General features: G+C 39.2%; 3 protein-coding genes across 10 annotated transcripts; 1 reads left to right on the forward strand and 2 right to left on the reverse strand.

Moving 5' to 3' along the window:
• The first annotated feature begins 1,392 nt into the window (after positions 1-1,392).
• On the forward strand, positions 1,393-44,782 carry hspa12a (heat shock protein 12A). Of its 7 annotated transcripts, none has more exons than XM_065959474.1 (13): positions 1,393-1,816; positions 17,804-17,880; positions 19,728-19,855; positions 24,211-24,397; positions 25,094-25,198; positions 25,545-25,661; positions 28,299-28,470; positions 28,649-28,663; positions 33,502-33,588; positions 35,375-35,479; positions 35,582-35,840; positions 37,223-37,326; positions 39,398-44,782. In XM_065959474.1, exons 1-13 carry the CDS (start codon positions 1,774-1,776, stop codon positions 40,027-40,029), a joined length of 2,031 nt encoding a protein of 676 aa, XP_065815546.1. In that variant the 5' UTR covers positions 1,393-1,773; the 3' UTR covers positions 40,030-44,782. The 7 variants fall into 7 exon arrangements, with proteins under 7 accessions (XP_065815546.1, XP_065815547.1, XP_020482246.1 ...); XM_065959475.1 differs by having other exon boundaries at positions 19,731-19,855; XM_065959476.1 differs by lacking the exon at positions 1,393-1,816 and adding an exon at positions 2,369-2,549.
• Positions 44,783-52,848: 8,066 nt separating this feature from the next.
• LOC109976819 (inactive pancreatic lipase-related protein 1) lies at positions 52,849-65,680 on the reverse strand. The gene is made up of 13 exons (XM_029275536.2): positions 65,659-65,680; positions 65,523-65,577; positions 63,911-64,062; positions 62,527-62,646; positions 61,867-62,001; positions 60,557-60,665; positions 59,799-59,918; positions 59,416-59,532; positions 57,199-57,317; positions 55,571-55,697; positions 54,834-54,948; positions 54,114-54,281; positions 52,849-52,979 (listed from the first exon to the last, which is right to left on the reverse strand). Exons 2-13 carry the CDS (start codon positions 65,575-65,577, stop codon positions 52,910-52,912), a joined length of 1,407 nt encoding a protein of 468 aa, XP_029131369.2. The 5' UTR covers positions 65,659-65,680; the 3' UTR covers positions 52,849-52,909.
• A 12,435-nt stretch (positions 65,681-78,115) lies between these two features.
• Positions 78,116-97,240, reverse strand: pitx3 (paired-like homeodomain 3). 2 transcript variants are annotated; one of them, XM_020626741.3, is made up of 4 exons: positions 97,012-97,240; positions 88,431-88,548; positions 83,109-83,314; positions 78,116-79,622 (listed from the first exon to the last, which is right to left on the reverse strand). In XM_020626741.3, exons 2-4 carry the CDS (start codon positions 88,537-88,539, stop codon positions 79,053-79,055), a joined length of 885 nt encoding a protein of 294 aa, XP_020482397.1. In that variant the 5' UTR covers positions 88,540-88,548; positions 97,012-97,240; the 3' UTR covers positions 78,116-79,052. The 2 variants fall into 2 exon arrangements, with proteins under 2 accessions (XP_020482397.1, XP_065815826.1); XM_065959754.1 differs by lacking the exon at positions 97,012-97,240 and adding an exon at positions 93,339-93,496.
• Positions 97,241-102,083: the final 4,843 nt, after the last annotated feature.

A 102,083-nucleotide genomic window follows, 5' to 3' on the forward strand; every position in this document is an offset into this window, starting at 1 on the left:
AAGTTGATGAGCCACTGAGTGCATCAGAGATATAACAAAGTGGTTACAGAGGCAAAAGCAAAATGTCCAAATGTTAAAGTGAAGCTGGAAGACAGGATAGCACTGTCTATGTGATGTTCCTGCTCACGCCTCTTTCATACAAAACTCTGTGACACTGTGTTGTTTAATCACACACTGTGTCACCAGAACAACAGAACTGTTCGGTTTAAATAGAAGTTGGTGTTATGGTGGCTTTTGCGATAGTGCTGTTGCAGAATCTCTGGAAGGGCTTTCAAAATCACACTACAACCAAACTCAGGGTGAGCTGCATGTGTGAATGCAAACAGTTGAATTTCTCACTCAGACTTTACACAATTTATTTCCTGTCAGCCCCCAATTTCCCATGTGAAGTTGGGGTGAGCTGTTGTCAGCATGCAGCAGGAAAATATACTGCGATCAAGCATGGCTGGTGACGTTTATGTGACAAGAGCACGACAAAAGACTGTATGGCACTCTCCCATGCATGTGATGACACTGCTTCTTTATGGATTCTGTCCACCAGTCTGTTCTTCTCCACTCATTAGTTGATATTGTGAACTTGTTGAACTACACTACATTGATATAAAGGCAAAAATTCTGATTATAGGGGCTCCAGATAGTCTAGCGGTTATGTTGAGCGCCCCATGTACAGAGGCTATTAGATCTCGTCACAGTGGTCGTGGGTTTGAATCAGACCTCTGCCCTTTGCTGCCCTTCGCTCTTCAGCTGTCCTATCCAATAAAATGCCCAAAAATATAACAATTTAAAAAAAAAAAAAAGTCAGTATAAATAAGTTTGTATAGAGACACTGTTGCATTATAAGCTACTTCCATGGCTCTCTTTTTACGTCATGTCCTGCTTCCTGAGACCATCCCCGCCTCTTCGTCCAACAGGGATATGTGCGAAAAACCAACTCGAGGTTTATAAGGGTCCTCCAGAAAGTGTGAAAACAGCTCAAGAAAAAAATGCTATTAGTTTGCCATGAATCCAAGGAGGGGTCCACATGAGGATGTCCATGTACAGAGGTCTAAATTGTATGTTACGCCACACTGGAGCAATGCTTGGCCCAGTAGCCTATATCCCCATTTTCCCTTCACAAAATATGTGATATAATTCTCAGTGAGAATGTTTGGGCATCCTCATCAAGTATTTGTTTTTTTTTTCTCTTGTACTTCAATTTCGTTACTGCCGCAGAGTTGTGGCTCTAAAAGTGATCCCCTGGTCAAACTTTAAATCTATTTTCCATCAATTTTCAAATAGCCTGCTCGGTAAATGTATTCATGAAGTTTGTCCAATAGATATGGGCATTTGGAAATCTGGACACCCTTCATGTCTCGCTGATAGGGGTAATGCTACAGGATCCCTCCCGACTGTCCTGAGCAGTTCTGAAGCAGACTGGGCTGCAGCAGCATTCCTGGCCAGGACAGCCGTGAATGTGATTGGGAGGGGCGGACTGAGAAGCAGCAGCAGTCTGGGGTCCAACATCCTCTCTGCTGAGGCTCGTGTCCCCCCATTTGCCTTCTTCAAAACCCACCGGACCCCATATCTTTTTCATGTGCTTATTTAACGGCTTTCTCATTCAGCAGGAAGCGGTGAGACGAAGTAAAAGTTGAAAGAGACACCGAAAAAAGCAGCGTGGATGCTGTTTTGTTGATGTTTTCTTCTCCTTTGGCCCGGTAACCTCAGTAATCCAGGAAAATTGCTTGGTGCAGCTGTATCGGAGAGAAGGCAAGGGAAGAGGTGAAACTGCGGGAAATGATGACTGAGAAAGAAACGGCGACAGAGAAGATAATATCAGGTAAACACGCTTGTATGTTTCACAGTTTTCTGTAGTTTTTAGCGCTGGTAATTTCAGACATCAATTAATGCACGCAGCCCGTTTCAGTGTGCTCGTTTTAGGACGTGCACTGTGGTAGGATTTCAGAGAGTTGCGGCAAAGGGAAATGCGGTTCAATCGAAAATGTTCTGTGTTTAAACCCTATGTGAAGTGTGTCTGCCACCTCGTATGCAGCTGAAGGAGGCTGCATGGGCTCTGAAGCAGTGCCGTGGCTTTTCCAAGGGCAACCGCAGTGTCTACAGGACCTCGCCTACCGCCCTGCACAGAGCAGCACTCTGCAGACGAACATGGCGATTCGTGCAAAGTTTATCACACTGGTGTTTATTTCAGACTGCGAGGCTGGTGTCGATGTGTCAGGTTGTTTTTTTTTTTCTTTCCGGTTTTGCTGGGAGAACATGTAGTGCCCAGTTAGGGTCCTCCATAACGGTGCAGAGTTTGGTCACGTGGTCCCGTCCCACCGGAGTTGTGACTCAATGCAGCAAAAAAAAAAAAAAAAAAAAGTCTGCCGCACCATGGCCTCAGGTAACGCAGTGTTCACCATCACCCGCCCAAACTGTGATGCTGGTGTGAGGCTGGGGGGGATACTCTTAAGGTGTGTTTCACATCAGTGTCACACATGTCCTTTAGACAGCTACGTTCATTTCTGCAGGAGGGATAAGAGAAGTTTACCCTGAAAACCGCCTTCTTCTCGCAGGTATGACGTACGCCTACCAATTGGCCTATCTTTATCAGACGAACTCCATTGGCATTTTCTCTATTTTATTGTTGCTCGCTTTTCCAAAGGCCCAGACATGAATTAATTCCTTATCACTTTTTATCACAATATACATCTAGTCATACTTTATAATTCTGTGTGCTCGTTACACTCAAAGTTCATGTTATTTTGACAGGTTTTAGGTGATAGAGTTGTCATCATTATTTCCTAAGTTACACTATAGAGGGCGATAGTGAGCGCTGTGCACCTTTCTTTTACACAATGAAATGTAGGCCTAATGCTGCCAGGTTATTCATTCACATAGGCCAACAATGTCAGGAGCTTATTACTAAGTCTTTCTATTATTACAAGCTTGTAGACAGGTTCATTTGAAGCTTTGTCGTTGTTGAAAGTTTTTCCCTCTGAAGAGATTCTTCCTGGAGTGTTATGTAATGCATCTGAAAGAGTGCTCTACAGACTACACCCTGATGATGTCCCACAGGGATGAGGGCTAAATACCAGACTTTGTGTGACTTGAACTCCTAAAGATAAAATGGTTTCTTGTGCTGTTGTGCTATTTCAAGGTATGCTTCTTACTCATGGATCAATAAAGTCTTACTGGAATGATCTGTGAACCAGCTCAGCAGGCTATACTGTTACCTGGATGAAATTAGCAGATGTGAAGGCAGACCTTTATGATGTAAATGAAGAGATTATCACACTGCACTGGTGTCATCTGCAGAAGTTGCTTGTTTTAACACCCTCTGTTGTCTTCAGATACTTCCCTTTTGTGATTTAAAAAAAAACTATCAAAATTAAAGTCTCAAATGTGGAAAAAGCATACCAACAATTTTTGTGGTTCAGTCTGACCTCTGTGGTGTCTGCACTTCAACACCCTAACATCTTATAATCCAAATATGCCTCTGTAGCAGAAAGGAAAGCAAATGTTCAGAATAAACAAAGTGATGAGAGAGATTAAAACGCTTAATGCAGTCTGAGTGATTGCGATTATTCCCATGCAACATGAATGCAGCATACTCATGATAAATGACACCCAGATGTCAAATGTGATCATGTATGACAATGAGCTTGACAAATGCCATTTGTCGGTCAAGTCTGAGGATTTTATAGAACTTTTTCTCACATTAGGCTTAACATCTATAAATCCATTATGGCAGAGTCTCCATGTCTAATATCAATTACTTGGGCAATCAGACCATTAATTATTGTTTTAATTCTATTTTCACAGCAGCATTGGTGGATAAAGAGGCCATTTGTTTATGAATTGTACATATTGACCAGTTGCTGGCTGAACCCTCTGACCCCAAACATGCAGAGGGCCAAATAAATGTGTTCTTTTCTTATCTCACTCAGTACATTTACATGCTGGAATTGCGACGTTATCTGCCTTCAGATATCACCCTAAGCTAAAGCAGTTGCTCTCAACTGGTGTAGAGTTAAGACCACCGCCACCTCTTAAATGAGAAACTGAATCAAAACCACCTAATTTTTTATTAAAAATAGTTCAGTGTGGACCTCAGATGTTACAAAATGTGATAGAACAAAACAAATGTGTTTTTCAAGCGATTCATAGACTTTTTTGCAAAAAAAACCATTATTTTCCAGACACACATTCACAACCCACTGAAAACAGATCTGCTACCCACTTTTGGGTCCCCGTCCCACCAGTTGAGAACCACTGAGCTAGAGGGATAGCGTGCACCAAAAGTAAAGTGTAGTACGAAATGTACAGAGCTGAGAAGTTGTCCATGTTTTCACCAGTTGACATACAACCAGTTTGCCACATTCAGGATTATGGGTTATGAGTTACACAAGAATAAAGATCAGGTTTACAGCATGCATTGTTCTTTTACTTTGGACTGTGAACACTGGTGTTAACCATACTCTGATACATTAGATCATTCTGTCAAGTTCAATCTGTTGGTGATGATTGGAGGTCACTATAGTGTACTGTGTATGAGCTGATATGACAGATGTCAAAAGTATAATTGGAGAGTGATGATGAAGATGTCAATCAAGACCAGTTTGTGGCTTCATGGCAGCTGAGAAGACTCACATCTCTTAAGTCTTACTATTTTATTTATCGTCTTTAAATTTTCAATTGACATATTACTGCAGAGCATCCTTTTAAATGTCACGTGTAATCTAATTGTGTGAATAGTGCCAAGGTTGGTTGTTCAGTGCTTGTTGTCATGGAACTACAATTTCCACACCTTCCTGTTTTGTTCTTAAAACAGACTTATATAAATGTCAGAAGAAGAATCACTTATATATGATGCATGCAAAATCACAACATTATACATGTTTATTTCATGAGTGTGGCGTCAAAACGAGATGTCATTCTGCTGAATCATGTCTTTGTCCTTTCGCTAAGTGCAAGAAAAGCAGAGCCAAACTGCAGCATCTTCTTTTTAAACAATTAGCCAGAATTCCCTATGACTAAGCATTCCCTTTACATATCAGGGATAGTGTCTTATGTTATCAGTTTCCAAGGCGTTCTCACATCAGCACTGGTCTCAGTGTAAGGTGGGGCTCTTTGCTGAGAAAGCTTTTTCTCTTTATTGACCGTTCATGTCTGATCCCTCGTGGCCTAGACACTGCAGTGTAATGCAGTGCAGTGAGTTAACACTGCAAATTGACATCAGTGGTAACACCACTCAGCTGATTACCTTACAATAAAAAGCATTTCTCAACATGAGCAGTAATTATTGGATAATCTAGTGTTTTATCGAGTGTACAGGCTGATGTGTCAGTCATGTCTCTCATTTATCATTCATACATATATGTTGCACATGAAGGCACGTTGGTAGAGTCTGGCTGTGTCCGCATACTTTCATACTAAAGTAGTGTGATTCAAAATCATAGTATGCTATCATGTGTATGGGGGAAATACCCGGATGTACACTAGATCAGACAGAATTTTAAAGTATGAAACGGGATCATGGTGGTAATACTAAGACCGCCCCACAATGCACTGCAGCTCTCAGACTGTCCAATCGCAGAGCTCAGCAGCCAGCCAACAAGCAGGACCATACCATAGGGCTTGACAAGGCAACTTTTCTCAGCTCAGGCCTCAATGCTGAAATGCCAAGCCTAGGTCTTCTTGACTGTGGATTCAAATTGTAGTCCTATCTTACTTGGACATACTTTACCAGCCACTTGTAGTCAAAGTCTGTGACTCTGGGTGTCATGGCAACCAGTTAGAGTGATGCACTGATACTTTATTCCCACAAAAATAATTTGTAAAAATTCAAATTCAGAGCCGACTTGTGACATAAATATTCAGATCACCCTCTGCTGTTGTGCGGCGTCTAAATCAGCTAAAGCTTCCCGCCTGAGTGTGAAAAGCCAAAGGTACTTCATTTACCTCAGGTTGGTAAATGAAGAGTTCTTTGCCTGCTGTTGACGTCTGTCTGTGAATCGTCTGAGTTAGGGGGAGGGTGTCAGACTGGGTGTTGAGGGGGTTGGGTGATTTAACACCCGGGCCCATTAACTTCTCTAAGATGTCACTTTTCATTCACAAAACCTGTGCAAGAGACAGTGAGCTGAACAGTTGTGTTTCATTGAATGGAATGTGATAAACTTCTGGATAATGTGTAGATGCGGTGCACGCGTGAATGCAATGCAATATAGGCTGCTCACCTCATTTAGTTTTTAACTATTGTGTTAGGATTGGGAAAATGTCTTCATGTTGTAGTATTATGTAACAAGAAACAGACACACACACCCATTTCCCCCTCAAAGTCTCACAGTCTGAGGGGGACTGACAGTCTCCAGCTGTGAGGTACATTGTATGTGTGAAAGGCCATTCCACAAAATCTGGGGACTGAGATGTTCTGGAAAAGTCTAGAAAACGTAAACGGCAGGGAGTTCAAAGTAGACCAATCTCAGGCCTGGATTCTGTTGTTCTGTGCTATTGTATTGATTTCTTCAGGATGTTTTAACTAACTTCTTAGGAAGAAAAACATTTGATTTATTAAGCACTTTCATTTCATTTTCAAACCTATTCAAATGATATTTATTGTTTGAAATGAGCTTAGCTAAATGAAATAGCTCTTAGAATTGAGAAAGAAGCATTCAAGGAACTTTAGCAGTAATAGATCTGGGATGCATACAAAAGAGCAAAAGTAAAAGTTGATCTTGCCAATTGACCTCCCCTCTGAATTACTGGCATGTCATTGCCGACCAAAGCACACCTCAAAACGATGAAGTAATTGTCCAACTCCCAAAATGATATGTTATGACTCAGACCACTCTGTGCCAAATGTGAGGCCCCTTTCAGCATTGTGTCATGTTGCAGACATGAGCCATGTGGAGTAGGAGGTGGTGATCTGTGGAGTAGAGGGAGTTACAGGATGGGGGAGGTGCTACACACAGGCCATCAGATAGGAGCTATAAAGAGAGAGAGAGAGAGAGAGAGAGAGCGGAAACTGTGCTCATTTGGAAATGAAAACACTGTAAGGAAGTCTGTATTTTGACACATTGCTCTATACACCATCTGCAGATATTTTGGTGAAGGTTTTGCTTTTGAACACATTCTTGCTGGAAAACACATTTGATCTTGAATACACACAGAATGTTGTTTTAAACTCTTGGTGTGTGATGAGTCTTCAGCCAGATGGTAATTGTTTTCATATGTGGCTGTGGCATGTCAAGTATGTAAATCATGGCAGTGTTTATATTTCAGTGAAAGTGCTGCATGCTCCTCATCGTGGTGAAGCTTATTCGCATATCACAGATACAAAATCTTAAACTTTGAATCCACATGTCTCTACACAGGACGGTGTTCTGGTGTAGTGCCAGATATGTTTTTGTCCCCCTCCAACACTGGTAACTAGAGGTGTGACGATACACTCAGGCCACAAGACAGGACGATATTTTAACACGATTTTTCAACAAACTTTGATGACAAAATATGACTGGATAAATGGTCTTTTATTTGATTGAAAGTGAAAAAAAGCAAATCAATGCAGATATCTTAACTAGTAATCATCTTGTAATGAATGTCACTGCTTACATATTAAATAATAATAATAATACATTTTATTTAAGGGCGCCTTTTAAAGCATTCCAGTACTGTTGGGAGTGGGTGGGCTGAGGCGATTAATGTTAATATTGTCCGTGTCTTGTCTGTCACTCTGTCACAGCTTATAGTTTCCACTGGGTACCCCCTAAAGCCGCCACTAGTGGTACAACGGAACCAGAAATCTCAAGGTTCGGATCAGATCACAGATTGGACCGTTTTTCGGCATAATGTATCTCTTCTACTCCTCAGCTAGCCGTGACACAAACTGTACATTTTAACAGCGCTTCAAACCAAAATGCATCTCCATGCAGTTTAATCACATGTATCACGTGTATCACATCCTCAATTTCTTCACTATATACTCATGGCTACAATAACTATAATGCATCCATTAGATAAAACTGAACTCTCTTGTTAGTGATTTTAAAAAACCTGATGACAACAGGCTGCAATATAAAAAGCTGCTTTATTTCAGGAACAGTTTGTTTATTGACAATCAGGGACATCAAACACTAACAGAAATCAACAAGTCTGCCGTGATCGACAGAAATGTTGATCGTAATCATTTTGTGATCCTTTTCCTCATATTAGCTTTTACAGTTTTGAACACATAACACACACAGTGTTTATTCAGTGGATGTGTGTGTGTCTGCACTGGCTGCACATCAGCGTGCGAGTCAGACAAAACAAATAGGGAGTGTTTTAAAGCAAACCACACTATTTTGTTTTGCCAAGTTTTTTGCTAAACTCTTTTTTTGACCCCATTGGGTTCGTTTCTGAGCACGGCGGAGCACATGCTATCATGTGATTATAGCAAATATATTCACCTATGGCACTGTGATCAGAGAGGGATGACATGAGTTTGAGTGATGACATAACAAGCAACACAGCAAGTCATAGATTCTGCATTAGAAGCATCTGTTTGTAGAGATTATTTTGACACTGTGAAATGTTAAACTTGCATTTTTGTTCTTAACTTTAAAAAAATCCTAAATATCAATGTTGTTATCGCTGAATAAATCAATACTAACAGGCGATTTAGAATATCCTGCCCCTCTTTCCTCCAAGGCGTTTTATCTTAAACAGAAGCATCCAGAAATCATTCGCAGAGAGAACATACAAACTGCATGAGCAAGACACATGCATTCTGAAGCTTGATGTTAAATAACAAAACAGGTCTCTAACTATCCTGATATACTTAGACATTTGAAACAAACAGGAATTCAGGACCTGTGGTAGTCTAACACACAGGCTCTTCAGTACAAAACCACCAGGTCTTCAATGTTGAATTATTCACACGCTTATTAAATTTGCACACACCCCACAAAAAGCAAGGCTGAAGAATCAGATCTGAAACGTGAAAATAATTTGATATAATGGTAGAGCTAGAAAACTGGTCACATTAAACACAACAATCTGTTGTTAATCCAGATGTGTGTAGTTGTCAATTATTACTACGAATTATGATGTGTTGACATAGATGTCAACACACTACATATCTATTTTTGACTTTTCAGGGTTAGGAGAAGTGCCTTCAGTTATCAGGGACTGTTTGAGACGATCTTTGGCTATTATCAGTATTTCCATTACAGACAGGCAGGAAGGAAAGCCATTGTTCAGCCCAGAGTTTGAAAGCATTTCCCCAGTATGACCAAAAGGCTCTGCCCTCTGCAGGAACCCGCTCTTTCTGTCAGACAGCTCTGTTCATTGTTTTTTAAAGTCTTTGTTTCTTTGTTGTAAAGAACAATGAAACGCTTCTAAACATCTGTTTCAGTAAAAGTCCTGCTTAGTCTGACTATGTTGATGCATACATATATAGGCAAATGTGGAGATAGTTAATAAGGAGATGAAACATGACCAATCACAATATAAACATATTTAGAGGATAATCAGAGGAAAGGAAATAGTATTCCCTTCATGTTGTAGAATTCATAATATTGCCTAGCTTGATGGTTTGGGTAGTTTGGCTTCTTTGAACTCGCCACATTAAAAAGCAGTGTGCACAGTTATATAACCAGCTCCAGGCTTGTTACTGACCCTCTGCTATTGATTCCACTGGTGGCGTCTTCTCTGGAAAATGCCTGGAAAAGAATTCAAGCACTGCTCTGGAGGTAATAATACACATTTTTTTAAACCTACCAAAAGTAATAATATTATTAGACCATGCGACTGTGTGCACATTTGGAGGTCACAGAAGAAAAAAAAGAAAAACCACCTTTGCCCTGGCTTCAGCAACAAAGTGGTACACACATTGTTATAAGCTACAATAGTTCAACTCAGTTAGCGTCACATGCAACATGTCAGACTTGACCAGGAAAAGTGACGTCTGGAGTGCAGTGCAAGATATCTGGAGTTAAACTTGCATATCAGAACTACTAGTGATTTGCTTTACCACCTGCGCTTAAAGAACAAGGACAAACATCTGAGACAGACCTGTCGTTGTGATGATTCCAAAACAACAGATTAGCCTGTGTTATTACATTGGTGACTAGTTTTGTTATGGTAAGATGCTCCCATGAGGTTTTGTGGAAGTGGAAGTTTTGGTCTGATGGTGTTAGTCAAGCTGGAGTACAAGTCACCATCAAGGCCAACAACAAATACAAAGTGGATCAGATGTATGAGGAACGCACAGCAGGATTGATGGCAGATTTGCAATGTGTCGACAAGGTGGCTGTCACTACCGACTCGAGGGCATCTCTCACCACAGACTAAGTTGGTAGAGTCGGTCGTCTCTCAACCGATAGGTCAGGAGCAGTGGCGATTCTGGAGTCTGTTGGGGCCCGAGGCAAAATACAGGGGGCCCCTCCAAATAAATAATCAGATTTTTTTAGTGGAAGTTAAGCTATAAAAGTGTCTCTCCCCATGTTCATTCAGTCATTTAGTATTATAGGAGGCATTATATGAGTGAGTGCTGTCAGATGGGGTCACTTAGGGGGGTTTCCTACTGTCATTGCAAACTTTGCACCTTTTGAGACACTGATTTGGTTTAAAGTTTGTCAGCCCTCGGGGCCCCATACTGACCTGGGGCCCCAAGCAGTTGCCTGCCTTGCCTGTTGACGAGCAGCGCCTCTGCTCAGGGGTTAAACCCCTAGCTCCATGCTTTGTTTAATGGCGAGAAGGGGGGGGGGGGGGGGGTCTTAGTGCATGAAATATGACTTCAAATGTGCAACCTCAATAATTTTGTAATACTGTAATATAATACCGCTATCACAAAAAGCAAATCAAGAAATATTGGGGAAAGTGTGAGGCAAGGTCCAGGAGGTTCATGTCTAAATAATTGTTTTTTTTTCAAGATCCACCCAGTCTTCTTTGGTAGTGTTTAGACAAAAACAAAGGACCCATCAAAATAAAATTGGGATAATATTGTGTATCGCCACTCTCTCTTAAAGCATTACATACAGCTTTGCCTGTCAGCAAATTACTTTATGTAGAACTGAGCTTTGCATCACAGAGCATTGTGTGCAAAAACATAGCATCTCAAACGTCTTCCTAAATAAATATAGATTCAATACGTATCCTTGGTTTTGAAAATCTCTTTCAAATCTTGCAGTGTGACATTGCAGGTGTCTGGGAGAAAAGAAATTCCAGCTTAGTCATTCCAAAAGCTGCCAGCCCTGAGAGGCTGATATTCTACCTGAAACACTTTTATTTGTATAGCGTAGAGGCTTAATCCACCATGACAACAGTAAAGAAGTTTGGTGTTGAAATGATATGATCTAAAGGTATTAACTGGTGGTGAAACAATATCATTTATAATTATCGTGTGCTGTGAGAGTGTGTGGTTTTGCTTGTGTGTGTAGTGGTTGCAGCTGTTGTCAGGCTGTTTCTCTGCACTGTGTGTCTGGGCTGATGGCCAAGTGGATGCAGTGAGCCGGGCAGAGAGGAGTGTGGGGGGGTGGGTTGGGTTGGGGGGGTTAGTCTCTCTCTCTCTGCGTGGCATGAATGAATGGGACCTCAGATTGGAAGAAGAAAAAGAACATTCTCTACCCAAACTCATTTTGCCGTCGGCCTGATGAATGTGGTTCTTTGATAGTCTATTTTTTTGTGTTTGTGCCTCTCAGTTTGCTGCAGTGAATTTAATGAGGCTCCTCTTCTGCCATTGTAGGTAACAGTTGGTGCCTTTGCTTTGAATCTGTCTCCCTGCTTCATCCCAGTCTGTCAGTCAACACCACTGTCTGCTCAAACAGGCTGCTGTTGTCTATAAAAACCTCCCAAGTTTCACTGTGGGCCTTACTAACAAGTTCATTAGCATGTTACATTTAATTATTTAAAGTAGATACAGTTTGTAGTCTGAGATAAAGCAGAAGTGGACTTTCTAGAAGAAGGGAAGAAAGAGGCCAGCCTATCAAACGTCCTTTTGTATGGTTTGTATGATGAACAGGCATGATGTAAAAGGTTGCTGAATGTCGTCAGCATCATCTACAAAGTTCAGTGACGGTTTAAGTTTAGCAGCTTTTTAAGCTGGAAGCCATGCTTGCTAACAGAGTTTATTCAGTCAAGGAATAAAAGACCACTGTCAGATCTGATGAACAAGCAAGGATGAACATGGTAAAGAAAAGTGCAGTTGTGTCGTGAGCTCCTGTATTGAATTTAGTAAACATAGACACTCCAATATCACAATTAAAACACAAAGGGCCTGATTCACTAAGAATGTATTCATGCAGTTTGCTCTTTTTGCGTCTGAATATGGAGGAAAGCGCCTTAACTCTGTGCGGAGCTGTGCTCTCATGATAAGGATGAGGAGGTACAAGTGGAGGGGAACCTTTGAAGATTTATTTCTGGGCTTTTTTTTTGCCTTTAATGTAGAGACAGGACAGTGGAGAGAGTCGAAAATCAGGGAGAAAGAGGGCGGGAATGGAGCCACAGGTGGGATTTGAACCCGGGTCGCCCACGGTCTCCATACATGGGGCGTGCGCGCTAACGTGGCGCAGTGGTTAGTGTGCATGGTTTTTTGGGAGGGGGGACCTTTTTGAACTTTATTGTGATGGGGATATTTATAAAACTTAAAATACAGATATGTGATTTTGAAGTCATAAAGAGGATGAATGGTTTTTCTGATAACTGGAAAATTTGCGCGTTGCATCTCCTCAAAATACTGCAGCGCAGTCCTGGTCTCAACTGATGATTTTGCTTCATGTGCATGTCTTTTAGTGCCTGAGAATAAGACCACTTTTTGCAGTGAGGCTTATTTGCATAGAAGAGAGTATTTTTTTACACAATGATTTCAAAATGGCTCATTTAAATGTGTTCAACCAGCACCTGCAACACAGAGATGCAGCGCAGTTATAGGTGAATTGAACCCCCTGCATGGGTTTAATGAATTAGGAGGTGTCTTTTTGATTCATTTGCAGTATATGTTTATGAAACAAGCTCCTCTACATCAGTCAAGTGTGACCATTCTGACACTGATGTCAGAGGTCTGTCAGGAGAGGCGCTCTGCAGTGCACAGCTGTTAACTCAACCATGAGCAGGATGCTAGGTTTGCTTGGGAACGATATCAATCAGAGTCATAATTATTTTAGAAAATATTGATATCTCTGTTATTGAACTTAATTACTTAAGTAATAAAGATTTTTTGGCTTGAACTGAATAAAAACATGCAGAAGTCTCATGGACAGTGATGCTGCATTCACTTGAATCGCCAAGAGAAGACAGCAAAACCATGTTTTCATATTAGACCAGGAAAAAATACCGGTAATGGTGAGCTCATTCAAAATCCCCGTCTGAAGTTGAAACATTTGTACTTTTTACATTCTTCCAGGGCTAAAAAAACAAAAAGAATGACAAAGAGAAAACAGGGGGGAACTCTCCAGCAAGTGCTGGGGATTTTTCAACGAGGTCATTACCCAAAAAGGTCATTATCTGGCACAGCATGGAGAACAAGCATCATTCTATCTCCATTATCCTTTTTTATCTTATTTTGGTGAGAGTTGGAAGCCAGAATGTGAGTGAAATAACGTTTGATTAAACGCAGAGCTCTACAGGATGTCCTCCTTTATCTCATCTGGCTGATTAAAAAAATACTATCATCACAATCCACATGATTCATTATTCTCTCTATCCGTTGCAGTTTAAACAATCTTTAGAGAATTTACTGATCTTAGACTTTGGTTAAACTTGTAATTGAGTTTAAGGTTACAGCAGAAGTACCTGACTATTATACTGTCTCACACTCGTCTTTAAGGCCTCAGAGTTTCTGTCCTCGGGGGAATAGAAGGAATGTGAGGCAACAGGAAGTCAATGCTCATACTGAGAGAAGAGAAAATAAGAATCCTCACATCCTTTTTGGTCTGTCAGTGCTGCAATGTCAACATGAGTGCAACAGGCTTTTCAAAGGAATATAGAATTACCTGTTTAATATTGTTGTTCTGCAGCCCATCAGGAAAATGGATTACTAATCTATGCAGGTTAAAGTTATGTTGACAAAGTACAATATGTAGGAATTTGGTTTTGTGCGCATTGGCCCACAGAGGGTCTCTACAACTGTAGTATATGCACGCCATATATTTCTATATTTCCCACTACTATATTGTGTTTTAGGAACGATTGTAAGGACCAGATTTCCCTCTTAATTAATCTAGTATTTCTGATTCTGATTCTACGCACACAATGCTGGTTCACCTTCCCCTCTTAGACGACATGCATCTGTTGACAAAAGTCCACAAAGATGTTATGAGAAGCTAAAGAACCATGTCAACTGACACTTACTGTAATATTACTACACTTATATATACCAGATATGACTCAGCTAGCTTCCCATTGTTTGCAGACTATTGCACATGCAATAGAAAAAGAATAGAAGAAATAGTTTTTAACTAGTCTACACTGAAAGATAGAGTCAGCAGCATTTTGCTGAAAAAGTTGTGCCCTCCCAGCTTAGTGGATTGTTTGAAAGTATTTTTCAAATTAAAATATTAATCACATATTTCTTGTGTCCAAGGAAACTTTTATTTTTGGTGCTAGAAATTGAAAGCTTAAGCATTTAATTTGTACAGTTGGATTTAAACATTGGTTGTGTTGCTTAATGCTAACATCTCATAGAATAACTTTGTATTGATTTGATGATTGAGAGAAGGCCATTTGATGACCAGATGTACCATTACATTTAAACACACCTGCTGTCTGATACTTCAGAGATAAATTCATAGGCATTAAATATATATTTTGAGTGGAGGTGTATAAAAAATGTTCCTGATAAAAATCTTGATATATTGAATTGTAAAACCTGTCTCCTGATATGTATTGAACCCCCCTGGTCCAGTTCCAATCGTGTTTCTTTTAGTGTTGAATTGAAGGTTGGACTGAAAGGATCAAAGTGTTGTTAAACAGTCGCATTCACAGAAATCAAATGTTCTGATGCAAAAACTGGAAAGAAATGTATTTCACATTGAGGTAAACAGATGGAGATAGCACAACAACAACAAAGCATGGCTGTGCCAAACCACAGCAGTATAGCACTTGTTAACTACAAAAGCAATCGCTTTATTTCTCTACTCGCGATTAGATTTTTCTGGTCATTGTCAGGAATAAAAAGTCCAGGTTGTAAAGGTGATTTTGGGAGTGGGCTGCTGGGTTGCAGAGAGACAGTTGGGATGGTGGCTAGATGGAGTGTAGCCACAGGTGGTCTGTAATTCTGCACTGTAATTGCCTGGCAAAGTGTATTATGGGTCTTCAGACCACTCATCCACTCTGTAGGGGTGGACCAGAGAAAAGGGTGAGCGAGGCAGAAAAATAGGATGGATAACATGATGTCCCGTCGTGAGATGATTCTGCCAGACACTTAAAAGGTGTTACGGGAGTATTATTATTGTGTGCGTTCAAAGAACACTTTCTGTGAAGGCTATTAAGTCAGACTAATGAAAATGATGGTGGCAAATGGGAAGACAATCTTCAATACAATGAAATGTCATTGTGTTTTAAAGACAGGTGCTACACACATTTTCTTCTGTTTGAATGGAGGAGATGTTGTCAGTCGTCTACATGAGAGGAGCCATCTTTTCTCTCTGCGCTGTTTCATGCATTTCTAATGATGGTGCTGTGAAACACTCTGCTCAAAGGCATCTCCAGAAACTGGAAAACAATACCACCTGAAGAAGAGTACCGCTGTGCAGCTCTACAATTTGAGATCCTCTGTTCTCTTGGATGAAGGTGACCCCAGATCACAGGGCTCAGGGGTATTTAATCTAAGTGCTTGAAAATGTATCAAGAACTTTTTTTCATAATTGAAACATATTTCATACACAACTCATAACTATTAACTGCATACATAGGAAACTTATTAGTTGGGGGTTTTGATTGATAATAGTGATGATGCCCTTTGGGCTGATGAGAATATAGCACGATTAAAAGGATACTTGACCCATTTGCATTAAGCTTTGTATCATTAGAAACTTGGGAGTATTTTTGAATGGTCATGCATCCCGCCCTCATTTTCCCCTGAGATGGGAAATCTTTGTATTTCTAAGTCAGAAAAGGAGCTTCCAGTGACGCAAAAATCGTCATTTTGCATCACTGGAAGCTGTTGTTGTTAACGGGGTGAAACTACAACGCTAGTTCCTCATATTTTCAACCACTGAAGCTACAGACCAATCACAGATCAGTGGGTTGGAACTCACTCCCAGAATCGTCCGCCATATTGCTTGGAAGCTATGCTAACAGGTTCTATGGACCCAGCAGTTAGATACTTACAAAGTTACGTTTCATGGGGACTTTAAAAGCTGTTGTTTTTAAACCGCATAATAAAAACTTTTCCTATCAGTTATTACTTCGTGAGCTATTTTTGACACCAACAACAGAAATTTTAAAAATCAGAAACATTTAAGTGTCTCATCCATATTTCATTTCCTCCCCTGATCGTGCAGGAAATCTATTGACAAAACGATTACCTCAAGTAATCAAGATACCATCAGTAAATAACTAAATAAGGTTACATATTATTCTCCTTTTCAACCAGTTTAAATAAGATTCTGAGGTCTCCAAAAGATGTCTGTCAAGTTTCTTGCCAAAAATCCACTCTGATCCTGTATTTGATCATGCCTATAAACCCCTCTATTTCTGCTCTACTCACTGTTTCTGTGTCTGCAGCTTTAAATGTAAATAAGCTGTTTCTAACCCTGCCCTTCTCTGGAAGGGCTTGGGAGGCTCGGGCTTTCTCGCTCCATGCCATATTGTTTACGGTGAGAAGGCAGAACAAACACCGAGCTGTGGGAGTGTCGACCACCTGGGGGAGGGATTACTGCCCTTTGTGATGTCACAAAAGGAAATCTACAAATGGCCTGTTTGAGCACACATTTTCCGAAAAGTGGAGCAGGCAAAAGACAGAGAGGATGGACTTTTCTGATAATTGTAGAGGGGGTTGTAGACAAACTAGGGACACATATTAGTGTTGGAAAAACATGGTGAAGTCTATTTTGCATAACACCTTATGTGTTATGCAAAAATGTTTTCTCACCTTGGTTCGTTAATAAAAGGTTGGTGTGACAAGGAACCAGACCAGAGTGAAAATGCAACATTATCTTTTTATTTGACTTGATCAACCAAAGACCTGACCTTCAGATAAACTTTAGCTTTCGTCATGTTAACATGTAGTAGTACATGTCATACATTTACAGCTCATTTTCATCAGAAAGGTGATGCTGCGTCACCGGCAAAGTGGTGGATAGGTTTTCAGGCCCCATGTAGCCTATAGTCCTCCAACCTGTGGCTCATTTCCCGCATGTCATTCCTCCACTCCCTCTTTCTCTCTCCCAGATTTCTGACTCCACCCACTGTCCTACCTCTAAATGAAGGCATAAAAAGCCCAAAGTTAAACCTTTAAAAAAATAAAGGCGATGTCAAGCTGCTTATTGTCTTACTCATTACTCAAAGTGTCAGTTAAATTTCTAACCTTCTGCTTCCAAGTGGCAGATCTGGATGCCAACCTGGCAGCCACTTAAATCTGAACCCTGCAGTAAAGTCATCTCCCCTGACTGTCAGCAGTTTGCAACTCTCTTGAGCTTCTCATCAGGGCATTGTGTTACTTTATCTTTTCACTCCTTGACGGATGATTAAGGCTTCATATCTTTTCTCTTGTCTTTTATCTGGGCCTTTACAGTTGTATGTAGCAAAGTTTAAGTAAGCATGTTTATGAAGAAGTGATGAAGTAATAATAAAATATAAGCACCATGTCAGATTTGTCATCAGTATCGTTCTCTGTCTTCCTCCACAGATGCGATGGCCAATCCTTCTCCAGCAAAGAGTATGGGTGACCCTGGAATCACCCCTCTGTCTCCCTCACACATTCAGGTGACTCACTTCTCTCATCTCTATTCCATATTTCTTCACATGTCTTTAGAAAGTACTTCACATGTATAATCTGCTGCCACCTTTTACTAATCTGCCATGCTGTTGTTAATCATTAGAAAACATTTACTGTCTTTTTAAAATCCCATTACATTGAAGCCACACAGCAGAAACTAATTCTGCCATTTCATACCGGTGTAAACAGAGTGTGTTTGGTCTTTTTGCTCATTGTATCCTCTGCTTCAATCATTTATTATATAACTATGTCAGAGGACCACAATGGGACGACGACGGATAGGGTCAAAATAGCAACAAACACTGAGATATGCTCTCCGCAAAATACAAGAGGTATCCACTGTGCAGCTCCATGTGAAACAAAACCAACAAAAACAAGATGATGTGATTACATTTTAATAACCGTACACTGTTAAATGAAACAGCTCAACTTAGGAGAGCAGTTGAAAGCTAGCTGTTACTTTAAACTTAATTGCTCTGTATTCGAGGCTGTATGAGGAAGATCTGTGATTTGCAACACAAAGATTCAAATACGATGCTTTCATGTCTTTGATGTTTATCTTTGTGTTTACACATCACTTGTGTTTCACTACTCCTAAATTCAAAGTAATTCCAAACAGCAGAAGTGCAGCTCTTAAACAAAAAAAAAAAATAGGGATACAGTGTCCCGATAAACTAAACGATCAACGGTGCAGCAGGAGGAAAGGATGAGAATGTTTTTGTCATTGCTGGTTATTTCTTCCAGTCACATGCAAAAGGCTCAACATTTGCATAAAGAAAACGAAAGTGATTTTCTTGTCAAATACAAAACATCTGAAAACGATCTGTTTGCTTATTCAAATTGCCTCCAGTTAGGAATCTGTAGCCATCACGCAACCATCAAATTGATCTGAAATGAATGTGAGGATAGGCCATATCTAGCCGGGGCTTCATCTGATTGTAATGTTGGTCGTTCTGAGTGCCAAAGCAGGGAACAAGACGACCTGTTTGTCATTCATTGCTTTTGGTGAAATCGTTTTGCACCAAACACAACGAGTAAGAAATCTCAAATGTACGAGGGCAATTAAGTCACTTATAGGTTGGTAGTAGTGTTATAGTCCAAAGACAAACCTGAGACCGGAGTGCTCACAGACCGAGTCAAGACCAAAACCAAGGCAGGACGAGACAAAAACAAGACCATAAGCATCACTGAAAATCATCTTATGTGCAGGGGGCGTGTCCCTCACCTAGACCGTAACACCGGGAAGGTTGCAGACAAAAAAATCAAAATATCAATGAGTTGGAAGTTATTTGTTCTGAATCATCAGTGGTGGTCTTGACCGGTCTTGATTTAAAATCTGGATTCCTCCGAGTTCGAGACAAGACAGCGTAATAATGGTTTCGATTCCGAGATGAGACAGAGACCTTCATAAAGTGGTCTTTAGACCGGCCTTGATTTCTTGAGTACTACAACACTAGTTGGTACTAATTTTAATGTTCATAAATTAAATTATATGAAATAGAGTTTTATTTAATGCAAGATTAAGTACATAAGGACAGACAATGACGTGTCTTTTCAGGTATCAAACATGAGGAATATGTTGCAGACTTTATTTAATTCACTGCTGCTGCGTGTGTTGAAGTCTGTGTCTTATTTACTGTTCACTTTTTATTGATTTCAATCATCTGGACTCAGGGTTTTTCCTCTTGTGAAGAATTTTGAACCGTTGCTGTGAAAAGAGAGTGAATTGCTTTGTGTGTGAGGCGAGCTACTTCTGTTAAATTCAATCAGCTAACATCATCCCACAGTCAATCATCAAACGTCCTGACCCTGTCAAACTGTCCTCTCTGTCCAGCAGAATGACACAGACCAGGTCCCGTCAGGGCCGTCCTTCGTGGTGGTGGTTGCCATCGACTTTGGCACCACGTCAAGCGGTTATGCTTACGCCTTCACTAAGGAGCCGGAGTGCATTCACACAATGAGGTACGGCAAGCACTGCAATGCAGACACACACTGGGGACAAGGAGAGGGTGGGGGGGACCTTAAAAAATACATTAATGCATCTGAAGTGATATTTTAATAACCGTATATTTTAAATGTTATAAGTAATACAGTCAATAAATATCATAATGAAATTCTTGAGACCTGATGTTCTGAGTGGCAACTTCAAGTGACCGGGGAAAATGTGACAATAAGTGGAGGCCAATGAATTCTGTCCACTCTACGCCCGTCTGTAAGTCAGGCTCGTATGTGCATACGTGTGGGACTTTTATGAAATAATCAGACGTGCATATGTACGTCCAGCATGCATGTGCTGACACAAACGACCCCCAACGAGTTGACTCTTTAAAAATATGGGATTGAGTGAAAAGATGTTTTTTTTTTTTTTTTTTTTGGGCTTTTTGTGCCTTTAATGGAGAGATAGGACTGTGGATGGAGTCAGAAATCAAGGAGAGAAAGTGGGGAATGACATGTGGGAAAGGAGCCACAGGTGGGATTTGAACCTGGGCCTCCCGCTTGGATGAGCAAAGCCTCCATACATGGGGCGCCACTCTAACCACTGCGTCTCTGTGTGTATATTTTAGCCTATGTGTGTGTAGCATGTCTTCATGACAGAGTGTAAAAGTCATTTCCCCTTGTGGGATTAATCAATGATACCGTCTTCCTATTCTTAAATGAATAATCTATGCATTCATTATTAATCTCCCTTTAATTGAATTGTCCTATCTTTGCCTGTTTGGTGTATTGTATGTTTTTATTTAGAACAGGTTTATAAAGTGTGATTACTGTTATGACGCTGTATAAATTAGGTTTAGTTTTACTCACAGACCTTTGAATACCATCTTCTATGTTAAATTGTAAAGAAGCTAAAGTAAGAAGTTGATCCCTCTGTGTAGAGAGTTCGCTGTAAGCAGTGAACAGAGCTTAACTCTCTGAGACTCTCATGACCCTGTAGGTCCGCTCTGCTGCCCTCTGTGCCTGGCACCACAGGGGTTAACAGCTTCCATCTCAACACGGGCTGACAGGTGTTTAGTTGACCGGTTCATGTGTGATTCTTCACATTCTGTGCATTGCTCTCTTCGGCTGATGATAGTATAGTGTTTAAACATATATGTATCTTTAAATAGTGCCACTCTGTCTGCACTGTAAACTGTCCCAACTCATACTGAAGATGTGAAGAGAATCCAGATGAATCTCTATAAACCTAAAGTAATCTGTCCAGTGTCTTCACTTACTATAACCTCATATACTGTGAATGCTTTAGCTCACACAGTACAAGATGGAAGACAGTTTGTTGTGTTTGCAGTGAAGTTTGTGCTGAGTAAACCGTGCCAAGAAAAATCTGTGCAGTCATGCACACTCATTGATCGGTGTTGTGACATCCTTACGTAAACATTTTGTGTGCTTTTCTGCCTACTCAAAGGCTGGACAGTAGAGTTTTTAGCTTTACAGAGTGCAAACCATTGGTAGATATACAGCACTGTGGATGAGATAATCATTAGATATACAGCACTGTGGATGAGAGATTCAGGAGATGAAACTGATAAAGGATTCACCAGCAGTTCATTGAAACTCTCCGCTCATCTCTGAATCCTCTCTTTATGCAAAAAGGTAGAGGTTACCACAGAAACAGGAAAGTTTCTTTCCAGTCAGTGTGTTGTAAAATATGTGTATGCTCTGTTTTAACTTGAACACTCCATCTTTAGTGTAATAATAGATTCAAATCAGAAGTGCAACCCCCTAAATGGACACTACAACCCCCTTTGAAACTGTTACAAATCAGTGTTCCATGTTCCTCTGTACCTCATGTACACACTTGAAAAATATCAGACAAATACATCAGGACATTGCCTTAGAATTGCTCCCCTGACACGGCTCATTAGCTCTTACCGTGACATAAAACTGAATCATATATTTTCCCCATTACTGCAGGATTTGCAGTATAAACAGCTCCAGATCCCCCTGATTATTTAGTTTGTGTGAGAACATCCTCTGCTGAAATCCTTATCCAAACAAAGGCTGGACTCAGGCTGCCTGTGTTGTTTCAATGAGAAGGTTTTTAGTTTCTATAAAGGAATTGAGAGGGGAGTGTCTGCTGCGCTGCTACGAGACATTCCTCGCCCTATAGACCCAACATTAGCATTCATCAGCTGTCCTCACTTGTTGTGAGGGAATCAATTGCAGAAGTAGCAGTAGAAGCTAGCTGTCCACAATTATGGACAAATAGACTGAGGTGGTGAAAGATTGAAGATGAAGTGTCTTTCCTCTCCTTTTAGGAGATGCAGCTTCCAGACAGTGTTATTAATGTTTTCCACCTCAGTTGACCTTCTTCCAGTAAAATTCATTCATTATTAAACATCCAGCATGACTCAGTGATCACATCAGTGACATGGTGCAGACTGTTCAATGTGATGTGAGGGCTGCTTCTATTGATGGGCACTGTCAGCTAGCCTGGCTCGTTGTTGGTGTTTGGACCTGAAGTAGAAACCTGCATTCAGTTTATAGGTTTCTTGTAAAAATAAAATCCAACAAAGAGACCAAAGCAAACAAAGACATCTCCTAGCACATCTTACCTTCCAGCACTGTGTGTGGTTCACTTTAAAATCTTTGCAAAGGTCAGGAGAGGAAAAAAAGTGAACTTTTCTGGCACTATTTTAGCATCATTTACACTATTTGTGCAGTGTAGGTTTGTAAGCAAACTTTAGCTGAACATTTCTGTGCAACTGACTTTACCAGTCATATCACCATCTTAATGACTTTTTGCACAGAAGATGAGATAATAACATTTAAGTGTTGCTGCCACTTTTGGTCAAAGTGACTTAACTCAAACCAAAGTAAGATAATTGTGTGTGTAATGGGCATTATGAAAGAATGTTTTTAAAGCCACATTGCAAGAAAATTACAGTAATTACTTGAACATCTTTTCTTGGTATATGTTGTTTGCTCCTGAACAACAGGATCATTAAAATGAACACACTGATAAATAAAGAATAGTACAAAAATAAATGTCAGAGATCTCACCAACTCCTCATATCTCACACGCCTAAGTTGTTCCATCCAGTTTTTCCCAGAGATCCAGAATTAGTTCTTCACCTCAGGTGCTCTTTGTGAGATGACCTCCATAATCCCATCATGCACTTCTCCCAAGGAACAGAGAGAATGATAATAATAGCTGACCTTCATTTAAACAGTAACATGTGGAGGTAGCCTCAATTAGCTGGAAAGATGAATTCATTAAGCGGTTCTGAAGTCATTAAATGACTGATTTGATGATACAGAGAGGCATGAAGAGAAACGTGCTGACTGTGAACAGAGCATGGAGCTTTTAATACATACATCACTGCTTTTTGAAAATGATGTCAGTCCCAAAAGAGTGATGGCTTAATGGAGGATTCCCCTCAGAACACTATTCAGCTCCCAATTTCAACCTGCTCAGGGATCCAAAAGTCTACATTTGATTAACCCTTAGGTCGATGCTGAGGTGGTCTGTCAGCGTCCTCCTATACATTTTTGATGATTGTGATGTGATTTCTTGGAGTAGTTTATAGAAATTATTTATATCCTTGAAATCCATACAAACGAAGATTGGTTGTGTGAGTAAAAAAAAACATTAGATATAATCAAATTATTCTTGTTTTTTCAAAAATACAAATTAAAAAAAAATTATATTGTTTTTCCATCAAATTTCCAATGATGAGCACAGAAAACAAATTGATCTAAAACAATCCTGAATTAAGAAACACTAAAAAAATCATACTTATTACTTATGAGTTTAAGTTTTTGAGATATTATCACATTTTTACTAAGTGAAAAGATGGATTGTTGGTATGTTGCTGATTATTAGATGATTAGAGTGCCTGAGGCTGAGTCTCAGTTGGTTCTTGGTCGTCTCTCAAGCAGAAGGTTGCTCCTGAAGCCACATGTATGATGTGATTAGGGAAGACACTTAACCCCAAGTTACTCCCGCTGCTTCATCAGCGTTGTATGAGTGTGTATGAATGGGATTATTTCATTCTGATGGACACTTTACATAGCAACCATCAGTGTGTGAATGGGTTGGTGTGACTATGGTGTAAAAGCGCTTTGAGTTGTCGTACGACTAGATAAGCGCTATACAAGCTCAAGTCCATTTACCAATTACATTTGTAGTTTTGCTTGTGGCGAGGGTATGAGAGTTGTATTTAAGTTCTCATTGTTTTTATTTCAGATCAGTTTAAACTGAATCATACAAACAATGATTTTGCACAGGAGACCTCTTTATATAAATACATTTAATACAGAAATAGTAACATAGATTCATCAGCACACGTTTTAATAGCTCACTTGTCTCTTCCTAGGCGTTGGGAAGGCGGAGACCCTGGTGTGTCAAACCAGAAGACTCCGACCACAATCCTGCTGACTCCAGACAGGAAGTTCCACAGCTTTGGCTACGCTGCTCGTGACTTCTACCACGACCTAGACCCCAGCGACTCTAAACACTGGCTGTACCTGGAAAAATTCAAAATGAAGCTCCACACCACTGCAGTAAGGATGCAAATAAACCGCACAGACAGACAATACATGACAAGCAGATCTGTAAATTACTTCTTTGTTTTTAGCATACTGAGTGTCTCACCTTGGCTGAAACTGCAGCACACTGCTCTTTCTATTTATTTTCATGTGGTAGGCATTTTAGCCACTGACTGTAGGCTCAGTGCTCCTTTAGTGCCAGTAAATCTCTGCAGGACTCAGTCTGGATGATGCTGTTCCATCAGCAGTGTGCCTCTGTGTCTGCTGTGCTGTTTTAATCAGACATGTTTCCAGAATAGAAAACTATCGAAGCCTGTTTATAATTGACTTCTAATACATCTTTCTTCATGTGGACATTTTATTTAGAATAACATTAGACATATCCTTTAGCTGGACGATTGAGCTGGAGGAAAGGTCACTGGCTTACAGAAGCCATTAGGAATCATCCTCTGGTCACCATGAATATTTTATAGCAGTCTGGCTGTAGGCTGTTGAGAATCCCTGGTAAGACTCAAATGACAGAAATCAACATCTTACAGGTTTCAGTTAGTGTCAGCTATGTGTCAAACCCACTCAGGAGAACACTGATCATGTGATATCATCCCTCACCTTATATCTCATCTCAACATGATGATGTTTTTTCTGTTACATTGTTTAAGATTGAAGTCCTCTGTAAAACTCTTAACTTTACCACCTTCTCCTTGCAAACAGAATCTGTCCATCGACACAGATCTCCATGCAGCCAATGGGAAGCGAGTGAAAGCGCTGGATATCTTTGCATATGCGTTGGCCTTCTTTAAGGAGCAAGCACTGAAGGTGAAATACCTCCATCATCACGCATGTATTTACTGTTGTTTTACAAAAACCATGCATTTTTCCTCATGACACATTTATAGCTACACTGTAAAAAATACGAGTTGAATCATGAAGAAAATGTCAGTTTGTTTAAATTATTTAAATTAAATAAAAGTTTAAAACCTTATCTGACCAGGGCATGTTGTAAGTTGTTACATTATAAATGGAAGATTTATTAACAAGAAAGGGTTGAGTAGTGAAGGAAAATTAAATTCCATTAACCTGACCTCTTATACATTTATATGAGATTTGAGAAATCTACCCCACATGTTCCTAACCTGTAGCTGTTGTTTGACTTGTCCTACAGGAGCTGAGTGATCAGACAGGGGGAGACTTCGACAACAACGATGTGAGATGGGTGATCACTGTTCCTGCCATCTGGAAGATGCCTGCAAAGCAGTTTATGAGGGAAGCTGCCTATAAGGTAGGCTGAGAAGGTTCTTTCAGTGTTTGTGCTCTGACTTTTGTTGTAAGACTCGTGCCAAAACTAAAAGTAGCAGCAACTTGTACCAAAGTAAGGAACAGGCAGCAGATTGCCGGTTAGTGTAAGAGGTATAAGAAACTGGTGCTTTCTGTTTGGTTCTGTATGTTCTCCAAGACAATGGCAGCCTGAAACGACAAACATTAGCACAAAAACACATACACATTAGCGTCCTTAGAGAAGAAGAGTCTCAAGAGGATCACCGATGCTGCACTGTTTCACATCAGCGAAGATATGGTGCTCGTAGTGAGCGTCTCTGGCAGATCATAGTAGTATGTATGTCTAGGTTTCACTATGCACACATACATACATGTATGTACACAGAAAGATTGTGCTAGCTTGAAATAGAGCATGCATATTCATGTTGCGCTCATGTTACTTGTCATGTCAATGTTACATCACCATGAGCTGCATGCGTTTCACTGACCAGAAACCCTGCCTATTGTTTTCAGGGAAAACTAAAAATCACAGATATGATGGGATGGGATTTAAAAAAAAAGGTATTTCTGCAGAGTGACACATTACTGAAATCACTGAAACGTGCCTACTGTGTGTGCATGCACACACACACACACACACACACACACACAGTGACCTCCAGACCGTGGTAGAGGACACTGAGAGGGAGTCAGAGTCATCGATGTAGAGACACACGAAGACAGAGGAAAAAATAGAATGAGGGAAAGACTAACCTCACAAGTAGACATCTTATTAGTGTGTGTGTGTGTGTGTGTGTGTTTGTGTGTGTGTCCAGCCACCCCAGAGTGGTCACCTGGGTGTGGCTGTCTGCAGTAATAAAAGAGGCTAAAGGAGGATGAGAGGAAGAGACAGGAAAGCCGTGATTGGATGGGGGAAAGGGGTCTGCTCATGTGTGTCTACACGTGTGTGTGTGTGTGTGTGTGTGTGTGTGTGTGTGTGTGTGTGTATGTGTATGTGTGTGTGTGTATGTGTGTGTGTGTGTGTGTGTGTGTGTGTGTGTGTACATTTGGTTAAGAGAATTTGGTTAAATCTAAGCTGTTGTCTGTGTTGATCCTATTTCCATTTCCAGTCACGATGATAGCCAACCAATGACGAGTACAAGTTAAAAAGCTGTGCACCGTCACTGCACTTTCATGTTCACTAAGTCTCTACACCTAAAACCACACATTGTGCTTCAGAGATTTTGGTTATACTCCAGAATAGTTTGTGCTGATAAGAGGCATCAGCTTGATATCAATGATCTTAAATTACTCTTGGAAAGAAAGAAAATCTGCATATTTCCCAAAAATCTTAATTTCTTTGTTTGAGTAACCAAAACAATACATTCAAATTTGTTGGTCTGGACTCTTCTGGCTTCATGTTTCCCAGCTTTCTACTCCATGATATCATCCTTTTCTCCTGATCACACCCCTGTGTGTGTGTGGGTGTGTGGATGTGTGTGTGTGTGTATGTGTGCTAAAAGAGGAGCAGGATGAGAGGAGGAGGGATGTAGATGAGGACAGAAACAGAACTGTTATCTGCAGTAGGGCTGGGTGGGCGGGGATGCAGGGGTGAGTGGATGGAGAGTAGAGAGAAAGTGCGCGAAGGGAGCGCTGAGCATCTGCAGTGACTCAGCATCAGGCAGCATGGATCATTTCATTGGCTGTTCATGGAGGACTGAGGGACAGCAGCTCACTGCTCACTCCTCCTCCTCGTCCTCCTCCTCCTCATCCTTCTCTGATTTCATCATCTGTTAGCTTGTCTCAGCACATTACACCACCCATAACACTTTCTCTTGCCCTTTTGGCTTCACCCCTTCTCTCCTATGATCCATCCCTCGGGTCTTATCTCTTTTTTTGTGTGAAACTACTCGTTTCTGTTTTACTGTCTGATTGTGAAATAAGCCTCATTGTTCCTCGCCAGCAGCTTTTAATTAGAACATTGCTTTTGTGTCATTGCTCACGTTTTGTAATGGTATGTTAACTTGGACACATTTTTGTCTATTAATTTAAACTGTGAAAATATACTCACAGCCATCAGTCATTCTGCTCTATAAAACCTGACTCAGTTCTAACTAGCACGCTGCACACTCACATTTAATGTGGCATTTCAGTAGTATGTGTTATACCACAACCTGAACAACCTGAGGAGTATTTTTATGCCTCGAGTATTGAAGTATGTGTGTGGGTTCTGAGCACTGCCAAAATGTGGGTGACCTACAGTCAGAACTGTGCCCGGAAGCATCCTGTGAAGACGGAGGCAGAGGCTGCTGCTTCTGCTGCTGCTGCTCCTCAGCGTGCATGTACTGACATTGTGTCAAACTTCAAATAGCCCCACAAACACTCATTATTCGTCAGAGTGCTGGTCGGAGAGCATCTCAATGACCAGGCCCCGGCAGGATGAGCTGTTTCATGTTACTGCTTACCTGTGGCTTTTAACTATCTGAAGAGCTGTACTTGCGTCATTGATGAGTCTCTGTATTGCTTCATCTCCCATCTCTGCCACAGACCTCTTCTCTTTGTTGCACTTTTATGAGATTCATCCGCCTCCTTGTGCTTTCGTGGGGAACCTTGGGGTGTTTAATGCTTATTATTTCCATGTCTTTATTCTGCCCCTGTGTAGTCTGGTCTGGTGCCCCGTGAAAACCCAGAGCAGCTGATCATCGCCTTAGAACCTGAGGCAGCATCGATCTATTGCCGCAAACTCCGCCTCCACCAGATGGTGGACCTGGATTCCAAAACCACCCAGAACGGCATTAGCCCCACTGACAACGTGGGCAGCGGTATGACCCAAGGTATGTCACGTCATCCCCGACATCACGTGACGCTGTTTGCATTGATATGACGATGATGCTCATTGAACAGTCATTATCACTGACTCCATGCTTCCTTGATCATCTATTATACTCGTCCCTTTGGGTTGAATGCATTCTTAACTTTGTAACATACTGTGTTTCCTTCCTTCCTCCATAGTTTCTCCAGGTAATGGTAAACATGCTTTCTTTTTTACAATTCAGACAGGGAATGCATGGGCCTTAACAGACACAATCACTTTTGATTTCCCTCCAAACACCATGTTTCAACTTTACTTTTTCTCCTGTGAGACTCTATCCCTTTAAAAAAGTACACATTATTTATAATGGGAAGTTCAGTGATAGATTATTCATATCTCTGGTTTTATTACAGCGCACTAATATCCTCCCAGAACACAAAACGTTGAGATCGTAGAAGTACACATTTATAAGTAGAATAAACTGTACTTAAAGGAGCAGTATGTAACTCTATCATGCATCCTTAAGAAATTGTACACAGTCTAAATTCAAAACATTAGAGAGAGCTGTCTCCCCCCTGCCCCCTTCCTCCATAAAGCCCATGTGCACGCAGGTTGCCATGTCATGGACATGAAAGCTTCAGTGTTTAGCCAGCTCCTCATCGGTCTTTAACCTTTCTGCAGTGCGTTCTTACCTCTCTTCATTTTTCAAAAGCATCTCCAATATTTATCCTAGTTTTACTACCTTTCTGTTCATGGAGCTTATTGGAGAAATGCCGAGGCTTTTAGGTCAGATGGAATCAGTTATATATGAACCAGTCCATTTGCCCGCTTTCATCACTGTAACACCTGTTGGTTTCCATGACCAACCGAGGGGCGTCCACAGTGGCTGTGTTTGGGGAGTCTTAAACCGCCTCCCTTCTCTGGTTAGAACAAAAACAAACCCCTCAGGACCAGAATCTAAAGTTAGAAGGAGGACATACTGGCTGCTGCATTGTTGTCAGAGAAGCCAGCACTTCACATAGCATGTTTCCTTAATGTCTGGTGGTTGAATTCAGTAAATATCTTACATACTGCTCCTTTAAAGTCATACAACGTGCTGGAGAAAAGATTTGAACTTCGTTTTAGACAAAATAACTTGACTTGTTTAAGTTTTTTCATTAAATTAGTTGTTTTGCAGTAAATTAGCAAATGTATAACTGTTCCATATAGATATCTAATATATACAAATCATGCAAACAGTGAAGAGTTTGTTCAGTAATCAATGTTAAGTCACAGGTTGTCTCTGGTCACTATTCTCTCACTGTCAATAAGAAATCCAATTATTTAAGCAATGGAAAAAGAGAAGTTAAATATTCTAAACACAGCTTTAAACACACGGGTCACACTTTAACTTGACCATCTTTTTTTTCATCAACCCCACCATACCACATCACAACTGTTGTGTCACCTTGGACTACTCAACCCTTTCTAGGGATGTCAATGCAGATGTCAATATAGGGAAATATTTCAAATGGCTTTCAGACATGACTCAAGTCATTTTTTGAATGTACTTTACAGTTAGAAATGAATGATTTTGGAAACAGCAAATATTCCATTAATCTGCACTGATCATGAAACATTTTTCTTACTTCAAATCCATCCACTGTCACCAAAGGTGTCCTGTAATAAAGATGTTTCTTTAAAAGGTCCTTTATGTGACAGGCTGGTTTAACCTCCATCTTCCTTCCCCCTCACATCATATTATTGTCTCTTATGTCACCAGACCAAATGCTCCGGCTCAGGAAAAAATAATCTGAAGTCGACGTTCTTTGATCTCTTTAGTCGTATCAGTTTGATTTATGTGGTTTGTTGATTTCTTTATTGTGTTGGTCAGAGTGTGTAGCTGTTGTTGTGTTTGCATGTCATATTGTGGACCATAGTGCCTCACTCAGCAACTTCACTGAACTTTATTATTCAAGTTTTTACTATTTATAAAGCATAGTTACAGTAAACAGTGTCTCTTAAGGCCAATCACTCTAGACAAAGTTGTGCCGAAGCACACTTATTTCAAGCGTGCTTGGACAAAGGAAGTGTACCGGGCTTGAGCACGGATCGGAGCACTCACACTAGTCATAGGAACTGGACTTTAGGCAGAAAAAAAAACCCGTATGGAGAGCAAAATAGGACGATTTTACTTTGATTTAGAGCTGTATTTATATCTGCATGCAGCGATCCACTCTTTCGCCTCTTCAGTCCGACGCCTTTCTTGTCTCAGAATTTGCAGGTCTGACTGTAAACAAAAGCAACAAATGGAAAAGGGAGTATGTATTACTAACTGGCTACACTGGAAACTCTAAAAAGTGTGCCGTCACTCCCTGAGGCTGTGTCGTTAATGAACAATATTCAATGGGCCCAAGCAGTAAAACCTACACAATAGTTAGTTCAAATAATTAATAAGAAAGTGGTACACAAAATCAAAAGGAACCATATCACGAAGATGAATATAATAATATTATAATAATATATTGTTCTGTACTATTAGCATTATAGTATACATTATGTAGTGTCATTAGCCTGGCTATAAATCCTAGCCTCTCTTGGGTCGAGACAAAAACTTAACTTCAGAGACAGTCCAGGTTGACATATATTTACATAAACTAATTTACCGACCTCTGACACGCTCCTAACATCGCCAGAGGGCCAACATGACAAAAGAACATCAGTTAGCAGTTTGACTAGTTTATCTCCAGGACAAACATTTTGTATTTTCCTTTTTACAGCTTCAGTCCAAAGACTGTTTACACACTCTCCAGGCTGCTTCAGCCACAGGCCAGGGCTTTTATTTGAAGACACGTTCCATATAATGAGTTAAGCTCACAGACTGTGTAATGAGCTGTTTTAGCTAACTACTGATAAAGATAATGATGTTCAACACAGCATGAGAGAAGCCTGCACAACAGATTATTGAATCGTTGTTGTCAAAAATAGATTCATTATTATTATTATTTTTAATCACAAATAAATGGTGTTAAGACATATTTTCTGTCTTACTTCAGGAATTCAAAAATCAAAAGAGTGAATTTGGTAGTAAAGAACATTCTTGTTCTCTGCATGTAAGATACTTAAATGTTGCTACAATCCTACATGAAGATGTTCCTGACTCCGTTCGGCTCTAATTGGCACGACTGTTTAGCCTTCGCCTTGGGGTGGGGAAGAGAGAAAGGGGGGGGGGGGGGGGGATTTGCACCAAATGGTCGCAGGCCTGGAGTTGAACCTGTCACTATCTGCTGAGCTAAACCACCTAAACTCCCTAAATCACGATTTTATGTCTGACTACTTCTGTTCAACTCCAGCTGTCCAAAAAAAAAGATCTTGATATTCCTATGGCAGACAATGAATTGAGTAATCCCCTTTGAGCTGTTGTCAAGATAAACAATATAACCACTGCCTCTGTTTCCTGTTGACATAACAAGCATTCACACTGAAGCAACCTCTAGCTAATATTATCATAAAAAATGAAACTTTATGAAATATACGTTCACTCTGAAGTAATTTATCTGCTGTGACAAACCCGTACTAACATTGACATGGTTTCTATAGTGAGGCTGAAATACTGCTAACTGGAGACCTCTCTCATGCCCTCTGTGAGGCTAATGAGAGCAGAAGAGTTGTTCTTTCCTTCTCTCTATTGTTTCCTTCATGTGAGAGGAAATGTCCTGCTGACATTCTCTTCTGCCAGGTCTTCCTGCTATCAGCCAGTCAACAGCAGGTCACAGCGCTGCACTGTGCTGCAGCTTACGTAGCCTTTAGACAGTCATCGTTAAGAAGTCAGGTTTTTTAAAGTGTTTTTAGAAGATGAGCTTATGTTTGCTTTTTTAAACGTTAATATCAGAACTGATGTAACAACATGTATTCATTGACCTTCCCATTAATGGAGCATGATTGATCGATGTTCTTGTCATGCTGCCCTCTTCGCATGGTTTTCTTTAGAAATTCAAATGTTTTATATAAAACCAACTGAGAAGGTCAAATTAAGGTTTGATCACATAATACAAGATTCATTATTAATTTTGCCTTAATATTCTGTTTCACATTCAAACCTGTCCCTTTTACTGCATGTTCTCACTTTGAGCAACTAGATCAGTCAGCAGGTTGGGACGAGGGGTGCCACAAATTCACGAGGCGAGCAAAACAAGAAGAAAGTCCTCGTAATAGATTTAATGTAACATTCTCATAAGTTTGTTTACAAGTTTGTAGCAGTCTTTGACATAACATCCGGTGTTTCTACGGCAACGATAAACATTCTGTCTGTCATGGCTCTGTTTTCTCTGGCTTTAATGACTGTTGGAAATATTAGAGGTCATGGAAGTACTCAACAAAAAATATATATTACATAGGATTAGTCTATTTTAAATTAATGTAGATATTTTAATGTAAACATTGTCATAGAATTTTACATATTGTACGTTTAATAGACGATAGAATCGTTATAAATCATAAATCTGCCCCTGTGGGGAAACTCAGATGTTTCAGCAGTGAAAAGAAAAGAAGAAAAGCATGCATATGAATGCAAATAAAATCAGAATAGATAGGAATACAATGAAAATAAAAATACAAAGTATAAAGTAAACTGCAGACCCATTAACTGCCAACCATTAAAACTATACAGGACATTCAGACATGTTGTGCAGAATGTCCTGTAAACTCTCCTGGTTGGTTCTCCTGGTCCTCTGACCTCAAAATCACATGTGGGATCAACTTGTGGATGTGGAGAATTATGACATCCCTAGTTGTGACAGATAGTCCTTTATACTTGTATGTACTTTACATGAATATGTGTCGAACAGGAAAATGATGTGTTTATTACTGGAGTAAACTCAGTTGTGGAGAATATAAGTGACACATGGGAGAACCTCGATCAGAGTCAGACTTGCTCACAGTGTGGACACGTGTGCACCTCAGCTTGCAGCTTGCCTTTACACACCCCTGTATATATGAGCTCCACGGCTTCACACAGCAGAGCTTCACGCCTTCATCACACTCACCAGAACATTCTCTTTCTGTTAACAACCAGCTAAGGAGCATGTACGGCGCAACCGGCAGAGCCGCACATTTTTGGTGGAAAATGTCATAGGGGAGCTTTGGTCGGAGCTGGAAGAAGGTAGAGTCTTTCTCTTCTCTTACTCATCTGTTTACTATTTCCTTTTCCTTTACCTGTAGGGTAAATGCTCTCTCTGTTTTCCTTGCTGCTTATCTGATATGTTAGGAACTAGATTTAGATGTTAGGTAGTGGTAGACCCAGCATGCTCAGGGAACAATCTAGAATCAGTAAGAGAAACATTTGCAGAAAGGCATCAAAGGTAAAATATGAAATAATGTGGTTTTTGTTACATTTTTACGTGTTTTCCATTGTGTTTTGTTGTGTTTTATTTGATTGCATGTTTGTACCCGAAATGAGTTCCTTTTTTGACTAACATTTAATTTACAGAGACCACGCACATTGGGCAGTTATATTTTGTTGCTAAGAATCTGGAAGAACTGCAGAGTCATCCGTTTATAAGCATCAAGAGAAACACACGGTTGAACTGAGCTTCAATAACCATTTAAAGATTTACTTCACATAAGACAGTCTGTCGCTAAGAGCAAGGTTTCAATGAGGGACTATCAGCAACATTTCAGGTGTCCATACTTTCATTTTAACCTTCAAGTAGACGTTCAAATGATCTGGATGTAACTCGGTTTATTGTCACATCTAAGATATGGACATGGTGAGAAGCTTTTATCATAAACAAATAGATATTATGATGAGACTTAAGTTGCAATAAATCTAAATTCTTAAAGTGCTGATGTTCCTTAACATCTTGAAGTACCTAGTGTATGAGTCGATGCTCTGGTTGATTCCGTTAAGTTGTCCCAATTTAGAGGACGCACTCAAAGTAATGCTGTCACATCAGCTCCTGTGGTCTCTTGAATTCTGCACTCATGTAAACATGCAGGTATAAACATTGATTTTACTCTCAACATCAGTGCAAACAAACCAATGAGAACGTATCAGACAGATGATTTTAATGTATTTTATTTTTAAAGGGACCATGTGCAATATTAAACATCAATGTTGCCATTTAATGCATTGCAGAGTTAGCTTAGAGCTAGTATCATCTGCAGTCCTTCTGCAGGTCACAATAAAAACATAACTAAAAATAAACTATAACAAACATAGCACAGAATCCCAGAGGAGTACGTAACAGACACAATATATATACACACACGCGCATCCTGAATATTTGATTCAAGTAAGCTGTAAGCTGTTACTAGCTCAACTTTGTTTACTTTCCGTGTCTGTGCCACAGACTGCTGGATTTCTAATCACTCAAACACAACCAATGACTCTGCTAAAACATAAGCTGCCAGAAAATAGTTGTTTCTTCATAGGGCTTGTTTCCCACACATCTATTCTCTAATTTTTCAAAATAAAATCATGAACCGAAATAAAAAGATTATGTGAGCTTAAAAATGTGGATGACTAACTGTCATTCTATTATTTGAAGAGCTTTTATAGTGAAATACTTGTGAATCTGGCTTTTGAATGTAATAAGAAGATCTGCACATCCAGACTTAAAACAGTGATGGAGAGATTTAGGAGAAAATAACTGACTTTGAATGTGTGTCACTGTGTAAATCCTTTGTTTCTAAAGCGGCTGGCTTTTGTCCACAATCATGTCTTTACCAAAGCCAAAGCCCCGCTCCCTAACTCATCCAATTTCTCTTCTTTCACCTCCTCACCTTTGTGCTGCAGAACTGTAGGTCAGCTGTTCTCTCCGTGCTCTGGTTCAAGAAGCTAAAGCGTCACAGAGAGGCACATCTCGCCTCCTTTAGAGATGTTTCTTTAAAAAAAGAGCAGCGCTGCAGCTTCGTGTCTGATACATTTTTGATGATTGTGTGTGTAGGTGACCGTTATGTGGTGGTGGATTGTGGCGGGGGGACTGTCGACCTGACAGTCCATCAGATCCGTCTTCCAGAGGGACACCTAAAGGAGCTCTATAAGGCCTCAGGTAAGAAGACATATCACTTCTTCTTCCCTGTTAAGATGCTCAGGTTGCATCTTATTTTTATTTTTTTTATCCTTTCACGAACACACTCCCTTCTTTCCCCAGGTGGTCCCTACGGCTCTATTGGGATTGACTATGAGTTTGAGAAGCTCCTGTGTAAGATCTTTGGCCAGGATTTCATTGACCAATTTAAGATTAAGAGGCCGGCCGCCTGGGTGGACCTGATGATCGCGTTTGAGTCTCGAAAGAGGGCAGCCGCCCCGGACAGAACCAACCCACTCAATATTAACCTGCCCTTTTCCTTCATCGACTACTACAAGAAGTTCAGGGGGCACAGTGTGGAGCACGCCCTGCGCAAAAGCAAGTGAGTACATGCAGACCAAATACAGCAGCTGAATACTGAGTTGAGCTTATGAGCTTTGGTGCTATCAAATATCTTTACTGGTGACTGAGGTTGTGTCTAAACCAAGTTAAACAGAGGAGTGGTGACAAAATGTTTGATTTTTTTCTGACCTTTTTACCTTTATTGTACCTTATCTGGCTGTAGATGTTCTTCCTGATGTATTTGTGGATGATTTTTGACAAACATTTGCTGTTAGGATTTTTTATTTTTGTCTATTAATGTCTAATGTATTTTGTATTTGAATGCTTGGCTGCTCGTTGTCCGTGTGAAACTCTGTTAATGTTTTGCTGCCTGTCTTGGCCAGGAGACTCTTGAAAAAGAGATTTTTAATCTCAATGAGTTTCTTTCCTGGTTAAATAAAAAAAAATAATAATAATCATTGAATCAACTGAAGAGAGACAGGACATGGCAGGAGAGAGTTGGGGATGGTGTGCAGCAAAGGGCCAGGGTCGGATTAGAACCCACGGCCTCTGTGATGAGGACTATAGCGTCCGTATATGTGGATGTGACATAATCGCTAGGCTATCGGCGCCCCGGTGACAACATGTTTTATGGATAATTGTAGAAACATAAGCTGACCGGTTGTTTGAAAATGTAATGTTCTCATCCTGACTTCATTAACGAACACAGCATAGACAGAGAAGATAACGGAGATATGATTTTCACTTCCGGCCAATAAGCACTCATAACGATTGACTTTCTGACCGTCATGGAGTCTAGATCTTAATGGCCCTGTCTCATGTCTGTGTGGATTTTTCATTACCCCACAGTGAGGGACATTAAAGATGTTTATACGGCTGAAACTGAAGCCCTCAAGTGCCCCCCAGACACTCCTCTGACGCCTAACTGGAAGCACTCAGTCTGTCTCGTGTCACAGGAAAGACTTGTAACGGGGCGGACGTCAGCACTCGCTTATGGGCGACTTACACACTCGCATTTGCACACACTGTTCATGAATTAGACACATGGGATCAGAGCAGATGGATACTATGGATTCTTTTAGGATTGATCATTTGACAGACAGACTCCATCAGACACAGGGTGATGTTGTCATAGCTCACAAAGAATAAATCCATGTCAGTGTGCATATGAAGCCCGGGCTCCAGATCTGAAAACAACACTGACTAATGGGCTGGTTGCTGGAGGAGAAGGGGCGAGGTTCATCAACTCCTTGAAATAAAAGTTAAACCGTAGTTAAAACTTCTCTTATTAATATCTTTATAATAACAGAATATTCTACACAGTCAGATTTCATGGTTGCTGGTTTGTTGATGTTGGAAAGGTCAAGTTTTCTAGAATTAATTCCTGAGCATGTGTCTGATTTTCTCTCCTCTCCCCTCCAGTGTGGATTTTGTGAAATGGTCGTCTCAGGGGATGCTGAGGATGAATCCAGATGCCATGAATTCCCTCTTCAAGCCAACCATAGACCACATCATCCAACATCTCAGTAAGCTATAAAGACAACTACTTCACCTCACAGACTCACCTCTCGACCCTTTGTGGTTAAACAGACATCCTAAGGACAACAAACATGTTTTCATTCAGCTGGCTTTAATCCAAATGATCATTATTGGCTCGTTTTGAAACAACAGAAAACGTTTTAAAAGGAGGTTTTCGCACATCCAACTATCTCGTGAAGTAGGTGTGTGCCTATCTCTTATATGTTTTGACTCTTCTCTATTGCCGGTCAAATTTGTATTTTGATTTGTGTTTTTGCCTTCATATATGTGAATATTGGGGTGAGTGACTGTGCACGTTACTGCTGGTGATTGAGAGTCACTTCTAATTAGACTAAATGTCTCACACCTGAGCACACACAGGAGGCAGAGCTTTTTTTTCTTTTCAAAACTACAGAAAACATGCAGCTTTTAAGATGAAGCTTGTAGTCACTGTTTCATGAATGTAGCTTCAGTAAACTACTGCATAAAACCATACACTTCATACCATTTCATGTTTCAGCTGCTAAACTTGATTAAGTCTTTGAAAATGTCACGGCATTCTGAGGAATGTGGTTTTGTTGTTTTTAAATGAGAGGGCCAGTCTCGCCCTTAAACCAGCCAACCTACATAATTCATAACTTCCTTAACCAGAGGAAAGTAGGTCACATTACTTTAGCACGGATCGCCCTGTTTGGCTTTCCTTTATGAGCGCTGTGACTGAAAAACTCATGAAATGTGTATGAAATGTTCCTACAAAAGAAACTGTGACCGAGGTTCTGACTGAACTGAGAACATAAAAGATAAAAATCTTCCTACAGTCAGCGACTTCATCATAAGTGTGTTCATTCTACTAACTTTTATGAAGAGGTTTTTTTTTTGTTCTTTTGAACACTTCAACACTTTACAATCACATGTGTGCAGTCATTTACAGCCTTATAGCTAAGATAGAGTCCCAACACCATAATGATGATGTTCATCCAAGTCACACTGCAGGAAGTGTTGATGAGCAGCACACCTCTGCTTCATGTACACAAGGATATCACTATCAATAAATCAACAGCACTTTCATTCGGACACCAATGAGGACTGAAAGCCCTCTCCCACTGCTTTTTAAAAAATATATATATTTAACCAGGAGAGAAACTCATTGAGGTTAAAAATCTGCTTACATGTCAGAGTTATATGTTTATTTTTACTGAATCTGAATTCTGATTAATTCTATAAAAGTTGTTTCTCAGAGGGAGAAGTTGACGCAGTCATCTCTCAAATACTTGGACACAAACTCAGGTTAAATACAGGAATTATTCATGCAACATGCACAGGTTGCTCGCTTTCTAGGATTGGCAGCAAAGATTAGTGAAAAGAAAAAAACCTTTCAAGCTTTCAATTTTATATAAAAAACGGTATAAAGGCACCATATCCGCCTGCATCTTTCCATAATGTCAGCCTGTAATGATATTAAAATAAAAGAAACTACACCTGTTTTGACCACTCAAATATTTTTAGAGTCTTTGGCTGATTTTAGGTAAAACGTCAAGATTAGAACTACTGAGTTCTTTTTCTATCGTTTCCTGGTGGTCTATTGGAGCTGATACTGGTTCTGCTAGTGTATAAGATTGTACTGGATTAGTTACAAACATCAAATGTTAATCTACAGGGCTGTACCTGATATAGATATCAGTGCACAAATGTTGGTGCAGTAATGAGAGATCAAAAGTGTGAAGTTCACAAATACGACATTTAACCGTATCCCGCTTAGGTTTTGACTTTAATCACAGGTTTAATGGACTTAAGCCTTTCTGCCTAAAAGAGAGAAGTGCAGCTATGATTTGACTTCCTGGTGCGGGTTTGCTTTCAATTTGAGAAGCATTCAAAAGAGTATGCAAACCTTGTGGTGCTTCTAAGAACAAAAACAAGAACTGAAATGCGTCTCCAATACTGTCGATATTTTATGTCAGCCTCAAGTGAAATGTTAAAATTATCATAAAAGCATGAAACGATGTAAAGTGTATAATTCAGTTATAAGTCAAGCAACCTGTCTTAAGTTTACTTTAATAAGATTTTGTTTTTCTCCTCCAGCTGATCTGTTTGATAAGCCCGAGGTGAGCGACATCAAGTTCCTGTTCTTAGTGGGAGGATTTGCCGAGTCTCCCCTGCTTCAACAAGCCGTCCAGAACATGTTGCAGGGTCGCAGCCGCATCATCATCCCTCACGATGTCGGCCTCACTATTCTGAAAGGCGCCGTGCTGTTTGGCCTCGACCCCAGCATCATCAAAGTGCGCCGTTCCCCCCTCACGTACGGGGTGGGCGTCCTCAATCGCTTCGTGGAGGGCAAGCACCCACCAGATAAGCTGCTGGTGAAGGACGGCACACGCTGGTGCACTGACGTCTTTGACACATTCATCGCCGCCGATCAGTCCGTGGCTCTGGGTGAGAGTGTAAAGCGGAGCTACACGCCGGCCAAGCCTTCTCAGCAGGTTATCGTCATCCATGTTTACTGCTCTGAGAGAGAGAAAGTGGGCTTCATCAGCGAGAGCAGCGTCAAGAAGTGTGGGACACTGCGCTTGGATGTGAGCGGAACGGAAAGCACGGCGCCTCGCCGCGAGATCCAGACGCTCATGCAGTTTGGCGATACAGAGATTCGAGCCATGGCGGTCGACGTGTCCACTGGACGCACGGTCAAAGCTAGCATTGACTTCCTGAGCCATTAAAAAGGGAACATTAGAGTTGTTGAAAAAGAATCGGAAAGGGAAAATTTACTCCACACACACACACACACACACACACACACATACACACACACACACACACACACACACATATGTCTGGGATAGACAGAGTGGTTAAAATAAAAGAATCTCAAGGCGCAGTCCCTCTCAGTTTGAGCGCTGATGTTAAACCGTGTGAAATGTCATCATTAACCCAGAATGACTTAAAGTGGAAGTAACCTCACTTTACTCTTGACCCTGCAGTCCATTTGCTGAGGAGCTCCACTGTGTTCACACACTCGTAATAACCCAACACATACCACCATGCTGATGTTACAGCTTTGCTGAGTCAGGTTTAAGATAAAAGGTTATTCCACTGTTAATGCTTGATCCTGCAGTTCATCCATAACGTGCTCAGCAGAAACCATTCCTTTGTGACAAAGCTATCAGAAGGTCATAATGTCATGTCATTGAGCTGCGACTGAAGTTTCTCAAAACTGTTCGTCAAACTTAAATCACTGTTTTCTCACTACAGTTCTGAAGGTCTTACCCATGGTTTTGCATGATTGAGCTCTTTTAAAAAATAGAGTAAACTTTTACAACTTCATGCAGCTGCCGGACTTTTTCCAAAGCATACCATCAATTTTCAGGTTTCATGTCAAAGATCATCATAGAACGATATGGTCTGTTCATGGAGTAACTTCCAGGTGAACTAGCTGTGTCTGTCTGTGTGAAGTGTATCCACCGTGGACAGATACAGGAGCCAGAGGTTACTGTGGGACATTTTGGTAACTTGCGCTGTAGTCTCTAATTGTGTTTGCCTGCTCTCTGATACAGGTCAGGAAGTGCATAGTTGCTTTATCAGATCGTTGTTTCCACTTAAGACAGCTGCTGCTTCTGCTTGTAGACAGAATGACTGGAGCTGTGACTCTGAACCAAAGAAACAACGCTGAAATCCACTATAGAGCTGAAGAAATCTGTGTGCGAGTTCTCTTACATGTAACATATGATATCACACATTTTACACATCATTAACACAAAAAATATGTATCAGAAGGATTGTTAGCAACACAGCCTGTTCAGCTTTACAGTTATGCAGAGATAACTTTGATCTGTAGGCCATTTCAAACACCTTGTGCTGTTTTTGAGGGAAACAAGCTTTGCAACTCGAAAGCAAACTTCATCATATTTTACTAGAGTCTCCTTTCAAAACTAGTTCTTTATGACACCCTTACTTGACATTGATAAAATGACCTACTTCAATATCACCACATCCTATTAATTGTCATACTTTTTTAGTGCTTAAATACTAAATCCTATCATTTGCTACGACCCGGGTGCAGATATGCAACGCTACCTTGAAGACAGGAAATCAATCTGAAAACTGATGGCATGCTCTGGAGAATCATCAGCAATTATGTGAAACATTGTATCTCCAATCAAAGGCCACATCAGGCCAAACCACCGGTTGGCTCCTTAGAGGTTGCCCATAATTAAAACTGAATGTGAAGCGCGCTGCAGGCTCAGTCTTCTAACAAGTACGGCTATCATCAATTGCGCTTTACAGTTGCCTTTGTTTTGTTCCTGCTTCAGCTTCTTAACATGCTGTGGACAGAAGGTCAGTCGCCCACTTGAATATTTTGAAGCCAAGTGTGACAGACGATGACGTGTGTTTATTTCTGTAAATACAGTATTTAAATATTGTACAGATTTTTTAGCTTTGTTTCAGCAGCGTTCGAGCCAAGAGTGTGTGCTTATGCGTGCGTGTGCGTGGGTGTGTATGTGTGCTTCCACATGGACCATCTCTCAACATTTTTTCTCTCACCAGCCATTGCACGAGAGGCACGTTTGATTGCTGTGTTCGTTGAGAGAGTGAGAGATTGGATGTGTTTGCCTGTTGCTCTTTTTTGCAATCACAAAAGAAACTTGAATACCTCCGTCCTTAAAAAAAGCATTTCAGTCTATATTAACAGTTGTTATCAGTCATCTGTGAAACTGTAGCATTATCTGAATGTGTCCAATCCCCTTTTTCATCCCACCTGCAGAGCAACTTCTGTGGACTTTTCATTGACATTCATTACTTTGTTACCATGGAGACATTTAGACAGTTATGTTCAACATACAACAGAAGAACTTGAGCCATTCAATTTAGCAGAAGCTATTATTCCTGCACTAAAGAACGAGGACGCTTTAGCAATAATCAAGAGAAAAAGCCACTAGATGATAATGAAGGTCTTAATTAAAGAGTGCCTAGTATGATTTTTAAAAGTGATGTCAAGACTCACTCACACCATCAGATCAGAGCGCACAGTTCATCCATTGTCCCTCTTCAAATAGCTTTAGATGAAAGTGTGAGTTCAGACGTAATCACTGAGCGTCACACTTATTGTGAATTCATCAAAGGCAGCGCGTCATCGACATAGTCAATAAGACCTTCACAGACCGATTTATAGGGGCATTATTGTGATGTGTTTTCTTAACCTTTGCTGCCACTATAGAGAAACTGCAACTACATTTGAAGATGGAATCTCTTAATCCTTTCTCCCTGCCTGTTGATGTAAAGACCACATCATATGAATCGCTCGCTTTGGTTGTTGCTAGTTTCATTCATTGGTATTTGACAGCCAGCTTGTATCAAACAGGAATGTATGAACATGTATATGATATCTTCCTTCATTCTGAGGTTCTGCTGTGTTTTGTTCATCCAGATGTTAACGCTGTCAAACACTTTGCTCATGTTAACGGTGCAGATTTATGTGTGAAGATGAGAGTGTGCTTCACAATAACTGGAGTAAGCTGCTGCCTCCTCAAACTCTGCAGAGAATCAGAGCTCTGTCCTTTGTTGGTCTTTGTTGGTCTTAAACCAGGAAACTAATTTATTCTATAGAGGTGGAAGGCATTAAATGCATCCTGGAACCGGTTGGCTTTCATAGAACAACAATACAGCTTTTAAGTAATATCTCGAAATGTCTGTCTGGACGAGTACGCATAGCAACATAGCAACTCTCTACTCCAACCACATTTCTAGTTGTTGGACTATTTACGTGAACACTTCTATACCCTACAATCACATCTCATGTATCAGGATAGAGGATTGCCTTTTTTTTTTTTTCACTGGAACCTCCCACATATTAGCAATTTGCTGATTCATGGTCAGACGGCGGCTTCATAGAGTTCATGGAGTGACCAAAGTAGATGCAATGCATTTTTAGTTTTGGCATACTGAGGCCATGAAGGATACAACCAAAATACAACCTGATTAGTTTCAGATTTTTAATTCCATTTTGACCGGATTCCATTGGAAACGATATGATTTTGTTCCAAAACGTCCTCGTCATGAACGCTGGTATAACGGGGCCCCTTCATCTGCTTCAGCTCCTTAAGCTTGCAAAGTGTGTCCAGCATCTCATCGACGATATATATATGGCAGTTATATATTGGGGTTCTTTCAGTTCACTGCATACACCAGTCCAGAAGAATAGCCACATCCTAACTTAAATTGAGGAGGCAGACGTTGTTTACAAGACTTTTCCACAAGTTCCAACACTAGCTGCATGGAGCTATAGCCTCAAGATGACATGTATGAAGGAAAAAATATCATGACACATATTTAATAAGCCTACCACCTGTAGGTTTCTCAGTTGCTTGGCTCGAGAGAGGGGAATCTTCAAATCCTAATAAAACAATTTTATTATATAGCCTCTTTTAAAGCCATTTTCTTTGATTGTTTTTTTTTTTTAAACTGTGAATTACAGCTCGGGCTTTTCAGTGTCAGTGTACAGAGTTGCACAAGTTGCTGTCTTCGGCACTGTCTCTGCAATGCATGTTTCGCATGTGTCACATAGGAATGACTTAACAACAGACAACGAGCAACAGGTCAATCGCTATTACTCATACACGAAACCAAGGTTTACCACTGATGATGATGATGGTGGTGGTGGTGTTTTGAGTTTTCTGGAATAAACTGTGTTCTCCTCAGCCTTGTCACAGAGTCGGAGACGGGCTGGGCTTTGTGTTACATTCGCTGCTTCCTGAGCTGATGGACTTGATGCTAATAACAGCTCATAACTACCACAGCAGGGCAGCACTCCACCTACTTAACTGTTAACTAACCTAGTAACCTTTCACTACTTCTTCACATCTCTTTACTCACAAAATATCAAGTGGAAGGATTGAATCTAACACCACATTGTTTCCTTGGTTAAATGATTACCATGTATTTTGTGCTACCTTGACTAATATGTGATGCACAGGATACCATTATGTAGCAGCTTTCATCAAAGCTATATGGTCAAATTATATGAAGACGTGTTTAGCTCAAATGGAACTTTGATCCTTGGTGCTGGATTCACACCCTTTGACATTGGGGGAAAGATGTCACATTTCTGACATTTGAGTCTCAAGTCGAGTGCTTTGGGTGGGTTCGTTTTGAGGTAGCAGTCTAGCCAGCTTGCATCTTGTTAAAGTATCTGCGCAACAATATATAAACTCTACAATCATTCAGAAGATTTTAAAGCTAAAAAATGATTGAGCTTGTAGTTAGGACAACCTCTGCCTCTCTGAAACGCAACACAATGTACACTTTGTTCTTTTAGTTCTTTATCGACGACGCAAAGTAGTTTTGTTTCTATTTTTTATGATCTACTATAATGTCTTGTTCTCTTGCAGTTTCCACACAATAATGGGTGTATTTTGATCAATGCCAGGTATTCACTGTCAGATTGTCACCAATAAAATGTACGTGTATTTCAAAGAATAGGATTTGTGTCGTCTTCTTTTCTTAGTCAACAGTGAAGATGTTTTACTTTGACTTTCATTTCAGAGCAGGCTCTAAGCATTTTCTCAGAAACACTTTGATAGCTACATGCTGCAGGGGTTTAATAATTAATGTGGTCATGAGTACAAAACATCTGATATATATCTTCAAGACTTTTATTAGCAGAGAAACTGTAGGTTATTCTTTTCTATTCTAACACAATGACATTTGTATTACAGTATTTTCTTGTTTTTGGAAATTGAACATTCAATTTGTAATGGCTTCCATTGAACATAAAGATCAAATGAGTAAAAAATGAGAGCCACCAAATATTGAATGTAAACAGCAGGTGCTTAAAACCTGGTTGGTTTATATAAATGTAAATCCATCATCATGTGTTTGCCAAATAAATGTATCAATTTATATAGTATTCAATCTGGATCCTCAAAACTGGACCACACATTTAATTTCTGGTTTACCTGAAGAAAGAGAACTGGGTCACTGACTGAAGTCCCAAAAGGTGAAGGATTTTTTGTGAGGCAACACTGCCACCAAGTGGATTCAATTAAAGTTTTTTTTTTTTTAAATAATAAATGGTAAAATAAAAAAGAGGTATTAAATAGAAATTAGAATTCAGATATACTCATGAAAACATTACAATAGATAAATAAAATAAGCAAAATAAGTATATCTTTATTGGATTAATTCAAAACAATACTAAAATAATTGCGTTTGAAATGAAAAGCTATGGTAAGGAAGTGTCCAAAAACATTTGCATACAATTACCTACTTAAATATTTTCACAACACATGTTTGTTACTATATTACTGTCAAATATGAAATGATCCATTCAGTTAAAGTAATGTGCATGTTAACGTAATGTCATGGAATGTATCTTTCTCTCATTAGTGTCGTTTTAATGCAATTAATGAAGAGATTTCCTTCAGTTTCGTAGCTACATGCTCCTTCCATTAAATCTCAGGAGAAGCTTGATGTAGCCGCCTTACTGCAAATTCAGTTCCTTTTAACACAACTGCTTATTACATCTCAACAATAGTAAAACCAAAAATGATGAATTGAATTGCCTCTTTGTTGTAAAAACAACCTCTGCAGGCTGCTGTATCTCCGTTGGTGGAATCTGACATCTCTCAACCAGAAGGATTGCTCTGGAAGGTTTGATCCCCAGCTTCTGCAGCAAGATGTCTGATGCTTAGTAGGGCAAGACATTTATGGTGGTGATGGTCACTTTACTCAGCAGCCTCTGCCATCAGGGTGTGAATGGGTAAGTGTGACCTGGGGTGTTAAAGCACTTTGACTAGTCAGAAGACTAGAAAAGCGCTATACACGCTGAAGTCCATTTATCATTCACCAAAAGAATACAGCCTATTCACAAGTATCAGCATCACAGAACTGAAGTAACATTACAACCCCAATGTTACTAACCCACCACCAGAGGAATTTAACCTCAGGAAATACATAATATTAACACCTTGATCATACACAGGCAAAGGCAAGGTTTCCAAAAGAACATGTTCATTAATTGATGTTTCATTATGTGGAATGGAAACATCTTTAGAGAGAGTTGTATTAGTTATATAGCTGCAATTAAGTCAATCAAAAATCATTCATTTTATTACAATTTACTTTCACGGCTGTGTTCTGGGAGTGAAACTTACGCAGCACGCCTGAACGCAGCAAACAGGTGTACAAGGAACGTTGCAGGGAACCACCAAGAGTGTCTATAGCCTTCACCACAAACCAGCAACCAACTTCACCACGGGGAGATAAAAGTTTTAGGAAAACAACAGCTACAAACACCAAAAAGGTGAAACCAAGGCACGCTTCTGAAAAAGTTAAAAGCCTTTTTTCAATTGGATATTTCATCATAAAAGCCTTTAACAACTTGGCTATTTCATCATAGAAGTGTTAAAAACATAGGCAGGTCGTTAAAAAGCTGGGTGACCTCCCACGCGATGCTGCACAAACAGTCTTCTTCAGGGTGTCCGGACTCTCGGTTTTTTCTCGTTACAAAAACCAGTTGGTTCAAGTTTGTCCAGTTGGGGAAATACAACCTACAGTTGCTACACCAAAAACAGGAACTAGTTGCTTCTTAGCATGCTAATTAGTAGCATACTGGTCGCTTATTAGTAACTTATTCAATGCTCTATTAATTATTACTTATTGATAGTGAGTAAGGCAGTTGTTGTACATTAAATATGACCTTGATATACTTTTGCTAAGGAAGTAATCAAGTATTTTTGTGTTTGCCTAATTTACTCTTCAGAGGATTTTTTTTTTCACTGAAGTGGTAAACGCATCTTTTTTTCTCAATAACTCATGTTTGGAATGATTGTGAAACTAGATCTAGTATTTTTGATTTCAAGGCAGTCCACTCTGTGTAGGATTACATGTTACCTTTTTTTTCATCTGTGTTGAATCAGACATTATAGGCAAAAAAATCCCACCGTAGAACAATTTTCCATTAAAGTTTTTTTTTTCTTTTAGTTCCCCTCAAACACCCCCACCAGTGAATCACCCGGTGGAATATGAAACTAAACACAGGCACTTATTGAGTAACCAGAATACATTTACGCAGTGAGTGTATTATTCTTACAGAAGTGGTGGTAGAGAGCCACTCAACCCTTTACAGGGTAAGGTTGTTTTTAGCTTGGATGTGCTGTGTGTGTGTGTGTTAGGGTCAGGGGAAGGGGACTGTGGAGACATGTTGAGAGGGTTGGATAGGTGTGGCTGGTTTCCCTCAAATAGCTATGAAGTAGAATAGTTGCTACGGCAATCTGGAGGGACCCAAACTCTCCAAGTGGCTCTTTACTTGTCGGCTCGGCTGCCCTCCCACATACTCGCTCTCTTCCAGTTAATAGCAGAGTTCAGAGCTCCACCACTAACCAATGAAATCATGGGACCATAACAGGGGGCTTGACACACTTTGTGCTTGTTAAAGCTTCACTTGGATGAAAACAGACATAATGTAAGTTCATTAAAATTTGTTTGTTTGAATTGAATATTTGTGTAACCTTCTTAAGTGTTCAGGTGTAAAGGTACGCCTGAACACTTAACATGCACACACACTCACACCCTTGCCCACCCACACACACACACACACACACACACACACACACACACACACACACACACACACAAACGAACGAACACACAGTCTCATTTTGGTGTTGAGTAAATGAGCAGACTGAGGGCAGCCGCAAACTCCAACCGGAATTTTGTGTTTTTCAGACTGTTAAAAATATTGTATGCTTTCTGCAACTCCTGTGTTTCAGAGATCCTGGTGATTCACTGGAGAAACAGACGTGGCATACAAAACTACACTATACCAAATGTTGTTCTCCCACCAAAAGTACGCAGAACTTTTAGTCCCTCAAATTTCTTTTCCAGGAACTTAAAAGTTCAGCAAATAATTTGGATAACATTTTTAAAAATGAAAATGATGATGCCAAAGAAAGTGAAGGACTAACCTCAATGTTGTTGTTTCTCGAAGGCTGCTATATTCAGTGCCTCTTGCATGTTGACCGTGTTGGCTTTTTGGATGTACTTTTGTCTTTTGTCTTGAGTTGAGTTGAGTTGAGTTGAGTTGAGTTGAGTTGAGTTGAGTTGAGTTGAGTTGAGTTGAGTTGAGTTGAGTTGAGATGAGTTTGTGCTTGACTGAAACATCACGTCCATATGTGGTATGGTTTTTCAGCAACTCTGAAAATGTGTTGATGCACAATTCACAAAAACCACGTATTAGCTTAGGCTGCGAATTAAAAAACAAACAAAAAAAAAGTTGAATGAAAAGCTGTTAATACTCAACTAATAAGAGAATTTTCAGTCCTGAAGGCCCCATCCCAAAGGTCCAGAACATTTTGAAAGTACCTACCCCAGAGCCTTTTTGCAGCATGCCAAAAACATAAACCAAGAGCCCTGTCTGTGTGAGGGCAGAGCACTGAATTGCTTAAACAGTCCCTAAACCTTGTTTATAGACAAAGATCAAGTTAACATCTCTTTAAAAAAATCAACATGCACAGAAAGTTCTATAAGCAAACACTGAAATGAGGAAAACAACCTTTAGCCTTTGTGCAGCACACCTGGGAGAATAAAACACTCATTAAAACTCTATTCAATTGTTACCATACTATGGCTCAATTTACAAACATGATTAAATATAATTCTGTTCTTATGTTATTTGTTGATTATAGCCTACTCTCGACATCATTGTAAATCATTGATCTCTCGAGGTTAAAATAAATGTTGAATGAATGAATGAATGAATTTGGTCTCAATGTTGGTTAGAAATTAAATCTCATAAGAATGATCTTAATTGTATCATTAAAGGTGCACTATGGAGTTTTGGTGGTGAAATTTGATAGTTGGAGTGAATCAATTCTCTGCTATATTTTCTATACTGAATACATAAACTTTACTCAAAGAAAAAAAAGGTTCCCTGAACACTGTTCAGAGCTAAAAAGCTACCAGAAAAAAAAGTATTATAATGCAATAAAGTATATCTAACCAAACACAACAAAATCTTCCTCCCCTTTCCAAATCATTAACAAAAAATGATAAATTAGCCTACATGCTACAGTGTTTACAAGAGAAACACTGTAAAAAAGACTTACAGTACATTTAAAAAAAACATATTATTTAATTATAGAAATATATAAAGAGGTGTGTTTCCTGTATTTTTGAAGAAACAGGACATTACTTGAATTTAGAATTGGTTCATACACCTTGGGGAGGTAGCATGATTAGCACACAGTGAAAAGGGCAGCAATCAAATCCAATCTAAGAATACTCAAAGAATGTTTTAAATATCAAACTGAGCTTCATCTGTGATTGCAGTGGAAACCTAGAACTGTTGTTAAGCCAACAAAAAAGTTGGCTTGTGCTTTAATAAGACTTCAGCGACCGTGTGACCCAGCTGCCTCTATTCAACCTCCCTCCTGCTCACTAGAATAGATTCCTTTGTGTGCTCTCATATTACTGCTGAATCCATTATGATGAAGGTCAAACGAATACTGTAGAATTCAACTCATCATTTTCTGAAGGTCAGTCAGAATAAACCCTCTCTATGTGACAGATTCAGACAGACGCTGGACAAAAGAAATCCTTAAAACCATTTACAACCAATACTTCGCCTCTGTCCTGCTCCTTTCACTGTTGTGTCTTTAGTTTTAAACACAATTTGACATTTTGTGTTTCATCCTTGTTGTTGGACATTCAATTCTTGCTTTCGCTCTTGTCTTTGCAACAACATCACATGTCTCCGTTCTTGCTGAATTGTTCTTGAGAACAATACAACATAGCAAGCTAACGGCTAGGGGTTAAGTTTGTTGTGCAAGCACTCCCCAGTGGAGCTGTTTCTCTCTTGCCACCTACATCTCCATACCTCGCTAATTTATGACCTGTTTATCAAGGCTTTGTTTGGAACAATGGCACCCCCAAAGCTACTGGCTTAAAGATCAGAAAAAGAAGCGCTGTCACTTGAAAATTTCTTCTGACAAACACACATAATTACAGGAATTAGTCCCTATTTTGTCATTAGCCTTCACTTTCAATGAGCCAATAATGAAAAGAGAAACAAGAGTCAGAGACAAAGACGGGTGTCTTTAGAGGATTTCAAGACACTTTCCCCCCCACCTTGTAGCCCACACATTCAATTTGCTGTTTTATTAATATTATTAATGTAGTCAAGCTTGAAGCTTTGATGCTGGGAGGTTTTTTTTTCTTCTGATTTGTATTGTGTGAGCGCTGATGGCTCAGCTTAGAGGAAGTCAGAGTGATTTCAAATGCATTTTGTTAGTGGCATGATGAAAATGGCAGCTCGCCTTTTTAAAGCTGTGTATTTGCAAGCGTGATTACGGGGTGTGTGTTCAAATAAATGAAGCCAAAACAATGACACACAATCAGGACTTCATAAGCCAGCAAAAGGCCAAAGACAGATTAATAAGTGCTTTGCAGACACACACACACACACACACACACACACACACACACAGACACATTTTCACACACACGTACACATATGCAAAGACCTTTTTTAAATTACAGATATATGTGATGCATTAGACATGATTTTGTGCGGGTACACTCTGTATCCAAATGAGTAGGAGAAAGCTGTGATCTCACCATGTAATTTACTGTTGATTTGTGTTTGCGCAAATGGAGCCTGATGTCTTTCAACATTAATAAGGGTAATATTTACCCTCTTCTTGTCCTGACAGGCATTGGCAGTGAGGATAAGCTTTGTGATGAGAAAGACAAGGCACGCTAATAGCCGGACATGTGAAGTATCCCTCATAGTACTGCTGCTGCTGTTGAGCCTGTTAAAGTGACAGTAATAACACTGCTGTAATGAGGTGCTATAAAAAGTGATGAAGTTGTCAGGGATGGTTTGAAGTGAATTTATGTGAATGCTCATTTTACTACGTAGATTTTTCTTTTGAAATTGAAAGCCTGCAGTTAAAGATGTGTTCCAGAATTTAGACTCAAAAGTCTAAAACCATCAACAAATTATCAAACTGACTTTAATAAAAATAAATGTTTAGTTACCCTTAACATAACCAATCTGTTGGTGTCTAATTATTTGTTTTTCATTAAAAAGCTTCCAGGACTCACTATGAACACATGCATGCTTATACTTTTGTTTATAATTTCTTAATCATTTCTCTCCAGTAATCATGTCTTAAATCCACATCAATCTGGCTCCAGAGCTAACCACAGTATCACTGCTATTACATCTGTTACAAATAATATAATTTCTTCTGTTGACAAAGGGAATCATTGTGCTGCTCTCTTTGTAGATTTAACAAAAGCTATTCATATTGTTGACCATGGTTTGCTTCTTTTGACGCTAAGTGTGCTCTGTTTTGAGTCTGTATTCTGTAAATGTTTCCAGGACTTCCTGCCACAGAGTCAGCGGTGTGTGATGTTGGGTAAAAATCGTTTAATTTGCCAAAGGGCAATACTGGGTCCTGTTTCATTTACAAATACCAACAATGTTACATCTGCCGATTGTAACACCCATCCTAATTCCGATTATATAGTTCTGTCCTGCTTTGCTTACACTGCCCAATCAGCCATTCAAACCCTCCACTGTTCAAATGTTCACATCTACGGGAGTCACCTAACCTAAACCTAACGAGCATGCCGCTGGACTGTGGGAGGAAGCCGGAGAGAACCCACGCATGCAGCATGGGGAGAACATGCAGATTCTACACAGAAAGGCTACTGTCTGATGAAGATTTGAACCAAGAACCTTCTCGCTGTGAGGAAACAGTGCTAACCACTGCACCACCGTGCAGCCCCATATTATGTCATAATGTAGATCATGTATTTTGTTCTCTTAGTCTCATATTTCTACATTTTAATGTAAATGTTTATTATACTCTTGAGAGGTTTTTCCTGTATTTCAAACTTATTTCATATATAGCGTTTATATCTCTTGACTGAACAGGTACCAAAAAACATTTCACAACACATTGCATGATGTATTGTGTATATGATCAATAAATGTGAATTGAATTGTTTTTTTTTTTTTATATCCTTTATTAATCCCTGAGGAAAATTCGGGTTATTTATAGGGACATGCTTCTCACACACATAGGCCTGAATCACAAGCATGCACAAACAGGACCTGTGGACATGCATTGGTGGAGAGATGTCAGAGTGGGGCTGCTACAAGCTGTCCAGAGAGCGCACCAGAGCAGTTGGGGGTTCGGTGCCTTGCTCAAGGGCACCTCGACAGTGTTCGGGAAGTGCCCTGGCACCTCTCCAGCTACCAGATTTAGTCTGAGTCTTTAGTCGGACTGAGCTACTGCCGCCCCGAGTTACCTCTTTCTCTTTGTAATAATTTTGCATCTCTTTGTCATTTCATAATTCCTCATCCCTTAGATGAGTACACACATGGAAGCCACTTTAATTCGGCTCCGTCACTGAAACAACACATTTTCTTCTGTACTGTCTAGTTTCTTAAAGAAATACAATTTCTCAATTTGTCTAATTTTTTATGACATTGCTACATCCTGCACAGCAACAGAGGATCACAGACAGAGCTGTAGAGGTTTGAATGCAAAACTTTTATTTAAAGATCCTGAGTTACAAGGTGATTGTAGCAGATTAAGCTTGGCATGGAAGCACAGACTGGATCGTGTTCTCTGCTACATTCTTTGTTCCACAGAAGAAGGAGCTTTGAGAGGAGAAAAAGAGAGAACATGAATGGTACATTTTATTTACAGTATTGATTGAACACAAGCTAACCTCCTGGCCCCATCACTTTAATTCTATTCATTTTTGATAGACTACATTATAAAGACCATGCATCAGGGACTAAATTTCACCACAATGCTGCCCTAACCGCTAGAGGGCACCAGGTGTAGTCCCATGCTGCCCTCTAGTGGCAAAGTCAGGGAGCTATGGCAGTGCTTGAACAGAAATCTGCTGCAGTTTGACTACAGGACACAGCTTTTCATCAGTTTTAAGGAATTTACCATAAAACTAAACGTCTGTTTCTTTGTTGGTGATTTGCTCTTTTTAAGTAAACCTGAAAAAACTAATGCAGAGTAACACAACAGACCTGACATGACATTTGTTTTGCTTTTACTTCTCAGTGAAATTAACGTTTTATGGATGAACTCACCTGTTCAGAGACAAAATTAAGCTCTGCTTTAGACTGTTAATCACATTGAATTAAAAGACACTAAAGATAAACTTCACTTTCTAATTATTAAATTCAAAAGTATGTACATTTTCATATTTGTATATATTCTATTATTTCTGTTATTATTTCTATTTTTAAAATCTTAAGCATGAAGATATTTCAGTACAATGAACATGCATGAAACTCGATGCTTGCTCTTACATACGTACTTCTTATTCATACTTTTTATAACTTCGTCATGCTAATATTTGTTTCTCTGAATCAGAATGAATTCAGAAATGTGTAAAAGCTTTAGCACAGATTTCACCAACAACTTTCACATTAAATATTTCAAAAAATTGACACATCAAATAAAAGATACCTATTTGTTGTAAAAGGTTATATTAAGGAGAAATCCTTTCTGCATCCCATTTTTATTTTGGAACAAAGCAATGAGTAAGGTCTTCTACCTGCTTTTTTGTATTATTAAATAACAAAAGGAAAGGTCTCTTTACAGAAATAATAGTTAAATTTATTTATTTATTTATAAAGTGGATCAAAAGTGTAGTACCACTGATTTAGGTCTCCTCACGTTAAATAACATTGATTACACGATTTAAAAGCTATTAATCTTACAATAAGGAAAATGGAGTATTGACATGTTTACAGATGTGAAAAACTTACATCTTGTTGTCTTTTCCCCTCTGCAGCTCCACCTTGGATGCACCATACTTTGGATTCAGCATGTTAGGGATATGGTTGTTCCAACGGAACTTCACTTCTGTCACGTCACCCACATCCACCTCAGCGTCTATCATCAGCTCGTAGGTCCGTCCTGGCCTCATGGTACCCCTGGAGGGATGTAACAATTGAACACACTTTCAGTTCAGTTCATACCTTTGTTGTACCTGGAAGGGAAATTTGATTTACAGCAGTGGACTGTCTTAAGGGACTGTTGTATTTCTCTTTGAAAAATATGTCTCGCCTCGACAGTATAATCTGAGCACCAGTATTACATCAGAGTCTGGTAGTTAAATGATGCTCACTTATCACATGTGTGGTCAAATTCTGTGACTGATTATGTGTATGATGAATATATTAGTATGTGTGAATTTGAAATGGAAGGATTATTTCTCAATATGTATTAGTTACTGCAACAACTAAATGGAGAAGAATATGGCCTGGACTTCCTACTTGGTCCATAAGTTGAAAAGCTCATTGAACAGACCAAAGAAGATCATTTTTCATTAGGAAGGCTTATATAAATGCTTTTAGTAGTCAGTCTATATATTCTGGATTTTGTAAAATATTTAACACCCTTTTCAGCATCTTTACCCCTCCACTGAAGGCATATTGGTTAAAACCCTCCATATTTTGAAAATAACAAAGTCGTAATGTTCTTACACGTGAAGCTGGTACTCCTGGGTGCTGTCCTCCATTCCGGCAAGCGCCACAAACATAAAGGCTTGTTGAGGCCAGCTGGGACCATCAAGGGTTACCAATATTTTGTAGCTATAAGCTAGACAGAGGTAAACATAGTAGGTAGTCACATTATTTCACCAGATGATAATAACACTATTTTACATGAATAGAAATTATGAGATTGAATTATAAGTGACTTTATTCACTGGCTATACACAGTCGAGGTCGAGGTTGAGGTCGAGGTCGAGGTCGAGGTCTACTTTATTTAAATGTCACTTTAAAAACAAACAGGGTTTATACCTTCAGGTATTTTTTTAAGTAGTCCAGAGAGTTGTAACCTACAGTTAATTATAACAGAAGAATAGTGGAGCATGATTCACATGCACATCGTCAGTGAGCCCTGCTTATTTCTGGAGCTAAAAGTACAATGCCAAAAATGTGAAACCCAGATATACTAGAGTTTGATTGACCTAGAGGTCCAGACAAAGTTAACAGCACTGAATGTTCTCTGCACTACTCTGACACGTTCACTAGTCAGGATTACATTTTTTTGGTGAATGACAATCCTTTTTGACTTTGCTCAAATTGTATAGGGTTAAATAAGCCCATTAAAACGAAGTTTCAGTGGTTTTTCACAGTCAAATCTAAAAGGTGAGATCGTTTAAAATGTGTAAGTCACACTTCTATTTTGGCCCACTCAAGAAGGACAGGGTACTTACTGCCAAAGGGATTTCTTTTCCCAGTGTTGAGGAAGTACTTTGTCTTGGAAAAGCCATCAGTCAAAGTGAACTTGTCAGCAGAGTGGCCCATCATCGGACACTTGTCTGTGCACGGGAAACACTTTCCCTGTGAAGACAAGGACATAGTGAGGTGTAAAGAAAGGCCTCCTGTATGATGGAGTGTAAGAGTCTTCTCCTGTCAATGAATAGGCTGTGAAAAGTGTCAACCATAGAACACTTTCCTTCATATACTCCTTGAAAATGTTGCAGATTGCCACCTTACAAATATGAAGGTGGAGAATCACAATAACTTAGTGTGTGGGAACAGGCTGACTTTGCGGCTGTCAGCTATTGCTGCAGGAATAACACCAGGGAGCGTTTATGAGGTGAACGACAAGGAGGTGCTGTCATCTCTCAACAGGGACATAGTCATATGAGGTCATGCTCAGCACTCCACGGGCCTCCTTTGATCGGGGACATGTGTCCAAAGCAGGGATAAACTGTCATTAACACCGACAGCTGCAGATACAAGCCCTCCCCGAGGAAGACATGAGGGAAGCCCATTTACATCACCCTCCTCCACCGCGACAAAAATCCAATCTTGCCGAATCAACTTCTAAAACCAAGGAAAAGTTTCACAGACATATCAGTGTCATACAGCAACAGGTGGCAGTTCCAAACACATGCTGGGATGGTGAAGATATGAGCCTCCTCTCCTTCTCCAGCCCCCTTTCTTGTCTGAGCCCATCTGACAGGACTGAGTCACTTTTTTAATTGAGGACATAAGATTCCATCCAGACCCCCCCCCCCCCCCAACCCCCCCACAACAGTCTACAACCAGACTCACAGCAGGGATCCTAAAAAGCTGCTCTAGACATGAAGCATATCAGCATAGATCTTCACGCCAGCTTTGGTAAACTTTGACATGCTTTTGGCAAGCTGCTAATCGTTTTGAAACTACTGACCTAAGGTCTGGCTAAGTCCAGTTGTTTATTACCAGAGCATATTGAAGCCCCCCCGGACAAGAAAGAATGGACTAGTATTATGTTCAATCCTGAGATTTTACTTAACATAGACAGTTTATCTTATCACACTACTGTACCCTAACCCTAACCCTAATGTGAAACATATTTCAAAATGGGATAACTTTTAAAGTTCTATTCATTTTACTAATGTTGTGGTGTTAAAGGTATGTCTATCCCAGGGAACACTGAAACACTGAAACACTGCCTCATTTTCAAGGTTTGATCAAAATCAACAATACATTGATTCAAAGTTTCTTTTTCTCAGTACGACTACGCGACAGTCCAGAGGGAAATATTGCACCTTAACTCCATTACAATAATCAGACTGATGGAATTACTTCACAGGTTAACATCTGCACATACAGTTCTTTCGCTCCCACAGGCCTAGAGTAAAATGATGTTGATAAAATGATCAAATGTATGATGAGGGTTATTATGATTTTACAATGTATTAAGTAGCTCAGGAAGGATGCAATAAATCAATACAAGCTGATCCGACCATTGCTTTAAAAAACACACATTTTGACCACCTTGTTCACTTTTTGAAAAAGACTTGAACAGGCCACAGCAACAATGTCAAAGTTACAGGCTAAAGAGTCTTACTTTAGCAAAACTGTCCTTGTCAGAGCAGGGGAATCCTACAAAGCCCCGGGGTTTAACAATACTCTCGCTGTAGTACTGGTAGGCTCGGACATGGTTGCAGGGATCGAACGTCTTGGTACCTGACAAAAGACAGAAACAAGGGAGGACAGGGAAGAGGAAACAAATTCAGATGGAGGCACTGTTAAAAGATGGTTATGATGGAGGAATAAGTGATGAAATAGTGAACCAAATGTGAGTCCTGAATTTAAGAAATAATGACCTTCTGACCAGGGCTGTTATTTCATGTGTCAAGTGTTAGGTTAAGAAAGATGTTTTGATTGTCAACCCCAGCATAGGACAATCTTGGAGTCAGAGTATAAGAATGTGAGACAGAGAGACAGTTTCACACAGACATAGAAATATGTCCTGGCTCCTCTTGTTTTCTCTTCCAGTCCAGGGCAAACCCAGACACTCCAAGATCTCCAGCTATGCGGCCCAGGCTCCCACTCTCCCTCTCTTATCTATAGGATCAAACGTGGCAGATTCAGCTGTGCTAGCCCCCCAACACCCTACCCCCTCAGTACCTCGGCACCAATGCTTCTGAAAGAGCCTCACTACTCAGCAGTCCATTTCAAAAGAAGGCCGCCGTCATCCATATTAGAAAATATTTGCTCAGATTGGTCCAGGCGGAATAACTCTGCAGAGGGTTTCTTAACAATTCTTTCCATTGGGGCGACTCCAATAATCCACTGGGGTTCCACATTGTAAGTTGGATGTTGGAGAAAATAGGACGTATACGTCATTGAGTTATATATACTGTAGGATGCATGCCTGTGAGCCTATAGATCTGAAACACTGGGCAAGTGTTGATTATATCAAAGCTGTATACCAAAGTCACATCATGCCCCAGTGAGTTTACAGATACAGTTTACTCAAAAGAGAAATCAGCACAGCCTGAAAAACTATGGTCTTAATACACTTGGATTTGGTGAATTTAGATAAATCAGAAAACAAATAAAATGTGATTTTTTTGTAAGTATTAACATAGTTCCTAATATTTGTTTTGGTTTTTAATCATTATGATTTGTTACCACATGCCAAATACACATTTCTGGTATTATCATGACTGAATCCACTGACAAGTCAGTCCTTTTAATGATTTGTAAAATATTTACTGACACCCTAATGGAGCTGGTTTGAGAAATGTATGCAGTTCTCATCATGGCCACAATAGGGCACTGACCCACTTTGAGTGCACAAGAACTGAGAGCATAGAGCAAGAAATAAAAAGCCATTACATAAGCACTGACACATTTCATATTTCTGAGAATCACTGGTTTTCTACGGTCTCCCTGAAGTCCCAAAATAAAAAAATAAAAAAATAATAATAATAATAATATTGTCCAAAAACATTATAAAACAAAGGATATTATGTGTGTGCACAAGTTCATAACTTTTGAATTAACTTGTGTGTACAAGATTTTTTCGGGGGGGGGGGGTCTTCAGAAGCTCCATAGTTTTCTGAAGATAATTGTAATATTCAGCTATAAACAATAAAACAATATCTTTTGTAATGTATCTTGACATCTTTTCAGTGTACTGGAAATTAAAATGTACATAAGGGAACTTTGACAATGAGGTTTCATGGTTATTTTTCGTTTTGTGATATTTGGTGTTAGATATCATGGACTATCTTTTGCCATTGCAAAAACAGTTGTTGAACTTAAAATCATGCATAAAGTGATTTGTGCGATATCTATCAGACACAGGACGTCTAGAACGGGATTGGTCTGGCTTTTTTGTTTTATATTTTTTTTTGCCGTTTGGTGCCTTTATTGTAGAGACAGGAGAGTGGATAGAGTCAGAAACCAGGGAGAAAGAGAGAGGGGAATGACATGCGGGAAAGGAGCCACAGATCGGATTTGAACCTGGGCCGCCCGCTTGGAGGACTACAGCCTCCATACATAGGGCGCGCGCACTAAATGCACCACCAGTGCCCCGATTTGGGCTTTTCTGTTTCCAATTTCAGAACGCGACTACATGAACATGATCAACCATCAAATAATTGCCAGATTTCTAGAGGATGTCCCTTTGACTCTTCTAAAACCAGCGTTAGCAATTACTGTTATCTAAAAATGATCAAAAGTGGCTGAATTACTTAACGGAACTGAATTCTTCATATGACAAACTTTTCACTTTACTTATAGAAATTTGTTTGTGTGTCTCAGTTGATCTCACCCTGCCAGAAGGCGTCCAGGTCAGTGTGTTTGCCGCTGTTGGCGGAGCAGCCTGGCATCAGCTCTCCTCCATTTGGGTAGAAATCGATGTGGCCCACAGGCTGTGTCATCCCCAGACCTTAGAGGAGGGAGACAGAAATTGCTTTCACTGGTATAATGGTCTTTCAAATTTGACCAAATAGAATATTTCAGCCAAAGCTCCCTTATTTCCATTAGCTGAAGCCAAGTTAGCCATCTGTTTTTCTATTTTTACATTGTCACATTCTAAAAGGAGGACTACTTCCAGGTCGCTGATTAGGATAAGAGTTTTAGGAAGTACAGCGAAGACATTGAGATGGTATCATCCACTTAGATTCACTTATTGTCATCAACTGGGATATGTACCAAGTTTTGAGTCAAAAGGAAGTCCATCAGTGTGAATGACATCCACAAAGAGGGCGTCGCTGGTGTCCAGACGCACAGCGGCATCAGTGTCCTGGAAGTAAGGTTCAATCGGGTCGAGTCCTGAGAAGAGAAAAAAAAGAATGAGTGATCAATGAACAGCTCTGTATTCTATCTGATCCCTCATTGAAGCTTAGCACCAAAATATTGTCCCTATTACATATTCATCGAACTTTGATGCCTTTTTGGCCTCTGAGGAAGAAATTCCTTTAATTTAACAAATCAAGCTGCGTTCAGTCTTCTCATCCTGTGTCTCTGTTTTATATTTTTAAAAGTATTTGTTGGCAATGTAGATGTAAGTTAATCACATTTTTTTCTTCCTTATCTAAGTAGCTTTTTTGGGGGATTTTGCTATAAAAAAAATGATGCTCCTCAGAGTGTCAGCAGTTAATGCAAGGTTAATACATGTGATATTTAAACATAAAACAGTTGATTAAATAGGTGAACAACTACCTGTTTTTTAATTGTAAATTGATGCTATGCTGATACTTATACTAATACTTTGTCAGGGTCAATAATAGTCCAGATGGCAATCTATTTCAAAATATAAATTAGCAATGAAGTTAAAAACAAAATATTTTTTGAAGTGAAATGTGAAAAAAAAAGAAATTCTTAAACGGTAAAAAAGTATTTCTTCATGTTACATAGTGAGTTGTTTTACAGTTACACATCAATGACCATTAAATATTGTAAGGGTTCACCTGTGATGCGTGCGAGGCCAGGGATCCTGCTGCCAACGTCTCCTGCTGCGTGAGCCCCGATGCCGTGTCCGATAATGTGGAACTTATCAGCTTTCTGATTGTAGTTGCCCTGGGAGATGAAAAATGTAAAATGCAACGATAGGGTATCATCTACACAATCATTCAAACAACATACAGTGTCATTCATGTCAGGACATTCATTGCATATGGTTGTGCACTTTAGTCTTTGCCTGTTGTGTAATTTTGTGTTCATTTTTGGCCTCTGTGATTACTCAGCTGTGCAGAAGCAATTACTATGTAACAGATATACACATGTGAAAAACACCCTCTACTCCATTTTATTTTTATTTTGGTTAAATCTCTTTCCTTAAACGCACAGTATGTAAATTCTGCCATTCCGGCTCTCAATCAAATCAATAGCAAAAGATCACATCATGGCTGTTTGGGAATCATGGGAGTAATTATCTCTGCTACTCCACCCCCACCCCCGATGAAAATTAACTCAGTCCATTCGGACCTGAGGAAGAGATTGTGTTTGTCAATGTGTTAATCTGTCAAATGTCATTGACTTTACGTTTTTATCTCAGCAACACAAACAGCAACAGTATACGGCAGGTTTTAGTAGCACAGTTCCCTTTTCTCTCACATATGTACAGTAGCAACGATAAAAAAATGTCTAAAATATATAACACAGGTTAGTTGATTGTTAATTGATTTAGATATTCTAGTGTATAAATTTGACATATTGCATCTTTAAGATTAACCAGTTTTATGGAAGAACTAATATATTGTCGATTTTATCTTTTAAATGCAACCGAGCAACTATTGAAAAAATATATTTGTATGTGTAGGATTTATAATTTTTTTCTCAGCAAAGTCCCGCCTAAGCCCTCCTCCTTTGCAGTGATTTGCAAGTACCTGTGTTGTGATGTGATGGTCTTGTACTATTCTCCTGAACAGTTTGTCATCAGGGTTTTTTTGGTAAGAAAGCTCAGGAGTACAGGAAGACTGCTGCTTCCATGTTTAAGTTTGTGATGATTTATTGTTTAAGCTACTTTGTCACACCTAACAAAGAAGTGTTGTTGGCTAATTACTGACAAACCACAACTTTTCACATAGTTTCAGCTTTGGTACTGTAACGACTTGATGTTAAAGAATATTAAGTCAAAGTTATAATTTAGTTAATCACAGTGGCTAAGGGCATGACAGCGGGAAAATATATTGTGGAAGAGAATCATGCATATAGGTCTACAATGTTTTTAGCCTAGCATAGCACAAAGACTGTAAGCATATGCTAGCTCAACTCTTACCATGAGGAATTTCATCATGTTTGCCACCTGAGCAGCCACCACCCTGCTGTTACTAGCAGCCCGGGCGTACTGAGTCCTCACACCTTTCTTCCACTCCACAACGATACAGTTCACATTCCCCCACGACACCATGACCTGAGAACCACAACAAGGTTTAAGGGTTAGTCTGAGTTGTACAAAGATGTATTTAACCTAACTGGTCCCAGAGCTTTATTGTAAAAGAACTTAAAAACATGAACAAGAGGCATCAGAATAACAAACAATATGACATGAAATATGAGTTCACTTACATACCAAAAGGACAAATACAAATAAACAAGAATCAACAAAGTATGAGAGCAAAAATACTGGGTTATTAAGTAAATGGCATATAGGTGAGTAATTACATCAGGTGATCTATGGACGAGTAAATGTTTAAATTGAGAGAAGGAAAACTTGGTCTCCCATCAGCATACTGCATAGAAAACCTGTTGCTACTGTACTATACGATGAAGCTGTGTGGACAATCAGCAAAGACTCATTTCTTGACCCAAACATCAAATCTTAGGAAACGAACAGTTCTGAAGTGGAAGTCCAGGACAGCATGGAATATAACACTTAACTCTTGTTATTCACTTGAAGTATTTTTTTAAGGGACTTTTTCATTCTGTGTTTTCTTACCTTACACGTCTCCTGTGGCCAGTCCTCATCTCCTTTTTCCAAATAACCGGGTATGATGAAACGAGTCTTTCTCAGCCCGCTGTAGTTTGTTGCCTCAATGGTTTTGTCAGCTTTGAGCTCCTGATGGTTTCAATATCAAAGACATTAAAAGCATAAGCCGTTTATTCACGTTTTCTTTTTCTTTTGAATTTCTCATGATACAATATTCATATACCAATTATTCTGATGGTGTTCCTTCTGTTGGTAAAACCCTTAAAGAAACGTATTCTTGTGTAGATTTGAATGTTAGTGCTTGTTTCTTGCAAAAAATGTATAAAGTGGTTATCTTTAAAAGTTGGGATTTTTAGAGCCAAATGTGCTCTTTTTCTGTGCTGCGATTTTTTGATCCAGCAGATGTCGCCCTTGAGCACTAGCATGAAATCAAAACAACTTGCGCTGCATCGTTGTGTTAATAAAGCGATATTTATTATGCTCATATCTTCACACTGCATGTAAATTTACCCAAAATGACCGTGATCTAGAAACGCAGTTAAGTAGTGAGAACAATATGTTATTCTTCTTTTCTCTAGTCCCTCAATTAAACAACTTTTATACGCGAGGGGAGGAGTCAGCCGGCCGTCATGGCGATGTAAACAAAGTGAAGCTACGGCTCAGAAAGCTCTGAAAGCATCACAGACAGTGGGACTCGAGTGTTACACCCATTGTAGACAGTCATGACTCACAGAGTTATTTTTAGAGGATATACTTGATTTCTATTACATTTCAGAGGGAAAAGTCACATATTCAGCCTTTAAAAGAATTATAGACAGGCATTGAATCCTTGCAGAGGCTGAGCAAGTTGCCTACGCTGATGTGAGCTTTAATACTCTTGCACTGTTTTCTTCTGCGTTGTTTTGCATCACACCACTAAAAAAACAAGTTGGTGGTTAAGGTTCAATGCCAAAGTGCTTAGCTTGTTTAAAATTCGACACATAATTCAAGAATCTGTTGCTTTTCATGAGGTCAAACTTCGATTGAATAAATGTTGAACACATGTTTTTTTTTCCTCTGATCTTTCCTTGAGGCTCAAATATAGCTGTTGACATTGAGACTCACAATCGCAGTTTGCAGTGCAGTCAGATCCTACCGAACAAACCAATCACGGCTTTTCTGAGTACAATGCAGTGAGCAGTGGCAAAGTTTTCCACAAGTAAGTGAAAGATAAATCAGGATTGAGAGTGCGACTGTGTATAAAACACATTTATTGACTTCACCTCAATATAAGAAACGTTTACGTATGTACCAAGATGGTTACATAGAATTTTCACATGATCACATCAGTGGTTTATACAATAACGGCTAAGGTAGCCTTTACCAGTCAAAAATAAATGAACCCATCTCTTGCCTGGTAGTAGCGGTTCCTCTGGGTGTAGAGGAGGAAGCGGGTGCCTATCTCCTGAGGGTCCCATGGCAAGATGGAGGCTGGTCTCTGAGTGGTGCCCCCCCAGGGAGGAAGGTCACTGAAGCAGCCCTCCTCATCAAAACAGACCTCAGCCGCTGTGGACATAGAAACAAACCACTAGGTTCAAACCCTAATACTCCCACATAGAGAACAACTCACAATGATACTGGAGCACTGTTGGTATGATTAACTAGCAAATCTGATCGAATAAGGTATCCTTTCAATACATGTCTGAACATGCTGCACAAGCACATCTTGGATATATATCTTGGCAATAGGATGTCCAAAAGAAGTCAAAGGTCACATTGTGTTTGCTCCAAGTTTACTAACTTAAACCAACAGCAAACCATGTCATCAATTTACATTCTCCAGATTTCTTTTTACAGTATAATATTATGGACAGGCAAAAGAAAATACAAATATTTAGTGCAGAATAAAGTCAAAATGTTGAACATTAAGTCAAACTTTGAGTATAAGTGCAAATAAATCAATGGAGAAAGTTATTTTTGCAAATGAAACATTTAAAAATAGAAATTATTTTTACCATCTCAAAATACATAAATACACAAGAAAATGAGCTCCTCTGATATATATTTTTAGTATATCTGGTACTCAAGCCTGACTTTATCAACATTGTGACTGTTTTTCACCAAATCCAAAGAGAAAATGTCCATCCATTCAGATTCCAACTTGTTTTCAACTTGAGTCTCAATATGGTTTCTGTACTCAGGGTATTCTATTAACATAGAACATGTTAAAACTTGTTATTTAAAATCAGTTCAAATGTCTCTAATAAGGGAGCGGGATAGCCAAGCAGCTATGTCGAGTGCAGAGGCTGTAGTCCTCGTCGCAATGGCCCTGGGTTTGAATTCAACCTTGACCCTTTGTTCAATGTCGTCCTCAACTCTCTCCTTCCAACAATTCCTATCTCTCTTCAGCGCAAGTGTATCCAAACCAAGTGGTCAGTGAGCATAAGGTTGTCGCTGCTTGGACTCTTCATATTTCCACTGTCAGACTTTCTCTTTTATAAACGCACACAGACAGGCTTCTGTTCACTCTGTTTTATTTATTTTGTAGCTAAGCACACGTATACTCCTGTCAAGCAGAATACGAGATAAACGTTATTGGGACAAGCAAGAACTTAATCATAAACTTATGACCTACATTAAAACCAAGCTACATTGAAAATTGAATCTAGGACAATATTTGAATCAGTTCCTTAACACATCATTCAATGGAGAGAGGTTGTAACCAGCAAGAATCAAAGCAAACTCTTTGTTTGGGGGGGAAATGTTTTTAAAAAAGTAAAATATTTGCATCTAATAAATTGTGCAGCTATTCATAGCATGAATTCTTGGGCCTGACTATTCCAGCCAAGCTGAAACAGTCAGCTACATGCTACAGTCAAAACAGGGTGGAATAAGATGATTTCACCAGAGCTAAAGCTGCAATCATTCATTATAAGACTAGAACGTGTCATTTTAAGAAATCACTTACAGCTTTAATTAAAGGTGAAAAATATACCCCTTTATCTTGAGTAAAAAAAAAACCTCACCATATGATGCCCCCACGAGGAAGCAGAGCAGACCAAAACTCCACGTCTGTGCCATCTGTTGGAAATAAAGCCTCATTAGAAACTATGCATGTAAAGAATAAAAACGAATAGATAGAAGGAATCATGCTGCACTCACCTTGACGCAAGACAAGACCACAGTCAACTACCCGTGCACTTCTTTAAATACTGCAGCCAGATGTGTTGTTGCACACGCTCGGCTGGGAAACACACAGGTGACAAAGTGACATGTAAGACACCTATGTAAGGTCACCTGCTGGTCACTGGGCAGTTCTATTCATACTTACCTTATTCCATCACCTGCAGACATACAATTCAACAACTCTTGATCAGCTGAAATAAAAACCCTCATCCACACTTGGAAGGGTCACCTGTCTTATCTCAGGATTAGCTCTAAAAACAAGTAAAAAAGGTCAATTCACAAGTCAAAGTTTGATATTTTCAAATAGTGTTTTGTTTCGTGGTGAACTTAAAAGGTTGATGAAGGGAGTATGTTCTATAAAAAGAGTGGGCATAATAAGCCAGAGCTTCGCCCCCCACCTTTTAGGTCAGTCCTATACCTAAATGTATTTATTTGTGCATTTCATATTTACTGAAATGATAATATAATAATGTGTTTGTTTGTTTTCTCTTTTTTTTTTTTTTTTTTTTAATTCTGAATGAATTGAACGTAATAATCATCATAAAAGCAGCAAGCAGGGACCATCCCCCTATGTCTATAGACCGAGGCTGTTAGAGGGAGCATGGCAGCTGTGGGGCATTTTCTGTTTGTTGTTAGCAGGTTTGTGAAGAAGACCATCTATGAGTCTTATTATTATGGGCAATGGCCACAAACTATTCATTAAACAGCAGGGTGTCACAGCCTGAACAATGCTCAGGCCGTTATGCGTTGGTGTGCTTTCAATTTTCTACCACTGTGAATGAAATGCCTTCTATACCATCCTGAGTCCCTGGACCTGGATCATTTAAACCAATGCTTTTTGGTCTTAAGCTCCCATGAGCACTTGTGGTTTGAGGGGTACCAGAAATGCTCCTGTTGTCTCTCTTTATCACAAATGACAAGTTTGTCTCAGAGGGGTTTTCATACTAACAACCTACAGCCTCTCTTCTTCCATAGGACCGCATAAAGAAGTATGTATGGATCTGTGAGGACGTTGAGTAATTTCATAAGTCCCCAACACACCTGCGCCACACGACCTTGTGTCCACTATGGAGACCCTGAAAGGGACAAGAGTACACACACACAAGAGACAAGAGAGGACAGAGTTCACACGCATGTGAGATGTTATGCAATGGTCACCGAGGGCGACACAGAACGACAAGATGAGTCAAGGATGGACAGGAGAGAAGGGTCCCAGAGAAGCTGGGGGTAGGTCATTAATGACTCGTGCTTTAAGAGAGTTATAAAGCTTGATAAATGTTACTCATTGTCATTGAGATTGCTTCTAGCTAATAAATATGATGATTTAGTTTCAGAAGATTTTTTATGTTTAAGTGTCACAAAAGAATTCAAGTTTAGCATTCATGTAAAAAAAAAAAGTCTGTTTCATATCACGCTAAAATTTCATTTTTTTTGCTGATTTCAATGCATCACATTAAAAAAAAAGTTTTTTTATAACAACTTATGTTTATTGTCAATTATTTTGAATTTCACATCAATGTGGGCAGGACAGATAGCTGTAACAAGTATATAAACACAGCATTTTTTTCTTGTTACAGTGTTAAAGTTTCTTATAAAAGACTAATTCAGGTCATTTATAGATGGTTTAAACAAGAAGTGTTGCCTTGTGTTAGACACAAGAATCATGTTTTTCTTCACTGCAGTGTCCACTAGATGGCAGTAGAGAGCAGGTAAATTAACAAGTGTTTCCCTTTTATCACAGCTCCATACTCTGTCAGACCTGAGAGTTTAATCCCTGCTAGTCTTGATATATCTTTATTGACTGTGACCTGCTCTGTCAGTATGCATTATTATAATTTGCTTTCAAAACTGATACATCATATATTATATTCATCTCACACCCTTCACTCTAAAGAAGTGTATACCTTTAGGATTTTTAAAAGTGGTATTTTTTTAAGCCAAGTATCAATCCAAGAAAAACACTAAGTGTTGTTGTGTTTTGTTTTCATAACTGTCGCCTTGCCTTGGGAATTGCTTTTACATAAAATGAATACTGAAAAGTAAATATGTTCAGCAACAAATGAAAAAGAACATTTCTGTTAATGAGCAAATGTGTTTAAAACACATACTTGAAATGTTGCAAAAAATGTGATACTGACTCTATCCGTAAAATGTTCAAAAATAACATGTTTATTTCATTTAAATCTCATGTTTAAATCTTTCATAAGATTTTTTGTTATCATTTAACCAGAATAACAATCATAACCATATCAAGGAACTTAATATTTGGTTTTAATACAGCAATTGAAATTGTTTTAATAAACATTGATTTGGGTAATTGTGTAACTCTACATAGCTCAAATACAATACAAAATGTCAAAGAAATGGAAGTTCCAAATTATATATTTTTTTGTTAATCAGGCATTTAATTGCAATTTGTTCATTCCTCCTTCCATCACCTCTTTATAGAAACTCCTAAAGCACACACACTCTGAAATTTAAAAATATCTAAAAGTAAACAATAAAAAAAGCGCTTACAATTAAAATTGCTCTCAGATTTCTCTGGAACATTCTGGCATTAAAAAAAAAAACAACAACAACAGATCCAGTAAGTATTGAATCTCCCATGTTAAGATATGCATGTTTAAATTCAAAGAGTCTCCTGCAGGACAAAGAGCAATAATGTTGGTTAGCAAATCTTTTTTTTTTTAATTAATTGTTGGTTCAGACCTGGAACACATGGGATTTTTTGTCAACAATAAATATAGACCATTGTGAGCGACGTAAAATGCATGTAATAAAGCTAAAGTGCCATCAGGTCAGATAGTCTCAAATATTGGCTGTATCACCTTTAAACCCCTGGCCTGCCAGAGGACCAGCAGCTCAGAAACACTGAGCTAAATCAGAGCCGTCAGATAGAGTAAACAGGGCCGACAGGGGCCAATCTGTGCCAGATGATGCTGTGAGAGTGTTGGGCTTTTCTCTGTGAAGTGTGTTGGGATTTGGACCTGGGTTAATCCCATGTGAAAACAGCCCAGGGTGCACTCTGCTCTCCTGGGCTCCTGGATAAATAGTGGCCAATTAGAGGTGTCTGGGAGAGGTTTTAGACAGGAGCGGAGCTACAGCAACTTGGAGCCTGAGAGTGCGGTCACGTTTGTGAAAAGTTTCTGTTCTCTTTGGTAAATACTGTTTTTCATACATTTCATTCAACAACAACCTACCTTGATGACTGCAAACACATTTTCATTTCTAGAATACAAAGAAGTAAAGATGTCATAAAGTCAAAAATTCAGTTTGCATTTGTGTCTCTTTTAGCTATCAATGTCAAAATGTTTCCATTCTGTATAAACTAACCTCATGCTTCACCTTTGTTCAGGTGTTACTACTGACTGAGGTTGGTGGGACACATCCAACCAGAGGCATGCAACAAGGTTACTGTGACAATGAGTCTACTGAAGATCACCCTCACGCCAATTTGTAATACAATCTGTCCATACACCCGTTGACAAATAAAGATGCACCTCTTGGCGCATAAGTAACCCCTGGATAGGAGGAGCTATATCTGTTTTAAATCTGCTTCTGAATATAGATCCAAACAGATGCATTTTTTCCCATCAGTTTGACATACAGTATATGTTTGCTAAGATTACAGTGGTAAGCTTTAGCTGAGCTTTTTTTAAACACTCAGACCATATCATTTTGGGGTGTCTTTAAAATGAACATGTTCAGTGAGAGCATACAGGCTTAGAGCTTTCACCGACAAGGATGAGAGAAACTATGAAGAGACATTTGCCCCATTTTATGACACTTTTAAGACAAATAAAGTACTGTAACGCCAACACTCTAATTAATATTTAAATAATAAATAAAGATGTTTCAATGAGCCTTAAAGTTAGGCATTATTTATCCTATCAATCCATCAAATGGATTTTGGGGGGTTAATATTAGCACATTGTGGTCTTCTGAACTGTGAGATAATAATATTGAAAAATAACATTTTCTCTGTGATTTAAAGGATTGGGTTTCCCAGATGTGAAAAAAGAATCCATGCAGTCAGCACTGTGTGCGTCTGCCTGTGTACCTGCAGTATAACCCTGACTCACAGATAGAACTTCAATCCGTGTACGTGGCGTGCATGTTGGAGGACATTATTAGGATGGTGGGGGAGTTCTAAGGCAAACGGGAAATTACATGCAAGACAGCACAAGCTGGAGGGGCTGAGCAAGAGGACAGAAAAGCTCGAGAGGTTGGGTCTGCAGCTTACTGTAGGAATGTTAATCCTCCTAATGTATTACAGTTGGAGGAAGAGCAGGACCACAGGCTGAACTGGGCCTTCAGGGCACGAGCAGGGGGAGGGGGGGAAAGATGAGAAGGTGAGAGGAGAGAAGAAAGATGAAGGAAAGAAAAAGACGGACACAATAGGAAGTGTGGTTAGTGATTGTAAGTGTTTGTGTGTTTGTTGCTGAAAGCAGAAAGGAAAAAAGTTTTTCTAATTCACATTTTATCTAGCTAATTAAAATTGGAACAGCCAGCCTGTCCACAGTTAGCTAATGGCCTTCCTGACTCCGCCTACAGTCTGCCAAGTCAGGAAGCCAAACAAACCAAACACACAGAGGGCAGGACGTCATAAATTCAACTGAGATAGTTTGAGAAAACTGTTCATGTTCATGCAATGCATCACAATCAGACTTTCGGAAGTTCGGAATTCATGTAAAAAAATATTTTATTAAATTTTGTCAAAATTTAAAATCCAATCAACACCTCAAAACTACATCAATCACTAATCACCTCGGATATTTATCACAGGAGCTCCGATGAATGTTTCTGCAAGTCAAATGTTAATTTCAGTCGATTTTTGAAAAGCAAAATTAAGAAAATAAAACTGGGGAAAAAAAAAACCTTTGCAATTTCTTATTCAAAATTGGAATAAAGATAAAGGTATTCATAAAATATGAGCCATTATTTTTTTTAAAAGAAGAAAAGAAAATGTAAAAGTGACTATCAGAAAGAAACTTTCATCTTCCTCTCAGCCGTAATATTTACAGTCCATGCTCTCAGCACATAACCAAATAGTATGTTCAGCTCAAATGAACCTTGAAGTAAGACTTCAGGTTATCAATGTGCCAGAAAAGGTTAAGTAAGTTTAACTATATCTTTTTAACTGTTTGTTTGAAATGGACATGAAGCAGGTAACACATGTCGTCGTGGAAAAAGACACAAGACTTGTGCTTAACAACAGAGAAAACTGAAAAAATAAAAGTTCTCTTCCACCAGAGATCACGTAAATAAATAGATATTTGAATCACTATTCATGTAGTCAATACTTCACAGTTGTGACTTCAAGAGAGGTGGTCGTAGAAGGATCAGTAGCAATCGTTGATGTTGGTTTAGTCGTGGTAGCAGCACTAATTTCTTTCACTTCTTAAGAAAATGAAATTAGACTAATTTTATGAAGTCAGGAATAAAACATTTACAAAACTGAGCTCAATAATATTTTAGAGGCTCTGCCCCCAAAAAATTCAGACAAATTCAGTTTACCGCGTCATTTCTGTTATGTTCCTGATAAGAAAGCAGCTTTGTTCCTCTTCTGAAACCCCAAACAAGGTGTGTTCCTTACATCCCAACAGGTGCTGCTCTACCTGTCAGCTGCAGAGAGAGGCCATTGTGTGCTGTTCACACCTGCTGAGAGGTGAAGAGGGTTATGGGTAGAAAAGTCAGACTGGTCTCTTTGTTGATTTGTTGGGCCAATAAAGAGAAGCTTGTTGAATTGTACTCTGTGATTCTTTATACTTGTAAAACATCATTCTAATGGGGGAAATACAGCACTGTGTTCTCTGACAGCTATAGTTAGCCTACTGCTTCAGTTGAAGATTTGTCCAATAAAAAAGATACACAATGCATTGTTACTAACTTAACAAGAGTTTCCAATCCTTTTGGCATTGTCAAGTTTAAAACCAAGAAGAGTCTAATTAAATATGCCTGCCAAAAACAAAACATTGATCATCTCACAGCCTTTGGACAGACCTAGTATGGGAACCCTTGGACTAAAGACCCTATTTGTTTGCTGTTTTTGAATTAACTAAACTAATAGGCCTACATATTTTAGTATTGTCAAATAAATGTGAATGACAAATCACTCACAGCGGCCATCGTCTGAAGGTTCAGTGCTTTTACTCTTCATACTTTAAACCTATAATGAGAGTTTTAACTGGATCTGCATCTACATGACAAATAGAAACCAGACCGTTAGCATGAGTAGAGTGTTAGCTAGTTAAAGAAAGCAAGAGGACATTTTTTCTTTGGAGAATAATTCACATGGACAGTACAAGGATCAGTAATGAGACAAAGATCCTAGACTTGCAAACAAACAGTTAAATCAAACAGTTAGCACAGGCAAAGACTGAGTCCATGTTGGTTGGTCAAATGGAGATTTTGAAGAACCAATAATCAACTCTGAAATCGTCCTATTCCTCCCTGATGGCCATACAATAAGTTAACACAGCAATGGAAGTTAAACATCCATCCCAGTTGTCTATTTGTAACTCTGTTAGCACTAGCTTCCACTAAAAAGCCGTTATTAAGCCTCACATACATACTTGTGATATCTTGGGGCATCTTGGCTTATGTTGCATGTGTAAGCTAACCACTTACTATGCTATCTGTAGCAAAGCACTTTGTTACTCATCATTCAGTCATCAGTTAGAATGAATGCTTACAGATGTTAGGGTTGACTCTTCTCATCCAGAGTCTCACTCAGATGACTCAAACATGACTTTAGGAGCTGCACAGCACGGACATAGTTTTGTGTACGGAGCTTGGAGAGATGTCAAATTAAAAATCTTCCATACCCATATTCTTGAGAGCTACATTTGTCTAAAAAGGAAAAATGACTTTTATTTGAACTATGTTTAATAATTATGAATTTATTTTTGTTTAATTTGACTCTCAGTATTGATGTCACATCACAAATTTCAAAGGGTCTTTAAATACATAGCGCTGATAAGATGTATGTATTAAATGATTATTAGTGCACGACTCTGACTTGAAATTGAGTATTTCTACAAAATGTATTTTACTTCAGTAAAATAAATACATATTTCTTCCACAGCTGAGGTTGAAGCTAAATAGTGAACTTGTCCCTTTGGCTAAATTGTGTTGAGTTCTGCAGGCTTCAGCCACACGGTAGAGAATGCAAATCTTTGCATAGAATTAGTCCCTCTGCTGTCCCACCAGTCTTTCATGTGCCCTGCTACTTACTGTACACCATCTCATTTAACATGAGGGGGGTTTTGACCAAAGCTGCATTAAAACACCTGCAATAGACATCATGTGGCAAAAGATGAATTTGTTCATTTTCTTTTCACATCTTTGAAACTTTTCTCCTAAATCACTGCCTCAATTAACGCCTGAGATTTGATCCCCCTTTAAATAGATTGAGCAAACAGCTCATAAAAAGTATCACCAAAAGTAATTTTGTTTCGTTAATAACTTTGAGAAGCTTGTATCAGCCAATTCTAATTTTTTTCTAATCCTCTACCAAGAACAAACAGTTAAGAGTCTGCAGAACGACTCTGTCTCTCTCTGTTTCCTGCACCACAAATTACCATGAAGGTGTTTTGTGCTTCACTGTTAATTATAGATATATGTATATATATCACAATGCAATTACACTGTACTTCCTCAGATTAGAATGAGACACTCTTTTCATAAAGCAGATTTAAGATCAGCTAAAATCCAGTGACCCTAACAACTACTTTTAAAATACACACATCAACAGCATTTCTAAACCACATTTAATAAAGAACAATCCTGCATGATCACTTTTTGACATTAATCACTCTGACATCCATGTGAATATTTGACCTGTGTTTCAAACTGTGTGTTAATGAAGCTGCTTTGTCACTGTATAATGTTTTTTTTATGAAGCTTTATTTCAGTAGAAGAAGGGTCATCCTGCATGCATTTAAAAAAAATTGAAGGCATCGTAAGTCTTGAATAAAATGTTTGCAGCCTGATTGTTGTTGTATTAAATAACGTGAAACTGTTATAAAACATGATCCTTAATCTCCCCCCTTCATGTCAGCGGGGTGTATATCAGAGGCTTGAAACAGATGTGAACTGTCTGTCTGTAAAAGTGATCCTCGTCCACAGGAAGCAGCAGTGACGGCTTGCAGACGGATCTAGTTGCACCGAAACGTGTCATTGTGAGTTTTGGCTTAGTGCAGCACTGACGTTGTCTGTATCGAGTTCTTACAGACAAATAAAAATTGTGGCATTTTGTTCTCTTTTTTTTTTCTGTGACTTTGAAATGTGTCTGGAGTGAAATGTTCTGCAAGGGAAATGTCTGGACTGCTCTGGGACAGCGGGTGTCTCAGTAAAGCAGGCTTGACTTTAATTCTTGAATTTAACGACGTTTCTTTGATTTAGAGGGTCTGATGAAACACATTACTTCTGCTGTTTATACTGAACTTCATGCTATACCATGTAAAAAATGGCATTTCATGAGTTGAGAATGGCTTATCATAGGATATACTGTTTTAAACTTTGGGGACTTTTCTATATCATAAAGTTTTGACGATTTATTTCCCTTTAATTCATTTAAATCTCATTTCAGTTTTTTACATAAAATAGATTTAGTGGAGCCTTGAAGTGTCACTTCAATAGTGTTGTTACCCTCTATCTGTTTTTATTTTTTTAATTCACATCAGGGTCAGTGAAAGCAACAATCTCAGGAAGTTATCTTTGCAAAGGTCAAACTGGTAAGTCAGACTTTTTATTCCATGTAGAGATAGTTGTCTAACCTGCTACTGTAGACCACCAAGAGTCAACTTTTCCACTTTCTCTAATGAAACAAAATGTTAAAATGTTAAAATGTAAATGCTACAAATCAGTCATCTGCTACTGAAAAAACTCAAAAGTGATTACGCTGTCTGTTCGTCTAGGGCCAATCAAAGTCCCCACCAAATTCACTATTTCCTCCTGTTAGAGTAACATTTGATAAAAACTACTACAAGAAACAACTGAGCTTTTTAAAGGGAAAAAATAATAGATCTTTTTTGTTGCAGAGGAAGTCCAAACATTAAACAAAGGTAGGGAAGTTGATTTGAACTGCACTTTAGTGTTTCCTGAAACAGATATATAAAATGTACGACTAATTTAGATGAATTGTTATCCAACAATCTTTCATATATGGCATGTCATTTTTTTGAGGTTGAAAAAAGATAGACATGCTGTTTATGCTGTTATACATCTGGGCTCAGGTTTACAACTAATTGAATCTTCAAGTGATCAGGAATGTCTGTTGTCAGCCCGTTTTATAAAATTTAATGTATAACTACATTGATTTTCATAGAAAGAGAAGAGGTTGTTAGACATTTGACGTTTCAACTAGGGTTGTCAAACAATTACAGTATTTTATTGTGAATAATCACTACATTTCAATAGTTGATCTTGAGTAGTCACATTTGTAATTGCATGTTTGAATTTCTATTATATCGCATTATAAAATAAAAATTGATTTTTATTTTGAATTCTTCTTAAGCTGAGAGTACTTCACTTGCTGTTTGAATTCAACAATGCTTTTATTTTGAAATAAAGTAAGGACCTTCTGGTGGATCGAAGGTTACAGTATTGACACAGAAAAAGGAACTTGTTAATGATCTAAATCTAAATGAAAACAGTTAAAAGGAACTGTGAAAAGTGAAATGTTTGATGTCATAAGGTGGATGTTAATTTTGACTTGTCAGCTGAGCTGTCTGAGAGGGAGAAATTGAAAGATGCATTTAAAGATGCAGCAGTGTCGTTCTTTTCCATCACTGAGACTACAGGGAGACACTGAGGAGGTTTATCCATGGTGCACCAAAAGGGACAAAATAGCACGCAATTAATTGCAAATAAAAAAATGTATGCAATGCCAGAGTTTCAAATGAAACAAAATTAACATTGGACTGTCAGTGTGTAGTCGTTCTTGTTATTTGTTCTGTTTGCATTGATTTTCACTTTGGAGAGATGTACGAGTTGTACTACTTCAGAGGTAACTCTGTGTTCTAAATAATCCATACAATTGAATTTTTTTGCATTCCTTCAGGGTGTTTGCAATTTTTTTTGTTATAATGAATAATAAAGAAAAAACATCCAGGTGATTAATTCATTTTGTTCATTTCAAACCATTGTAACAGTAGCCCTCGTTTCCTGTCCGACCACATTTTCCTTCTAAATGTTCCACCTCTAGTTCCTCTTACTGATATTTTGTCTTCACTCTGCATTATTCTCTGAGGTAATCGTTAGAACTTCCTCTGCCTCTGTATTTTTTTTTTCCACACCACGCTCTGTGCTCTCTGTTCTCTTGCCGTAGTTTGGGCCTGTGAGTAAACATCAGGGACCCTCTGCTGGAATATTGATTGTGGTGTGTGTTTTGTGGCGGTGAGGAGCACACACTGTGACCGCTTCACATCACTCCACAAAACAGGTTTGCTTCAGGGTCACCAGGAGAATACTGCTGCTGTCAGATCAGAGAGTTCATGTGGATCTTCTCTCTGCCGCTTTTCTCTCTTAGAAGTCTGTTTTTAAACACACTCTGTTTTTAATAAAACCATTCAATCTATCATTGTCAGCCTGAACACATTTGAAATTACACAAATTGATATTAACGTCTCCAATCGATGATATATGAGGCAGAACTTTGGATTATTGATGTATATTTTAAACTACAAATGTCCTAGATATGTGTGGATCCTTTAACTTCATCCTTTACTTTTTTTTCTATCCAAACATTTTGATCAGACTCCAGACAAACATGAAATAATGTTTTTGTCAAAATAAATAATTATATATGTTCAGAATGCCACATAAAACAGCTTTATTATGTTATCCTGCTCTCCAGCTAATATTAAAGAATAATCAAAAAACAGTGTCCAATTGTGATGTTATATGTTATTGCATATACTCTGACAAGTCTGAATTTACAGAGATTAGACTTTACCTGAGTTTTTTTTAGCATTAATCAGAGGGCTGGTTATCAAATCTCCCAGAGATAATCTAAAAATGGTTGAAAGTGTTGTGAGTTAATAATTCTGTCAATGTTCCACATGTGTCAACACACTTAAGACTCAAACCTGCTTTAATCTGATGTATATTGTTTGGATTTGGTGCACAGCAGCAGGTTTGATACAGGTATTCTTCAGGCCGTTCTGATTATTTGCTCTGGTCCGAGGTTACAGTCTTTCTGAGTTTGTATTTTTGCATGTTAACACATAGCTACCACTGATGACAGTTTATATTTACGATATGAAGTCGAGATTTACATCTCTTTTGGAAAACTTTGATGTTTTTTTCACTGAGTTTAGTTGGAGAATTTAGTCTTTCTAATATGGAGACGTCTTTGTAACCCTGCTCTTTCACATGCCTTTGAAAAATATATTATTGTCAACAAATTATAGAAAAATGTGAAATTATTAAATTTGTCTATTTGTTGTTCAAAAGACAAAATGTTATTTTTCATTCAGATGAAGGAGTTGAGACTTTCATCTCTACATTTTTACACTCTGTCAGAGGAAGATTCAAATCACAGACTCAAAAACGTTTATTCCAACATAGTTATAATTTTTGGCAACGCAGTTTACTTGTAGTTATTTTAGTAAGTGGACAAACATTGAGTCATACGATTGTTTGTCAAACCACCAATTTTCCCTGATATGAAAAGTAATTTTTAAACAGTTTTTTTAATAAATCATTTTGTCGAATTATTCTCTCGTCTTTTCACTTCAGCTTTAAAACCTTTCCAGTCAGTTGTCTTCGACGAGAACACATTCACAAGGATTCATTTAAATATTTCATGTTGTTTCATTCAGCCGTATAAGTCAAGTTAAAGCTGTAATATCTGATGAAGAATATGTGTGGATTTATTGACTGCAGAATTGATGATTTATTAGATTCCCCCCCCATGAAAAAACAATTAAAAAAATGCTAAGTGACTAAAAATACGATTTTGTAGAATTCACGTAGAAATCAGTGTAAAGAAAAAAAACAACAACAGCGGAAATGTCGGAGCAATAAACAGTTGCAGGGGCTGATGGGGATTGATGGGCTGCTAACCCCTCGTTTGGGCTCCGCTGGGACACCTCGCTCCTTGAAGGCTCTTATGTAATCCTGGCGCTGCCTCTGTGAATTCCTGCTGTGTTACTGGATAGCCTGCGGTTAGCGCTCGGAGTGTAGGTCAAACATATCAGAGAGCGGCATCGGGAACATCTATATCTCCCTCCAGCCCACTACTCTCTTTTATCGTTGCGCAAGTGTTGCCATGGAAGTGAGTTGAGGTTTCCATGGTGCTGTGCTCATTGTTGTGAGGACATCATGTTTTGGCCTGTGGTACACCAGTGGCTATAGATATAGATAAGTGATACTGAAGGACATGTACCAATCTGCTCAATGTCAAAGGCAATTTGTAGTTCATAAAAACGGTTCCTTTAATTGTTTCTTTAATGAGACAAAGCAGGCTACATCGGGAAAAAAAAGCTTGTTTCTTTTTTTTTTTGTTATGACAACTGCACTCTTACATACATTTTTTTTTTTTACAGTCATGGACTCCCTTTGTATAACAGCACACAAATCTATATAGTCAATGGCTTTTTAGTTTTACTTGAAAAAAAATCTTGCTGATATTCTGTTATATGACTAAATTGTTGTTTTTGTGTTTCACCACTTGAGGTTAATGTGTTCACTCTCCACCCTCCCCTCACCCAAGCAGACCTTTGACATATGACCTTCCATGGGGAGAAGAATTCACCAAAAAGTCTCAAGTTCCTAAAGGATGTGCTCATAGCACATCAACCTAGGGCCTTTTGCTTTTGAAGAACATGCTTTTCTCATCATTAAAGTACGTTTTCATATATTTTTTTGTCACATACAAAACAGAAAAAAGTCCATTATATACATCCTCCATTTCTCCCGCATTGCAACCACAGGTCCGTTTTCCTGCCATAGAAGCAAAGATCACATTTGGTATCATGGGCCAAGATGTTGACCACCAGTCCAGTTGAAGCATCCATGTTTTATTTACCCTTGATTTCTACGTTTACTCTAATCATGCAGTTCAAAAGAAGGAAAAAAAAGTGGATTATAATCTTTAGAAATCCTTTGAAGCAGTTGGTCAGTTCAGCGACAAAGTCTCACAATCTGGAGAGAATTCCTTTGAAGCACGGTGGTCCATCTGGGCGTGTCTACTTGTTTGTTTGTCAGTTTTAAAGGTTATTCTGAGAGTACCATCAAAACACAATCCGCCAGCCTGCATCACATCTGGCAGTTTACAGATGGAACTGAGGAGATGTTAGCTTGGGTGATAGTGGACTTACAGCTGGTCGGTTGGGTCAGGGGTCCTCGTTGAAGCTGCTCCTTCATACCGGCCGGTCCACAGCATATTGGCAGGGGCTCAGGTTGGACACGGGGTTCTGCACTGCTGGATAAGCGAAGTTGGCGTGCTGCTTGGCCTTGAGCCGCAGACTGGCCAGGCTGGAGTTGCAGGTGTCTCTGTACATATAGGGACTAGCTGTGGTGGCGTAAGGGCATGTGGCTGCTGTCACTGCTACTGAGTTGAGTGCCGACGGGCTGTTGAGGTTGTTGAGGTTGCCCAGGTTGTTGAGCCCTGTAGTTGGAACACCAGCCACCGCTGAGGGCACCATGCTGGAGGCCATGTTCATGGAGGGGATGGAGCTGGGGGGTGAGAACATTGGCTGGGATGACAGAGGGCTTACATTCATTGAGTTAAAGAACGGGAAGCTCTTGGCGGAGAGCGGGCTGCTTGCTAGGCTCTTGGTGGCCCAGTTGTTGTAGGAGTAGCCCGTGTACATGTCATCGTAGGGCTGCATGAGTCCGTTGAACTGGGCTCCAAAGCCGTTTTTGCATAACTCTGCCTGCTGGTTCCTCTCCCGCTTTCTCCACTTGGCACGCCGGTTCTTGAACCATACCTAGGAAAGCCAAAAAGAAAACAAAAATTTGAGTCTATAATTTCAAATGTTCTAACAAGCCTTGACTCAGATTACCTGGTCGACCACATATCTTGACTTTTAAATGTGGATACAGGTTATATATATATATATATATATATATATATATATATTTGAACAAAAATTAACGTCCCAGCAATAGTGCAGTGGTGAGTAGTGCAACCATGCAGAGATGATATTGCTGTTATATTGTATTATTTTGTGAAATTAGTGGCTCTCAAGTTGACATTTATTTGTCTTAGGAAAATGTATATACAGGAATATATAAATTCAACAATAACCCTAGCTGTGGTCACTTCTCATTATTTATTCAATTTTACTGTAACTGTGAGCATTGTAGAGAAGATTGTCTGAGCGACAAAAGTTGTTGATACACATTCGTAACATTAGTTCTAAAGACTAAGTCAAGATTTTTTTGTGCTTTGTTTTTTTTTTTTTGTTAAAGTAAATCTAGGAGTGCCCCTTCTAAGAAGACCTGTTTTTTATAAGTGGTCAGCCATTCAATACACACCAATAACAGCTGATTGGATGCCATGATAGATAAGTCAGATTAGATTCAAAGTTGACAAACAGCAGTCTGAGTCAGTAAGATATATGAAGCAAAATGTGAACACTTCCTGCTATAAGGGACCTGCACACAGCATGAATTATTTTTGCCCAATTGTCAATTAAAAGGCAGAGAGAACATTAAGTTTATTTATAATTCAGATGTCTTTTTTGCCAACAATTATAATATAGTTGCTGAGGCTGTTATTTACCTCTAGACACAAAGTGTCAGAAGTCAACACATTTCTAGTCTTCAACCCACTGAGTCAGACTACCCTAACTTCTCTCAAATATTCTCAGTCTGACTGTGTGCAGATGCATCGAGAATTTTCCGAAAGACATACTGATCCCAGAAAGAAAGTTGAAGTGTCTCGTCAAACAGTCATTTTAGGAGAGGCTTATTAAAACTAATCAATGACTTATTTGAAGAGCGAGATCACAATGAAGGAAATGTCAGAGAAAGAAATTTTGCTCATTTGTCGTTCTTCGGTCCTATATTTGGAGGAAATTAAGTGGATTAAAGCTTTAGTGGAAAAATCTTTCTAGAGGGTTTTAGAAATTAAAAACATTTCATTTCTAACAGTTTTAATTTTTTTACTTTTAAAGGAAGTCTTCTCCAGACAGCTCCATGTCATCTGTTTACACTCATGTATTTATTTCACATTAAAACTAATTGGTATCAAATGTTTTTCTATCTATTTCACACTGATGAATCTTATTGAAGTCCTGCGTTGATACTCAGCCGTCTCTCTGCTCCCTCGCCATGCATGCAGAGTATCATCCAGTCCTCGGTTATTATAGTAACAGAATGCTGTTGACCATTAATATGAGTATAAAGTACATGACTCTGAGTTTTCCATTCCAGTTACAGCAGGGGAAAGTCCACGGCAGACGACAGAAGCTACCCAATCTTTTTCATGACTCTGCGGCAATGCTGTTTCCAGGTTTGTGGTAAAGGCTTGGGATTATTCAGTTGCTCGTCTGCAGCTCTTTTTTTTTTTTATAAACCAGTAATAGGGTTCATTGATAGCACGAGAGTTTCATCAAATAATATCTTAAAAAGCTCCAACATTAACTGATGTCAGATTGTATGACGTAACCAAAGAGCTCTGATGATGTCTGCTTCAAAGCATGTTGGCCAACATGTGAGAGTCACATAGATTGTAATCCTTATATTTTTGTACATTACAGAAAGTATGTGACTTAAAGCTCCAGTGGGGAGTTTTTAGCTGGTTATGAAAAAGACTGAAATTTAAACTGATGCCTGTATATGACCGACAATAAAACTAGACCGTCACCAACAAGACTGTCCATGTTTTGATGAAGGAAGTGACACAGGGAGCAGGCTGCTGATAAAGCAACAATATATATACAATTTATATACTCCCAGGATGATTCGAATTATTGATTATTGTAACATTAGCATCACACCTTGGTAGTGATATGTCTCTTTTAGTGCTAATAAGCTAATGATAGCATATGAGCAGGCTAAACTATTTGGCGATTGTGGTTAATATAACCTCTGCACTCTGGTAACCTGTAACATATAGCCATTTTTACGGCCTAATGGTAAAAGTGTTTCAGTCAAGTCGTGAACAAAATGTCATCAAAGTCGCAAAGAAACTTCACAATAGATCAATTCAATAGATCACACCAAGTGTCCCTATAGAGCCTCAGTGGAGTGTCATCAGTATATTCCATCAGACTATAACTTTGATGATTAACAACACCTCTGTGACAAATCCCATGAATCAATGTGACAGGTGAAGTATTTTGAGCATGAAGGAATCTGGGGTTGGAAAAGGCCACTGATAGACATTAAGTAGGAGACATTGTGCAGACTGTTGTCCTTTCAAAATAACAACCAAGAGTGTGAGCTATGTGACCTTTCAACCAGCCAACATTAATTTGATCCATTGCTTGTCGGGCAGGCCAGCGATTGTATTGTCGTCCATCAGAATGTGTGTCCTCCTGCTCCATATAGATACAATGACTAAACCACTGTGTGTGGGCAACCTCGGCTTCACCCCTGACTTTTACATTTAGTGTGTGAACTTCAGCTACAGTGAAATGGAATACGGCATCATACCTAATACAGAAAACATTGAATTTCTCAATTTTTAAAAAACATTTCTCACATATCTTATGGTAAGCTAATTGTGTCCTGTATTTTACTTGTGATTTTATAAAGTTAAAGCCAGTTTTAAAGGCTAGTAAAGACTGATCAGTTTGTTACAGCTACTAAAGGCTTTGATCAAACATGATGAAAGAGGTCAGCCTTAAAACAAAAAGGGTTTCTTATTCCTGCCACCTCGTAAGTTTCAAAGCAGGGTTTAAAAGAATAAATTCTGATCATTTACAAACACATAGTTGCTTACTTTCATTTCCTTCTTTTTCTTTGAGTTAGCTGCTACGGTAACTGCTGGTGGGTCGCACACATCAACCATCTTCTAAAAGACCACACCCCTGTCCTGTCACCCTCACTAACCCATTCACACAGACATCAATTCTTACAGCACCATCTTTATTGCTCCCTCATTTTGTCTTTACAACCCTTTCCCCTTATGAAGGCTGTTCAAAAGGGGGTATAGTCTTCCTCAGAGGATGATGCTTCTGAGGCCTTAATCCAACAACATCATACCTTCTAATGAGAAGATTTCATGAAGCCAAAAGACTGCCAGGGAGTCCAGATGGAGTAACAATTTAATGTGGTCAAAGTTGGATGAAAGATTTTCCAGCTGCGGAGTCAGAGTGATGGCTGGTTTTTTTTTTTTTTGCCTGCTCTGTATCTCTCCATTCTGAATACAATTTCACAACAAGAGAGTATAGGACTTCACGCCTGCAATCAGCTGCTGTAGTCAAAATGAAAACTGTCAGGTGCAGAGCTGTGTGTGTACCCACCCTGACGCGGGCCTCTGTGAGGTTGGTCCACACTGCGATCTCCTCTCTGGTGCTCATGTCGGGGTAGCGGTTTCTCTGGAAGGTGGCCTCCAGCTCCTGGAGCTGCTGGCTGGTGAAGTGAGTCCTCTGCCGCCGCTGCTTCTTCTTCAGAGAGCCGTCCTCAGCGCTCGACTCATCCAGCTGATTCTGGTGGGATTTCTCTGTGTCTGCAGGCACAGAGGCAGGAAATGTTAGATTAGGGCAATGGGAGGGGCAGCTAAGAAAAACACTTTTTACATAAAACTTTATGACTATAGTATTAAATACTGACAACTCAGCAAACCTCAAACTGTGGATGAAGACAATATAATGTGTGTTAAAGCTCTGGAAAAACTATAATGAAGACCTCCAGTTCAAACCTCCCTCATCATTTCGTTTAAATAGTTCAGAGAATTTATTGAAATAAACTGTGAATACAAATTGAGAACAAACTATCGTTTCAATATTATCAAGGTTTATTATTATTTAATCATAAAAACAGTATCAATTTTTAGTATCATCAATGGATAATTTGAAGATGGTTTACTGACACACTGCATAATACTGCAAACATCGTAGGTGTGCATTCACAATCACAATGTTGTGAATAAGAAGACAACAATAAAGTGAACGAGAATGTGAAAAAAGGAAGAAATAAAATAGCAACTGAAGTTAATCAATTCTAGCTAGCGTGGACTTTTGCAAGAACAGGTCATTGAAAGTGAGCAAGAAGATTGTTATTGTTTTTTGTACTTGTCAACATTTTAAAGTTAGAGACATTTAGAGATAGTTGATGATGCAGTTACTAACTTGTTTGACTCAGTACACTGAGGGGGCTGGATCAACCCATTATTAGGCAACACGCATAATAGGGACACATTTATGTAGTGTGTAACAGAGAATCACAGAATACACAATATTTCAAAAGACAACACTAGACCCCTCATCAAACCAGAAAAGTCATGTGTTGTGCCTAAGTGACACATACATGATTTTAAAAACAGATCTGCAATTAAGTTAATTGACAAAATGATCGTCACCCAGTAAACCCAGAGACTTCAGGTTATAGCTTTGTCGGCCATGCCTCCCTCTCCCAGTGAGGCAGAGCTGTGATCATTGCATAATTAATCCCAAAGCCATTGACTTGTTTGTGCACCACAGAAATGCTTAAAGGGAGACAGCGGTTATTTAGCTTCAAAAACAAAAACATATCCTGATTAAATTAACAATTAGAAGTCCATATCGTCAAATCTGAAAGATAATCTGTATCGTATAAGTAACATGTGATTCAAGTATTTCAAGTAGAGGTGCTCATTATAACTTAATATCATCTTTCATGTCATTTCAATAATTCAGTATTTCAGTGCCTCTCTGGTTAAAGTGGACACATTGTTGATAACGTTGGGTAGTTTCACGTTTACAAATCATTCCTGAGTTTATCATCACTGTGTTTGATACAGAAACCAATCATTCACAGGCTTACTCTAGTTAGTGTTTTTGTCAACATTTTACTCATGACATGTAGTGGTGTAAAGATAGTATATGATAGAAAATCTATTTTTTTACTTAACTTCAGGCACAATTTGCCTCTGCATGAAGTCAAAATGTAAACATGTAAAGTTTGTTTTGGATGAACTGCTTAAAGCTTTACAATGACAAAGCATTGTGGAAATCCCTTTTTTAACACAGATATCATAGTTAACATGAATAAATAATTCCTTAAACGTTTATTCCTTCAAATGTCTTAAATTTAGGCTCTATTATATATTTGGTTTCCACATGTCCTTCTGTGCTTTGACTATAAGACTGCCCAGGTAGGTTAGAATAAATGTTGTCAATTAAGAGTACATATAACAACTTAATATCATCAGTGTATTTCCTATAGTCAGTCCCATATTTCATTATAAACGAGCTCCTTCATAGCATACAAAGAGACTTGTACAATTGTTACCGGAGTGTTCAATAGATATTAGGGGAAAACGTCACTCAAACCGAGTAAGGATGCACCTAAAAGCAAATCTGCTTATTTCCCTGTACAGTCTGAATGAATGAAAAGAACTATAAGCACATCCTTTATCAATAAGAAAAAAGTCCATTATTCTGACACTTTCAGTCTGCCTCATTGCATCAGCACTATCCAAACTATGCTGAAAGCGATGGATGATAACGTCAGATCAAACACGATGTGAAATCTCTCCGCCCCACTGGACGGGTGTGACGTTGCCAGGAGAGAGCGATTCCAAACACTGCATTACGTTCAAAGATGTGCAGGAGCACTGAGTGATTGCATTTGGCCCCCAGCGCAGCCACTTTAAAGGACCACACATCCATGTTATGTCTGCCAGGGCTCCTCTCACTCCTGCAATTTAAGGACCTCACAGAAAGAAGTGAAATTAGTTGGCCAGCTAATCCTGCGGATCAGGCTTTTGTGACTCGGGCAAGTTGGGCTCTGTTTGGCGAGGGCTTAGCTCTCCGAGCAGCTCCAAATGATCAGCAGGGTTTAAAAAGAGGCTCCGCAGGGCCACCAGCAAAACCAATAAGGGCCAGAGCCAGGCTGTTATCTGGCAGTAAACTGACACTGGGTAAGCTGTCACTTAAGGCCAAAGTCTATCACAATACAGAGGAAAGGGCAGCAATGCGCTGAGCAACAATAGGAGCAATCTGACTGATAATGTGCCGACATGACAGAGCTGTTCCAGGTCAGCTTCTCAGAGGGATTTAACCTGGAAAACAACGGCGATGAGAGGCTTTTAACCAAATCACTTTTCAGCATCTAAAAAAACAACAAAAGAATATATTCACAGAACATGAGCTGCAGTTGTCTTGTACACATCATTAAAAAGGAATAGTGAGGATGTATGACAAAAGGAGATTTATTTTTTGAGAACAATCTGTTAAACCAGCTCTCAAGGGTTAAAATCAAAGTCAGCTTTTTACAGGCGCTCTGCCTTTTATTTCAGAGAGAACGCTTTTAATAAAGAGCCACATTGTGGATCATTCAGTGATGGGTGTGAGGTTTTCCTTTGCCTGAGGCACGGGTGTCAGTCCGGTGTGGTAAGGTGTGGCAGCCAGAAAGTGCTTCAGTACTAATGAGATTCAAAGATGTGCTTTGTTTGTGTTATAAAGACGGGAAAATGGCAACAATAAGCTGTCATAAAGTAGAGTATAAAAGCAATGATGTTCTTGAAAGGGAAATCACCCTGTGGATAAAAGTGTTCCCTCCATATTGTTTCCCTCTGCTTTTAAAGGGAAAACAGATTCACATAAAGCCTGGTCATCTTTGGAAAAGTCAATTTTTTTTTTACTGCCACAAAGTGATGTCACAATGGGGCTATTTCCTGGAATCCTCTGCGTGTGAAAAGACTGAGCTCAGACATCTCAAAATGCAACCCCGTATGCAGCACTTTTTCAGAATTTTGATTTATTTTTTCCAAGACTGCAGTGATTTCATTTAGGGAGAGAAATGTTAAAGCCTTCAAATACTTTTCAATGTATTAGCCTAAGTAAAATTTAAAAATATAAATCATCTAAAGTTTTATTGAACAAAACATTCAATACAAATCTAAATCACTGGGGATTTATTAATGTGAATCTACTGTATGGATTTGATTATTAAACATATAAATTAGTTTTATAGTTAGAAATAAATCATAATAATAAGGGCACCATTTGAATGACTAGACATTATAACCAGAACTTCCTGAAGTGGTATTCCTTAGATCATGGTTTTACGTTTTAAATCCATCCAATCCAACCAGAGAAATGTTACGGACATATCTGTCATCGAAGGATTTATGTACAAAGTGTCTCTGTTTGTTTCTCCTCTTCTGTTTAATCCATCTGACATTAAGACCCAATGAAAAGCAGCAGTACACCTGAAGAAGAGACATGGTTCATAGACAGCACATCATAAATTCTCTGAGACTATATGAGCTACTTGAGTCCCTCTTAAGAAGTCTGCAGCAGCAGGAGGAGGAACATGAAAGCATTTTTAGACCGAAATAGTTTGTGTTTGACAGTTTGTTACGACTGGATTTCTAACCACACACGCTTTAGCAATAAGATTAGGTTACACACACATAAACACACACACCACCAGATAGTCCTGCAGATTGACAGAGAGGTGGAGGGCGTGTTATATTTTATATTAACTAAATGTATATTAGATAATATAATAATCATCCATGAGATCATTATTTCATCATTTCATCATTATTTGATCATATAGGACCTCAGTATGCGTGATGTAAACAGCATTTAGCCTACATCAGTGTGATTGAGCAGTCCACCAATCAAGACTCAGCATTTATGAAGGCTAATTAGAAACGTGTACGACCTCTTGTTATCGCGTGACTTACGTTTCGATAACAGCACTGAATATGATAAAACAACAAAGAATATCCAAACCATGACCACGACAAGGATAAAAACAGTAAGTGGACGTTGAGTCATCACTTTGTTATAGGCCACTTTAAATAACTATTCCTTTTTATTATGTATTTAGATTAGGCTATATTGTTGATTAAACGTGGTGAAATTACGATTATAATCGAATCAATTTGACGGTTTTTTAAAATAATCATTTCTCCAAGAGTGCTGAATGAAGGCTAATAATGTGAGCTGACTCTGCTTGCAGCTCTCAGGAGAAATAAGTTTGTCTCGATTGGAATACATTTTCATATTCAAAGTCAGATGAATAATGTGGTATTAGAGGCCATCAGCTGCGCCTGAGGCAGAGAGGCTGCTGTGTAAAGACAGAAAATAAAGCTCCAATTAACCAGTCCACGTAGCAAAGACGTTTACGAGTGGAATCATGCACATCCCTTTTCAGTTTAAATAATGGAAATGAGCTTAAGCTAAAAGAAAACGACTGATCGCAGTGTAGTAGGTTGTTTTTCTTCTTCTTGATTCTAGATGCAACGCAATGCAGTAATACTGTAAAAATATACCGACTGCAAAATCTAATATTAAAAGAAAAAATAATTAGTTTGCATATTCATAATTCATTAAAGCTATTGCAAAGAAATTCGCTGCTATTTCGGATTATTATTATTATTAGGGTATTATTATTATTATGATTATTACTATTATTATTATTATGTAGGCTACTTGCCTTTATTAAAATTATTATGTTTAGTTTAGAAGTTTGTGTTCGTTTACTTCAATGCTGCTCTGTTAATATTAGGCCCACGTAGGCTATAGCAGGCCTAGATGTGATGACTCGGGCCTAAAGTTTTCTTTAAAAAAAAAAAAAAGGAAACAGTCTATATTATGCACAAAGCCCAGGGTGAGGTGGGAACTGACCGCTGGTGTCCTGGCCTTTACATCCCGGCTCGTGCTGCGGGGTCCCGGAGTCAGAGAGCGACAGCGCCGGGCTGCGGGCTTCACTGTCAGTCAGCAGGTTAAAATCCATAACCAGGCTCTGCAAACACACATAAACACAACACGTTAGAGGACTCACGTGCTCTGTGGGCAACATCATCAACATCAACAATTACATACTCGCATCGTTATTTCCTGCTGTTTTGGGATCATTTAGGCTATTTGTTTGATCGCCAGTGATCGTGCCTTTAGAGACATTCAGAAAAGTATTGTGTGTAGGCCTATACACGTTCCTGTTGAAAACCACAACGCTGCACACATGCACTATTGTCTTCTCACTCCGGATCACTCCGCGCCTTCACACACACAACGTGTCCCACAAGACGCTATTCCTTAACTCAGTAAAACCTCTAAACCCCTCTCACTGTCCTACTGCTTCAATGAAGACGAGGGTAATAAGGAAGGGATGACATCGTTGGTAATGCTTTCATTTCAGTCCGCAGAAAGCGTTTAAACATGGACTCATGTTTGGTTGCACAGGGTTTGGCCTGTCAGACATCAAGTTGATATTCTGATTCTGTTTGTTGGAACTTTCTTTGCAGCCTCACAGAAAAAAAAAATGTTGACAATACTCAGGCCTTGGAAGAGTTCTGCAACCTCCAAGCAAACAAAAACACAGATTTACTCTTAGGTTGTTGTGTGCTTAAACACAGACATAACACAGGCATATTGTTGAGGATGATGCCCCACTATTTGAATAATTGTTCTACATTTTTCCATGGTTTTGAGTAAAAGAATGCTGACCTTTTGTCCCCCATGCACCAAAATAAGAACAGACCTTGTTTTCCTGCAGATAACTGATTTTTAGATGTAAGTTTCATTTATTGAAATGACGATGCCTTCGTTTGATGTGGCTCCGTGTGTGTATTTGTTTAACTTGGCAGCACATTCTGCTTCTATTTTCTCCTCCATCTTTCCATTCAGCCCAGGTTGTGGTTGTAATCCCGATCCCTTTATACGAGCCTGACATAAGCAGCTATAACAGGACCTGCCCTGAGTTGACTCTATTTTGGGCTACGTGGGGAGAGCAATTGAGTTATTGCTGTAAAATACATGATGACATTTTAGAGGCCAATTCCAGCCGCTGCGATAGAACTGTTGCTCAATGGAGGTCAAAAATAGCTGCTGGTTTATTTATCCGAGGGCAGTTCACACCTTGAATATATTGGGGCGTTCAAACACACACACCTAATACACTCCATCCAAGATGATGTAGTGTTGGGATGATTTATAGCTACTATGCTTTGGAAGTCCAAAAGAAGCATATCATCTGTAAATATTTCATCAGAAATGCTATTAAATGATGTAGGAAGTAAAGGAAGGTAACGCCCTTTAAAAATGTATTTCAAAAAAGTCAGACAAGTTTCAGTATCAAATGTAGGAAACATGTCGACATGGAAGAATAAAAGAGTTTAAACAGGCGTTAAGTGAAGGCTCAGCCAACCTAAACTGTGCGTGCAGTTACTGTTTACCCTCCTTTTCTGTTTACCTTTGCATTTCCCAGAACAGTGGCTGAGTAAAACCCAAAGTTTACAGGTTTAGAGGAGAGTCTTAAGGCAGCTGTGGGCTACAATGAGTCCATGTCATCAAAGATTTAAAAAGGCGATAAACCTCATCCCTGAAAATCAAACAGTGACTCGGAGTCGGGTATTAGGCTCCCTGGCTGCCTGTTTGGACGCAGTGTGCCGTCAGGTTAGGGAGGGGGGTTGGTTATACTTGGATGCAGCAAATGTAGTTTTTTCAGGGGTAAGACACAATTGTCAACCCGCCCTAACACCCACCCACCAAATCTTTTTGCCTCTGGAGTATGCACCCCCACCCCCCCACCCCCCCCCCTCCCCCAGCAGAGTTTCCCCGTGGCCTGTTTGCCACCATACCAGCCCTTTGTGTGCCAGTCACATGTGACTTCTGCCGGGGTTAAATCTGAATCCTGGCAGGGGCGAAGGCAGGGTTCTGAGAATGGCATGGCATCAAACACCCCCCTCTCAATCCCACAGAGACTCACACACACACACACACACACACACACACACACACACACACACACACACAGACACACCACATTGTACAACTGGATTGAACTCTTGAACCAGACTCACAGTCGACATTTCACGTTGCTGAAATGACATTATTTCCCTCTGCGCTCTTTGGACATCAATTTATCCTTAAATTGAATTCTACTCAAATTTCTTTCAATAGCACATTTCATACAGACGTCCATTCAATGTGTTTAACAGAGAGCCCCGAAATTAATCTACGAAAAAAACCTCATAGGCTGAAACCTTGAGCAGCACCGGGCTTATTGGTGGGCGTCTATCTGACTGGAATGGATGAGCATTTAAAGACCGTTTCAGCCACTCCAAATATGTTAGAGCTGACAATGGTAAATCCTCTCACTGAAAGTCTTAATGAAAGAAGAAGAGGATCTGTGTTCTTAGAAATAAAATAATTGCAGTTAATAAGTGAGATGTCCGTATCCAATCACAGCAGATGAATGTCCTCCAATAATCTGGTTCTGCCTGTCAAAAGGAAAATGTGCCATGCTCTGTTGCCAAGTGATAGCTTGTTAAAGTTAGCTTTTTCCAAAATATTTTTCAAAGATCATAGTCCTGACCTGCTCAATTTGTAAAATATCATGTCAGAATTTATTCAGTAAATTTGATCTAAATAGATTCAAAATGTATTGTTTGATTTAGTGACATATATTTGGTTGATTTGTTTCTAAGTGATGTTCTTGTGCTATATATTCAATAATGATCTATTTGTCTACTTTGTCGCAGTCCTCAAGGAGAGCACCAGCTCTGTTTAAGTCTCAAGTTACAGTACAACTTTGAAGTGAACAAATTTAATAAAACATATAATCATGTTAAATGAAGTGAATACATTTAAAGGTTCACTTTCCTGTTTGTGATTTCTTGACTTTTGTTTTTTGCTCTTATCTCAAACTTATCTCAAAAAGATATTTGTAAGCTTGATTAAAATCTTTTTTTTCACATCTTGAACACTAATTGAAACTGAAGTCCTCCCGTTGACAAAGTCATACAATGTATTAAAAATATTACATGCCACACAGATTTCTCATTGGTATTGGTCTGACGGAGTTTGTCCTTCTTCACTGTAAAACTTCTCGTAGAAAAAACAGACTTCCACTTTAGAGAAAGCTTCAAACACTAAAAACACACGAGGATACAAGACAGAAAATGTATGAAATTGTAAAACCATATATATCAATACATTAACACACACAAGCTAGAAACAATTCCAACCTCTCCATATATTACAATATCCATCACAATATATCCTCTGATACTTGTGTGCAATAACATTCAAAACTTACTTGGTGCAATAACATGTTGAACTTTTATACACTGTGCGCATGACAGTTTTTTTTTTCTCTATAACTGTGAATGTTCAGACTCCATTTGTTACAACTGCAGCTCTGCTTCGGCTCCTCAAAGATTTAATAGTGCATGAAATCTTGTGTACTGTGTGCTCTTTCTGCCTATACTTGCTCTTTAGTGTAACACTGAACACATGTCCGTTGTGGGAAAAATAAAGGTTTATCTCATCTTATCCTATTACTTAAACCATCCACTTCATTTTTTTTACTTAAAAAAAAAAAAAAACAACATATGGAGGCAATTTACTAATTTGCTCTCGAAGCAGCTCCCACTGAGCTGCACTCCTCCTCTCTCAGTAAGTTCAATGATGTGAACTTGGCACACAAACACTGTAAGTTATTAAAGTTTTCCCTTAAACTCTCCCTGACCCCCACTTAACATTGTGTCAGTGACTCCGACAAAGCATCATAATGCTGCACTAAAGCCAACCTGCATATTCTGATTAAAGGGTTAGCACCTTATTACCACTGAATCTCTGTGACATCTGAGAGGTGAGTCCACGTTTTCTTCCATCGAACACATCTGCAAACTTATTCCAGCCGCAACAAACATCGCTTCAGCGGCCTCCAAAAAGAAAAAATGCTGTCCTTTGCACATTTTAGATTTGTCACTGCTAACAAAAGTGCCTTTAGAGAAAGACATTTGCATCTGTTTTTTGTTGAGCATCCGTGAGAATGATCAGAGCTTTTCCCAAAGATTAGGAGACAGGAAAATGAGTATTCTTCTGTCGGCCAGAGGCTCTGGGAAGGAAAAAAAAAAAAGACGCGAGACAAGAAGGATCAGATCGACTCTCCCAGAAGAGAGATTACCTCAGTAAGCACGCTCCCTCTGTGTTGGTGCGTCGGATTAATGAGCCTCTGATATGGATTTGTGGGTTAAAGTTGACATGTGGGTCAGAAAGATCGGTTTTCCCTTCTTCATAGCCGCACAAATATTGTTGCATTTTTTTGCCTCTTTTTGTAGTTGAACAACTAAATAACAGCAAATGTTCTGTCTGGTATTGGATTTCAAAGGGTGCTTTGAAAATGTGACCTATTTATGTACATGTATTTGTTTTTAGTACTGATTTTAAAGCACAGTAAAACTGGAATCCTTTATCTTACGTTTATTATACTTTGTGTTTAAGCCTTTAAAACAACCCTGTACCCTGACAATTCAGCATTTATGATCTGATAGATCAAGATAAAATGCTACTCATCGGGCACACATCAGCAACAGACATGTGACCTTTGCTGCTTGACATCTTTAAAGAAAGGTTAAAAATGTGTTTATATATCATTTTGATTGAGGAAAAAACAGAAGTTTCTCTTATTTCAAAGTAACAAAACTAAAAAAAAATGAAGCAGCAAGAAACAAATGACACACACCAGCAAACTGTTGAATTGTTTTGAAGAAGAGATCATAAAGTGTTGGTTAAAAGCAGCGTTACCTGTGTTGGATAAAGCTGTTTTTTGGTTTTTTTTTTTTAGGGTTTTAAAAGCAAAGACCTCCACAAACAAGTCCCGTGGCTGCTGGATCAGGTCAGTCAGGGTAGTCGCCTGCCTGACAGAGCAACAGCTGTCCCTTTGTGAAGTCTAGTCGCAGCAAGGTTCAGTATTTTGGTCAGAAATATGAATGTGAGCCAGTCCGGGGGGGGACTTGATCCACTGTGGCAGTGATGGATGGACAGGCAGCCTGGTGTCAATGTGGTGCTGAGAGGCCGGCTGGCTTTGGCAGTGAGGGGCGTGTGGGTGATGCAAGCCAGTCATTTTGTCCAGAACAAGGTGTCAGTAACCCCCCCCCCCCCCCCCCCCCCCCATTTTAAATACACATAGAGCAGGGGCGCCACATGATTATATTTCCAAAATCAAGAGCCCTTCTCCCCCCTCCCGGTGAGCTCAGTATGACCAACAAGCTAACACCGAGCTAACAAGCATACTTAGAAGACAGGCACATTGATCATAGTAATAATGAAAGAATATCTGTGCTTGTGTGCTCTGCCGTAAAGTTTATGAAAATCTAAATAAATAAATAAACTGAAGGGCCAACCCTCCTCTTCCTGTATGGCTCAGACTATTTCCTGGCGCACCTGTGCCACTATAGCAGTCACCTCTGCACCCCCACATCCACCTGACACGCTGTTCCGCCGCCTCTGTGCGCTGAAATAAAGCCTAAAACATCGTTTGGATGGTGTTGCGTGTTTACTTTTTCTGCTGCTGGCCTCCTGTTCAGAAAGTGGACGCAAATCAACAGCAAGGCGTGAGTCTCCGGTTTGCATTAGCTGGAGCGCTTTGCATAAGCATGCGCCCGGTGACACGGTTCTCATTAAAATATATATATCTGGTGATTATAATATAAAACATAATGATGGAGGCAAAAAAAAAAAAAAAAAAATCCTCTCATTTTTTCGGGAGATTGCGCGGGTCCATCTGGCGGTGCGCGCGGCAGCTTGCTTGCATTTCCACGGACTGCAGGCATTATCCCGGGAATTATTCATAAACGCGACGAGAATTAATTCCCGGGATTAAGAGTTGATTAAGATGTGTGTCACTTTGCTGTCTGAGAACTTATTAAGGGCCTCCTCGAAGAGGCAGCAGATGGAATTTCAGTCCAATGTTTGTAGATGTTAATTTCTGCCCTCCTATAACAGACATTTGCATATGATTGAAGAGAGAGGCCGCGCGCTCCTGCAGCACAGTGATTAACAGAGAGAGAGAGAAGTTATTACCACGGACCAAAAAAATACACTGATCTGATTTGACTCTGTCAGCGAAACGGAGGTCTTAATTATTGATAGGAAATTAAAAGATTATAAAATAAACAGAACTAGAATCATTTGATCATAATATTTTAGGTTTGTAGGTTAACAATGAAGGGATTCACGGCTGAAGCTGTGCGCTGTTATTGAGAATGTGAATTAAGGAATTTTAAGTGTTTTTCCTTTTCCTTTTATTTATTTATTTATTTTAGCTAGCCTATTTATTGATTGATTTGATGAATGAATTGAACTGACTACTGCTTTTAAAAAAATGCACACATTGGGCTGTAACTTCCGGGCTTTGTTAGCCTATATTGTGATTTCACAGGTTGGCTAGTTAAGGTCAAATGCAGCTTCCCTTCTTCAGATTCGTATTGAAGCATATTTGTTTGTTATAAAAATCAAAATCAGATTGTTTTTTTATATTTATATAATAAAATAAAATAAAGTGATGGAACATTTTTTAAATGAAATAAATATATACATGTGTTTATCTGACGAATAGAGACACTGTGATGCGTTAGTGTTTGGCCTCGTAGGCCATGGCCTTCAGTCTCGCCTCTGTTACACTGGGTTTGATAGGCTAATAATTAAAAGAGAGAGATTTACATTGCACCCTGAGGCCAAACGAGAACTTCGATCATACAAATCTTATTTTCATACGTCCTGACCGACGGGACAGATGCAAAAGAGGCCAGCCTTCTTACTGAAGGCCTCCTGAAAAGGGATCTAAACAGGTGATTTGTCAAGAGTTACTCTGCCTTAACTGTTATTTTAAAAGAATAAATAATTAAAGATAGGTACATTGATAAAAACAAATCCAAAATAAATTCTTTAGTTAGAAAAAAGCAGCACAGACCTTACAATGCTGAGTTTATTGGTGGTAAAAAAAAAAATAAAATCAAAAAAAATCAACCATAAAATGAATAATTAATAAAAATAAATCGCGTCTTGTGGGCCCCAAAAGGGGTTTAAAACTCCATTTTAAATGTCTAACGACAATAGGCTTATTTCTATGCACGTCTATATTTAATTGACAAAAGAATGAAAATGGATGCTGGGTTAAACAATGAAATGAATTCGGTCTCACGAAAAAAAAAACTAAAAACTAAAAAGAAAGAAACATTTAGGATAAAGAAAATTCCATGGCGAGATTTGCTTTTCGAGGCTCCACCTGGAAATATTACATTTTAATTTATTATTTTCTTGTTTGCAAAATATTTATCTTAATGTTATTGTCAAAGTCAAGACTGAACAACCTTAATATTAAAACGTCAAAATACAGGAACATTTTAAGTCCTAATGTTTGTAAAAAATAAAAATAAAAAAAGGGGACGAAAACAATAGCCTATAAAGTCATGGATGTGCGATTGCTGAGTGTGTATTTGTGCGTGTCTGTGACCGTGTGTATGGGAGGTTGGAGTTCGGGAAGGGGGGGGGGGGGGGGGGGGGGGGTTACTGCTCTGTTTTTCTGTCCGTGGTCTCCTGTGGCCCCGGCAGCCACCTGCCACCTATCAATTTCACTAACATCCCCAAATATTTTGACCTCCCAAATATTTTCACAACGTCCGCCTCTGCAAAGTCTTACAATTCTGGGGGAAACAAACGAAGGAACATGCCATTGAGGGCCTTAAACAACAAGAGGAAAACTGATTTTTTTTCTAGGCCTGGAAGCGCAGCTTAACCAAGTTACCTAAATTACTTTTTCCTACCTATATAGGCTAGGCTATATGGATGATTCATTGATACAGGACGGCTTTGATAACTGATGGTTACGAAATCACGGCATTGTGTTAGGCTACTAAAAAAAACAAAAAACTAAGCAAAGCCAAAATGACACTGCAGAGTCTTTGCTTGAAATATTTTGTTTTTCGATAACGCAGATGTGTCTTTAAGATGAGTTAAAATAGTCCCATAAAATTGTAATAATGTAATGTATATTTTTCTTGAATCGGAGACACCAATTTTGACACACACACACACACACACACACACACACACACACACACACACACACACACACACACACACACACACACATTCATAACGTGTCGCATTCAGCATCATGCGTGCTCCATGGACGCACACCCAAAAACAAACTGCTGCTTTTACTTTTTTTTCTGTTTCGAGTCACATCCAGAGCACTTCAATGCTGACAGCTGTTCTTCAATTAGTACATAAATAACATGGCGCTGATGGGATAACGAAAAGCTTCTTATTAAACATTAGAAGAGAGTTAAAGAAGTCACTGCTTTAGATTTGTTTCAGCTTTTACACACAACTAAAAACGCACTGGATACGCACCCAGACGCACACAAACAAAACAAGAGGAAAGAACAGAAACAGTGTGGTTATTGGCACTTACATCGAATCCCGGTCTGGTTATATTAATCCGTAGAAAAGGCAAAGAGCTTCGCTGCAGGCTGATGGGTAAGTTGGCCTCAGGTTTGCTGGTGACATGGACAAAAAGTTCCCCGGTGTTTCAAAAAGTCAGAAAAAAAGCTTCAGTCAGTTTCCTTTTTTTCTCCTCTTCTTCTTCCCTCTGTGCTGTCAGACATGAAGGCTGTCGAGGAGTGAGGCTTGATCCCCACACATAGTATAGGGTTGGAGAGGGGAGGTGCGGGGAGGGGGGGGGGGGTTGACTTCATGCTAAATATTGTGTGTGACAGGTCCACTGTAGAAAGGACGTCCCCCTATCTCTTTCTCTCTGTCTTTCACTCTCTCTCTCTCTCCCTCTTTTTTTTTGCGCGCACATGGGGCACATACCCACGTAGGCTACACACTACTGCAAACACACACTTCCCAAAGTCCCTCCCCCTCCCTCACCTATTGGCTCTCTGTCTACAAATACACTCTCCATCTCTTTCTCCTTGCAGCCTCCTGGACATTTTTTATTGACAAACTCTTGTCGTTAAGCATGGAAAGGTGGGGACTTTATATTGATACTTAAATCTAAAAATGTATTTTTTTTTGTTTTAGCCTTTTTTATTATTCTTTGATGTTCATGCAAAACCTTAGCCACAAATCCAATTGTACAGCCATGGGGGAGATCACTTCCTTTGTTATCAGCTGGACCACTTTTGACAGCGTTCCAATGGAAGCAACATCTAAAATTTGATAAGGAATCAAAGGGATTCAGAAAAGATACAATTAAAAATATATAGCCTAGCTGTATCTTAGAAAACTGAGATTTGAAAGTGGAAGGCTAAATACTATTTAGGGAAGAAAAGGAAACTGTGAGCACTGAATGTAGGCTATCATTTGATTCAGTCAAACTTCAAATAAAAAAAAAACAAACACATTTTTTCAAATTGTCACTGGTCTACATTATGTTTGCATTTCAAATGTAGTTCACATTGGTGAAGTCTAGCAAAAAAACTCATCGAGTTGCTGTCAGGTCTTCTAAATCCTAATGGTACCAGCTGGCTGTGTGAAGCCTGGAACCAGAGATGCTGCTTGTCAACAGGCAAAGAAGGCAACTGCTTGGGGCCTCACACCAGTAGGGCTCGTTGCCCTGTTCAGCGTTGCAAGAATTATTTTTGTGAAAACCAAAGTTTGTCATTGGAAGTCAACAAAGAAAAAATGAAAGGCCCTGACACGCCATTGTCGGCCGTCGGTCCTAGTTGGACTGTCGGCTAGTGATCGTCGCCATAATTTTTGCGGTGTGTCCGGCTCCGTCGCTACTACCCCCTGTCGGCCTTTTTGCGGCCGATTCGACATGTTGAATTGGCGTTGGCCGGCGCGGTTTGGGGCATGAATCACTCTGATTGGCTGTTCAGCTAAGCGAAACAGGAGAGCCAGTGCACAAGAAGAAAAACAGAAGCGCCTCCTCTGTGCTTGTTCCACTAATAAAAGACCCAAGGCTGAAAATGCAAATGCCATTTTCAACTTTTATCAGACATTCGTCTTGATTAGAAGTACCTATATTATGAGTGGCGAGCGACAGCGGTGAGAAAATAGTCTTCTCGTATCGTAACAACGGTTTATTTAAATCCCCATTCTTCCCCCTCCTCTTCCGGTTTCCCCCTTTTGGAATGACTATAGAGACAGAGGCAGTATACAGACTACTGCCGCCTGCTGGCATGGAGAGTTATTGCATCTCACGCATACGCAGAATTTACGTGGTGGTTGGCCGTCGCCTTTAGTCTTTGCGGTGTGTTCTAGTGAAACAAATGGCAAGAAGTGACAAGAGAGGCGACATGAGGCAACGCCACAGGCAGCCTTCGTCGTGACTAGTTCTTTGCCGTCTGCTTGGTGTGTCAGGACCATCAGGCCCCAAGAGACTCTAGAATCGCCACTGCCCGGAGCCAAAAAAATGAAAATAGTTGAAATGCCACATGAGTAAGAGATTAAAGTCAAATTTTAGTGTAAAAATGAAACCTGCTCAAATGTAAGTGAAGAAATAAAAGCATTGTTGTGCTCGCCCTCTTGACTCTTCAGCTTCGGCTGCTTTTCCAGGTAACTCAGCATGCTCTTTGCAACAAATCAGACGCTTGCAATACAAAAATGTATGACAACAACATTTTTCTTACCAGGAAGATGTCTTCTTAATGTCTTTTCTTACTGGTTTTTACTATTTTTATCTTCTTTTACTTCTTACTGTCCTTTTATTCATGCTCTTATCTTGTATTACTGTTTGCTTATGGATGCTGCTTATGCTTTGTTTTTGCTTTTGCTGTTTGTCGAAGCACTTTGTAAACCTGTGTTTTTAAAGGTGCTATATAAATAAAGTTATTATTAGATGGCGTGACGGGGGGCACAGATGCAAGAGATGGGAGCAATTGAAATACAATGTGATGAGCAAGAGATAAGAGCAATTAAATATAAAGAATAAGAAACTTTGTATTGTTTTTGCATTGGAGTCCATTTTATTATTAATTATTAATATGAGTGTGTATGAATGGGATTAGTTATTTCTGATGGTCACTTTACAGAGCATCTGCCATCAGTGTGTGAATGGGTTACATGTGTGACATGAAATTTTAAAGTGCTTGGAGTAGTAGTGTCTAGAAGACTAGAAAAGCGCTCTACAAGTCCATTTACTATTTACCATTTACTTATACGACTTTCAGATAAAAACAAAGCTCTCTTCAGATACACCTCCTTCATTCCTCTTCCCTCACTTGGAGGCCCGGCTAATGATTTTAGAGGGAGGAGTTTACTCAGTAAACAACATGTATGAAACATGTTTGAGCCTCTGAGAAAAACATACCCTCCTCTCCGTCATGTGAACACAATGCCAAAAACAACAAATCCAAAGGGAGTTTGACTTAACTCTCTTTTCAGGGAGTCATTACTCCACAATGTATTTACATTCTAGGGTATATTAGATTTTTGCTATCTCGGGTTTCAGAATATCAGATGTCTTTAAGGTGTTATTTATATGTATTTGATGATTAACTTCCTGGTGTTCAAGATAAAACACGCAAACTGTCACATTTAAGGGGAAATGTGCACATACCTGAACATTACAAATCTTGCTAGCCTATTTCAAACATTAATTTAAAATGTTCAATCAAGTCAAATTTTTGGCTTTAAAATATTTAGATTTCCCCCCCTTCCTTTATATGGGAAGATGCCTTTAAAATGTAAAAGATGATGAAGTTCCTTATTATTACCTCCCCAAAGAGGAAGTCTTCTTTTGTAAGGGCATGTTGAGGTGTATGGGGGCAGTTATCGTCCTGCAGGGTCCTGATTCAAAGATAGCTATGAATCACAGTTATTTAAACAGTGTTAACACATTCTTAACACAGCTGTGAGCTTTGAGATATGAAGCCGGTGCATACAGTGTTCATGCTAACGTCTGTCATCTCTCGGTAACCTTTCATGCTAATGTTGGAACTCTGAGGTTTACACAATCAACAGTGGGAGCAGGTTAAGTATGAAAATGACCAAATCTTGCATGCAGGTGTATTTGCTTTTCTGTAACACCTGGTGTGTGAAAGGAGCCCACGCTGCATGCCAGCACTGATAAACTGCTTTTCCAGTATTCTGCAGGTCAGCCCATACTGGATGGTATAGCAGTAGGGACAGTGAAGGTCTAAAGAATGGGGGCTGAGGACCCATTAGAATTTTATGTTTTAAGGTCAGTACTTAGTGTTTAATAAGGTTTTTGCTATAAATGCAATGCAATCTGTGGGAACTTATTCTATCTTAGCATGACAAGTCCACGAGTAAGGATGAACCATTTTCCCTGTCTTTATGCCAATCATTCCCAAAGAGCTAGCAGAAGACCTGTCAATAATGATAAAGTGGGGACTTAGCATTATTGGACTTGACCTTTGGGTTCCTTAAATGTTGGTTATAGCCTCAGTCAGATTTCAAAGTGAGGGGACCTAATTCAAGGCACTCATTGTTCAAGAGGAAAAGATCCAATGGAACTTTTCCACAGTCAATATTAAAGCAACATTATGTAACTACTTCACCTTTAATAACAGCTTTAAACATATGGTGATATTACCATGACTTGTAACAGGGAGAATGGTTCCTTTTTTACTATTCCAAACCTTGAACGCTTGGTGAGTATGCACACAAATAGCAGACCAGACAAGAATAAAGCCTCATTGTGAGCTCATTCTCAAGTTGTCAAATTGTGACGCTTTGTCATGAAACCTCAGTATCTCATACTAGGTGCCCTCGACTTTGTCCCCCTTACCCTAATCCACATCATAATGTTTAAGATACTTCCAACCATGACGTATTTGATCATTTTAACTCAATTACATAAAAAAGTAAGACTTTCGTATGTTAACGAGAAAGAAAACACAAGGTACCTTAGACAATGAGAGCCTGACAAAGCATCATTATTTAATGACCTGTGAATATGAGGAAATCTCTGTGAATTACACCTGAAAACTTCAAACCCAAATTGCAAAACATCAACAAGCAATTCTTGCAAAGTCTTTCAATTGCAGTTTACAATTATGGTACAGGGGGATTAGCCAGTTGCTCCTGCTAACTACTCTCTATGGTACCTTACTGTTTTTAAGTTATTTTATGCATTATGCACTCAGGCCCAAAACACTGCTCTACAATGTCTCAAAGGAATATATACATTGGATGGACAAGCCTATTCATAACTACTACATATACCAATCAAAAACATATTTGCCAAACATTTGCCACAAAACATATTTTTTTGCAACATGTTATCAATGTGTGTCTTGGAATGTGGAAAATGAGTTTCAGGTACAGTATGCGCTGCTCCTGCTGCCTCAAATCTCATGCAGGATGATCTGTCATTGTCTCTTAAAATTTAAAAAACATTTTTAAATTAGATTGAAGGTGAAAAAATAACTGTTTCTGCCCTGTGACTCAAGAGTAGTCGATCTGTAATTTCTCTGTGGTTAATGTGTATAACTGTCTCGGCCAGGACACTCTTGTAAAATAGAGTCTTAATCTCATTGAGGTCTTCTTGGTTAAATAAATTATAATTAT

The sequence above is a fragment of the Labrus bergylta genome, chromosome 10 (assembly GCF_963930695.1).
Source record: "Labrus bergylta chromosome 10, fLabBer1.1, whole genome shotgun sequence".
In the NCBI taxonomy this organism is placed as follows: domain Eukaryota; kingdom Metazoa; phylum Chordata; class Actinopteri; order Labriformes; family Labridae; genus Labrus; species Labrus bergylta.

Bases quoted from the DNA above. Each gene is read 5' to 3' on its own strand.
- hspa12a (XM_065959474.1), top strand. From the start codon at position 1,774: ATGATGACTGAGAAAGAAACGGCGACAGAGAAGATAATATCAG. The intron at 17,881-19,727 runs GTGACTCACTTC...CTCTCTGTCCAG, and splicing joins TGTCTCCCTCACACATTCAG to CAGAATGACACAGACCAGGT. The intron at 25,199-25,544 runs GTGAAATACCTC...CTTGTCCTACAG, and splicing joins TTAAGGAGCAAGCACTGAAG to GAGCTGAGTGATCAGACAGG.
- pitx3 (XM_020626741.3), bottom strand. From the start codon at position 88,539: ATGGATTTTAACCTGCTGACTGACAGTGAAGCCCGCAGCCCGGCGCTG. The intron at 83,315-88,430 runs GTCAGTTCCCAC...CTGTGCCTGCAG, and splicing joins TAAAGGCCAGGACACCAGCG to ACACAGAGAAATCCCACCAG. The intron at 79,623-83,108 runs GTGGGTACACAC...TGGCTTTCCTAG, and splicing joins TCACAGAGGCCCGCGTCAGG to GTATGGTTCAAGAACCGGCG.
- LOC109976819 (XM_029275536.2), bottom strand. From the start codon at position 65,577: ATGGCACAGACGTGGAGTTTTGGTCTGCTCTGCTTCCTCGTGGGGGCA. The intron at 55,698-57,198 runs GTAAGACTCTTT...TTGTCTTCACAG, and splicing joins ACAAGGACAGTTTTGCTAAA to GGAAAGTGTTTCCCGTGCAC. The intron at 54,949-55,570 runs GTAAGTACCCTG...ACCTCTGTCTAG, and splicing joins GAAAAGAAATCCCTTTGGCA to CTTATAGCTACAAAATATTG.